Source organism: Centroberyx gerrardi, chromosome 15, assembly GCF_048128805.1.
Source record: "Centroberyx gerrardi isolate f3 chromosome 15, fCenGer3.hap1.cur.20231027, whole genome shotgun sequence".
Classification (NCBI taxonomy): Eukaryota; Metazoa; Chordata; class Actinopteri; order Beryciformes; family Berycidae; genus Centroberyx; species Centroberyx gerrardi.
Window position 1 is genome coordinate 18,362,456 of NC_136011.1, and position 144,179 is coordinate 18,506,634.

The 144,179-nt window shown below is 44.1% G+C and overlaps 5 protein-coding genes across 10 annotated transcripts; 3 read left to right on the top strand and 2 right to left on the bottom strand.

Moving 5' to 3' along the window:
* Nucleotides 1-8,826: 8,826 nt before the first annotated feature.
* Nucleotides 8,827-49,867, top strand: ctbp2a (C-terminal binding protein 2a). 4 transcript variants are annotated; one of them, XM_078288814.1, is made up of 10 exons: nt 8,827-8,925; nt 37,724-37,878; nt 41,764-41,908; nt 42,881-43,087; nt 43,892-44,106; nt 44,785-44,915; nt 45,405-45,532; nt 45,673-45,796; nt 46,112-46,189; nt 48,034-48,168. In XM_078288814.1, the coding sequence occupies exons 1-9, from the start codon at nt 8,868-8,870 to the stop codon at nt 46,176-46,178; spliced, it is 1,230 nt and encodes a 409-aa protein (XP_078144940.1). In that variant the 5' UTR covers nt 8,827-8,867; the 3' UTR covers nt 46,179-46,189; nt 48,034-48,168. The 4 variants fall into 4 exon arrangements, with proteins under 4 accessions (XP_078144940.1, XP_078144941.1, XP_078144938.1 ...); XM_078288815.1 differs by lacking the exon at nt 46,112-46,189 and having other exon boundaries at nt 48,034-49,867; XM_078288812.1 differs by lacking the exons at nt 8,827-8,925; nt 46,112-46,189 and adding an exon at nt 17,280-19,512 and having other exon boundaries at nt 48,034-49,867.
* A 502-nt stretch (nt 49,868-50,369) lies between these two features.
* zranb1b (zinc finger, RAN-binding domain containing 1b) lies at nt 50,370-72,855 on the bottom strand. Its single transcript, XM_071911675.2, has 10 exons — nt 72,543-72,855; nt 69,892-70,959; nt 64,523-64,710; nt 62,031-62,184; nt 60,653-60,724; nt 59,635-59,833; nt 56,263-56,383; nt 55,619-55,748; nt 52,901-53,130; nt 50,370-52,366 (listed from the first exon to the last, which is right to left on the bottom strand). The coding sequence occupies exons 2-10, from the start codon at nt 70,862-70,864 to the stop codon at nt 52,148-52,150; spliced, it is 2,286 nt and encodes a 761-aa protein (XP_071767776.1). The 5' UTR covers nt 70,865-70,959; nt 72,543-72,855; the 3' UTR covers nt 50,370-52,147.
* A 904-nt stretch (nt 72,856-73,759) lies between these two features.
* abraxas2 (abraxas 2, BRISC complex subunit) lies at nt 73,760-83,334 on the bottom strand. Of its 2 annotated transcripts, XM_078288743.1 has the most exons (8): nt 83,246-83,313; nt 80,501-80,537; nt 80,058-80,124; nt 79,204-79,394; nt 78,548-78,670; nt 77,915-77,999; nt 77,652-77,769; nt 73,760-77,153 (listed from the first exon to the last, which is right to left on the bottom strand). In XM_078288743.1, exons 4-8 carry the CDS (start codon nt 79,347-79,349, stop codon nt 76,582-76,584), a joined length of 1,044 nt encoding a protein of 347 aa, XP_078144869.1. In that variant the 5' UTR covers nt 79,350-79,394; nt 80,058-80,124; nt 80,501-80,537; nt 83,246-83,313; the 3' UTR covers nt 73,760-76,581. The 2 variants fall into 2 exon arrangements, with proteins under 2 accessions (XP_078144869.1, XP_071767782.1); XM_071911681.2 differs by lacking the exon at nt 80,501-80,537 and having other exon boundaries at nt 83,246-83,334.
* Nucleotides 83,308-88,395, top strand: eef1akmt2 (EEF1A lysine methyltransferase 2). Of its 2 annotated transcripts, none has more exons than XM_071911682.2 (6): nt 83,308-83,530; nt 84,312-84,377; nt 84,558-84,672; nt 84,871-84,978; nt 86,500-86,716; nt 88,054-88,393. In XM_071911682.2, the coding sequence occupies exons 1-6, from the start codon at nt 83,316-83,318 to the stop codon at nt 88,149-88,151; spliced, it is 819 nt and encodes a 272-aa protein (XP_071767783.2). In that variant the 5' UTR covers nt 83,308-83,315; the 3' UTR covers nt 88,152-88,393. The 2 variants fall into 2 exon arrangements, with proteins under 2 accessions (XP_071767783.2, XP_071767784.2); XM_071911683.2 differs by having other exon boundaries at nt 83,367-83,530; nt 84,312-84,363; nt 88,054-88,395.
* A 3,674-nt stretch (nt 88,396-92,069) lies between these two features.
* LOC139921447 (protein FAM53B-like) lies at nt 92,070-115,705 on the top strand. Its single transcript, XM_071911677.2, has 5 exons — nt 92,070-92,193; nt 102,260-102,479; nt 104,439-104,493; nt 106,760-107,631; nt 114,485-115,705. The coding sequence occupies exons 2-5, from the start codon at nt 102,399-102,401 to the stop codon at nt 114,836-114,838; spliced, it is 1,362 nt and encodes a 453-aa protein (XP_071767778.2). The 5' UTR covers nt 92,070-92,193; nt 102,260-102,398; the 3' UTR covers nt 114,839-115,705.
* Nucleotides 115,706-144,179: the final 28,474 nt, after the last annotated feature.

Below are 144,179 nucleotides of genomic sequence, written 5' to 3' on the forward strand. Positions count from 1 at the left end.
CTTATCTTTTTATACTCCTCTATCTATCTATGCTACTTAAGTGATTACATATGAACAACAAGCCTACCTTCGCCCTACTTAGCAGTGAACACAGTGCAGAATGATCATCATGTGTGGACGTCCTTAATTTGCTCTCATTTTCTTGTCTGGCACTCATCCCAAATCAACATTTTGTCCAGTGTCAAATATGACAAAGTGGGCGAGGCTAGCGAACGATTCAGGGACTTCGTTCCAGACATTTCATATTAAACAAAGGCAGCGTACTGCAGCAGTGTTTCTTAAAATGTGAGTCGGGTCCCAAAAACTGGGCTGCCAGCTTGCTTCTGGTAGATTCCACCATGGCAAGAGGACTGGATTTTTAAAAATTTTAATCGGTTCCAGAGAGAAACAGAATTTGCGTCCCTGGCTGAAAAGGCTTTAGATCCCCTGAACTACAGCTGTGTGCTGTAATGCTGAGACAAGGGACAACTGAGTTTTTTGTCTCTCGGTCCCGGGGTGACCTTGAAGAGATTTTGGCCCAAATCTCACCAGTGCTCAGTTCACATGTGCAAGGTCAGCCTGTGTGTAGAGTTTACCCCTCAGCTGGTCTCTGTCCCTCAGAGGGAGAAAGGTCTGAGGTTACTCCCCACCCAGGGAAGATGTTGAACGTCAACAGGAAAGTGGAACAGACAGATTTATAACCGCAATAAAGACATCACTGCCTTTTACCTGTCAGTAAAAGGTTTTGGTGTGATTAATGTGTATGTGTGCGTGTGTGCTAGGGATGGGCATTTCAAGCAAAAATACTGTTCGATATTCACTGGGAACTCGACCATTCTTCGAAGATCACCCCCGCACGAACGGTTGGAACTAGGCTCAATCTTGTACTAGCCATATTGACGTTAGCTAGCCAGGCTAACTAGCAAGCTAGGCGGACATTAGCGTAGAGCTAGCTAGCTAAGCCAGCTACCTAGTCAGGCTAAATAGCTATGGCTTGATTAGCCCCGAACCGGTCCTTCGGTCCTTCTCTCGTTTTAACGTTAAAACGAGAGAAGGACCGGTTCGGGGCTAATCAAGCCATAGCTATTTACTACTAGCAATCTATGAAAATATACTTTTTAAGACAAGACGATAGTCGCATAAACTATTCGATTTTTTTATAATTTAATGACTATTCGAAAATTCCAAAATCATGAGCCATCCCTAGTGTGTGCATGTGTTCTTCATATACAGTATGTGTGCTATAGGGATGGGACGATATGCTAATCTCACGATACAATTCGATCCACGATATGAGGTTCACAATTCAATACAAACACGATACAATGTAGTAAATAAAAGTTCAATGATAACAAAGTCTGACTGTGCAGAATTATGTTTATTTCTGAGCCACAAATCTTTCTAGCAATGGCGTTGGCTTGCTATAATGTAAACAACAACTTAAAAATGTCATTACAAAGAGCAAATAATATACTTTGATGGAGAGCTTGTGAAATTGTCATGGGCAAGCTGTCTCATTTGGCATTACAGTAGAATAAAATGGAGCTAATATTGCGATTAATTTTTCATATTGTCACATTTTTTATTGCGATATATTGAATTTCAATATATATCGTCCCATCCCTTATGTGTGCTTTGTGAATTTAGGCGAGTTTTTTTGTTTGGGTTTCTAGTCTTCTTTAGTACTTTGATAGACTAGTGGTAATGAAAAAACCAGCCTCATTTGTAGAGATGCTATTTAATTCAAATATAGCCTCTCTATTGTTCCTCTCCTGCAGTAGTTTGTGTTGTGTAGGGGTTTTGTGAAGAATAAATTGCCCATTATCCCAGTGGAGATTTTATGCCAGACTTTGTTTTAGTTCATTAGATGTAAGGAGCTGGAGAGAAGGAATGCAGGCCATGTCCAAAGCCTCAATGGGTTAGGCTAACAGGCTGCCGCGCACAATAATGCCACCATTATGCATTTCCTGGGTGACTTAAACAAATAGGCATTATTACAAAATTGTGCATTAGCCCAAGTCAGCAGTTAGTACTGCTGCAGTCCCATTTCGTTTAGAGTTGAGAGAAGAGGAGAGAAAAATGGAGAGCAGAGGAGGGGTGGAGAGGGAAGAGGGGAGGAGGAGGAGGAGGAGGAGGAGGAGGAGGGAGGGATGCTTCACAAAACAGGCGATGTAGAGGAGAAAAGAGGAATCAAAAGGAAGCTCTCTGCCAGAGGCGGGCAGAACGAGGACGGAAGGGGATGGATGGAGAGACGCAGATGGACAGACGGAAAACCGGGGGATGATGAGGGGATGATGATGATGATGATGATGATGAAGAGAGGCAGTAAGAGGAGAGCTGTAATTGTCAGTAACCAGTGTACTTATGCAGTGGAGATATGGGCATGGGAGAAAGAGAGAGGCAGGCAGAGAAGAGGAAGGTGTAAATCAGCGGTCTGAGCGACAGCTTTACGTGGCCCTCAGAGCCCCAACTATCCGATTAATGAGAGAAGAGAAACCTTAACCGCCTTCCTCTCTCTCCCACTATTTTTTTCTGCTATCTTGCACTTTCAGGGACATAAATCAATGACTTTTAAGTAGTCACTCTGGGTAGTTGGTAGATTCCTGCTGTACAATCCCTCCTCGATTTTGAAACGTTCACTGTGTACTGTAAGGTATCCCTGCTCAGTGATTTGCAACATTAGAGGGTTTTTACTGCAGCTAACGAATACTGTCCATCAAAACTGCATCTTCCACAAATAAACCTAGCTTCTACAACTACAAACCACAGTTAATTTCTCTTACATAAGGTAGACACAAGGTAGGATTCAAAAAAGAATATTCAAACAGCAAGAGAGAAAGGAAAACAAACTGACACCGATCTCTAAATTCTAGCAGAAGGCAAGAAGTAGGATTTTTTTATAAACTGTACAAGTAAACAGGTTATTTCCATATTATCAAAAGGTCATCAGGTTTCCCTCCAAGTAGTTCCTACGTCTAGAAACCATATTTAGACAAGGCCACTTGTCCTTCAGCTGTGGGTTTGTTTGTTTGTGTGTGTGTGGTTCAGGTTCACAGAGTTGAGCCAGTTCACTGAGGTCAAGGACTGGAAGCTTGGTTGATGATCTAAAAAAAAAAGAGACTTTGTTCTCTTTCTGCAGGCCACATGAAAAGTCCTCCGTGTAGTAAATGCCTCCTCAGATATGTCAGGTATGTCTGAAATATGTTACAAGAAAGTCAGCGCTGTATAGCTTCACTTCATTCTGTGCGTTCTCACTTTTAGCCAAACCCACAGGTTTCTTACTCTGGAAACAGGCTCCCATGAGAGACGGCTTCAGTCAATAAAAGACATCTCTCTCTCTCTCTCTCTCTCTCTCTCTCCCTCCCCCTCTCTCTCTCTCCTCTCTCTCTCTCTCTCTCTCTTGTGCTATTACCAAACTAAACAAGATCTCCTGGGTTGCCCGGCTCTCACGTACTTTTCCTCACAAAAGGAGGAGAGAAGAATGAGCGAGAGAAAAGAGATGTAACATGAGAGCCCCGATAGAGAGAGATGCTGTCTAAAGTGAAGAACTTGCTCTCTGTGCTTGTTAAAAGTCTTGCTGTACAGTATCAGTATCAGAGTATCAGACTGAGAGCCATAACATAATCATATAATGACTTGGATGGATGAAACAGCTGCAACAATACGGCGTAATGCCCGCCACAGCAGTCAGACTTGTTTGTGGCATCTTAAAGCAAAGTGGACGGCCCTCTGTCTGTCTGCTGGACTGTCTGAATCTGAATGAATGCAAAGTGAGACACAGTGGAGCGCCGTGGGACGACTCATGGGCTCTGAACCACTGCTTTACATGGGTAGCCAACATCTGTGTCTCATTTCACAAGTGTTATGAAGCTCTTTACTTTGAGCACCTCTCAGCTCCACGCTGATAATCTATGAACAGCGCTCAGCCGTAGTAACACTCTTTTGTGCCGCTGTCACTTGCAGTGTTCAAACCATAATAGCGAATCCACTGTAAAAAAAGTATTTGAAGAGCTTTGTTCTTAAATGAAAGGTCCACCATTTGAAAAAAGTTGGCAACTACTGCTATGAAATCTGAATTCATTGTTCAGTGTTATTGAAATGTTTAACTGTTTTAAAGCTGTATGAGGCAACTTAACAGTTTGGCAGCCCCGAGACGCAGCGAGAGGAATCATGTAATGTGACGTCAGTAAACTGCACACTCCTCAGACCTACGTTTCTTCTTTTTAGCGGCTTCAGACATCGGTGTTGAGCCCATCTTTTGATGAAGCGCTCGCTCCTTGCTGCTTAGGAGACAGCTAGTTGTATTTTGCTCTTAAGTTTTGTTTTGTCACTTCTTGTGCGCCAAGAAGGTTTACTACCCAACACTGGAATTTCATTTGGGCAAACAGGGTGAATCTATGGGTCTCAACTGGGGGATGTGACGCTCTTCTCAGCTTTAAAGGAGGGGTATCTTTTGCTTTTTCGGCAATTTTATATAATTACCTGGTGTCTATAAAAGTTTTTTTCAGTAAAAATCGTTTGGTTATAGCTTTAGCTATTCACTTCCCAGTGTTTGTTTCCCACCTACAAGAAAATAGGTTGTTTTATATAAGCAGCTTCTTATGCTAATGAGCTACTGCTCTGATTGGCCGGCCATTCTGGAAGGCCCGCCCTCCTCTTAGCGCTGATTGGTCGATTTCAGACAGTCCAGTGTCTACATAGAAACTGGAGCACAATCTGACTGGCTTGTACAAAGGGGCGTGTTTTATAGTTGGTGACTGTGGGAAAATGGCATAGTAACATGATTCTGTTTTTTTACTGTGATTACTTCACACCTCCAAGAACCAAAATCACCAGAAATACTAGGAATTGCCACATCCTAGGATACCCCCCCTTAGAATCAGACTTTTTACCTAAATTTGTCTTGGTGTAGAGACACACACTGAGCACTTACTGGCACATGTGGCACAGGGACAACAGAACCTCATATTCAGTGCAAGATATAGTATAACAGACAGATGAATATATATATATATATATATATATATATATATATCACTAAACATTGAGAGTTGTATCACTTTGTGGATTCAGGCCTTGATGCATGCTGCAAGTTGCAGTCACAGGGGAGAGACCAGTAGTGCATGAAATACATGCATTTCAAAGGCAGGACGCAAATTCTGTTTCTCCCTGGAACCGATTAAAAACCATTTTTAAAAATCCAGTCCTCTTGCCACAGTGGAATCCACCAGAAGCAGGCTGGCAGCCCACTTTTTGGGCCCAGACTCAATAGTTTAAGAATAATAATAAACTTTATTTATATAGCACGTCTCTAAACCGAGTTACAAATGGCATGCAAGTTCCAGCGGCTGAAGTGAAGTGGTGTGGTGTGCGAAGACTGTATTTCAAAATGGCAACATTCGTGAGGATGGAATCGGCTGTATTGAAGAAATGAATATCAGGATTTCTTGTAGTTAGAATGAAATGGAATGAATGAAATCCTATGGACTCTGTTTCAGGTCATACATTTATATATTGTTATAATAAATATTTCTGTCAGTATGTATCGTCTGCACAGCCCACCAAGTCAAATTCCTGGTAGATGTGGATTTATTAGACAGAACAACTTCAGATTTTCCATCTGACTGTATTGTTACCTGCTGAAAAGAGCTTTGTGAGGTGGGCATCACTAATCAGAGAACAGTTAATGTAGTCACGATCTGACTGGGTAACATTCACAGACTCATGAGGGAGCCTGCCAATACAAACTGTCCAGCCATAAGGAAGACAGTGTGTATGTGTGTGTGTGTGTGTGTGTATGTGTGTGTGTGTGTGTGTGTGTGTGTGTGTGTGTGTGTGTGTGTGTGTGTTGAGGTGAGCACTTGCCTTCAGGTCATTGAGCTAGACAGTCCCTAAGGTTGTGTGTTTCTGGTGTGTGTGTGTGTCTTTTTCCTCTCTTTTTCTTTTTCCTCCGCTGCAGCTCTGAGCATGTATCTCTCAGGTCAATCCCCTTATTGTTTAGTTACATAACAGCACTTAGTAAAGCAGCAGTCCACCAGCGATGTGCTCAGGGCTGCAGGATAACTGTACTTCCTATCCAGCGCTCCTCTGGCTAAGAGCTCCGCTGAAAGTTGTTGTTGACTTTTCAACCTGCTTAGTGGAGTCGACTTTTTATCCTGCGAAATGGAGTGGATCTCCTTGTCATATGGGTCGTGTCAAGTCTCTGGAATTAATTTATGGAAATGAAGGCGCGCATACCGCAGCTCCGGCTCGCTGGTAGAATTCAGTTTGCGATCTGCTGAGCGAGCCGTTTTCAAGCCAGCAGGGGTTTTGCCGTCCCATCAGCCTTTTTGTTGAGACCAGTAGTGAGGTCAGAAATGATTGGCTGTAATGTTGTGAACTAGATGTAAGATGGAAGTATTGGAGATGAGCGTAGTTCTGATCAGTGTTGAGTGTGGGTGTGTGTGTGTGTGTGTGTGTGTGGGTGGGTGGGGTGTGTGTGTCCCCAATGACGTGTACCATCACTCCCACCCCTCTTTTCTCCAACATTCAAGCTAGGTTTCCACAGAAGTGATAACCCAAAATAGTACAAAGGACATCCTATGTATTAATAAATGTAGTGTATTTTCAGTTGAGCAATTTTCATTAATATGTTCAGTGTGTTCATCAGATTCAGTGAATCATAGATACTGTAATAAGATGTAATAATAATAATCACAATAATAATACATTTTATTTGTATAGCGCTTTTCAAGATACTCAAAGACACTTTACATCAAATAGTATGAGCATAAATAAAAACAGTGTACAAATCCATACCAAATAGACCTAAGTTATGTGATCTTATCTTATTATTCCCAGCCCTCATATAGTATAATCAATATTACTGTACATTATGATGTAGAAAAATTTGTATCCTTTTTGCAGCCACCTGTACAACAAATAGGCCTGTATTACCATGTATTACCATCGAGCCAGTGCTCAATGATTATGACAAGTGTATGTTAGGATGAAAAGAAGAGCCGTCGTTTTATTTTTAATATCAAAGTGGTCGGTTGCATTCCTAGTCATGACCTATCCTCTCTCTGCTCCACAGCACAGAGGCAGACATGTCCATGCATATCTCCTATAGTCTATTCATAGCCGAGGCGGCGTGACTCCCCCCGCCCTCGCTGTTGTTTCCTGCTTTCCTTCTTGCTCAATTACTTCTCCTCTGACTCCCACATGTGGGTCTTTGGCTGAAAGGTTTACCTTGTGGAGGAGTGGAAGGAAGCTGAAGCACAGCTGATGGTGTCATTCTTAAAGTCAGAGGAAAACATGAGTTCACAGCGGGGTGGGTGCAGTATAAATTTAGCTCCCGGCGTCTCCTTTAAATTCATCATTTGACCATATTGCTCAGCTTGCCTCCCACCCACAAGAAATGACAGTTATAATTGCAATTGCAGCACAAATGTCAATATATCATGATATAAATATCTGAATCCATTCTTCAAGTGCAACTCCTACTGGAACTGATTCTGGCTTGGGCCCACCCAGTGGTGAACCTGGAAAGAAACACTGGCACCCATCTATTCCTGTCTTATACTGTAGAATAAGCTGCTACTGATATTTTTTTTTTCTTTGTTGGCTGCCTAGTGCAGAACTGGTCTTGGTATTGGATGGAGAGATAATAGGAAGGTGAGATGGAAGTCATAAACAACAAGAAAGGTTGTGATGGGGTTATAAATGTTAGCCGAAGTGCTGGAAGAGAGAAAAAGGTAGGAGGAGGATGGCACCGAAGCACTGTACTCCATCCTGTTAGATGATGTTTTTCTAGTACTTTCCTCTCCCCCTTGTCCCCCCCTCCCTCCCTCCCCCTTGTGTCTTTATTTTGCTGATACAACCTCCTCCCATCTGCTGACTAACTGACCCACATTCCTCTGTGTGACTTGCTGCCCTTAGGGTGTGTGTGTGTGTGTGTGTGTGTGTGTGTGTGTGTGTGTGTGTGAGAGTGCGTGTGTCTTGGTGTGTGGCTACAGCATGTGTCTATGTATTTGTGTATGTCTGCTTGTCATCTGGTGTGTGTGTGTGTGTGTGTGTGCGCGCATGCTTCTGTCTGTCTCTGTCTATCTCCGTCCGCCTGCCTTTCCCCAAAAATCTGTGTCGTCTCCCTCCGGCTTCAGCAGGAACCAATTAGAAGATTGCTCTTTAGAAGAGCATCAGACACCGAGCAACACAAACCATTGGTGAAACGCCTCATTTACTCATTTACTCCGTGTTTGTCTGTTTTCGCTGGGTTCCATTCACTTTGGGGGCTTCCAGAAGTGACATTCCCCAGCAGAATTAAATGGCGCTCTGCTGCTCTGAGAGACGAGGCGCCCTCTAGTGGAGAGTCGTCTCCCTGCAAGCCAAATGACTCCCTTTTGGATCAGATTTTGTAAGGCAGGACTCATGTTTTTAGTGGTCAACTTTTCCGGAAGTCAGGGAAACATGATTCACCACCTGGTATTTCATGTATTTATTTATTTAAATCACAGAAGTTTTGAAGAGGTGTTGTGGGACCGAGGGTGATCAAACTTTCTCAGCCTATAAATGAGCATTGAATTGAATGAGCATTGAACTTCAAATTCTAAACAAAAAATGACTTAATTACTAAGGATTTCACAGAGCAAGAATAATGGATAGACCAATTAATATGATACATAGTGAGTATCCGTTACTGCCAACACCAGCTATGAAAATAACCTCTGTCCCTGTGTCTGCTTTTTTTTTTAATTGCTATTTCAGGTGTGAAACGTCAACGCGGGCCCTGTAGGGCATTCTGGGTCGGCCAGCTAACATCCTGTGGATTTTGAGAATTTGGGAGTGTGAGGAGGAGGAGAGGAGGACAGAACATCAGGAGAGAACAGCGCACCTGGAGCTGCAACAGGATGGCTCTGGCCGACAAACACAAAGTGAAGCGCCAGCGGCTGGACAGGATCTGCGAGGGTGAGACAGACTTTTCTCCTTTTCTCTTCTGTTTTCTCCTCCTTTTTTTGGTTTTTACTCCCAGTTTAGTTTTCCCCTATTTTTTAATGTACAGTACCACGTTTTCAGGTCACTGGACATTGTTTGTGGGAGTTAAGGGATGCGCGTGTCTCCCTCTCTCTCGCTCTATGTGTGTGTATGTGTGTGTGTGTGCATATAAGTCTCACAATTTCCCCTGACCAAACAAAAAAAGAGCCTGTGCAATGATGATTATGTGCTATGATGTTAGTATGACACGCTGCTGTTTGCTACAACAGCAGCACAACTCAGACATCACTGTTATGACAGGCAGACAGGGAGGGATAATTACTCATGACACACACATTCATCCAGTCTCTCTCTCTCTCTCTCCCTCCCTCACACACACACACAATGTGTGTTTATCTGATTAATCACATACTGTCCGGCACCTTTTATTTTTAAGGACTGACTCAGTCCACTGTTATGGAGCTGGCTACTAACACAATGCAGTTTCCAGCAGTACTTAAGCTTTGCACCCCACTGCTGCAACCTCAGTGAAAAGCCAGTGGGATTGTGTGTGTGTGTGTGTGTGTGTGTGTGTGTGTGTATGTCAAAGGGAGCCTTGGGACCAGCAAAGGCTCCAAACTGCTGCTTTGAAGGCTGTGTAGGAGAGAGAGAGAGAGCGAGCACAAAGCTTGCTATGGTGGGAGTGTGAGTGTGTGTGTGTGTGTGTGTGTGTGTGTGTGTGTGTTTGTGTGTGTATAGAGGGGTGAGAGAGGAGGTTGGGAGTGGGCTGATGGTTGTATGAGAGACTCGATCTTCGATGTTTCCAGATTGCTGGAGAGATGAAGTAGGGAGTTTGTAATAAAGTGAAGCACTCCTCAGAGCCCTGGGATTGATTATAGTGGGATTGATTTGTGTGTGTGTGAGAGAGAGAGAGAGAGAGAGAGAGAGAGAGAGAGAGAAAGACAAAGGAAGAGATTTCTTTTCCTTCTTTTCCTCACTCATTTTTTACTTTGACAGGACCCACTGAATCACTGAATGTTTGTGTGTGTGACAGTGTGTGTGTGTGTGTGTGTGTGTGTTCAAATGCACACTCGCCCCCTTGCTCATATTCCAATAGTGCCTGTACGTAGTGCAAGTGTCCTCTTTTGTATTCTGCTCTTGCGTAATGGAAACAAGAGGAACCACAGGATTTATTTTATAACCTGCAATTATTGTCATATTGCAATACATCATCGTTCTTCTCTGTCCTCTCAGGATAATCCCATTGAGATTACAGAATGCAGTATAGCTGATTCCTAAACGAAGCAGTGATGGCGCCTCGTTCTCCGCTCATATCTTCTATCCTGGGAATGAGAGCCACATGTGGCATCTCAAACCTCTCCAAACCGCCAACCCTTTTTGCTGGGGAACATCTATTCTTTTAACACAAGGGGAATGGCTATGCTAAGAGGCCAGTGTAATAAACATCATAAAACGGCATGTTCTGATCCGCCCCACTCATCCCACCGACGGCTTCGGCAGCGTCCGCGTCTCTTCTGCTTATAAACAATTAAGTCATTCCGCCAAAGATGATGGGGGATTTTTTTCTGGAGCAGTTAGTCACCACTGCTGCTCTTAAAAAATGTGAAGAAGTGGGTGATTCATATCGAGGAAGTTAAAAGATCAGAGGGTGGTGAATCACGCCGTTTTCACGGCAGCACTAAATCTGTTCAACCGTATAAAAAAAGGGTATTTTAAAACCAGAGGCATGGAGCGTTCTGCAACATAATGTTGAAGCCACCCACTATTGTCTATAAACGGAGTGGTGGGACCGAGGCGTGAAATAGAAATCAAAGTTCATATCATTTGTAATAACAAAAACAAGAATGTTACAGAATAATTGTGATTGCGATGTGGTCGCGTGTTGCACTTGACGAGAGAGGGAGAGGGGTTTTCCCCATCTCCATTTATCTTCGGAGGATAACTGTGTCAATCCAATACTTGCTTCACAGCGGAGTGCATTGATTACATCTTTACTCATCGTGATGAGGAGCTAACTGAGCCGTGCTCGTGGCCCCAATTGAATTCGAAATGGTTGTCATTTCGAGTGTGCCTGTTTACTCCCATCCGAAGCAGTCACGGCCCTGGAATGTGGATTTTACTGGAACGCTGACTGCGTTACCACCGGGGACATCTGATGCTCTGTGATTCACTGTCCTTGGCTTTCAAGTTGTATTTCTGTGGTTTTGAAATGAGACGTGTAAGGTCAAAGCCGCAAGGATGTGCTTATAGTCAAATAATCGTTGTTTGGATTGGTAAACTAGATGTAATTGCTCACCGGGTTGAATCGGTCCGCACAAATTACTACACGTATTCCTAGTTGAACAGCATTGTTTGGGTTAGACGTCGGCTTTCAAAGCGTATACGGTGCAATTGGCCCTTCTGTTGTGTGTTTGATAAAGGGCCAAAAAGTGTGTAACCGCAATAAGGGAACTGTGGCAAACATCTGTTGCGAGCATCAGTTCCCTTCTCTCTCTCTCTCTTTCTCTTTCTCTCTCTTTCTCTCTCTCTCTCCCACCCTCTCTCTCTCTCTCTCTCTCTCTCTCTCCTTCTGTCTGCTCCATCTGTGTACCCAGCACGCATTGGCTTGGGCAGCAGCAGAAGTCGTTGCCACCGTCGTTTAGCCAGAGCTAACTGACTGATCTGGGCAGGGACGGGATGTGAGCGGCGCTGCACCGTGAACTAGGTCGCGGTGACAGCCAGTTCCTGAATGTTGATTTACAAGCTGTAAATCTGTGCTTGGATGCAAACACCACAAGGTGGGGTAGTGGAATTTGTCATCGTGATTCACAAAGTGTTTCAGTCGCTAGTTCAATAAATATGTTCTTTTTTGTTAATTCGTCTGTTCGTCATGTGTGTTCCTGTGAAGAAGCGGAACAGGAGGAAAGTGGCAGCAGCACAGTAAATAATGTGCCCAGTCAAACTAAAATAGTGTTAACATTTAGACTGTAAATAATTCATATTGCCACATTTAACTGACCAGTGAGTGCACATTTCTGCAGCTACTCTAACAAAACGCTTCATATTAAACGGAGAGGGAGGCTGTGGAGGAAAGGGAGGGGTGTCCTGATGTCATCCTCCCCAGCAGGGGGGCGTCGTATCCTCGGTTTTTCAGCACACACCCAGGATCCTGATGCATCCACCTCTCCGCTTCTATCCCCCCCCCCCCCCCCCCACCCCCAGCCCTCCCCAGGCTCTGGCATCCAGCTCCGGTATGAAGTCATCGGCGCGGTCTCTGGGTCTGGCCCCCCCTGGGTGTGTTCCAGGCTCCTCGCCAAAACCCACGACCCCTTTATAGGCTTTGCGGAGAGGCAGGGAGGGGCATGAAGAAAAGGGGGGGAAAGGAAAAGAGCGGATAGAAAATGGGTATGAAGTGTTGTGTTTGGAGGGATGGACTGTTGTGGGGGCTGCGGGGTCGATAGGAGAATCAAATTCTCATCATCGTGCGTCGCGTGAAGCCGAAATGTGTGTTTGGATGTGTTATTGAGAGTGTGTGTCTGCCTCTTGTGCACACTTTGAAGCGTTATATCCTTTCTTTTTCTTTGACAATTTCTTAGCCGTTTGTGTTTAGCGTCTGCCCTGTTTGAGCTGGCGTGAGAGCGTGTAGCTAAAGCCATAGCGGTCGTCGAATCTTGGGAGTGAGTTTCTTGAAAAATCTAATTACAGACAATAAATATTAGAATGACCTGTGGCATGTCTGTATCGGGCCAGAGACTGGAGAAGCAGGGGTTTGAGTTGGGATGATGGGATGCACTCGAAGGAGATGCATTGTGGGTAGAGGGATCTCTCCGTAACACAGCTGACTTGGAGGAAATTCTGAGGTATTCTTAGTTACAGCTGTTGGGTTTTTCCAGCACAAGGCCCTTGCTGCTGGGTATACGGTATTGCGTTGTATACTAGGAACCTGGGTAAAACTTTGCGTGTTTATTCATAATATTACACTAGCTCAGTAATATGATTGTCATTTAGATAAGTACTCGCTTCATTGCCATCAACATCCATTTTACAACCCATTTAGTCCCCATGGAGATCCGCTCAGAGAAGAATAATCCTATTGGAGTCACATAACAGCCAGCGATGTACATTATATCTGTTTAGTGTGCATTATAATGCATCTGACAGCCATATTCTTTACAGTGTACAGGCATTGTAATTCCATTTCCAGTTAGTGCCTCCTGCCCCGAGCTCATGCATAAGTCAATGTGTGTTTAACATTCAAATCATGCCTTGAATACGTGACGTGTCCGACTACCGGAGGCAGTTGCTTTTATTTCTGTTGCAGTGCGGTATTCCTTTTGAGTTGGCGTGTCATTTATTGTCAGACCAAGGCTGTGGCTTTAGTGGCGGTTGGCGTGTCTGAATGAAAATGGACATTAACGAAGCGCCGGAGCCGCTGCTGCTGTCACCGTTGCATGTCAGAAGATGAACAGAACAGGGTCACGCAGGCTAAATGTGTGTGTGTGTGTGTGTGCGTGTGAGTGAGTGGGTGGATGGATGAGTGTGAGTGAGAACAAATTCCAAATGGGCTCATCGCATGTGAACTCTCCACCTCAAACACACAGCACCAGTAAATACAAGCACACTTACAAGCGTGCACACATGTTACACAGTTAAAACATGCACGCACACATGCATGCACACACACACACACGTACGTATATCCATAAAGTGACCCGCGCATCTCACCTCTGGTTCTGTCTCACTGGCTTAGCTGCATTATTAATGTGGAGGCAGAGACTGAGGGGCTGAGTGACGGGGAGATGTGGGGGGGTTCATTAAACTTCAGCGTCTATTCTGACAGATTAGCCACAGATCTGACTAATTGTGTCTTTTACTTGTGTCCATCATGTTGCCGCTAAACACAGACTGGTCACACCTCGATCTTCTCTCTGTACAGCTGAACACACGGAGAGATGTGTAATCCTATAAAAGAAAAAGCCATGTTACACCAGGCTGTGATAAACGGGTGGTGTTTTCTTTAGTAGAAATTACAATAAAAATGTGTGTTGCTGCAGAAGTCTATTAGCGGTTGAAAGAATATTGCGCTACGTTATTGCTGCTCTGCTGGGGTTTATCGCCTGTTTCTATATGTTGCAGTCCTTTCTGAATGTTTCACCAGTAAAATCTTGTTCAATGTAAGGTCTTTATAAGCTTCTGCTGGGGCGGTATTATATTTGTTCTAAAATCCCCAGCTTAATTCCTAAATCCCTCTGTTACAGTGAATCTGGCTTTGTGTGCATAGTCTGGCAAGTGTGGCAAATCGAGGAACATTAGAATTTGAAAGTCAAACAGTGTTTAGTTTCAGACAAACGGAACGGCGTGATTTACTTCCGTGTTAGGATTAGATCTGCAAACCCTGAGCACACACCTCTGCCCCTATCTCTCTGTTTGAGGTTGTCTTTATGGGAATGTGTGATCTGGTACACTGGGAGCCAATCTCTCTTGAGAGCCAGGCTACAAGTAACGAGAGGAGAGGATGAGGTTAGGGAAAAGAAGAGAGGAGATCACATATACAGGCTGTTGCCCTCCCTTGACATGGCTGTGTGTGTGCACTAATGTCTGTGTGTGGGTGTGTGTGTGTGTGTGCGTGTATATGGTGGCAGAAAGGTCAGAACAATTTCTCCTCAAAGTAACTAGGAAGCTACTTTCAAGTCTCACGAAGAGAGTCTATTAAACCGAGGACAGAGTTCATGCTAACCGCCACTGCCACACAGAGTAAGGAAGCCTTCACACCAAAGAATGATACAAGTCCATTTCATGTTAAGAAATGAGTGATGTTTTCAGTGGTTGGGTAAATTCAGAATTAATGACTGGAGAGATTGTACACTTACAGGTGATGTATTGCATAACATCCACACTAGAAATCACTATAAAATTGCACTGACCGTATAACAACAAAAACATTGTCTGTTTAATCAGTTTCAAAATGGACTTAAATGGGATTTTTCCCCCCCCAAGCTCTCAGCTTTTTATTTAATAGTTAATCTTTACTGGCTTTACATCTCCATGATGGCTTGCTCCCGCCTCCCTCCCTCTCTTCTTCCCATTTTCATTTCCTTATGTCAAGCCTGTTTCAGTTCCCCTGACCTTACCAAAAAAGTGCTCAGTCATCTGCACAATTGGTTTGGAGCCACTGTCAATCCCTCTTTTCCTGTCATCCCGTGCAAACAGCAGAGGTGGCGCTTCAATACTCCGCTCCCTCTCTGATCTCTTCCTACTCTAATTACGCAACTGTGATTAAGCAAGATATCAGTGCCAGCTGCTGACAGTCCTGCACAGTTTCCCAAAGGCCCACTATAAGCTATACAGTGACATTTCTACAATACAACTGAGAGGTTCATCGGAGCCTAAAACACGTATTTCTACCTCTTGCTATGGACTGTTCTAAGATTAGGGCTGGATGGAAGTGGACACTTCCTCACCGTACATCAGTATTCATGCATTAGTAAGCAGGGATCCTCTATGGCAGGGATAAGGTGTCAGACACAGTGACATGAAATGAGACAGGAAAATGGGTAGGTACATCTTCAGAGCCATGTATTGAACATAACTCCGAGTTCATGTATGGCTCTGGGCTTAGGAGTCTTTACAGAATTTACAAAATGTGTGGGCATTGTAGCAAAGAGCTTATTTCACTATGGCATTATGTTTGACTCAGGTGGAATGAGGTCCTGTTGTGGCTCCTGTTGTGGCTCAGCTCATTAAGCACAGAGTTTTTTGTAAGGCAAAGGTTGTAGGTTCTTAGGATTAACTGCTGTTACAAAAAGTGTTGTTTTTTTCCCCCCAGTGTCTTACTCTTCTCTCCAAAGGGGTAAATCCAGATTATGGAGCCTCTCTGAGTGAAGGGGATCAGAGGAGCTTTGGGGGGAAAGGGGGAAGGTATTTTGCTGACAGCAAGAAGCAAGCGGGAATACATATGGTTACACAAATGGCAAATAAAAGAATGTGGAAGCTCTAACTTTTTGTACAAATCATTGGTGCATTAAATCATAGATTCGTGTCCATGACCTAGTTCTTAATCACACAGTTTTATTCAGTGTTTTACATCCTCTCCTTAAAATATACATGCCAGACGGTGATCTAATACTTCTGCTGATGATGCAGCCAATTTATATTTTAAAATTTTCTGCTTGACATGGCAATACTTTTCTGTGTGTGGGGGGCAAAGAAATATTGCATGTTTCTTTTCTTATGCCTCCTACAATCTCCATGCGATCCGTGTCTCTTAATGTCCAATGTCTGACAGTTAACTTTTACAATTAGCAGGTTTAAGTGATTAGAGTAGAGGAGAGTGGGGCAGTGACAGTGACCGTTACAGAAGCATCAAGGACATTTTAGAGTAAGTTGGGCAGCAGTTGCGTGGCTCTGCCACTAGCATGGGGCCTGGAGGATTAGTGTCCAATCAGAGTGGATTTGATGTTTACTGACAGCACATGGGACTTAGCTGTGAGAACTGTATTCATTTGTATTCAATGGACCTGTCCGCCTTTGCCTTTGCCTCCCCTCCCTGTGGCCTTCCACTGCTGTGAATCTGGGAAATGAGACCGAGCGCTGAAACCACACTGACAACACCGTACTCAGCCTCAGGTAAGTGACTTCTCAGGATGGGATGGGTGGGGGCGGGGGGGGTGCTCTCTTAATCATTGGCATCATCATCATCATCATTGTGGACGATACGCTGTTATCTGGTTCACATGACGTCACAGTGGGCAGTGGAATTAAACAGGCTTTATTTAGACGTAATCCCTCATAGCAATCGGCAGAGCGAGTAAAATGTCCCAGAGAAGGGAGAGATAAACCCGACTGGATTAGTAAAAGCCCCTGCCCACCCCAACCTCTAACCCAACCTATCCCCTTCTTTTCCTTTTTTTTTTTATGAGTGAACGGTTGGTAGCCATCTCAATCAAGCACCGTGTTACTGTGTCTCCCATGGAGTAGTTGGGTTACCTTTGCTGTGGACGTGTGTGGTTTGGTGTGGTGTGTTTGTGTGTGGTGTCCTCTTTCCTTGCGCACAACGAGCCGGCGTGACCAGAGATTAATTATTCAAGGATCGCCAGCCGAGGGGGGAGTCACCTGATAGCACGGACCTCAGGAGAGCCCAGAAAATATTACAACCTGATATCAGGTGAAACGATATACCCTGCTTCATCCTTTTTCTTCTCCTCCTTCCTCCTTCCATTCCATTTTTTGATGTTACTGTATCTGAAGACTTGAAAGAGAACACCTGCCAACACTGCAACAAGCTCAGCTTTTCTTCCTGTTTTTTTTTTTGCGCTGTAAACGCTGCCTTCTTTTTTCTCTTTTCGCCAATGCTCGTCACCAGTAAGCAGTTGAGTCTCGGTCGCTCCCACAGTTGGGACACGTTGGGTGGGAATGAGGGTCAGTGGGACAGGGCTGAGAGTGTCTACGAGCAGCAAGCGAGAGTAGCGGGCCGGCGAAACTCTCTGTCATACGGAGAGGGAGGAGGGTGGTACGAGCCTCCACCAGGGGTGCGTCCCCCTGACCTGGATTTGAAACGCGACCCATATTCCTACCAAGACTCCCTGTACGGACAGGGTTACGCTGAGCGACACGACCCACGGGGGATGAGAAAGGGCTCTGTGCCGGAGCTCAACCACTACGAACGTGCGCCCATGGCTCACCGGGGATCCATCCCACATCAGGACTATTATTCCCACGACCCAGCCATGACTCCCCGTCCGCCAGAGGGCTTTTACCGAGCAGAGCACCAGCCCCCGCCGCCTCACCCCCACCCGCTCAGCAGGTCAGGCTCCCATTTTGGGATGAGCCCTGGGGCTCGTGCTGCATGGGATCAGGGTCAGGGAGGGAGAGTGGGACCTCAAGCCCCTTCATCCCCTCTCCCTCCCCCTCCCCCTCCTCCAACCGCTCACGAGATGAACCGGGCTTATAGAGAGCCTGGTGCCGTAGCTGCTGCCACTGCTGCCAAGATGATGCCAGATGGCCAACAACGCATACCCACCCGAGACCCGTCTCCTGCTCACTATGGCATGGAGCATGCGTCTCCTCGGTATGCCAGCGAGCCTCCACCTTTGACTGGTCAACCGGTCTACACCGATGTTAATGGCCGTCCATTGGATCCACAGCAGCAGGCTGCTACCTGTCTAGTGGTGGACCCTGCCAGTCAGGGCATTATTATGAGGCACGAGACAGGGACACCCTATACCATCCAACAACAGCAGCAATTACAACAGCAACAACAGATTCAGCAGCAACAATTACAACAGCAGCAACTTCAACAGCAGCAATTACAGCAACAGCAACTTCAGCAACAACAGTTGCAGCAGCAACAACAATTGCAACAGCAGCTGCAACAGCAACAGTCCCTGCCACCTCCACCCACCATGCCTGTCTATGACCCCAACCTTGGCATGGCGTCTCCACTTCCTCCTCCACCCGCTCCAGTTCAGACCCCAGCAGCTGTCCTAGGCCCCGCCCCTGCCCCTGTCCCTGTCCAGGCAGTTCCAACCCAGGCTCCCCCTCCCCCCATCTCTCCACTTCCCGCTCCTCCCCCCACTGCCCCTCAGACACCTGCGCCTGTGGACCCCAAAAGGACGGCTGACCCGGAGTTCCTGGCTCTGCTGCGAAACGAGGGTCTGTCAGAGAGCACCATCTCCTCACTTATCCAGCAGGGGTTTGACTCCACCAGCATGCTGGCCGTCATGGAGGAGAATGATGTTCGCACGGTAGCCCCCAACCTCGGCCAGGCTCGCGTGTTGTCCCGCTTGGCCCTCAGCTGCAAGCGGCCTATTGAAGCTCCGCCGCTCCCCTCCCAGCCACAGACACCCATGAGGGGCCGTTCCAATAGCTTTAGCCACCGCTCAGACATCTACCACCACCAGCCGCACCAACACCAACCACACCCTCCGCACGCTTTGGGCATGGACCCCCAGCTGATTCCTCCACCGACCCCCGGGGCCATGCAGACCATCTCCCCCAGGATGGGAGAGGTGATGGGTAGGAGGCCCAGCAGCGCCCCCTCGCAGCACCTCCTGGAAGCCTCTGTAGGATACCCTGGTCAACCACCTCGTACCCCGGGGCCCTATGGTGGAGCCATGATGCCTGTTCAGTCACGACCCATGTCTGCCTATTCCCAGCACCCCGGGGTGACCATGCCAGGGATGTCCATGCAGGGTATGCAGATAATGCCGCAGCAGATGACCGGGTCGATGCCCGGCATGCCAGGATCTATTCATTCTATGTCAGGTATGCCACAGCAGATGCCTGTGCCCATGCCAGCTTTACCGCAGCCGCCACAACAGGTACCGAAAGCATACTCCACCAATTACACAGTTCCCATGGAGCTGATGAAGAGGGACAGGAACTTGCCTCCACTGTCGCCCATGCACAGTCCTCACCCCAGTCCTCAGCTGATGCGTAAGGCTGGAGGACCTGCAGCAGACAGTTCCCTGGTCCCTGTAGGGGCCCCCATTCAAGGCCAGGGGGCCCTGGCCGCTAACCAGAAGCTCAGTCGACGCACTGGTCCACCCGTCATCGTGTCCAGTATGGCTTCTCCAGATACAAGTAAATCCTTCTTCTTTTCCCCTTCCTTCCTTATCCTCTGCTCTTTGTCTGGTTTGTCAATCTAGTTTGGTCTTGCTCTCTTTTGGCTGTTGGCTTTTGACAGATAAGAAAATAGCTTGGTGCTGCAGCTCATCTTTTTTATATGATTTGTGTTAGACACTATTTTCCATTGCTCTCACTACTTTCCATTGTTCCACAAAGCAATGTTGCTGCATAGGCAAGAGTAATAACATGGTATTTGAAATTTGGCCATCATATGAGCAGCTTGGGCATTTAGATGCATGAAAAAAAGATGTATTGTGAATCTATTTTTCATCCATCCTTGTGATGTGTGGTTGGTATATGAATACCATTTCTGTCAAATAAGTGGAGTGCCCTCTATTGTGTTTTGTGCAACCATTATTCAGTGAGGGGTTTTGTGTGTGAGATCTATGTAGCTGAGTGTGGTTACTGCTGTGTGTTGCACGGTGCTTAAACAAAGACCTGAAGAAGGGCCATACACATTCAGAATGTTGTTAATTGATCAAGATGTTTATTATTTTTTCTTTTTGGGCAGTACTATCCATTTGTTTGCTGTGCTATGTTTGTTTTCACTGCATCAACAGTAGATAAAAGATATCTCTTTTATTGTTATTATGTAGGTCAGTGGAGCGAAATCTAATGTTGTTGCCTATCTCTTTTCCAAAAAATGTTGTCATGGATTAGGATTTAATGCCCTAAAAGGATAACTTTTGCTATGACATTCTGGTAATCCATCCCCTGCCCTACTTTTTCTGTTTTGGCATTTGCCATGATCCTAAAATGATACTTATATTCCTGCTTTCTTGCTTGCTTATCTCTGACTTGTCAGAAATTCTCGTTCTTTATGTCAACTGTTTTTCATTTCAGTAGTCTCCTGCAGTCTTGTGTCAGAATGACGTAGCACACTATTAATTACAACACAGAATGGCATTGATGAGGCACAATATAGAGGATTTAGGTGGAACGGCTGTCAGTATCCATTCTGAAACCCCTTTAATTTTAACAACAGTGCACTGTCTTTGTGTTACAGGCACTCTGACAGTAGCTTTATTCATGCAACGCAACCGTGAACGGTTTGCATTAAATCTGCTTACTCTTGTCGGGAAAAGTCAGATCCTGGGTGCAGTAGTGTCTGCTGTCTAGAAACATCAAATTAGAATAAGGTGTGCAGGTGTGTGTATGTGTACGTTCGCTTTTGCATGGGTGTGCATGTGTGTACAGCATGTGTGTTTGTGTGTGCCTGTGTCTCTTTGGGTAGATGCGTGTTTGTATCCACATTTAGCTCTTTTCAACCGCGTGTGGTGCCCTTCACCCCTTGATAAGTAAATTGAAACAAGAGCAACAGCACAGGCTACTTGTTTAAATCACATTATTAGCCACAACCACAACATTCTGAGAGTTGCATAACGGTGATTGCAGCATTAGTCTTCTGTAGCTATAGCAATGGTATCATTTTATCTGCAGCTGTACGCCGCTGAGACCCTCTCTGCTCTGCTACGCACCATCTCACCACAGCCCCCGAGCCCCTGTTGTTGTAAACATGGATGTCTTATTGCATTATGGTAATAAGGGCGCATCAGAGTAGCCTGGAGAGGCTTTAGAGCGGATCGGGCTGCACAGCCTTCCTTCAGTCCTGCTGCTGTCAAGGTGCACCACTGACCTGTATAGAATAGCAATTAGCTGTTTCTAGTTCTACTTGCACAGATTTTCCCCACAGGCAGCAGACTTTAAATGTGAACTGAAAGAACAGTTAAATTCAGTGAAATTAAAAGAAAATGGAATTTGGAGTTTGAATGAAAGCCAGACATTTTCGTTGGGTTTATTTCTAGCTGAGTTTTCTGAAAATGTATTGAATTTCATTGAATCCATAAACACTGAATTGACCCCAACCCTTTGATACTTGGCATCCATTTTGTGTGATCCACTGAATCATTATTATTTTGAGACCCATATTAGATTGAAGCATTAATTCAGCATAAATGTCGCTAAATAAAAGGATTTTTTTTCACCCATGGCCTGATAGAAGTGTATCTCAGACAATCTCAGGCAATATGGGCTGATTTTTTCATCTGCACCAGCTCACCAGAGTCTGACTAGCAGCATCACTGGACAGATGAAATCGAATTACACTGCTGATGGCCGATGTGTGATTGTGTCATTTTCTCCGAGCCGGGTGTAATGAGAAGAGAGATGGGGTCTTTAATCCTTTAGATCCTCCTTTTCCGATGCTGCGCTAATCCATGGATTCTCTCATTCTCTACAGACCGGCCTCCTGGCTTGGTGTGAGCCTCTGAAGACTACATAGCCAGTAGGTTGGGCCGAGGCAGACTGGGAACAAATGACTTAACTGAGGCAGTTTTGTTGTGCGTCTCTCTGTGATATTTAGGCCCAAGAGAGCAGATATTAAAGGATCCCCACTGCTTGGCTGTCAAAACAGGCTGCTGCCATTAGCACAGATGGACACGTGCTTTGGAAGGGATTTCTTCGAGTCTGCCACATACACATACGTGTACATTTGCACTGTTAACTCACACACACGTAGACACACACGCTCACACAAATGTACACACACAGTCAGCAGAATAAGACCTCATTTGCATGTGGCTGACATTTGTTGCTTTGGTAATTTCATCTGTTAATGGACAGCACTGCAAAGCCGCTCTGAAAGCATATTCCTTAATTGTATGTTGCTAGGCAACCTGGGTTTCGGTGGTAATCACGGACAGATTTTCTACTGGTTAAAAGGTTGGTCCACTGGCAGACATCGCTGCAAATTTACATGTTACATTTTTTTTTCTTCCACGAAATGGTTGGCTGAGCTAATGCATCTAGAAGAAAGTATTAATTAATCGTATTTATTCACCTCCTTTCAAGTGGGATAAAGTAATAATTACGAGGTTTTAGTCACCGCTTTTCAAAGATATTTACATTTTAGACCCAACCAATTATAATTCAACCTTCCAGCAAAATTTTCATGTTGATATTTTGTCAGGTAGAGAAATTACATTGCAACGGCAGCAATAATACATAATGATTTCACATTCCTCAAAATCCAATTAGTTGGGAGCTTATGATACCTCCTGATATACTAACAACCTCAGACAATTCATTAGTTACACCCACAAGCAGACAGAATTTCCCTCTGCGTTAATAGCCGTGGTGTAAACGCAGTCGGCTTGTCCTTTCAATATATGATACTACGTGGAACACCCTCCGGCTAAACCCCGCCCATATATGGCCGGCTAGGATTCACTCCCCACCCCCCACACCCACATAATCACCATATATGGTAGTGTGGGACTCCCACTCCTTCAGTTCCACCCTGCGGAGTGCGTTGGCTCACATCCATGGACTCTGGCCAAGCGACCTGATGCCAGCCCAGGTCAGTATGCTCTGCGTGACACACTAGCCGCTATTTCCTCCTGCTCAGGCCTAGTGTGATGATGGGGGGCGAGGTTTTGACATATTAGTTCTGGAGATGGCAGATTATGTATTAAAGGGGTTCAGGTCAGTTGTTACAGGGAGTGAGGGATTAAAGGAGAGCGAGAGAGAGAGAGAGAGTCCTACTACCGCGGCTGTGGTCTTGTAGTTGATGCTGATTGCTGGTTGCAGGGTGGGGGAGGGGCAACGGGGCGTAGTCAGCTGTCAGTCAAGGGTGGACTCACCATGGAGATGAGGCTAGCTGTCAATATGGCATCCAGACTTTGTCAGGGTCAAAGTTTGGCCTTAATCTGGATTGACAGTCAAAGGCTCTTGTCTTTATTATGCTGCTGCGGTCAGTTTGTTTGTTGCCTGAGAGCTTGGATGCAGCGGTGTGTATTTTCTTTCTGATCTGAGAGAATGGCATGACCTTGAGCACTGTAGCCATTTGGATTAAATGGGGTGTGTTTTAGGTCAAAACAACAAGGGACAGACATTATCTTAATTGTGTCTTTGAGCCTGTAAAAAGCCCATGTTGTTTCAGTCTAGCTCTTTGTAAAATTCTGTCTGCATGGTCTACCTGCATTCTCAGATATGCTGGGTGTATGTATTCGCAGGTTGATGTGTGTGTGTGTGTGTGTGTGTGTGTGTGTGTATACAAGCATATGTGAACTGGTGTTGGCAGGTGGCAGTGGTGAAGCCTGTTACGGCACAGTGCAGAGTTCCTCTCCCCCACCAGATGTTCCTCTTAATATCAGGAAGTGATTTTCCTCCTCACTAATGGCTGCATAAAGTCAATCTCTTTCTCTCTCTGCCTGTCTCTTGCTCCCAGTCTCTCTCTTTCTTTCTCCCTCTCTCTGCCAGGATTAGATCTATACAAACCATCACCACTCATTTTCTCTTCATCTCTTTCTCTGTAGCTCGCTTGCTGTTTTTCTCTTCGTTTAAATTGATCCCAATTTCTCTTTTTTTTTTTCTCTCTCTCTCTCTCTGGTTCTTTCTTTTCTCTTGGTCTCTCCCTTTCCCTCTCTGGTAGAAAATGATTCTTTGTAGAAAATGATTCTACCCCGACTGTCCCGACACTCCTCCAATACAAGGGAGGGAGGGAAAGAAGTGAAAGAGGTAATGGGAGAAATATGTTTCTAAACAAACTCCATACCCAGCTCAGCACATTCATTCATGACTGTGGTTGTGGGTTAGAGCCCGTCTGCAGGAAAGGGAGGAGAGCGAGGGAAGGGAGGATGGGAGGTGATTGAACCCGACCAAAGACGGCAGAATGGAGGGGCGGCGAAGAGAAGATCGAGTGAGAAACACCGAGGAATGGAGAGAGAGACGCCGAGGGTCGGGTTGGACGAGAGAGAGAGAGAAAGAGAGACACATCGAGTGCTTTAGGGACAATGACAGAGGAGTGCCGGACGAGAAGCGTATGAGCAAACAGGAGATTAGAAAAATGGAAACTCTCTGATGCCATCTGTGAGCAAGTGAAGGAGGGGGAGGGGGGGGGGGGGGGGGGGAGGACACATACAATCCACGCAGCGCTGCGTAATCCCACAGAAATGAATGAATGAATGATTATCGTGCCACTTATCCAAATTATACACGCAGTAAAAATAGTGAATGGTGACACATAGTCACTTTTTCCCTTAGGTTTTTTTTTATTGGAAGAAAACATAATATACTGTTTTTTTTTGTTTGAACCATCACTGAACTGTTGTAATGTCATATGAAAAACATCTTTAATTTTTGTGTGTGGTTCAGTAAACACACACACACACACACACACACACACACACGATAAAAGATAAATGCACTCCCTATATTGTGAATGAGTCCAACTCACAACCTGCCTTACCCTTTCTCTCTCTCCTGTAATTTTGTGTGAGAAACACTCTCAAGCAATGCCGTGTTGAAATGCATCTCATTAAAAAAAAACCGATGTTAAACACTCACATTGCCTCTGAGAGTGAGCGAAGGTACAGTGCAGCGATACCTATCTGGCACGTCTCTGGGCAAAATTATTGGCAGATGTAGCGGCGCTCTGTGTGTGCGGCGTACAGACGATAGATAGCGATCAAAAGAAACTAGTTCTTGAAAGGCAAAAACTCGGACTGCAGAAATCTCCCTCCGACCGGCGCGCTGCATCCTTTCAGAGAGACTTGAAGTGATTAACTGCCGGTTCTGAGAGTGAAGGAGTGAAGGAAGGACAGACAGAAGGGTCACACGCCTAAACATTTGCTGCTCCGAAAAAAACCAAAAAAAATGAAAACAGAAAAGGAAAGCGAGGGAAATGAGAAGTTGAAAGCCCTAACTCCCCCCCTCCCCTTCCCAAACCTCCTCAACCATGCCACCCTCTTCTCTTCTCTTCTCCTCTCCTCTCTTCTCCCCTCTTCTCTTCTCGCAGGGAGCCACCCTGAATTATTCATTCTGAGAAAATGAAATCTTCATGGGCATTAAATTGCAGCAGGGAAGTGGCAGGGCTGACCGTGTTTTTCGGTACGCAGTGTGTGTGAGCCTCCGTGAGAAAGCAGGCGTTGCGGGACAGAACTTGGCACTCTGCTGGCTGTGTTTTATCGGAGGGAGGGGAGACATTTTTAGAGGTGCAGATGAATCTCATTTGCACCCAAGAAAGGTCTTATACATTTCTCAGCAGGCACGTCAGTGGTGTTCGAGATCACATGGGGCTCTCTTTGTGTTCCAGGATATTCCCACACAGAGAGGAGGATTTTTTTTTGTGTGTGTGTGTAGTCAATCACTGCATTTTTTTTTACTTGATACCAAGTTCATAGTGTGTTTTAGATGTTTTCCAACAGACGTGTTTCTGAACAAGCTGAAGTTAATGCGCTAATACAAAAGCTCTGCTGGTTGAGTGAATATCCAGCATATAACAGGCTTTGCATTTGACTTTTCTTCAGTGGGGATTAGTTAACTCAGGTATGCAAGAGTGTGTGTGTGTGTGTGTGTGTGTGTGTGTGTGTGTGTATGTGTGAGCCCATGGATAACAGAGTATGCGGTATTTATGTTTTGCTGTAGGTAAATCCATTTCTAGCGTTTTGTGCTGACATCTCTGTGGAGAAGCATCCTTCCTTCAACTAGGATAGAGCCTTGTGTGTGTGTGTGTGTGTGTGTGTATGTGTGTGTGAATTCATTTGTACACTGCGTTGGCATTTTTCATGCATGTCTGTCTGTTCACACCATATTTATCAAAGCCAGCAGCGCACATGAGGGGTGTAATAAGCAACACCTTCCCCCTCCCCCCCCCCCCCCTCTCTCTCTCGCTCTCTCTCACTCGCACACACACACACCCTTTTGCTCACTCACATTACTCTTAACATTTTGCTCTTTCTTTATAATCAGGCCAGTTGGCTCATGTCACACAGAGAAAGGTGGAGGAGAGAGTGATGGTGATGGAGAGGTGGAGGGATGGAGGGACGGACAGACCGGCTATGAATGGGAAAACGAGAATTTATGTGCTGAGATCCCCTCCCTAAGAAACTCAACATCTGTTGTCCACCTGCAGCTGTGCCATCTCTCTCTCTCTCTCTCTCTCTCTCTTTCTCTCCCTCCCTCCCTCTCATCTCACCCTTCTCCCCCAGAAGAACCTCGCTCGTGCTTCAATCAATTGGCAACAGCATGCCATGTAGATCACAGGAGGCAGATGGGATGGTGGATTTTAGAGGTCAAATTATACAGTAGGCCCTTCTCTCTGCTGCGCTCTCTTTCATGAATGAGGCTTTTTACTAGCAGCCTGGTTTGTGGCTCTGGTTACATGCTGTAACCAAACCTACTCAATGAAGCCATTTAAACGCTCTACGCTCCTATTGAGCTTCAAACACGTAAAAAAAAAAAAAAGAGAAACACTTCTGAAACAGAGGGCAATGATATGGCAAATATATACTTACAGCCTCAATAATTAAAAACTCTTAATTGCAGTTGGCTTACTATTGCAGCCCTTAGTATTTATAAACCTGGCCAAGTACATTGGCGCTCAATTTTATCAGCAGAGTTTGTCACGCTCATTTTTGGGCAGATCTGTGCCCAATTTATGCTTTTTAATATGAATAATTGTAAAGTGCATGGTAGATATACAGACTAGTTTCAAGGCTGCCTCCCCCTTCCTCATAGTGCTGTGTTGTGTTGTGGCTACAGGATGACCTGGAAGCCAAGACAGACTTCTTAACCTGCCTCGCTAAATCCTGTTAAAGCATCTGTCAGGGAAGCCCCCGGTGCTAAAGTGGCTGGGTGTTAGGCTGCTCTCTCAGACTTGTGTAGTAGTAAACACGCTAATCTGTTAGTCCTTTGTCGGGGTTCAGACCTCAGGCTCAATTAGACTCCTGGAAGGATTTTCCCGAGTGTCGCCGTAAGTTCACTTGCGGGGAATGTGCTGTGTTTGTTTCTGCAAGCGCACACAAACACACAAACACAAAAAGTGTGATGAGAGAGAAGCAGACTTGTCCCACAGAGCTCAGCGGCAGGTCTGTGTGTCTGCTCGTCTGTAGATTACGTTTGGGAATTGTTTTTGCGGCTGCAGGCTTTTCTATCCCCCCCCCCCCAAAAAAAAAGCTTTTCTAGCAAAGCTTTTTGCATGAAAATGGTGTCATGCCCAAAGATTTTGCCATTCATTGCATATTTTTGTTTCCACTGTGTATGTCTGCATGTTTGCCTGTTTGTCCTTGTCAGTCATTATCTGTGTCTTTGTGTTTGCATGGAAGTGTCGGTCCTTTGTGCAGCGTTGGCAGGTATTGATGTCAATATTGAGCCACATTCTTGCGTTGAACCCTAGAAATTAGGTACATAATGGCTCGTTGAATGGGAAAATCAATATATTTCTACTGGCGTTACAGGGAAAGGAGGCGACGGCGAGAGGGTGTTGTTAGCGCAGAGGGAGAGAGGGATGAAAACTGTAGAGGGAAATCACGAAGGAGAGTGAGTGAGAGAGTGAGAGGGGAAAAGGGGCTGGCGCTCTTAAAGGACCGTGAAGGCCAGATCACAAATAATAAAACAGAAAGCCAGGGTGGGAGGGAGAGAGAGAGAGAGAGAGAGAGAGAGAGAGAGAGAGGGGTGGGTGAAACGAAGGGAGGGAGGAGGAAAAAAAAAAAAAGAGCGAAGGAAAATATGTTGAGAGAGAGAGAGAGGACGGAGCGAATGGAAGAGGGAGTCGTACGTGTGCCAGGAGCGCTGCACCTCTCTTTTTGACTGGTGCTCGTCAAGGGATTTTTTTCTCTTCCCCCCCCCCCTCTCCTTTTTTTTTGCCTCTCTCTTTTCTGCTGCGTAGCTGTGGCTCCCGTTTTCTGTTTTCTCTGTCTATTCGTCTTTTCCATTTTTCTGCCCCCCTTCTCTCTCTCTCTCTCTCTCTCTCTGACTCGCAACAAAGGCTGACGGAGTGAGCCTGACGTCTGTATGAATAGCCCAAACCCGGCGTGAAGGGAGAGACGAGAGGCAGAGCGGGGAAGAGAAGAGCAGGCTGAGGAGAAGAGATATACAAGTGATCCGGCTGGAGAAGAGAAGAGGAGGAGAGAGAGAAGAGAGAGGAGAAGGGAGAGAGAGCGCAGAGAAGTGGCGAGCGGCGAGAAGCGATCGGCGGCTGAAGACAAAATCGGGAGGCAATTTTGATTTTTTTTTTTCCCTTCTGGAGATTAAAGGGAGTTGAAGGCGCCGCTTTCCCTTCAGGGTGACGATCAAAGCTCTCGCTTCCCCCCCCTCCCCTCCCCATCCCCCCATCCCCCCCCCCCCCACCCTCGTCCCTTACCCCCTTTGCCACCTTCCATTTTGCCTTCGCCGGTGCCAACGTCTTAGAAAAAAAAATGGAGCTTCTGGGGGTAAGGTGACGAAGGAGGACAGATTTGGAAACAAGCAGTGAGAGAAGAGAGAGAGAGAGAAGGAAGGAAGACAGGGAAGAGAGAGAGAGCGAGAGAGAGAGGGAGGCTGGAGGAGGAGGAGGAGGAAGAAGAGAGGATAACCCCAGGGCATACTGTGTGAGAATCCCCCCCCCCCCCTCTCCCCCCCAACGCCCACTTTTTTTTTTTTTTTTTTTGTCTCTCCAACCACTTTGCCTCTGCCATGTGCAGCTCCTAATCTGAAGAATGTGGAGACAGCATTTCCCAGGCAAGGAGCATGTTTCGTGTTGTCTCTTCTGTGTCTGTGTGTGTATGCGTGTGTGTGTGTGCGTGTGTGTCTGTCTGTGTGTATGTGCATGCACGTACTAAGCATGGGTAATAATAAAGGGTGTCACGTGCGTGTGTGTGGTGAAGAAGGGGGGGGTTTGGCTTTAAGGCTAATGAGCCTCTTATGTTTTTGCAATGAAGTGTGTCACGAAAACAGTGTGTGTGTGCACCCTTGTGTGTGTATGTGTGTGTGTGCATGAGGGCAAGCACCCCTGTGAGTGTGTGTTGCGCCTCAGTGTGTCAGTGTTTCCTCTGCAAGTCAACATGGGGGTAAGATTAGGCTTGTTGTTGTATGGAGGGCCGGAGGTCACTGAAGAATGGGCATACACACAAAGTTCATGTTTGCTATTGGGAAACGGCCCAAGTTCGGGAAGCTGGTGTGTGTGTATGTGAATGATATCAGTGTCAAGGTGTGTATCTGTGTATTTAAATATGGATCACATGGCTATTAGTTGATTTGGTTTGAGTCTACAGTCTCTCTCTCTCTCTCTCTGTTGCCTGTGTGTAGATAACAGTGCTTACATTCTTCCTTTCCTTCTGCTTCCAGTCATGTGTGTGCGTGTGTGTGTGTGTGTGTGTGTGTGAGCTTGTGTGCTAGTGTGAATTAAAGCTGAAGTGACTGTCCACTGTTCATCTCCGGTGACAGCTGCTTTTGTCTCCGGCCCACCGATTGTTTCGAGCAGTGCGAGCCTCGCTGGTGAAGCACAAAGGACAACGTTTAGAGAAGAACCTCTTGTCTTTCTCTCTCTCTTTCCCTCCCTCTCTCTCTCTCTCTCTCTCTCTCTCTCTCTCTCTCTCTGCCTCTTGTGTGTTTTCCACTGACAGCACCTCTATGATATCACTGTCTTCCTCTTCTCTCACTGTCCCATTCTTGCCGAGCTACTCTTCCTTTCTCTTTTTACCATCGCATCATGATCTTTCTCCTCTTTTGTCGCAGCATGTTTTCCTCTGCTTTCTCTCTCTCTCTCTCTCTCTTTCACTTTAACTTGTTTTTTTCTCTCTCTCCTCTTCTCTATCTCAGTCCGCCACCCCCCCCCCCCCCCCGCCCCCTCCTCGCCCCTCTTGGCTGGACGTTGGGGTGGTGATAAGTTTGGAGGAGGGAGGCAGAGTGAGGACAAGCAGGGTCTTTGTGTGTCCGCAGAGTGGAACAAGAGAGAGGCTGGGGTGGTGGTGGTGGTTTGGGGTGTGGGGGGGGGGGTGGGGGGGGGGTGGGGGGTGGGGGGGGGGGGGGGGTAGCTGGGCGCTGATAGGGTCCAGTGGGGGCCTGGAAAAGGCAAGTCTGCCAACAAAAGGAGATTACACCTCCCCTCTCTCTCTCTCTCTCTACACACACACACATGCAAGAGGACATGAACACGCTCAAGAACACACACACACACACACAAACAGACACTGGACTCTTGTTCACATGTACACAGACAGACACACAGAAGATGGGGAATGTAGCTCATGTTCTCGGAGTCCTTGCTGTTTTGTGTTGTACACAATAGTGTGCCGGTGGACATGCTGTCAAAGAGTGATCCTTCACAATAGAGCTGTACAGTAGAAGGACAGTAGAAGAGAGCGCTGGCATTGAGAGGCGTGGGTTTGCTGGAACGGGTTTTTTTTCAGCAATATGTGTGACATCCATTGTGATCATTAATGTTTAACGTCTATGGGTGTGTGTGTGTGTGTGTACTGTGTGTTGGCCTGCAGTAAGCCAGTTTGTGCTCCAGTGCCTTGGCCTCTCCCTGGAGCCCTCCAGAGAGAAAACCCCCTCGCCGACTGACTGACCACGCTCGTTAGAGTTGGACGTCGTTCTGCAGACATCTCACTCCTGCCTGGGTTGCCAGGTTGGGTGGGCTGTTGCGAGTTGTCATTTCACGGCAGGATTTGATATCACGAACTGTATGATGGTGATGTGTGTGTGTGTGCAAATCCAGCTTTTCCTTTCTCACTCCCGCACTTGCCAGAAAGAAAGCCCCCGCAGGGTTGTCGGCTCGGCCAATGAGAGGAGTTTGCCCCTCGCTCTCGGCCTATCCCGTCGCCGTGGCCCCCAGCTTGGGAGTTGCTAGGTAACCAGAACCAGCTGTTGGTCCTAAGCCCGTTGAGCCCGTTTTGGCTCGGTGTCAGCTGCAGGGAAGCGGGAGTAGTTTCTCTGAAAGCTCGCTGTGAACCCAGCGACCGCGGCGGTGGCCCTGACATCACCGTGCCATGGAAAATCCTCCTCACTTCCTTTTGTTTTCCCACTTTTATTGTTCCACTGACGGAGGGACTTGTGTGGGAGCGACCGTGGCATGTATCACACCAGCTTGAGTAATTCGGGGCTGTAGCTGGCCTGCGTTTCATCACCTCTCACACTCAAGTAAAGGGGAAGGAGGAGATGGGAAACGGAGAGAGAGAGAGAGAGAGAGGACAAGGGGAGAGTGAAAAGAAGGGGGGGCGGCGGGCGGTGAGGGTTCGCCAGAAGAAGTCGGCTAATAACGTATAGTGAGTCGAAAATTAGATCAGGAGATAAAGGAGAGTCTCCAAAGTGTCTCTCTCCTCTGTTAGCGAGGATACTAAACTGTTTCAGAACGCTATTAATGGAGATTCGAGACGGCAGAGTACACAGTGTAATTATTCAGGAAATAACAATAGTGTAGGTAAGTTAATACAACTCTGGAGTCCCAAAGCGGGCCATTTCCCTTTCAAAGCCCAGGCTTCTGTCTGTTTCTGCCTCACAAACAACCCACAGCTAAAGTCTGAGGGGAGTACATTAACTTCCAAATGAAATCGTCTTCGTAGTCCAAATGAGGCATGTTGGAAAACCATGAAACCGCAAAAACATAGCACACACGATCCATTAGAAGACATCGCAGGGAAACAGAGCCTGGGTTCACGGAGAAATAAAGATAACCGATGTACTGTGACATTATTAAAGACAAATTTAAAGATCGCTTTCCAAACCCGAGGGGAGAAACCCGGGTTTGAGCGGGGTTTTTTTTATTTTGTTTCGTTGATTGTTTGCGCTCTATTTAGGAAACGATCCCTCTCCCCTCTGAAAACTCTGACTCACACGGTCTGGCAGCCGAGCTTTTTCAGATCAGCCCGTCCAAACGAGAGAATTAGACACCACATCGTATTCGCTGAGGAGAGACACTTTTCTAGGAGTGCTGTTTTTTTTTTTTGTTTTTTTTTTTACATTTAAAAAGATCACTTCCATTTATTTTGTCAGAATCCAAAAAAGCTTTTTAGTTGTGGAACATCTGTAATCCATTTGTGGTTGAGAACGCTCTTGCCAGCCCTGCCAAAAGTTTTCATACTCGGCGGAGAATCGTCCAGATTGTGATTAGCGTTGGCTAAAGCTCGGCGTATCGGCCTCAGTCCCTTCAGCTCGTCTCGAGGGACGACACCGCACATGACCTCTGCGGACCTGCGCCGCACAAGACCTGTCCGCTGCTCCGGAGCCATCGCGCTCAGCGGGGTTCGCATGTACCGGTTTGCCAAGCTGCTGGCTTTGTTTCTTTATTACTTACTGGCATGCGGACAATGCTGGCTGTTGTGCTATGATAAATACTTTGGGTACAATAACAGGAAATTGGCACGAGCCATTTGCGTTTCCATCGGAGAGACTATCAGCCAAAATATCCTACTGCCTAATGTAAACCATCTTTAGCGCTGTTGTTTCTGCTGCTCACAGAAGTGTATGTAGCAGCAAAAACAGCTATGTGGTACATTTGTCCGTTTTCGTCAACCCCCCCCCCCCCCCACCCCCCGCCCCTCCTAAGAGTGAATGCAGTGTTTTTGTCTGGTGTGGAGAGGGAGTCTTGTGTTTGGAGAGGGCGAGTTCTGCCTCTGCTTTCATTTCCTATGGCCCAGGTTCTGGGTCTGGCTGGGTGGGGCTGTGGACTGGCTGCCAAACTAGCCGTAGTGGTGCCGACCCAGCCTGGGAGAGAGGGAGGGAGGGAAGAGGAGAGAGAGAGAGAGAGAGAGAGAGAGAGAGACCGACATAGACAGAGCGAGATCGACGAGACACAAATTAAGTGGAGAAATCGAAGCGGATGGGCAGGAAGAAATAGAGAGACAAAGAGGTAAAGGGACGGAGAGACACAGGCGGACAGAGTGGCAGATCCAGAGTGTGAGGCGGTCCTGGGACCAGCTGTGACACGGATCCTCCAGGAGGCGAAATCAGTTTTCTCATGCCCTAGTAGCTGCTGGACAGGAAGCCTAGAAGCGCGGCCATGAGACCAGCTGTGGTGTAATGGGTGGCAGTGGGGGGGGGGGGGGGGGGCGGCGAGGGAGAGCGGCGAGGGAGAGCCACCCAAAAACCTCATCAGCTCCGCCGTGATGGAGGATCCCCTCGAGGGGTGGGGAGGGTGGGTGGGTGGGTGGAGGGGGGTTAGGGGCATAACCGAGTCAACAGTCAACAAGAACAGCTGGCCAACTGGGCTGGGTCTGCTCCAACACAACATGTTTCTGTGTGTATGTGTGTGTGTGTGTGTGTGTGAGAGATATATTAAAAAAGAGAGCAAGAGCGAGAGCATCACAGCTGTTTGGTTGCTTTGTGAATATATGGTCCGCCCAGCATTAGTGTTTTTCTGGACCTTTCACGAGATTGTGTATACATACAGCGCATCACATTGGGGCTACATAAATACATTAGCTCATGTAGGTAAACATACTGTCATTTTGTGTTTGCAGATGGCTTATTTTGCTTGGCCGAGCGACTTAGGGAAGATGCGGCGCTTGATGTCGAAAACCAATGAGCTCCTCAAATTCAGTGGCCAGGTACCGGAGTCATTAAGACCCTCATTAAGGGCCTCGTTAGGAGTTAATTAGCCGCTGATTCATCATGTATTTAGCGCAGTGCCACGTTCTGCCTTATTAGGCTGGAGAAAGGCTATTAGCCACCAGGAAATAATTAATCAACAGTATTTTGACCTAGTTCCTACAAGTGACGCCGCTTTTTTCCGCCAACTGCGCCTTGTTTGTCTGTGTATGTGCTTCTGTGTGTGTGTGTCTCTCTGTGTCGTTCTCTCATTTTCTCTCTCTGTGAGTGCCTGCGTGTGTTTGAGTGACAGTATGTTCCCGTGTGTGTGACTGATAGACTTGAAAGTATATTCTTTCTCGGCCAGTCTGTGCTGTGATAATGAACTCGGCAGGAGTGTGAGGAGGAGAGGGCGGGAGGGAGCGCTGTGGAGCCACAGGTGTGTTTGGCGTACGGCCCCCTGCTCCCCAGAACACACACACACACACACACACACACAGTAGTCCCTCCAATGTGAAGAATGCATGCTTTCATCTTCTCCGTCTCTTCTCCTCCACCTATCTCCTCTACTCATCATTCTTCTCTTTCAGTGTGGCATTTATACTTTTATTAAATATCTAAAAGAGTGACAGGATCGATGGGAAGGAGAGAATGAGGGAAGTACTACTAATACTTAATACTAATACCACTACTACTAATTATAATAATCTTTACTTCTACAGCACTTCACAAAACACAGCTACAACGCGCTTCACAGAGTTGTAATAAAACCCCCCAAAAGATAAAATCAGCACTAAAAAGTAAAGAGCAATGTAAGCAAAACAAGAAACATAAAAGCAGAGCAAGAACGTAAAATCAACACATAAAAAAGGGAGGTCAGGAACAACTAATGGAACACCATTACATAAAAGCAAGTCTGTAAAAGTGAGTTTTAAGAGGTGATTTAAAAGATGATACTGATTCTGCCAGTTTAATCTCCTCAATGTTCCAAAAATCTAGGAGCCTTGATCACCTCTCGTTTTCACGCTTTGGTTCAGCCAATAGGAATCTGAGGCTGTTTGTAGGATTAAAGGTCTGTGATATAGTTCAGCGCCAGACCCATCCGTGCTTTCAAAAGTGAAAACCTTACAATCAATTCAACACCTACTAGGCATCCGACTTGAGACGTTAAAACCGGGGTGAAAATGATGATACAAATGCGTTTCAGCTCGCTGAGCCGCGGAACACCTCCGCTTTCTTCTGTCTCACTTTTTCCTCGTCTTTCTCTTGTTTTTCCCAGCCATCATCCTCCTCCTCCTCCTCCTCCTCCTCCTCCTCCTCACCCTCTCCTCCCTTCCCCTTTCTTCATCCTGTTTCGCACCGCTCCCCTCCTCTGAGTTTCACATTTCTTCATCTGTAATTCCCTGACTGGTTAACCCGACACCGATATGTCACCTCTGCTTGTCGAGACTTTTGTACGACACACTTTTCCACCTCAATTCCTGTTTGTTTCCACTGAGATATCAGGCTGTGGTTTGTCTCCCTGCATGGTTTGACAGACAGAGTGAGAAAGAGACCCCCACCCCCCCCCCCCCACCCCCCCACCCCCACACACACACACACACACACACACACACCCCCACCATGTTATCAGATGACAGGAGGAATGGATTAAGGCTGAAAAAATACAGTGTGCCTGTCAGTTTGTCATAGTGATGGTATTGTAGACACACTAGTTGTGCTTGATATTATAATACTCTTTTCTAATCATCCCCTAGTTCCGTTTTTTTTTTCCAGTTTTTTTCGGATGGCGTTAGGGCCGGCATGGGTGGTCTGTAGTTCCCTCTCTGTGTGTGTGTGTGTGTGTGTGTGTGTGTGTGTGTGTGTGTGTGTGTGTGTATGTTACTTCTAAAAGGTACAGATGTGGTTTGTGTCATCCATAGTCTCAACTAAAATGTGTTTTTAGGAGGAAAAAGAACAAATAGAAAATTGTGATAATGGTACACTGTAGGTACTAATAGTGCCATATAATGTCATTTTATTTTGAGTATATGCAAAGACTGGTGTCATTTCCATATAGACCTACATGATATTGACCAAAAACACATCTTGCGGCTGTTATGCTAAATACTGCAATTGCGGACATGGTTCTTTATACATAATTTTGTTTTTCTGCACTTCTTCTTTTCTGCAAAAATGAGATGCTAATGTCATGCTAAGATTTACTTGGTTTTGCATATAATGAAAGATTTATCAAACATGGAATTTAAATTGTAGGTCAGCACCAGAAAATATCATTATAGGGGGGCCATCTAAAATACATTTCCCTCTTGCAATTTGGATGTTGCAGTAATCAGTATTGCTTTTTTCGATTAATTGTGCAGCACAGAAAAATGAACCTGCTGTTGTGGAATTTGCATTTGATAGTCCTTTGAATGTTGAATTGGGGAAGACATTTAACGTGCACGTCTTATTTTTCTTATCATATAGATCCTACAGTGCCATTTGAAGTTCTATAAGTGTGTTGTGGACGTATAGTTTACAACGTTGTCTTTACTCCCTGAAATTGGAGGAGGGACGAGAGATGGAGAGAGAGATGGAAAGAGAGATGGAGAGAGAGAGAGAGAGAGAGAGAGAGATGGAAAGAGAGATGAAGAGAGAGAGAAAGATGGAGAGAGAGAGAGATGGAGAGAGAGGGCTTGGATGTCCTCTCCAGCAGCACAGATGCCACTAAATAAAATATTTCATAATCCTGCCCAAATCCTCTAATCACCATGACAACAGGCAGCAGGGAGCCAGGGAGTGGTGGTGTGTAGAACCCCCCCCCCCCCCCCCTCCTCCTTTTTTCTTTTCCTTTCCCTCTTTTTTTCTCTTTTTTTAGTGGAATTTGGGTCCACACTGACTAGTTTTTCTCAACATTATAGTAGTCTTTTCTAATCATTTCTCTTTTGTCTCTTACCTGATGAGCACATCACGCCGATGTTGGGGAATGAGTCCGTTGATCAACTGAACTGATGGAATCAATCAGTCAGCCAATCAGTCGTTCTGTCGGTCGAAGAAGATGCTCCAATTGAATCAGTACACACACGTTTCTAGTTTCCACTAGTCATTGTTACTGTTGTACCTTGAGATTTCGCTGTATTTTAAAGTGTGCTATATAAATAAAATGGATTATTATTATTAGTAGTAGTAGTAGTAGTAGTAATAGTAGTAGTAGTAGTAGTGTTGCTAAAGGGAAACCATACTGTAACCCAGTCTGAGGCAGATAAGACAGCAGCAAAGACAAAGACAGAAAGCTGTGAGAAGAGACCTGGAGAACTTTCAGCTTCATTTAATTATTAAAGAGCTGCTGCTGATTTTCTTTGGTGTCGGAACTAGGTGGGTTTTGCTAAGGAACTGCAGTGTGTAAAGGCTGTAAAACATACCGAAGGTGCACGAACACACATGCAGACACACACACACACACACACACACACACACATTGTAGGCCTGCCGGCTCCTGTATGGTGATAGGATAATGGAGGCAATGACCTCATGGGGTGAAAGGACCTGTTGCCTGGTAACAGTGTGGATAACAGCAAGAGAGAGGCCTAGTCATATCACCAACGGTGTGTGTGTGTGTGTGTGATGTCGACCAGTGTTGCCAGGTGAGGGAGATGATGATAGTGGTTGAAAAGTAGAAAGCAGGTCAATCCATTTCAGAGTATTGATTCTATTGAGATGTATATGTGTATGTGTGTGTGTGTGTGTGTGTGTGTGTGCACGGCAAAACACACAATCCCGTAAAACACTGCCCGCTGTGTCCTGCATTTCCTACCTCCATATTACTGCTACTTCTGCTGCTCACTTGACTGTGTGTGCCACACATAAATAATTAACTCCCTCTCATCTCTCTCTGCAGGTATCCGGCCCCAGATTATGAATGGGCCCATGCACCCGCGCCCCCTGGTGGCGCTGCTGGACGGGCGCGACTGCACCGTGGAGATGCCCATCCTCAAAGACCTGGCCACCGTGGCTTTCTGCGATGCCCAGTCCACACAGGAGATCCACGAGAAGGTACGGACAGCGCTGGGCTTTTCAAAGCTCCCTCTGTCCTCTGCAGCTCGAATCAAACGCAGCACCTACAGGATTCTTACTGGAGGAGAAAGGCGAAATCTCCTCACCTCCGTTTTAGTGTCTTTACAGTGGTTTACCTGTTCGTTTCAGAATTGGCGCCAAGCTATTTAACCCCGTATGAGCTGGGTTGCGGCCTGAGGTACGAGGGCTGCAGTCCAGTAAAATAAGAAGTGATGGGTCTTTACCATTAAGGCTCCTAGACTTTAAACTGTGTTTGCGTTTATGTACTAGGCTTTTATTTACTGCTTTTGACTTCCCTTTTTTCAGTTTCGATTTTTGTTTCTTGTCTTGCTTTGATATCTCTTTTATATTTCTTACTTGGCTTTCATTTCTTTGCTGTCAGTTTTATGTTTTGTAGCTTAAAACAATCTGGAGCTCAGAGACTGTCAGTCCAAGAGACACTGAATTTGGTGGATAGGTTTCAGATCTCCCCCACACTACTGTGTAAATAAATACACAAAATAACATTTAAAAAAATCGATTGGCCAAATGGTGGCACAATAACAAACAACTTTACATATTGGACAGAACCATATGGCATAGAATCATTTTTTTCCCTCAGATTCCTTCACTCATGAATTCACTGCACATACTGATTCATTTCTGCCTTGATAGTTTACCGCCATTTTGAATGCAAAGCCTATTTTTCCCACAAAGTGCACCCAATCTCCTTGAAATGTTGCACACAGCATATATGGACTACCCAGATTACAGCTATTACACACTTTTGCAATTCCAAAGTGTTTGACTGTGACACACAAACCAAGTTGACGGCAAATATGTGCAAACAGGAAGTGAAGCATCATTTTTATACGCTTAAAGCAACCAAACTTCACATAAATGTTTGGGATGGGCTCCAAAGTATGTCAGACCACATATGGTTCTGCTTGTGCTCCATAACGCCACCATCAGGCCGTCCTTACAACAACATTTTTTTTTTTTACTCCTGCAAATTTTACATGCAGCATATTTCCACTGCCTACATTATGGCTGTTCCATTTGGCAAATGGAACAACAAAAATGGACAAAGCTAAACATTTAAGATATGCAAGAGCAATCAAACTTCACAAACACATCTGTGAAGAGGTTCCAAAGTGTGTCGGATCACATTTGGTCGTGCTCTATAATGTTGCTGTGAGGACAAATTGGCAATTTTGAAAACTGTGATATCTCACACATCATCATGCACACAGTTTGAGGTAGCAGGACTTTGACAGAGAGGATTCTTGATAGTCTGTCTTCAGCTCAGAGAAAGAGAAACATCATCTCTCTCCCCTCCTCCTCCTCCTCCTCCTCCTCTCCCTCCTCCTGCGTCTCCTCTGTTAGGTGTTAATAATATTGCAGCCCATTGGCTTGTCCCGCTCTCCCAGTTCATGTATGGTTTCATCACTGGCTCTAATTCCGCTGGGTGCTGAAGTGCTGCTTTGTTAAATAAAGAGGAGGGGGCCGGTAATGGAAATGCAGTGTAATTGTACTGAGCCAGAGTGCCGTGAAACATCCTTTTTAGTTTACTGCCTATACACTGACGCTAGTCCGTAGCAATTTTACAATACAAGATCATGCACAAGCTGGAGGGTTTGGATTTGTGTCTTTACAGCCGAAGAGAGAATAGGAAGCGTTTGATTCCAAAACGCTTCAGGCTATATCCATTTTGAGAAAGATGTTAGCTTGTGTTCTTTGCTCAATATTTTGAAAATACAGACACTAATATCCCCTAAAATGTCACTATTTTTTGCAGGATTCTGCCAAAATAACAATTGTATCAAAATATAATAAATATAACAAATGTTACAAAGTGATTCACACAAACAAATCAAAACAAAAGGTGATAAAAGCAAAGCGAAGATAAAACATAAAACCATAGTCACACCAAGTGCATCAGATAAAATGTCAGATAATAGAAGTTTACATTAGGCTATATTGTTAATGTAATAATAAACAGTATAGTGAGTTTTACTTTTTTTCACATGGCGGTTGCGTCATTCTGGAATAAACCTCATCAATTAAAGAGGGAACAGTCAGGTTAAAAGGAGGTTGACTGAAGCTAGAGGGCAAATGAGAAAAAATGCAAAAGAAATATTTTATTTCTATATATCGCTCCAGTCTTGCTTGAAACATGACTTTGCCCCCCTGCTCCCCGCCTCACACACACACACACACCAAGCCGTCTCTGTCCAATAAGATGTTCTCCTACTGAATACATTACACACACAGGAGCCATCTGGGAGTATGGATGTTGGCAGCGTTCCCACAACTATAACTGCACAGCAGAGGGTACAGAGGGGGCACTGCACAGTGCACACACACACACACACACACACACACACATACACATACAACCGCATTGGAAGTTTCAGTTAAGTACTGTACACACACACACATGTGCATATACAAACTCACACAGAGCAAGTAAACAAAAGGACATTCTGCTGTCTTTTTGCATGCATTATCTGGAAGTGAGCATACACAGAAGTCAGGAGGGTCAGTATCTGTGTATATATATCCAGTATATCCATATAGATCCAGTATCAGTATAGAACATCCCATTCCAGTTTTCTGATCCTGTAATGAGAGGCCGGGAAATGCAAAGAGAAGCTGAACAAAGCTCTAACACACTTAAATCACGACGGCAGTGTGAAAAACCTTGTTGTGTTTTAATGAAACTGATGAGAAAATTTAGTTTGTTAGTCTTTGTTTCACCATTTGAGCATCATTTTAAAGCTTATCTGACCCCCCCCAGCGCCACTGCAGTAGTGCAGAATTTGTGAGCGGCCTTTGTTAACGCCTTTGTGTGCTTTGGATATTTATGATTCCCCGCTGCTGGTAATATCCTTGTACAAAACAAATGAGAAGACAAAGAAAGTGTCAGGGTTTTGCATCACGGCACACAAGCTCATTTTTTATTAGCGCGACAGAAACAAAGCACTCGCTCACTTTTTCCGCTTGATGTAAACCGACATATTGGTCAGCAAATATCCCCGTTTCTGAACAATCCCCTACGTTGCCATGTCATTTTCCGTGGGCAGCACTGTGTCCAGCCAAGCCTGCTATTGGCTAGGTTAGCGCTCAGCCCAAGTAATGAGACGAATGCATGAGGAGAGCTTTAACCTTGAATTTAGCACCCAGCGCCGACTCCAGCCCGCTCCAATAAAAATGTTATATGGAAATTCACGGCTATGCTAATCCGGCTTGGTTAGGTTAATGCAGTTAGCGGGATGTGAATTTAAACCTGTTATTTACCCACAGCGGCTTCCAGGGGCTACTTGCTATGCTTTCTGGGTATCTGAGCAGCTGTCACTCTACTTTATGGTCCTGCCTGAATCCTCTCTAACCTTGTTTGCATATAGTCAGAATGAATGGATTGTGACAAAAACCAGCTTTGGCGAGCATTCATTATAAACACACACACACAACCACTCATATTTTAGGGCACATAAACAATCCATTTGCATTTAGATGAAGAATAGCACACATAACCTTAGGTCGGGCAACATGGGGAAAAGAGAAGATGCATATTATACAGTCTCATCCATATTGACCACAACAGGTGCATTAAAAGTTGCCCGTACATAACGTTATGGAAGATTCATCTAAATATGATGATGTGTAATCATAATATGAATCCTAATTATAGTCATAAACAATACGAGGGACTGCGCAATAAGGCCAGATGATGAAAATTTATTCCATTTACATTTTTCTAGACGTGGGCAATTTTCCAGCATCCACTGCTAAATGAATGTGGAGGAAATACTGACATCATGTGACGGTGATGATGATGCTGAAGGTGTCCGCCCCCCTCCTCCCCCCCCCCCCCCCCCCCAGGTGCTGAATGAGGCAGTCGGGGCCATGATGTACCACACCATCACCCTGACCAGAGAGGACCTGGAGAAGTTCAAAGCCCTCCGCATCATCATCCGCATCGGCAGCGGCTACGACAACATCGACATCAAGGCCGCCGGAGAACTGGGTGAGACGGAGAGACGGGAGACGGGCGCAGAAAAAAAGAGAGGAAGACAGACGTGTAGAAAGCGAGGTCGTCCAGAAAGAGATAGAAATGCTGAGGATGATGGGCAGGGAAGAGGTCGCATTTGCCCTTATGTCTTTCATTCTTTGAGTGAAGTCTAGATGTTATAGCAGTCCCGTTTCACCTGAGTCTTTGCCTACTGTCTCTCAGCCAAAGAAGCACTTCTCTATCACATGAGAAAAGAAAACAACAAAAAAACACTAACAAAAAACAGAAATCATGCATTACAGATAAAGATAGTCGCAGTGGACAGAGTAGAGCTTTGGAGGGAGGCCAGACCAAACTCTGCTTGCTATATTGACTGTACATAAATAACACATGTAACGGGAATTATTACATAAACAACATATGTATTGCGAGCGATTACATATGCAGAGCAGATGCTGGAACTGATATGAAAGTCTCCCTCTCAGAGTCCCATTTGGCCCCTTCGGCATATGTTTGCTATGAGTGCAGAATTGAGTGTGATATCCTCATTATTGTCGTTTGCGTTAATAAATTTCAGTGCGCTGACATGGATTTTTATAGAAATGTACTTTTCATGGGCATAATTAGCAGTTATTATCCTCTTATCCTTCACAGTACTATTCTTCACACAATGCATACATCTTTACTAGAGTCATCTGAAATAGTTACAGTATTTGGATTCAAAATATAGCATTATTTTTTTAAAGAAACAACATTTCCCAACAATTATTACGTGATATTAACAAAAATACAGATGAATCCATCTTGCAAAAAGCTACACTAATTATAACAAATAGTTATACCCAATAACTAAATCAATATCCCATCAAGTAGTCATTTCATAAGAGTAGCTTCCTTGGAGAATGGAGAATATAATCATTGTGGAATAAAACTCTTCATCTGACCTTCACTGTTTCTCCATCTCTCCTCCCTCCCTCTCTGTCCCAGGCATCGCCGTGTGTAATATCCCCTCAGCGGCTGTAGAAGAAACAGCGGACTCGACGCTTTGTCACATCCTCAACCTGTACCGGCGGAACACCTGGCTGTACCAGGCTCTCCGGGAGGGCACGCGGGTCCAGAGCGTGGAGCAGATCCGCGAGGTGGCGTCGGGCGCCGCCAGGATCCGGGGGGAGACGCTCGGCCTCATCGGCTTCGGTGAGCTCCGGCTTTTTCCCCGGGGGTTTTTTTTTTACTGCGGGGAACGCTGCCACATTCAGAGATTTGAGACTTCAACGAGGCAGTTAAGTGGTGTTCGGAAGAGCTCAGGCGGCTCCTGGGAGCAAGTGTCAGCATATGTGGGAGTGTTTGTGCTGGAGGCAGAACTTCAAAATTGATGACCGAAGTTGACCCAGTTATTGTTTTTTTCTTTTTTCTTTTTTTTTTTACTCCAAGGAGAGTGGGCAGACATCTTTCAGCAGTAGATTAGTTTTTGTGACAGTGAAGTTTGTATGTGATACATGTGCAGGGCAACTTGAGCCACCAGGGTCTGTTTCAGCCACCATTTGAGTTTCTGATCTCATCTTGTCTTAAGCTGACCTTATGGATTTGTGACATTTATTCATCTCATCTGTCTAGTGGTTTGTAGCAAAAGTATTGTCACAAGATGGTCTGAATTAAAGGGACACCTTGATTTAGGGATTTCAAATTTCCGTTTTTCCTCACCTGGCCCTTTTCACAATGTGGGGTGAAAGATTATTCAGCGGAGCTTCATGTTTGCAAGGCGTCTCTGTGGTTTGGAGCTAGCAGCACCCATTGATTCCGCTTAGGAATGCTAACAATGCTTTAATGTAAGCTGCGTTTCAGATCATCAGAGTTTACTACACACTTCAGTCGATCAAGGACACCTCAACAGGGATGGATGCATCAGCTGAGGATTGAATAGTACAAAGGTTTGGTGAAGGAAAACTACTCAAAACGTCTCCTGATCCCTGCTGTTGTTCCTCCCTGTGTCTCCCCCAGGTCGCTCGGGCCAGGCGGTGGCGGTGCGGGCCAAGGTGTTTGGCTTCAACGTGATCTTCTACGACCCCTACCTGCAGGACGGCCTGGAGCGCTCGCTGGGCGTCCAGCGCGTCTACACCCTGCAGGACCTGCTGTACCAGAGCGACTGCGTTTCCCTGCACTGCAACCTGAACGAACACAACCACCACCTCATCAACGACTTCACCATCAAACAGGTAGGGGACCCGGGCATTCATGTAAACATATGCACACTCACGCACACACACACACACATGCACACACACACTTTCACACTCAGGCACAAGTGAGTGAGTTTTGCAAATTTGTGTGCACAGCCTCCTAGTCTTCTGTTGATCGCTACTGCCACCTACAGTGCACTTAATGAACTGCAGGCTCTGTTGCACTCCGACATCGATGTTTCAAGTCTTTGAATCATGAGCAGCTGTCGAAACGTGCTCAGGGCCTGTCTAGTTCAAAAAGAATTGTGCTATCTGCTTTTGAAAGAAAATCAAGTAGAGCGCATGTGTCTGCATCTGCTTTGTCAATTTTTTACTAGTTTCTTCTATGCCCTGAATAATAACAGCTTCTGTGAAGATGAATGGATTACTGTCATCTAAATCCCCCACTTCTTTGAAAAGTATTTTGTTCTCTTCTCTTTCTTTATTTCTTTCGTTGAAAATAATTTGTTCTCCCTTCGCTGCGTCTTTTGAAAAGCAGTTTTGCTCCATGTCTCCATTTCTTTGTGTGGAACATGCAGCTGACGACGGCACTTCAGGGTGGAATATCTCAAAGACACACTTATGTTGGATGATATGTCGCAAATGAAGCCTCTTACTGCCAAAAACTTATATTAAGTGTTCTGTGTCTGTGTGTGTGTGTGTGTGTGTGTGTAGATGCGTCAAGGTGCTTTCCTGGTCAACTCGGCGCGGGGGGGCCTGGTGGATGAGAAAGCCTTGGCCCAGGCCCTGAAAGAGGGCAGGATACGGGGGGCCGCCTTGGACGTCCACGAGTCCGAGCCTTTCAGGTGGATATGATCATAGTTGATTCAGTGGTTTAATTCAATGATTTAATACAGTTTAACTTTGGCATACACGAGAAGAATCACAACTTGAACAAAGACAGTGTTAATCCGTGTAAATAATTTAAGAAGATAGATGGCTAAATCCCACTTTGATCTAAAGGCTTATGCTTAAATGCTTGAAATTTGTTTCTTAGACAAATATAAACAGTGAAGTTGATGCCTGTGTATGAATTTCTTTCCAAAGCCTTTGCCTTTCCATCAAGGCAAAGGGCGGCTTCTTTAAAGAATCTAAAATATAAGAACATTTTGATTTGTTTAACACTTTTTTGGTCACTGCATAATTCCATTAGTGTTATTTCATAGTTTTTATGTCTTGACTATTATTCTAAAATGTGGAAAATAGTAAAATCAATTGTCTATTCATTCTCTCTCTCTCTCTCTCTCTCTCTCTCTGTCTCTCTCCCTCTCTCTCTCTCGTTCTCTGGTGAACAGTTTTACCCAGGGTCCTCTGAAAGACGCCCCCAACCTGATCTGTACGCCCCACACCGCCTGGTACAGCGAACAGGCCTCGCTGGAGATGAGAGAGGCAGCTGCCACCGAAATACGCCGAGCCATCACTGGTACGCAGACATGTTTCAACACACACACGCACGCACACACACACACACACACACACAATACTGATTCATATTCACACATGAATCCACGCGGACATATGCGGACGATTACTCACCTCGCTGCTTCCTCTCGCCCGACGCAGGCCGTATCCCCGACAGTCTACGAAACTGCGTCAACAAAGAGTTCTTCGTCACCACGGCACCCTGGGGCATGATGGAGCAGCAGCAGCCGCAAGTGCACCCCGAGCTCAACGGCGCCGCCTACAGGTAGGAGGTGGATTTACGAGAACCCGGCAGGCTACTGGCATAGCGCAGGGTTCGCCTGTATCTCTCCCTGCTGTTCACTGTCTACAATAGATGAGGTTTAACATGTGGGGAGGAGGTAGTCTACATGCTCATGTGAATGTTTGTCACAATTCTGTCTTTTTCCTAAATATTCGGGTGGGTTCTAGTGTCTTTATGGCATATTACAAAGCCTTCATAGAACATGGCCCGAATGAATTTTATCCCCTGTTAGTTTCAGCTATTCATTTCTCAGTCTCTATATTGTCTCAACCAGACTGAACTGCTTCTCTCACACAGCCGAGTGAACCAAACTATGGTACAGGCCATAGCAACGGGGGGAATGCAAGACAAATTATATACCTAATTCTCAACCAGGTAAATAAATGCTACTACCGCTGGCCCACAGGCCAAGGCAAATATGTAATTGTCAAACTACATTGTTAATAAAAACCACTGAAAACTATAGTCTGTTTCTGCTTCACATCCTAACTCACCTATACTGTACCTACCCAGCCTCCCATTGGATCCCAAACCCCCAACCTGAGACACAAAGACCGGGATAAAACACAAAACATCACTCTGATGTAGTGCGTTGTTTCAAGACAGAACTTTTTGAAATTCATGTTTTGATGAATGCATTTACACATTTTCAGTTAAATATTAGGCATTTAGCTGACACATTTATCCAGAATGCAATACTAGAATAAGCTTGCAGTTCTTAGTTCACCAACACTGCAAGCAACAAACAGTAAGGAGTGCAAGGATCAAAGCCACTGAGTGCACTGACTATATTTATAACAAATATCTCTGCATCCATACAATGATTATATATAGAGAGAGAAGTAATAGGTAAAGACATTAAAGGACAATAGCAGCGTGATTTGAGGTTTTGCTCATTTTTTACATTTTCCATCCCGTTAATGTTAAGTGTGACTGTACATGCATGTGCCATGATTAAAGTCTGTAAGATTAAACAGAAATTAAAGCTTGATTTTACACAATTACTGCTTAAAATTGCCCCCCTCTTCTTTACTGAGAGTAGTATTTAGACGCCGTTTCAAAATTTTTACTTTGAAAAACAGCTAAGATGAGGGAAAAATAGCAAATATCTCATAATGTGATAAAAGTACTGGAAAACTGTCTATATTGGTGTAAAACAGTAAAAGTGAATGCAGGAAATGACCAAAAAAAACTTCTGTAACACTGGAATTGTCCTTTTAAAAGCCAGGGCGGTTTTATTTATTTTAAATGAATAAGACCAGAGCATTTTCAGTGAAAGTAGAGGAGGAGGACATGGGGTGAACCTGCATACTGACAAGGTCCTTCCGTTATTGGGGAGTGGGGAAGGAACAGAGTGGTGGCCAGGTGGAGAAATGGCCAGCTTTGGGCTTGAATTTCATATGAGATGCACGTACACATAAGCAGATACGCAGGCAGCCAGTGGGGGGATTTGGGGAGGAGTGGACCTCCAGGATCGGGTTGTGGCTGCGATGTGGACCTCACACCATAGCTGTTTGTCAAAGAACATATCTAATGCAGCTTGGATGTAAAACCCATAGTAACTGACTGTGTTTTGTCTGTAATATCGGTTTGATTCCACCCTCTTCACCTCCCTGTCTTGAAGTCCTCTCCCACTCCAGATTAAGACCCCTGACATTCTCCTTTATTGCCTCCATGCTGTAATTGCTCTTTGCCATTTTCAACCCTGCACCATTTGTAAACACTTCATTACACCGTGGTGATGACGCTTGGTGACCACACCAGACCAAGATCTTTTATTGCTCCCATGTGTTTATGAGTTTCCCAAGGGCAACATGCCATTTTCTGTGGTCATTTTGAATTCTCATTTGCCTTTTTGGAGTTACACTACTTTTCAGAATCGTGATGTCACATTATTCCCTTGACTTGTCTCTAGATAATTCATTTAAAATCCCAGTTTAGACTGTAATGATCAGGAGCATTTTTGGGTGTTATGGTGAAAAAACATTGTTAGTGTAATATTTTTAATATTCTGGCAAATGACCATCTCACAGAGTGGCAGTGACCACCATGTCAGTTTCTGCCACGACTGTGATTATCCACAACTATGATATTTTCCAATAATTTTATTTGTCAGTGTGCAAAATCTCAAAACGTCCTGCGTGACCGAACCTCTCAGGTGAACTGGTTGCTGTGCTGTTCCTGCCATGCCTGTTGATGTGCCTGTGTGCGTGTTGCAGGTTCCCTCCTGGTGTGGTGGGCGTAGCTCCCGGTGGGATTCCCGGGCCGATGGAGGGGATGGTGCCCGGGGGAGTGCCCATCGCCCACGCTCTGCCCTCCGGCACCCATCCCTCACAGGCCCCCTCCCCCAACCAACCCTCCAAACACGGAGACCCCATGAGAGAGCACATGACCGAGCCGTAGGACTGCTGAAGCCGAGCAGGGGGCTAATACCCATGTATACTATACCCAGCAACCTACCAACACAACCATCCAACTATACGCTTGACCTAGCCATCTGAAACTACCAGCAGACTGCCTGCCGGCCAACGTTTCACACTTTTTTTTTTGTATGAAACAACCAAACCCAAGTGAGGACAAGTGGGTATCACACACATGCGCTGCCACTCTCAAGGTGGGGACTGACCGTCGAACTCATGCGCAGAAGATCTGACATTTTTTCCCCCTATCTGTTATCTTTTTTTGTTTTTCTTTGGTTTAAGTGATACTCTTGTTTTGATCTCTTTAGTTTTTTCGGAACATTTTACCAGGAGGTTCCTCCTGAGTTGTGGGACACGTTGACGATACCGCGTGCAGGACGGACATCCCGCCCCGCCCATCCTGCCTGGCTTACCTACCAAAGGGAGCGCTTGGAAGGACAATGACTTCATATATTACAGGACAAGCCTCCTTTCCCCCTCCTTCCCCATCCATTTCACCCATTTCAGCGCAAATGTGTCTGTGTTATCGTTTGTTGTTTTTTTTGTTTTTTTTTACTTCTGTTTATCTTATATTCTGTGTCCCTGTTGCAAGTGAATGATATCTGTCTTTCTGTTCCTCGGTGTGAGAAAATGAATGGATTTAAAGTTACACATATATTTAGCAGACAGTTAGGAAAAGTCAGCTGATGTCACCAGTGGCGTCAGCAGTCTCCATAGAAATCTGGACCCCATCTTTGCTCGTTTCTCACTGTCTTAGCTGGTGGCCCCTGAATGTAAAGAAAAGATGTGGGGCGATAGATGTGGTTTCCAGATCCAGGGAGAATATTTTGGCCTATGAAATAAATTGCCCTTTTAAACCAAAAAGAGAAAAAAAAACAGTAAGTGAAACAAGGACTGCCATTCGTAGTTAGATTTATATTGTATGTTGAGTGATAGTCACCTCAAGTAAATATTGCTGTTGTGATTTATCAGACTCTATTGAATTGAACTGAAGTACTTATAGCATTTGGTTGTTATTAGGAGAACGCCACCTAAAATATTATCTGTCCACATCCAAAGGACCTACATTGCAGCACCAGCTAGCCAGCCAGTCAGGTAGGAAAGGGTTTGGAAAAAACAAAAGAGTAAAATCTCTTACTGACTCAGGAAAAAAAAACAACTAACTTTTGTCAGATGTATCTTTTCTCCCCCAAATCTGTCCGAATCAGAACAGAAACACACACAAAAAAAAAGTCTGGATTATTGCTTTTCATGTCTCCACCTATTTCTCCATTGTGGTATTTTTTATATATCAAACGTATGTTTTTTGATGTTCAAGGTTTTGCAGTCCTGTTAGATTTGTATTGCCTTGTTAAATGTTCTTATAATCATAGTCTTATGTGAACCGCCCTCTCCTCCTTATAGTTTCTTCTTTGTTTTCTGCTCTAATGAAAGCCAGCTGCAGCTCTCGGAGGCATCGCGCCCTCAGTGAGCAGCGGCAACATCCATCCCTCTAGACCCGTGACGTTAGCAAGAGAAGGCTGCTAGCAGATTGTTTGGTTTTTAGTGTGAGTATTTGTATTTGTTTCTTGTACAAGGTGAACATATAGCATACAGTGCAGCTGAAAACAATAAATAAAACATACTGTTCTAATGACAGGCTCTGTGGAAAGTTTGTGGGGATAAAGGAATACTCCGCTTCCGTTGTAATTCATAGGCAAAGCTTTGACTGCAGTTTCACCGCAGTGTAACAGATGTTGTTGGTCTATTGGAAAACATCAAAAACACATTTAACAGGCGATGTGAGGTTTTTGCAGGACAGAATTCTCTAAACTATCCTCATTTATATTAATTACATGCTCTGTGTGTACAATATTTATGGAGATTTCTGTCCACAACTCTATAACTCCATAACCTTCAATTGACCCTTTTTTATTGAGAAAATGTATTGTCCACTAGAGGCTGCTACAAACCCAGATGAAGGTTGTCAGTTTAGAAACTTGTAGCTCATTGTAGTCTGATATTTGATCTTGTAAAGATAAAAGATATAGCTTATTATATAAATGATTCATTTATTGTGAATCTAATGGCCACACCAAAGACAGAAAACTATTAAAATGGCATAGTTAGCCAGCTTTTACTGCTGACTTCCTTTGAAAACGGGTGTATTTTACTGAATTACCATTGAAACATACAGCACATCATTGGTATCCAAGGAAAATCAGAGAGGAAACATTTTAGTTGGACATTCAAAAAGGTTTTCCTTTATTTTTTCCTTATTTCGCCTGTCCTTTGTGATACACTCTGTATAGTGAGGTCAGGCCTAAATCCACAAACCATCATAGTCACAGCTGCAACTATTGCATAAATACAAAGCAACATACAGGTGATGCTCAAAACATGTGTATGACTAGAATGAAACACACAAAAAAGAGGTTACAGTACGCAATGGCAAGAAAAACCAATGAAAACATCATTCACGGCAAAAAAGTATTGACAACTCGTGGGTATTTTTTTTCAACTTTGGTTTTATATGTTGCAGTCTCTCACAAAGACCTTAATCAAAACTTAAAGATGGTTTCACATAGGCTAAGGACAAGAAACAGGCATTACAGAGGAGAACTGACATGTACCATGAGGGTGAACTTGACAACATATACTATAGGAATAAAGGGACAAAGAGGAAGCAGGAGATAACGACGAGACAAGTGTGACTCTGGGTTTATGCCGACAATGAATGCGTCTCACTCTCACACGCACCTGCAAAGAAAGCACCAGATTTTAAACATCCAAATGAGGTACTAAAATCACACGCAACAACAGAAGTAAACTTTTCACTGATGGTCGTGGTTGTTTCTTTCCTCACAGCAAGAATGTTTCTGTGCAACATAAAATGTCTTCATCAAGATTGAAAGAATAAATGACAAAACCACAAAAAGGAAAAAAAAAAAACAATATACAGAGAATCAAAGCTCTTATTAACTCAAATAAGTTCCCAAACAATAAATATGTAGAATAGGTTTGGAGAAGAAAAAACACACACCCACACACACAACTTTTCATTCCAACCAGTCTGGAAAAAGGTAAACTAAAGATCCAACATGAATGATCTGTGTGCTAAACCTTAGTGACTGTAGCTTTGACTTGAAGAAGGAAAACCTCCCTTTCAAGAGCTTCATATATGACCTTTATTCAAGCAATTATATTTATATAGAAATTTGTTTTTTAATAAATGTGCAGTGCTTAGTAATAAGGATTAAAGTCATATTTATTATTACACAATCTCTGGTTTTCCAAAGGGCCTCCTGACCCAAAGATATGATATTGGCTTTATCCCTGCCCATCCAAAAACAAAAAGCTAAACAAGCCAACTCTTTTACAACTGGAAAAAACATCAAAAAAGAACAGTAATTTGGAAGTGTGCTTTTGTCAGTGCCCATAATAAACTGATATAAAGTGTTGATTTGAATCGATGCTGGTATATTTCCTTATACTTCTTTTTTTTTTTTAAACAACCACATGCATTTACATCTATGGATAAAGACTCCTTTTTTTTACATTTGAAAACCAAAACAAATCAAAAGGTCATTAGCATTCGTAAACTATGATCCTTTATTTCTCCGTCATCCCCAGATCCGTGTTTGCAGCAGTGGAGTTTCTTTGTCAGTCTCGGGTTTGTCCGGGTGATGTGTTGAATGCGTTTTACGTGTATGTAAGAGTGCCGGTGTGTGTGTGTGCTAGAACGGTAGCAAATGTCTTCTGCCAGAAGTGGGAGGTGGGTGGGGGCTTGTGGTTCCCTGTCCTCTCCTGAAGGCTTTCACAGTTTGTCCGTGTCAGGAAAGGAAAAAACAAAAAACAAAAAAACAAAGAAAAACTGCGTGGGAGAGGGGGAAGAGTCCTGCCCCCGCGGACCGCCTCCCCCGCTCCAGTTTTGTCACTCGTCCTCGTCGTCCTCCTCCTCCTCGCCGTCGGAGAGAGAGGCACAGGGGCGGATCTGCCGGTAGCCGTCCAGCCACTTCTCCACCATCTGGGTAACCAGGGGGTGGTTGCGGCGGCGCGAGCTCTTCTGGAGCGCCACCAGAACGCCGCCCTCTGTCACGCAGCAGTCCAGCCACTCCCGCAGCAGCTTCTCCTGTTGCTCCTCATTACCCATCTGATGGGGGGGGGGAGAAGGAGGGGGGAGGAGGGAGAGAGAAAGCAAAGGGAGGGAGGGCGCTGTTACATCTCATTACATATGACCATCAGAGGGAGACATATCACTAGTCCGGACATATGGTGTCAAAAACAAATCAAAAACATTGTATTTATCATCATTAGCTATAGACAGGCTTATACTGCTGAATCCTAACTTTATACCAACATAATTGTATAGGAGCTTCTCATTGACAGGTCTAGATTTAAGACTGAGCATACTCATCTTGAACCACCAATCTATTATGTTTGCAACCTATAAAGTAGTCTTGTCACAGATGGTGTTTCTGAAAAAATCACTTGCACATCAAAATAAGTTTATGCTCATATGAATCACCATCGATCATTCTCTCCTCTCTTCCTTCAGTAAACACACTGATCTATCAAATCATGAGCAAAAATAATACAAAATTTGCTCTGACCAAACCATCAGCAGAGAATTTTCACAACGAACAAATAAAGACTGGCGATGCCCAGACACCGCGGGGGCCCTTACCTCCTGTGCTGAGAGGAAGTGAATGTGAAGCAGCTTCCTCTCGCTGTCGACCAGCGGCAGGAATGTGACGGTGACGTCGTCGTCCGTGTTGAGGTTGGCGCCCGCGCCGCGATTGTCGAAGCCGTCGTTCTCCATGGCCACCAGTGCTGAGAAGTGTCCCCGCGTGTAGCCCAGAGCGATGGGGCTCTTCCAGCAGAAACTCTGCTCCCACAGCAGGGGCAAGTACACACCTGGAGGGAGAGGGGGAGGGGAGAAAGACAAATCAAGGGTTTAGAGCAAAAGAGACATTTTCCAGGAGAGCAAAAACAAAAGTGTAAATGATTTTTTTTAATCAAAACGTAAGTACCATTCATGCTTTTACAGAGATTAAGATTCAGAAAACTGATATTCCATATAAACCTATTTGTTAAATGGAGGGGTTTGAGCAAAAGAAACGTATGTGACATTTTCCTAATTTTCCAGGAGAGCAAAAACAAAAGATGATTTCATCATTTTTAATCAAAGCGTAAGAACCATTCAGGCTTTTACAGAGATCAAGATTCAGAAAACTGATATTCCATATAAACCTATTTGTTATTTAAAAAGTCAACATTAAAAGTTAGTAGGGACCTAAAAACTTTTTCACACCAACATATCTCTTTTTGCATTGCAAGTGACACAACAGAGATTTGTAGAATTTGATTGTGATCAGTCAGTCATGTTCATTATATTAACAAAATTTTGCTGTAATAAATCCTCAAGGTGGATCAAACGTAAATAAAAGAATAACTAAGACTATATAACTTGACTGTATACGTTATAAGTTGTTCATGGTATGCTAAAATGATCTATGCAGCATCACAAGTTATCACTGTATGTGTTGAATAAAGTGAAATGTCTAGTAATCAATAAAAATGAACAATACAGACAAGGTATCATATTACACTATAATCCTTGTCATGCAATGTGATTCAAAACGAGTCAAGAACATAAGACACGAGTGCTTAAAATTCATTTGAAGTTACATAATCAATGTTAATGTAATGACATGGTAATATTAGCATTGTTGTGTAATTTACATTGGTTAGGCCTATGTGTCCAGATTCCCCCATCCAAGTTCTTAAATAAGCAGATTGATGACATATTGATTACAGTTAGAAATAGTGGATGGGTTCATTTATACCATGAATGAATTCAAAATAATTATAATTAATTCACCTTTGGCCTGCTCAAGTTAGCATGATTGTTATGAGCTAGTGCCAGTTGTGCTGGAAAAGAATAACTGGAAAATCTGCTTCTCAGTGCAAATATGCAAATCTCAAAAATCTGCTCTGCATCTTCTTTTGTGTGACATTTTAGCAGCTTTAGCATTGCTGTGTAGCCATACTCGTCACTCAGTGCAAAGAGGGCGTAAGTACAGATCATTATAAAGTTTTCTTCAGAATGGAAGGGGCGTAGCTAAGTGTTATTATGCCCTTGTTGCACCAAACATTGTAGGGTTTTCACTTGAGTCTTTTTGTTTTTCCCCTTTATTTAAGCTTTCCAATTATATATAAATAATTTCCGGCCAAAATGTCACATACGCCCCTTTTGCACCAAACCATCAAAATGGTAGCAAGGAGAACGGAGCAGATCTTGGGTTAGAGTGGAGGCAAAATCAATAGTATGAGGAAAGAGGAAAACTAAATTGTCAGAGAAAAGGGACTATTAAAGGGGACTGATGGATAAGGAGGAGAAAAGAGAAGTGAGAAGTGTCATAACACACTGACGTCCAAGTCTACGGAACGAGACGAACGCTGGTTATGCTACAAGCAATTTGCCAAACACAACACAGACTGTATTGGCGTTTCCCATTTCTTCAGTTCCATAATACACAAAGCAGTACACACCTCATGACTACCACTGTAACTGAAACCACAGTTGGGCGGTCTCTACAACAGCTACTCTCTCCTCCAGTCTCTCTCATAACAGTCTACCATTGTGTTTTTACTGGGTTCACCTAGCTTTCTGCCCCTCCCCTCTCCATAGGCGCCCATATGCAAGTCTTCCCCTCTGTCTTTTACTCCGGCCCCTGGCAACAGTAAATCATTCTTCCATCAGGCAGGCATTACCACAAGCGGCCGGCCCTTACAGAGCACTTTCATCATCCCCTACACAGGCTCACTCAGCAGGCAAATTAAAGCCAGACTGTTTTTACTGGGAGACTTAAAGGTGGACCCCGCTCTCTGCACTTATTGGATTGGATGACTCGGGTTGTGATGGTTTGCATGTGTTCAAATTCATGTGGATGTGCACATGGAACATGGTCCTGCATTGCAATGCACTCCTGGAAGGGGAGTGTTTTTTAGCAGTATTCTTTGACTGGTGTGTGCTGAAGTAGCTTTAGCAGAAACATGTAATATTGAGTCATGCGATACTAAAACGCCCCTTAAATGAAAGTCACTGCACTGATATATGTTGTACTTACTGCCAGATGAGTTCTACTAGGAAAGAGAGACAGAATGCCAGCTATGTCAGTTATGCAGACACATGCAAGCTTGAACTACTTCACAATGGGAGTCAAGTATTTCTAGGCCCAGTGGAGAGGAGCTGCAGAACACAACTACTGCACTCATCCCTGATGTAAACACCTCTCTCCCATGTACAGACACCACAGTGAACAATATCTGATCAGAACCATATTAGGCCAAACAGTCCCACTGCAGCTATCCCCGTGTAAAGCAAACACAAGATGCTCACCTTGAAAACGGGTGTACCCGAGTGTTTCGCCACGGAAACTTTTGTAATACTTCACTCCGTAGACGATGATTGGCCTACGAAGTATGTGTGCAAGAACGAAAATGTGGGTCTGCTCCAAGCTGGCCCCTGGCTGCAAGAGAAAATACAACACAGATGAAAAAAGGCACAGAATGAAAACCCGGGGGCGGTGAAACTACAAAGGGAGGAATTAGGCAAGATTCTTGAATTCCATCCATTCCCTCTGCAAAGTTCCCCCAGCGTACTCACAGCCAAATTCTTAAAAAATAAAAAAACAACACAATTACTGTACTTTCACACACCCCATGGGATATAATGACAGCCCGCCCACAGCCTTTGTTGTTACAAGCCGCACAAGGCTTGAAATTAGTGCCCTCTGTTACCAGTTACTGTGGTGAGTGAGAATAATGGTTGAACAGCAGTGAAGTGCTGATGATATGCAGGATGCACTTTCAAAGGGCTTTACAGGTTTTCCTATACTATGCCAAGAGCAGTATAGCTTCTTGCATAATTCATACATCATTAGCGTGTCACATTTTAGCACATTACATTGTTGACATAAAGCTCCTGTCCTCCCTATTTAAGAGTGTGTGTTTGCATGCGTGCTTACGTTCATGTGCACGTACCTGACTAGCCAGTGAGAGGATGAAAGCCCAGTCTTCCTGCCACTGTTCCTCTCGGAGTGAAAAGTGCAGGCCGAAACTCTGGGAATACCACGACTCCCACTCCTTCCAGCGTGTGTAAAACCTGCAGACCAGACAATAACCACACACACACACTTTTGTCAGTGACACTGTTTGACCTCCCTGTGCAGACAGGCAAGTGACTTGTATTCGCCACATTCCTCCATCTCTGTTGTGGTTTTAGGGTGGATGGCAATTACTCAACATATCTAAACAGTAATTTTCTCACTGAAAAACCCCAATCTCTTAGGGCAAGACATGAGTCAGACAAGGCTATTACTTACACATACAATCAGTCTCGGGGCTTATGTTTTGTCTGTGCTTCCAACTTGAAACTAGAGCAGGAGTTTGTATAAATCCCCTCAGAATTCTGTCTTCTCAAACCAGACTAATGCTCTAGTCTAAGTCTCTCAGTCCCAGACGATAGTCTCAGTCCTCAGTATAAACCTGCAATCCCAACCTTGGACTCCGGCACTATATCCCAACCTCTAAACTACATGTCCTTTCCCTGCCCAATGATGGGCAGGGAAAGGAAAAAGCAAAGTGTGAATATGGCAGACTGTGGTGAATTTGTTAATGACCTAAACATCTACTATGGAAGGTATGATGTGAGAGACCCAAGAACAGGCTGCAGTACTATCTGCAATCAGATAGGTAGCTATGAACCTATTCAGCTATCTGAGAGAGAAATAGCCACGTGTCTCTCCAAAATCAGACCCAACAAAGCCCCTGGGCCTGATGGTCTAAGAGGAAGGGTGCTTAAAGTATGTTCTCACCAGCTTAAAGGGGTTGTCACTCAGTTGTTTCAGACTCTGCTTAACGGTTGTATTTTCCCAAACTCATGGAAAAAATCCACAATAAGACCTGTGCCTAAAGTCTCTGGAGCAACATCTTTTAAAGATTTTAGACCAGTCGCACTCACCCCACTTTTAGCTAAGTGTATGGAGAGAGTAGTCAGCACCCATCTTATGTCCTGTCGGGAATCAAATCGCACAGGGGGACAGAGGACGCGACTCTCACTATAGTGAACCAAATAGCTAGACACCTACAACAATCAAAATCATTTGCTCATGTTCTTTTCATTGATTTTAGCTCTGCTTTTAACACTTTGCAAATTGACACTCTTTTAGAAAGACTTTTTAAGATGAACGTGAATGGTGGTCTCATTCATTGGATTAGAAGCTTTCTAACTGACCGCCCGCAGAGAGTTTTGATGAACGGGGTCTACTCAGACAAGCTTGTTTTAAACACTGGGGCACCACAAGGCTGTGTGCTGTCACCACTGCTGTTTTCCATTTACACAAATGAAATGACTGTTCACAGCAGTAATGTCAAGCTGTTCAAATATGCTGATGATATGGCCCTTGTTGGCCTTTTCCTGAAAGACAATGCCATACATGAGGAGGCTTACTTTAGCCAGGTCACTGTACTGCAGGACTGGTGTCGGGCAAGTAAACTGGAAATGAATGTGGCCAAAACAAAAGAACTTATAATACAAACAAAACCAAGGGGAACCAGTAACATCCTCCCTGTCATACTCAATAACCAGCCTGTAGAAGAAGTAAAACATTTTAAGTACTTGGGCACAATCATTGATCAGACCCTAACTTTTAATGAGAACTCAGAGAGCATTTTTAAGAGAGCCAACCAGCGATTGTTTTTAATCAGGAAGCTGAGGAGCTTTGGCGTTAGCCAACACATACTTGAAATAGCATACAGGAGCCTGGTTGAAAGCATCTTATCATAACAGCTTGGTACGGCAACTTGAGTGTATAGAGCAAAAACAAGCTCTCCAAAATTGTTAACATTGCAGGGAAGGTGATTGGCAAGTCACAAAAACAACTTTGCAATATATTTGACAGTGCTGTACACAGGAAGGCTAAACATATAACTGCAGATACCTCACACCCACTACACTCAGAGTTTGAGCTGCTCCCGTCTGGCCGTCAATTCAGGGTCAAGTCTTTTATTCCCTATGCCATACAGGCATTGAACACAGAATGATTGTATCAGGGAACACTTGTATTTTATAAGATTTGCTCTCTGGTATTATTTATATAACCTATTTGCTGCTACCTGCCCATTTGCACTATTGTATGTTGTATATTTGTATGTTTTAATGGTGTGTTGTGCTATGCGTAATGTATGTACTCTTGTTGTACTTTGGGAGAAGCCAAAGACAAATTTCCACTGAGGTGGACAATAAAGTCAATCAATCAATCAATCAATGTCCAAATCCCCAATATAGTCATGCAATGCTAAACAAAAGCAACATGCAACTTCAGACTCTCGAAAATTAAGTTTCTGACCTCCGAGACAGAAGGGGAGTTAGGATAGTCTACTGGTCAAAGAGAGCATCCCAATACCGAAATGTCACATTCCCTGAAACATGTGTACTGTCAAAGTGTCCTTGAGCAAGACACTGAACCCCTGCCTGCTCACTTATTGCAAGTTGCTCTGGGTAACAGTGTCAGCTGAATGCCTAAAGTATGAGGATAAAAAGGGACATGGAAGTTTTGTCACGGTAGCCTAAAGCTGCACAAGGCAAAAAATACACCTGTCTCATCGCTCTAAATCACATATTTGGGCTCTGACAGAGAAGAGCATGCCCCAAATCTTCTCTGCACACAGGAAGAGACAAAACAAAATTAACAGCGAAATACAAAACTTTCTCCTAAACAACAGCGAATGAGCACTCCACACAGAGAGAAAGCTGGAATCACCAACAACAGCTGAACCTGCTGCCATGTCCACCCATTACTAGCCACTATAAGAAGAAATTTAGGTCAGAGGAGGGTGCAGTTTTCTGGTGTCACATTACATGATTTCTGGGTAATGAGGTTTCGAACTCAAAAAAAAAAAAAAAAAAATCTCCTGCTGCCATTTGGGACTGCTAAAGTGCAAAGTTGTCTAGCACAACTTTAAACTGGGACGTTAAAAATTTGTACTGTGCATTTGTTGCAGCTACCCTGAAGTCTCTGGTGACAAAACTGTCCTCCTGTCAGGTCAGAAACTTCCCAGTTCCAAGTTGTCTCTGGTACACCACCAGTCGAATATCCCTTTCATACTGGACTAGTGACCCCAGTGTGAAAGAGTCAACACAAGTAAGTTGACCCTGTAAAACAACCCCTGGTTTGAGCATTGAGACCTGGGTGTGAAAGTTCAGTGTCTGGAGCATCATGTCATCAGCCACGTTGAACACAATGTAAACATGCCTGCTGCTGGACCCACATAGGCCATAATATCCCTGCGTTGTGTGTGAAAAAGGTATAAAACACCTGTCCCTAACCCTAGTCCCCGGTCCCCAGGCCTCACCAGTGAGAACAGTCGTGCAGGCTGTCATGGAGGGTCTTGCGGAGCACTGAGTCCTTGTCATAGATGCCCCAGGTGGCTTGCAGCACGGAGTCCAGCAGACAGTCGCCGGCCGTGCGGTTCCACAGGGCGTACAGTCGGCTATCTAACCTCGTCCCCAGCTCCAGAGACCAGTTGATGATGGGAGACTCCTCTTCGAGTTCTGAACGAGAGGGAAAACAAGTTGAGTGGTGTTACTCGCTGCTTCAGTTGGAACTAAGTGCTTGACCTCAAGAGAACAGACTGTACCGAGAGAAACACGCGGTGGCGGTGTGGGGGGCAGATGATGAGGCCACTGTTTTTTTTACAAGTTACAAGACAGGTGGTGGCATTTGAAAGGACTGTGTGGTCCAGTGCAATAACTACTATATCCACACCTGTCAAACTAGCTTTGTCCTAGCAGTGAGACAAAACTATGAAGGTGATCTCAGGTTGTCTGTCTTGCCTAATATTGGACTGCTGTACACCTTGGCCTGGCTAAACAGCTTAGACAACTAAACAGGACAGCTAAGAAAGGGAAAGTTAGAGCAATGTGGGAAAAAATTGGCTTTTATGTGTTTTTTGTGTCTGTCTATGTGTGTGGGCTGGGAGGAAATACAATCATTCAGCGGGGGGATCAGAGAAATCCCTAAAACTCAATTAGCCTGATTGACGCAGGCGCAAGTGGCACACACGATAAAGACAGACTGACTGGCAAAGTGACAAGCAGGCAAGCAGAACACCCTGTTGGCAGTGGGGAAAAGACCTGTAACATAACACTGTTAGTATCTGGGAGCGTTTCCATTATAGTATATGAGAGGGGGCTCCACCCGCTTGCCAAGCCACCAGACCACCGTTGTCATCTTGGATCTGGTTTCTTTCTCTCAGAGCAATTGGCATTTATATTCAAGCACACCCTAGTAGTAGTGCCTGAAATAGCATTTGAATGCAAGAAGGGGTATTACAACACTAAATCATGAAGTTGATGTAGTAAATATTCCACCTTTCTGTACATCTCGGTCCAGCACCTCATCAAACAGTTTTTCCTGAACTGTTGGGGGCAAGTCCTCGATGTCTGCAAACAAAAAAACAAAAAGAGCAGAAAAGAGTGAGAGCTACTCAATTGATCGGAGAGGCTCACAAGAAGAGATACAGATGCAGAAAGGGTCAAATCTTTATTTTATTAACATTTTATTTAATGAAATAAAAGCAAGGCATAAAAGCAATGCTTCAAATAGGAAAGTGAGTCCATCTCAACCACTTGATCTGCACACGCCACCTTCAGGTTGAGGTGATTAGGTTTTGTGGTTGCAGTACTCTCTACTTAGGCCTGCATTGGAACTGAAATGACTGAAAAGGCCAACTAGAAAATGTTTCTGCCGTGGTCCATTTCAACTCAAGCCATGTTTTATTTTGTTCTTTCTACAATAGCTACTGCCTTTCTCTGTGTGCTCGGGGCCCTTGACAACAGTAGCGTATTCTTTAGCTAAAATAAATGAATGCATTGACTTTGTGGAACTGAACAGAATGGCTTTCTATAGTGGCCAGAAGCCAAGGTCCGCATTGTGCTGAATACTCTGCATAACAAAAATCCTTAGCTTAGCTACCAGCAATAGACTAGACCACAATAGCTATTCCGAACAGTGAAATTCAACAGAAATAGCATTGTGTGCATGCAATCTCTCATATTTTGCACAGAGACATTGGAAAAATGCTAAATATAATTTTGTTATGAGCAAGAGACATGCATTGTTGGCGGGCTAGTATACTCAGTATGCACGAACAATATCTAAACAGGGAGCCAGAGTTGGCCTCCAACTCCAGGCAGTTGGAAACAGACAACCGTAGCATTATGTCTCTTCAACATCCCAACAACAAGCAATTTCATATGCCAGAAGTAAACAAAACAAGCATTCTACCACACACTTGGCAAGCCAATGGGGACGGGTAGTCTGGATTCTTGAGCTACAGAGCTGAAAAACAGGCTCCGTTGATACAAAATAAAGAAACTACACAATGACAGCTTTGGAAATTCATGATATGCTGATTACCCCGAGTGCTATCTTGACACCTCCGTGTCACAGACTTGGCTTGGTCAACCTGCCTGGAGATCATAGCCTTTTGCTTTCAACTGATAAGATTTATGTTAAGAGGCCCGTTATCTGACCATCTGATGCATCGTATGATTAGGAATGTCTTTCAATCACATGGTCTAAAAAAACTGTCAGCTATCTTAGGAGTGTTTGCCTTTAGAGGATTAAGAAAATATTTAGGGGTGACCACTGATATAATAGGCCTAAAACCCAGATGTAACATCTTCAACGTGCTCCAATAGGCTGGGGAGCATCCTCAGTTGAAGAGGAAGCCGAGGAGAGGCTGACCTGCGGGCAGGGTGAAGGTGACCAGGTCCGTGAGGAAGTAGCAGGTGAAGTCTCCCTTGCGCTGGTGCAGAGAGGCTGCCACCTCACGGCGGATCTGCTCCGTTAGCTCAGGACACACCATGGCCGGGATACACTTGGCTGCCTGTTGGGACACCTGCAGAGAAAGAAGAAAGAAGGGAGAGGGAAAGCAAAGGACACGTGAGGCTTGTGTTTTTCCACCCTTATTTATATGTAGACCAATGCTGAGCAGGCTAGAGGATATTTAATAATAAACTTTATATAGCCTATATAGCACTTTTCAAAACAAAGTTACAAAGTGTTTTACAGAGTCAATAAGCTAGTGATAGCTGCTGAATTTCAATTTGAGTACTGCACATACGTAAACAAAGTGGCTGGAAGTGAATTTATTGCACTTTTGGACCCTGAATATTTACAAAAGCCATGCAGGTAGCTGAGTCAGTGATCTGCCACGACAGTCAGGTCACAGCTAACTTTACTCACTAATCCAATCTAGGCTATCTCTAAGACAACAGAAAGGGTTCGAACGTTTCAGAAGTCTTCCAGCAGTTCTCAGCTATGTGCCGTTTTCGGGGCATGTTTCGATTGAGTGGATGACACTCAATGGCCCCTCGGATAACAGTGGGACAGTGATGGAGCGTGAGAGCGAGGGAAGGTTTGAATACAGATAATCTGGGATCATAGAGCTGGGATCACAGTGCTGACGGCAAAGCTGCAAGAGATCTCAAACGTGCACATTGCAGACGCACACACACAATCTCAGTGAGCCGTGTTGCTAGACAGTGTGATTGACACACCAGTGAAATTTAACATTTCAAGATAACAGTTGTTTACCAAAATCAATAGACAGAACATAATCAGTGTGTATATAGGGGAGGCTATCACATTGGAGACCAGGATGTGAAAGTATTATATAATCCATAACTCCTTAAATCTGGCCTCCTGTAAGCAAGACAAAGAAGGAAGCACAGGCCGATGAGTGTGTGGCAAAATTCCAGTCCCATTCCCCTCTGCTATCCCTTTTCCCTTGTGACTCCTCCCTTTCGACCTCATAGGATTTTGTCAGTAAATGAGTTAACAAAACAAAGCTGCATCATCTCTGACGCAAAGCAAATACTACTGTAATCATACCTTAATCTAACCTTTCAAGGACAGTAATAGAGGGTTAGTTAAGGGCAAAGGATGGGTTTGTGGTTTACACAGTAAGCTGTGACATTTGGGCCTAGTCAAACCTACACACTCGTCTTGGGTACAATGAACAGGAAAAGGAGGCATTCTGTAAAGCTGCCACACCCTTGTGAATGGTCCTGGCCAGTTTTTGCCAAGGTTGGGATTCATGCTTATGGTGTGGGGTTTTGAGGTCAAACTGAGGCTACACCGAAAAGAACAGAACTAAAGCCACAATCACACTGTGTGCTTTTTGCCATCTTTACGCTGTCCCAGACAATTTTTTTTTACATCGCTGACAAAATCTTTCATCATGAACGATGATCAGCAGTCTTGGGTTGTTCAGTGAGGCAGGGTCACAAACGGCTGATGAAGTGCCTCTGTCCTGTCCTCAGTCCTGTCCTCTGACAAAGGTCTGGTAGTGTCAGAAATTTTGAGGCATACTCCTGCAGTATGCCTAACGGGTGCTCCGGGGTGCTATGAAACTCTAAATTAGAGTGCCATGCTAATAACAAGTGCTTGTTTTTGCTTCCACAACACATTTTGAAACCACAGGTTGGCGTGTCGTTGGCTGACAGAACCCAGCCTCATCTTTTAACCAATCGCACAGTGACGGCAGAACAGCTTTCAACTCACACAAGATTCTATCTCGATCACATTGCAAAATCTGACATACAGCTTAGACAGTCTGTGCATGGCTTAAGCTGAACACTGGGCAAAGTGCTGGGGCTATGTGGGAGCGGGCCTCATATGGCCCCATTTAAACCTACCAACCAAACCCCAATGCAGCTTAAAGATCCATCTGGATTATTCCTACATAGGGCACCAGGTCACATTTCAACACACCTCAGTGGGACTGGAAATGGTTTAAATAAAATACCAATGGGTGCATCTTGGGAAAACAGGGAGACAAACACATACTCACATACTCACACAGACAGCTACACCAATAAATAAATCAAGAACTCCTCCCAAGTCTTTGGCAATATATATAACCCACTGTTTTTTCTCTCCCTCTACAACTATGTGAAATATTCTCGTTATGTCTGCTGACTGTGGAAATGATTTTGCTCCTTGAGGACAAATAAAGCTCTCATGTAATCTACAATCTACATGGTAGTGTTTATTAAAAGTGGCTGGGTAGAGTCTTGTAAATGCATCAGGATTTTAAATGGAATCATAGCGTAAATGGGATCAGAGTTTGAAAGGACCCATTTCTGTCAGCCCATAACGGGGAGAGGTAATGTCAGACACTACTTGATGGGAGAAAGAGTAGGCTTATCCATCCATTGGTTGCCCCCACTGACCTCAGTGAGCAGCACAGCCAGCATGTCCTGCCTCTGGAAGCGGATGGCTAGGTGCACCAACGTGAAGCCGTCGTCAAACGCCGAGGGCCGATTCAGTAGGCGCACCTCGTCTGATGTTAGCTGCCGTGCGATGTCGCCTCCCGACGACTTGTAGGCCTCCACAGCCGCCAGGTCACCCTCCACCACACCTATAGATAGAGAGGGGGGGAGGGGTCATATTAATAAATACCTGTGTAGAAAAAGAGGACATTCTGTGCCCAACCAAAAATTGTGTAAAATAAAAAGATTGGAAAGTGCTTAATCTCTGTGGGAGTTCGAACAGCTCCAAGACTTCACTGACTTTGAAGTCAAGGGGAAAAGGCAATTAGTGAGACACTTAGTAATCAGTTTTTTATCTTTGGGCTGAGATAGACGTTAGCATTTGGGTTGATGGATGTGTCAGCCTAGACAGATGGAGCTGGTGGCAGTTTTGTTTTTTACTTTTTTGGTGGAGAGAGCAAATACTAATTAACTGACCAAAGCAATTTAGGTCAACCACCAGCATACCAGCAAAACAACTGACCTATCGACCAAGGGAGTTCAACCCTAGGAGAAGTGTGTTTGTATACACTAGAAAACAGATCACAGCCTCTTTTGCATTCAAGTCTATAAGTTTTACAAGCAAGGCATCACTGGCAGAAAAACCGACCCATCACTAAACCCTTCCCATTGAACACAGACTGACTGACTTTAGAAACCATGGCCTTGAACATTTTTCATCCATGGACTCACACACATTTGATATTCAGACATTAACTGTTTTGTGTTTTTTTATGTAAGGAGTGAAAAAGGGTGAAGTGATGAGTTCATGCAATAGTGATGAGCTATCCTGAGAGGCTAGAAGATGTGGATATTTAGACCAATTCCTAAACCAAAGCAATACACTGATGAATATCTCCTGAGAATGAAGTTGTGTAGACGGTTACATAATCAGCTCAACACAAAGAAAACTATGTTTTCTAAGGTTTCAGACCAATTATTGCCTCTACCAAAGGGAAATATATTATATGCACTTTGAGTAGGCTATAAAATGAACCTCAGATGAAATACTGATCAAATCAGTAAACAGTGAGATAAATCCAAAACTATTAACTACTGGAGGAGAATAAACCTCCAAGTGGAGAATAACTTTCAGTGCTACTACAAGCTTCTCAAAATTTCTCTTTCCATTTCTAGCATATACATGCACATGTAGTAGTCTCTCGTACATTAGACAGCATTATACACTGTTAGTCTTTTGTTCTCACGTCAAAAGACCACACACAATGCTTAGCTGCATAATCTGTGTGTGAGTGAGAGAGAGAGAGAGAGAGAGAGAGAGAGAGACATGGAGTGGGTGGGAGGACTTGCTGTGCCATGTGGAGCTGGCTAGCACAGTGAGGGATGAAGAGAGAAACTACAAGATAGCAGCGCAGTGTGACGGAGAGGGCTCACAACCACTTTCCACAAAACACTCCATTAGTGTGGGTGTGCCTATAGCCCTGCAGTCAGTACTGTACTCACAGATCCTTTGGAGAATACAAAAGGCAAATACGCATACAGGCAAACACTTCAAGACAGACAGATGAGAGGGAATAGATTGGGCTAAAGTGACGTTGGTCTTTTTCCTCCACAGTAAATATTCTATTCTTTCAATTGCTCGGGAACACCAGAGGGTAATCTGTATCAAAGCGGGATATTAACACCAGACACCAGACAAATGCAGGTAAATTTTGGCTGTGGCTGATGTACCAGCCACTGTGACAGGTGGACAAAAGAAGCTTCCTACCCTGCCCTGTGTGCTTACTCTGGTAGTAGCCTAAAATTGTTTGGCTAACTCAAAGGACCACCCCGGTTATGAATTAGCCTAGACTTGGCTTACAAAAACAAGCTAACAAACACTGCCAACAGTCTCTGCTCCCAACAAAAACTCCTTCCTCGCCCCTCTTAATCTTCCCCATCCAGTCCAAATCTCTATTTGATAGACAGCTTGTAGAAGCTTTTATGGGGGAAACAATTTTGAGTGAACTTCTCTTTTACAGGAACACAAATCAATGAAATAAGAGGAGTACAGAAGGCTGGATATGTGCTGGCCTGTCTGCTGGTATTTATATAGGAGCTCTTGACTCTGATTGATCACTGAGCGAAGGGCAGGCTAGCAAGAAAGCCCCTTCAACAGGGCTGTCAGCGGCAGTATAGGGAGGGAACGGCAGCAAGTCTCTGACCAGACCAACAGTCAGCAATACTGCCTTCCTGACAAGGCGATATATGCATTAGTACTGGAGCTCCCAATTGTTTTGACAGATTTCCAACCTGTGAGGCTTGGCACCATCTGACAGATTTTCTCCACAACAGAACTAACGTGTGACAAGTGAGACGTGAGAGAAACTCTTCAGAGAAGAGTAAGAGGTTGAATGCCAGCTACACACAGAAATGCATAGAATTTATTGCCTGGTTCCCGACTTCTGAATCGCGACCTGCCCACTCTTCAGATTTGTCGAGTGATTCAGAGAGTCTGGTGTTGCTCTATTCAACGGCGATTTCTCGATCAGAAAAACGATCGGACCAATCAGCACCTTTGTGGGCGGGACTAAAGTTTCGTGCAACGTGTTTTTCATTGGCGTTTCGGCAGAATAATATTTGTTGAAATCATTCCTTAACCAACATATTGTCTTTACAAAGACGATATTTTTGTCAAAAACGACCAACATTCTTGGTAAAGTTAGTAAATACGCCCAGCATCAACTGAAAATAACATCAGAGCGGCCGGATACGTCAGTCACTAGTGATTGGTTCGGGGAAAATCAAACTCCCCACACAGAAAACGGCTAACAAGGAGGAAATGTCAGACTGAATAATGAAGTGGTAACGAAATAGCCATTCAGTCTGAATATCAGGCTATAGAATTTAGTTAGTCTTAGTTCCTCTCACGGTCTCTCTCCCAAGTAGACTAAATTTGAATGGAGAAATTTAGGTGGGGGGTGGCACGGCGGCTCAGTGGTTAGCACTTTCACCTCAGAGAAAGGACTCAGGTTTGCTTGCTGGCCCTTTCTGTGTGGAGTTTGCATGTTCTTCCTATGCTGTGTGGGTTTTCTCTGACCATGCTCCGGTTTCCTCCCACATTCTACGGACATACAAGTCAGGAGGAAACTGCCCGCAGGTATGAATGTGAGTGTGAGTGATTGTCTAGCTGTATTAGCCCTGTGATGGACTGGCAACCTGTCTCGGGTGTTTCCCTGCCTTCCGCTCATGTATGCTGGAACATGCTCCAGACCCCTGTGACACTGAACAGGAATAAGCAGGTAAAGAAAATGAATCAATTAAACTATCAATCAATTAAATCTAGGTAGGAAACACAACCCAGACCAGGTCACTGCTCTTGTTCTAAATTGACTATTATTTTTGATGTGCTGACTGGGCAGAACCTTGATAATCCAAAGACGTTCTTCCAGAGAAACTAAATATAGCTTAATAATTTCTTCATTATATGATCATTTAATGTTTTTTTGGTGAGGCTAGTATAGGGCCAGGAAACTGGGTCACATTAATTCTTCTTGCTGACACTTAGCCAATATCATTATTTGCTTATTTCATTCATTCAGCAGTACCACATAGATCTAATGTAAACACTCTCTCTGTCCCTCTAGAGGGGCAATTTGCAGCACACCTCATCCTGTCAATGAAAAGTCTCTTCAACTAGTAAAAGATGAGCCAATAAACCTGCAGTGACACAAACGGGTGGGTTGTTAAAGAGAGTGAGAGTCCTCTCAGTGAACCAAACAGCCTGTCAAAGGGGAAACTTGTGGTTCATCAAACTTACAACTCCAGAGCCTCAGGTTTCAGGAACGATCAGGCCGATGAGGCCCATAACATAAAATCGTTCCCACATAATGCAATTCAATGTTTATAAAAGACAATTTTACAGTGTGGGGGTAATTATTAACCTATGCCTATGCTATGTTAAGGCTTGCCTTTAAAAGCAACCTACTGAAAGCCCCTCCTTTGAAAAGAGCACAAATCTGCATATAGCTTAATAACGAAGTGTAGGAAAGTGATGCATTGGGTCATTGGGTTGAAAATAGATTATTGTTTCAACAAGTAAATGCCCACACAAACAGCCATGTAACATGTAAGCAACACCAGTTGAGTGTATGTAATAGGGCTATGGTCATCCACACTGCAGGGGCGAAGGTCAGTGCTGATGTGCAGACTTGTTTATTTTTGACTTCTGCTGCACCAGTCAAGCTATTTTTAGTGCAGCAGGTCCCTTCGGCAACTAGGCCAGCCACCAGAACGCTGGGGCCACTGTTTACAAGCCTGTATGTGTGTGTGTGTATGTTTGTATGTCAATGACAGGGAAACCTCCCTGGCAACAGAGGACAGGCTCAGCCGCCTCTCCTCAACATAACCAAGCTACGTACCCCCTCTCAGACTGTATCCTCTCTGACTGGGTCTCCTCTGCTTCGAGGGACATGGGGGAAATAGAGGGGTGAATCTAATCAGATAAACCAAGCTACGGCTTGAATATGCTAAAAGGGATCACACTCACCCACATCACTGACATTCTGACCAGACTAGCCTTGGCCCCAAGAGAACAAGCCACACAGACAGAGGATTCCACCGGGTCACACGCAATAACAGACTCAGTATAGGACTAGCAGCTAACTAACTACAGGGAGCATTCTCCGACCTTCTGACCGGATGATTACTCTGCTTTGAGGGATGTAGCAGCAGGGAAAAATACCATCCAACTCTTAGTCACCACAATGGCTACACTGGGCTGTCAAATATGTGCTGGGCAGTCAAATATGTGCTGGGCAGTCTAACATAGGAGAATATCTGTCAAAGCGATAGAAGTTGAGTGGGTGTGTTGAACAAACTCTATGTACAGCCCCGGTGAAGGTAGGAGAAAGAGCTGTGCGTGATGGTAGTGAGAAAAAAGCAATTGCCAGCTGTTCCCAGAATGCTCATGCTCCCTCCCACTCCTAGCTCACCAGTCTACAGTGTGGGTGGCCGGACGCTTGCTGCTTGTGCAGGGAAGGTTTTCACTAGCTGGCTGCAGAAGATTTCTAGGCATATATCAGCATCAGTAGGAGGCAAACCAGAATCATCTGGACTCTGCTATATAATAGGATTGCAACTAATAACCTTGCAGATGCTAAAGCCATAATATTCATTCACACATGATTTGAGAAATCCCATTTCACAGTCACACTGTGTTGCTCTGTTTCTAGTCCATTGTGTCATATGGGTCATATGGGTGACTCAATACCCACCTTCACAACAAACAAATTGCAAAGAGGACAGGTTGAATATTTTTTTAGTTAACATCATCCCTTCTTGCAACTCACCAGCACAGGCATTGAGGAACAACCAATCAGTCCTTCTCATCCTGTTCTTAATCTGCTTCAACTTTTTGAAGTCCACCTCCAGCTCCTCTTTGCTCCCGATCCCAGCCCCTGATGCCAGTTCGATCCTCTGAAAGTCCATGTTTACCTCCGACTCCCGTTTGGAGGTCGGAGGAGACCTCCTTTGGCTACTGCTGCAACCCCCTAACCCACCTACCACACCGACCACTCCTACCCCGCCCACAAGCCCAACAACACCCCTCCTATTGTCCCTGTCCTGCTCATTGAGTATGGAGGGAGGTTGCTGGCTCTCAGGCTCAGACGCAAGTTCGATAGGTTCAGCCAGCAGGCTGTTCGGCCTGGGATGGTCGCACACCACGCACTTGAGTGCCTTGGGCCAGTTCTCGTAAGTGCAGGCAGTGCAGGTCCAGTGCTGAGCACGGGTGTTGAGCCTGTTACGGTCATTATATTCCTCACAGGGGTCCGTAGGGGTGGTCGGGGGAGCGGAGCGGTATCCAGAGCCTGAGGTCTGGGGTGACTCTGTGGGGCTGCGTGGCTGCTGGGTATGATGTCCTTGATGGTGTTGCCCATGCTGCTGCTGCTGAGCCTGTTGCCTCTGGCATAGGCACTGGGTGCAACGGATGGCACGAGGCCAGTTCAGGTAGGTGCACATGTGGCAGGACCACTTGCTACTTGTCTCGGGTACGTCAGCAATGCGGACGCGGGGTCGGGCACTGGAGTCAGGACAAATGAGTAGGCTGGAACCCCCCTGGGGTGGGCTGTTGCTGTGGCTGAGGCTGGCAGGGTCCCACTGGTGCCGACTGGCGTCCAGACCAGGGCTGCTCTTGAAGGGCTCCTCAGTGATGATGGCACCCCCGCTGGGCCTCTGAGCACGACACATGGTGCACTTGATGGCTGAGGGCCAGTTCTCGTATGTGCAGTATTCACAGGCCCACTTGGCACCCAGCTCGGTCATCGTCGCGCCGCCGCTGTGGGAGGCTTCCTGCCGTTCAGAGGGGCTCTCAGCTCGGCAGTTCCACTCTTAAGGAGATCACACAGGCAAGCAGGACACTAGGGTGGGGAGAGAAAAGAGGACATTTTACACAACACTTCTGCAAAAGACCAAGTACTCTCATAATAAATAACGGTTAACAATACAAACAAAAAAACTTCAAAGAGATGCTTCTGTATTCAGACAAAAAAGAAGGGGTGCTTAATTTTCCAGGTTTTCAGTGGTAAACCTCTCCAACAAAGTACAAAAACCAAAACAAAGCGTGCTTCACTACCGCCACCTGTGCAGCTCAACCTCTGGGTCATTCATTGTCAAACACTGTCTGGCAAGCCCAGTAAGGGAAATACAGCAAGACTAATGTAGCACCCGCGTTCATGTCAACCCTGCTCAGAAAGCTACAGTGCTGTGTACTCTTGACCCGGTACTAATGTGTGGCAAAGTAAATCAAAGCCAGCGAGAGGGAGTCTTTTGTGTGCAGCTGAGCCTCACAAAGCAAGGTGCCAGGACAAAGATGCCTAGCCTGCAACGCAATACTGAGCTTCTATGCCCTGTAAAAACTGACACTGCCTTTAAACACACAAGTTACAGATACCAAGGAAATGTGCCATACAACCGAGCTGGGTAACAGGAGACAAGGGCAGATGAAACCAGACACCTAACAGTGAGGCGCGTGACCGGTAAAGACCCTTACCGATGCATTGAGATTGAATTCGCCCCAGAGCCTCTTACATACATATGAAATTTAATTATTCAAACCAAGAGTGCCTGTGCGCTCTACTGTCTACAGACAAGGTCTTACAAAACCATTTGATGGAAGACTTTCTGACAGAGCAAAATTAATCACATATCTGTAGCGAATATTATTTGCTAACAAGAGTGCTAACTTAGCAAACTATACTGTGTGTGCTGTTTATAAAGGCCACCTGGTGTGAATAAGAGGCTGGTAATCCTAACTGTGGAAACGTATGGACGCAAAGTGACATGTTTAAACTTACTTGGGTTAGCGAACTAGCTAACCGTTGACGTTAGCTTGCTACCACAGCTCAGCCTAGATGAGTTATTGATAGTGCAACTGTGTTTACACCACGCCTCTAAGTTTACCAACATAACGTCAACACAGTCGTGAGACACGACCCCCAGAGTTGCTCTTTTTGCTGGCAAGATTAACTTCGACCAAAAAATACTGACCACACAGAGACCTTGCCATGTTTACACACAAATCGCGTCCTACTGGTTAACGTTAGCTGAGCATTGTTCTGATAATGTAGCAAGCTGTTGCGTTAATTCATAACATTCGTGACACTGTCTAAAATAAACTACAATATGCGCAAATTTTAACGTTAATTCACATAGATGGTCGTCGACTTTCTTGTGTTGGTTTTCAGCTAACGTTAACGTTACTTACCTAACTAGCGATAGCGTGTTAACGTAATAGCTCCATGGAGCGAGCTAGCTGACATGACAACTAACGTTAGCTACTTTCGTTCGGTTGCCAGACAGGAATTACAGCCAGCTAGCTAGCGGGTTGCTCGCTAATGTTACAAGATTATGTTTTGCTTTTCTCCGTTGGTAATCGGTTGAGAGGCCCTTGTCAAATCTACGAAACACAAGATGGTCAGTTAAATCCAATCCGTGGCCTTACCTTTGCCTTCCTGTGTTTACACTCCTCAGTTCCCAGCGCAACCACAACAAACAGAGCTTCCCCGACCTCCCCCCAAAGAAACCCAATCCAATCCTCCTCCGTGAGTCCCGAAGTCAGGCTTCTCTCACTTGGTCGATAGCCGCATATTTACGTTTGTGGGGCTCCGTTTAGCTGGGAGTTAGAGTCCACACAACGGAGCGACAACCCCCCCTAGTCCCTCAGCAGTCTACTTTGAAGCTTTAAATCATTTTTTATCCCGATTCCCAAACACCGAGCTGACGGTCTTTAATGGCGGCACAAGGGAAACAAGCGAGGTAGGCTAGGCAGGGCTAAAAAACACACTACGGAGCAGATAGCCCTCGGTCCTGTGTTAGTCAGAGGCAGGATTTACCACCTGAATCTGCCGGCCAAGCCGATTGGTTCGTTTTTCTGTATCCCTTCACACTGACCTATCAGATTCTACGTCTCTCATTCCCAACTGTTAAAAGGTTTCATCAAAACTGTCTCGGATGTTACAATAATAACTGCAATTCAGTTTCAGGAATCTTTTCTCCTATTCAAGGAACCCGGACAGCTGCAGTACAAACGTGTTTTTGTTCTCGAGCATCGTGATTTGTTGCATCTTTGGCAAGCAACCTCGTGGTATCTCCTCAAAGGGGATAAGGGGTGATGTCATCGTAAAAATACTGCAGCAAGCAGTCTGCAGTAATACATGACAGCTTGAGCAGCAGTTCCCAACGCTGAATTAATAACTCAACTGACGTGCATCATAACACACCGAGAGCCGTTGCTAGATTTTACTACATAGTTAAACGAATAAATTACCCGAGGCATTTGTTAAAGTGGACATGTAATAACAGTATATTTCTGTATGGATGCAACTCTTTATTTGTTTACAGGAAAGCCCGTCCCACTTCGATGTGACGTCATTACACGACCACTCACTGCACACTTCTTTGCACTGCCAGTCCCTACCAATGCCTGCAAGTAGAGATGGCAGAAGCAATACTACCGTCATTTTACAGGGTTTATGGTGTTGTTATTAATTTATGCTCGGTTATTAATACACAAAACACTTAAGTTCTCCTCCACTTTTGGTTTCAAAAACAAGGGCATGAAAGCAAACCTATACATTCTAATTTTTAGTGTGCACAAACCACTTCCACACTTACTAGAATACTCAATTGACCTGAATAAAACAACAAAGACACGGCATATCACATAAGCATGTCTCATTTATTATCCCCCAGTTTTAGGACCATATTCTCTGTGTGTGACCAAGCAAAACCCTTGGTCTACTCTTGTCCAGTACAGTACATTTCCAGATAACAGCCCAAAAGATAAAGGCTGCTCGATGGGACTTTGTGCTTCAGGGAGAAGGTGATGTCGCAACGACCTCTTTGGGAAAGGGAAGGGTCACCCCGGCCTCCAGTGAGAATAGGCTACATGAGTGTATATTTATGTTGGATCCTAAAATGCTCACCCTCTCATGCTCTCTACACCACCCCAACCCTCAACTGAGACAGGCTTATAAGTGCTGTTTAAATGCTAACCCCCCCTCCCTTATCTACTATACATTCATTATTTGTTTCCTCATTATTTATATATATTCCAGTGCTCAAAAGGGAACCATACTCGTGTAACTCGTTGATTTTTTGTCATTTATAAACATTTTGTGATTGTGTTACTATGGGTGATTATTAAGTCAAGTAACATTTTGAGTGCCAGTTCCCGATCAACGATGCATTGGCTTTACACATCAGAGCAAATAAAATGACCCTAAGGCAAAAACATGACATACAACCGGACCGTGAAAAATAAAGCAGTACTAGTTCACAAGGCAAAGCCCCCCCCCCCCCCCCCCCCCCATTTCATCTCCACAAAATATTGTCTTGATCTCCAAATTGAGTGCAACCTGCCTATCACCGTGTTCAACGCCCTCCAGCTGCAGTGCAAGTGTCTGTCCATGTGGAATACAACAGTAGTGTCTAGGCTTGACCTGTTCATGCAAGGAAGGTGTCCTACATTCAGCACCCGATCTCTCCACATCTCTTGTTACCGAGCTCTCTTTAAAGTTGCTGGCCCAGATGTAAAAAAAAAAAAAAAAAAAAAAAGAAGTAATTTGCTGGTCTTTCTCTCTCTAAACAAACGGTCACACGCATCATACTACGTTTGCCTTGCAAGGTCTATCGGTCACTGAGCAGATTCCCTCTGACTGTACAGTTTATCAACATGTAATTCCAGTTTCAAATAGAGCAAAGCAAGCAAGAAATTTGAAAAGCTACAGTAGCAACTATGGAATATAGGTCCACTTAGAAGCAGTCAGTGAAAGGGTTTAAAGTAAAAAAGAAGTCAAATCAAGAAGGAAACTAGATACTATTAGGAAGCAGCGAAGAGGGTTTCAGGCAGGCAAAACACCACATTATATATGGGGAGACATAACTGTAGGACTAAGAGAGTTGGATGTCAATTATTGCAAACACAGCAGTTTTGGATAATCTTACCCTCAAGAGAGATCTTTGAATGTGTTCGGTGTGCAGAAAGGAGCCTGCAGTACTGTCCTGAGTGGAAGGCACTGTATACTGAATCGAGGTCAAGCCGTTTTCATCACATTATCAAGGTCCATACACATAACGTTGGCCCAACCAAGTCTGAATGCACGGGGTCTACTGTCAGCTATGCCAAGACAGGAAGGTGATGTCTCTCTCTCTCTCTCGGTTCCCAAGGTTACAATTCACACACTACAGGGGGTATAGGCCTTACATCATGACTTTAATATAGACCAAGTCAGTGAGAAGTGAACGGAGAAGTGGTTATATGGTTACTGTCAGTAGTATTGGAGACAACAAGCAGTGTGAAGTGGAAGTAGCAGCCGGGTTTTTAAATGAAGAACAGACAGATGCACAGTTTCTTGTTTTAGTGGTAGCTCTCTGTTGCAGCAGCGGAAGGGAACTTTAAGCATATGGTTAGTAAAGCTACAGTACATTGTGTTTGCCCTGTGAACCCCATACAATGCACAAAAGCTGAGCCGAGTTCTGCTCAGGGTGGTCAAAGAGGACTACTCAAGTGGCACAACATGACAGCATTGGTATAGCACAATAATAAAGAAATCTTAAATTTTGTTAAGTGCAGCAAAGCGCATACAATTTCAGTGTTATCCAAGAAGAATGAGACATTGACATCCTTGTCAATCAAATGAGATTATTACCTGTTATTCTGACAAAAAATATATAAAGCACCCATTATAGTAGTGGCAGAGTAAATTTTGTTTGAAATCTATTCTTCATCATCTAAACAGGCAACTGTATGATTCATTAAAGACATTTTGTGGATTGTTTACATGGAAATGAAAATGTAATAATGGATAGTCCAAAAATCAAATGTCAGAACTGTGCAGTTTAAAGAAATTATAGTTACATATATATCTCTTTCTTCAAATTAAAATTAAAGTTAACAACCACTTGCCTACTTTGTTTAAAAAAAAAAAAAAAAAAAAGTTTGAAGGCCGCAGAATATTTTCCCTTTGCTTTTCTTAAATAAATTGTTTAAAAGAAGGCAAAAATAGTGCAAGAGGTAATGGTACAAGTGGGTGCTCAGAGTTGGTGATGCACATGTGACACAGAATGATCCAGAGAGAGTGGAGGAGGGTCTGTCTTGTACGGAGCGGGCTGGCCAACCAGTTGGCATGAATTGCGTTGTAACATCCACCTCCGACACTGAAACCAGACACATCCACAATCAAGTGACCAGATCGCCCTAAAAAAAAAAAAAAAACCCCACAAAAGAACAAAACACAGACAACTTCTTCCCCCAGTTAGACACTCCTGTTAAGCCTGCAAAGCCTAGCGAGTTTTCCCCTTAAAATGGAGACCAAACTAAGACAAACAGAAATACACACAGCGGAACACCACCTGCGCATGCCTTTCACTTTCAGCACTTCCTTTGTCATATAAGAGATGTCTATCTTTGATTGCTTGAGATGCCCACCTCTCCAGGTGCGTCACGTATTTGTGTCCCTTACACACCTTGTGGCATGCATCTATGAGGTCTGTGAGCCACGAGCGTCCCCATCAGGACTGAGGGCAGCTGGTCGGCCTTGAGCTAAAACGCTGGCAGAGACCACCGGCAAATGAGCCGCTTCGCTCACTAAGTTCTCGTACTCGCTACTATCCTCATCTTCGTCATCGTCGTCATCGTCATCATCGTCCTCCTGCCCTGCAGCTTGTCTGTCTAGGGAGTCAGAGCTTGATCCGTCCCCGTTGCCAAGGTATGGGGTGCTGGGAGCGGGGACGGGATTAGAACTGGCACCGAGCCCCAGCCCGAGGCCCAGGCTCAGGCCCATGCCCAGTGGGCCAGGGGTGGGGTGACCTGGAGAGCCCACAGCCTGGGGCCGCGGCAGCAGAGCAGCACTGGTAGGGGAGGAGGAGGAGGAGAGCAGAGAGTCATCCTGGGACAAAAGGTCAGCATAAGATGGGGGGTTAGGTGAGGTGCCGGGCCGCTCTGGGGCAGAGGGGGTGTGGAAGGCGACCCTGGACAGGAGGGAAGTCTCAGAAGGTTCTGTGTTCTCCTCTGAGGTGGGATGAGACTCTGCATTCTGGGCCTCCCGCAGCCCTGAGGGACAGAGGAAGATATATAAGAAGACTGGTAAAAAGGTGACTGGCGCAGAGTAAAAGTGAATGAATTACTGCACAAAATGTAAGCATATATGGTCAGAGCATATGAAGTTTGACAGGTTGACCGTCTGATGAATTATAAAAAGCTCTTCAGGGGTGGGGCCTCACCAAAACTGTATTATTACTGCACAGTATGCATTATATTTTAATAGGTGATTCCACTTTTACCATGCGATGTGATTGTGTGTTGAATGCTGAAAAAAGTGCTGTCTGCTGTAACTGTTTTTAAGATGCAAAACAAATCTAATCTAATCTAATCTAATCTAATCAGGATCCCTGAAATACTCGCTGTTCTACTTATGGCAAAAAGGCATGCTAAGATTAATAAGATTGCAAAAAAAAAAAAATCTTTGCTGAAATTGATCATAGGCCAGGATGCATTTGGAATTTAAGTGTGAAATGACACCGCTTTATGAGATCCCAAACAGTTGCATACTTCTCTCCTCGTCTGCTGTCTTCCGTTTCCTGAGAGCAATTTGTTGTTTGAGTTTGTTCACATCCTCCTGAATTTTCTCCTTCACACGTTCACTTTGTTCCACCTCGCCACACACAGCCTAAAAACAAGAAAAGGGAAAAAGATGAAATTCAAGGATCTTTCCGTGAGCAATAATCCAAATAGTTATCCAGAAAAGCAAACTGTTTCGTTTATGGTGTAATATCCCTCATGCGAGTCCATTACACATCCATTATAGGACTCACCTGCACTTTATCTTGTAGTGCACTGTAGACTTGGAATATCGTTCGGATATCCTTCATCACACCGTCTTTGTCAAAGAATTCAGCCCTGGAGAGATTCCATATTTCCATTACAACATTCAAGACATACAATAAAACCAACACAATGCAAACACACATATGTGTGACCCAGTTTGCTGCAAAGACCATACATCAAGACACAAGAGGCACTAAAGCAGTACAGGTGCATGTTGGTTAAATGATGGATGCTCGCTATATCAAAGCTTGCAAACAAATGCCACCGACTGTCAAAGATATCAGTTGCATTAGCTGGAGTGAAAATAGAGCGCTCTTATCAGGACCTGGATAGACCGGCCTGGCTAAATCCCTTTAAGTCTAAGATGACATTGACATCATAGCATTCAGCCCAGCTGAGACAGAAACAGTGGGGCTAAGTTTAGCCACAAAGACACAGAAAAACAAACATGGGAATATGCAGGCTGTCAGGCACCCTCCTTCCCGCTGCCCACATGCATCAGCATTCACCCACAAATCCATGCAAACATTACTCACACAGTGTCAAGTGTAAACTAGGACTCTTGCGCACGTACATGAAAACACCCACACACACACACACAGTTGGAGTCCCAACCTTACCCGTGCTCTTTGATGACCTTGGCGTAGTTGAGTGAGGTGTTGGGCACTGAGGACACTTTGTATTCCTGCTGGCTTGTGTTGCCTAGGTTGGGGATAGTGAGGGTGATCCTCTGGTTGTACCTGCTGAGTGGAGAAACAAATTTACTGACCAGACATAATTTGACAGGATACGTACGAGTGCAGCTGCTGAAAGTACTGAAAAGCAAAAAAAATGTCAGAGGCTGAGCATGTAAAAATCACGTCAGATCAAATATCTCCTTTGAGAAGAAGTTGATTGGTGCATTAACGTAGTTGATAATGCCTTTTATATATTGAAACGGTCCACTTTCTCAGTAGTGGATGGATTGCTGCTACAAGCACACAAAGCCTAGAGGGTCAAACAGTAAACCGGTGTGACCCTTACACAGAGTGACAAGGCTGCACATATTGAGCAATAGTGCAGGAATGAGCCAAGAGGTCAGAGGCTCAACAACAACAGGCCACATTTATTACATTGTCATATGTTTGGCATGGTGAAAGATGATGAAACACTGAGCTGAAGTATTTGAAAATACTTTTTGTACAATTTCTTGTTTGATAAATGAGCCGTGTGTATGCGTGTTCTCATTTTGCTCAAAGTGCGTGTGTGTGTGTGAAAATGTGCATGCAGTCATTACCTGCGGTTAGGTCTGAAGAGCACATACTCCAGAGCGTGAGTGGAGCTGTTGGCCGTGGAGATGAAGCTGAACAGGAGGAAGACGAGGTCGGGTACGCCAAGCAGCTGAGTCAGCTGTTTGTGGATGATCTGTTCCCTGAACGACATCTGCTGCTGCGTGTTCCTCCGGAACCGGTACCAGCCAATGACGTTCTACATGGACCAAGGACACAAAGGTGGTCATTTATAATCTGTCTAATTAAGAAGAACCTCACTAACCCAAACCCCTTTAGGGAGAGAAGTTATTTGAATTAGTGAAATACACAGATGACCAAAATACAATATATTGAGAAAAACCTATTCAGATTAATATGAATCATGCATAGTCCGGCACCTCATCTAACCCCCCTTCTTATGCTGAGCTCTTGTCCCATACATGTTCTTAAACACAATGCTAATTACATTTAAAATGCTTTTAATTAAACAAGGAAATGTCATAAACTGAACACAATTCATAGAATATTATTTTTGACTCTACAAATTTTGTTGTCTGATTTTGTCTGGTTAGGCAAAAGGTTGAGATCAGGATTTTGAGGCACAGTTAACTAAGGTTCAATGCTACTTATTATTTCCTGATACAACAATCAACATCACACATTTATTTTGAAGTCACTAATTAGATTAAAATAATAGTTGAGAAGAAAAATTAAGGTCTGATATCTTAGACTCAGTTTTAGTCTAGCAATGGCCTCAAGGTAACAAGAGGACATCACTGAAGTTCATTAGATATTGACCTCAGTCAATATAATGGACTGGTTAAAAAGACAAACAAATTATTTTGAGTGTTCACAGGCCAACAACAAAATTCATACTCACTTTCCGCCTATCTTTAAGAATTCTGTAAAGATTTTCTTCGTTGACTTTGCCGGCGTAGTCGTAAAAGCTGGAGAGAGAAACCAAAAAAAAAACAAGTGAGCTTAGACTCCTTCACCTCTGCTCCTATTCCTCCTCCGTCTTAGCTTACTCATGTCATATAATGTTGTTGGATGGGGCCATCTACTGTCCAATGACAATTAATTCAGGCGACAATACCTCTTGAAAAGTAGCACCCAGGACACCAAGTAAAATATTACATCAATCTACTTTACCTTTCTGTACGTGTGTTACAGGAAGCTTTTTCTACCAGGTTTTCCAAAACGAAAGAGTCATAACAACGACATTTCCCCAGAGTGGCCCTTCATGTCCTCCTACAGAGGTAGCCTATGTGTGCACTACAATCAAAAATATTACTTGTTTAAGAGTAAAGGCTCATATCTTACCTAAACAACTGTGCACAAGGTTCATGGTTATGGATTTCTGTTGGAAACAAATGGTGACAAATGTTTGAATTATATAGCACAATGTCAGAAAATGTATTAACACCATATAAACACTAAACCTGAACCTGCAATGCAGAACTGCTTCAGTTACCCATGACATTACACTGGTTTATAGTGTACTATTGCAATGTTGCTTACAAACCAGACTCTTATCCTAAACACATTACAAAAGAGGTCATTACCATACATCTGCACATTTCTGTGAAGGACTTTGAAGCAGAAGGACGAGTGCTCAACAAAAAGCTGCTTATCGACAGCACAGCTAATGCCCATTTTCCTTCCCACAGTTGGATTTCATACACAAAATCAATCAAAACAAGCTTCTTGTGATTGCACTGTTAGGGCAGAGGAGAAATTCAAGAAGTCGGATCACTGAGCTATCCAGATAACTGAAAAAATCATTATAAGCCATTGTAAATGTTTTTAATATTTTGTCCAATTTTTGTCCTTGAGGACGTCCTGTAGCCATACTAACTGATGATTACTCATTTTGACTTGCAAGTCATTTCAAGATTAGTTATCTGGCTAGCTGAGTAATTCTGATTTTTTTTCTTCTTTAATTATCTCCTGTAGACATCAGTCTGATCCTCGGAGTGGGTTATGTTGACTACTTGGCTGTACAGGATAAGCACAAATATGTAACAAATGTATCTAGTATGTGATTATGGCATGCAATTTGGTAAAGCACCTACATCATTAAATGTTTATCTGTTCAACACTAATAATTAGTTTACAGTCTATAAAATACATGTGTAGGCCTACTTCTAGTCTGTGCTGCACTACATGCCAGCATTATGACTTTATGAGTGATGCCCCTTTTAAATAGGCGTGAAAGGATCTGCCTTGGGCCAAAGGGCAATGATGATTCCACGTTGGAATCAAGATTACACCGTGATCCTGTGAACTCCTTTTTTCTGTAACTCTTTACAGGGTCAGACTCCACATATATACAGTAAGACCCACTGAGGCAAATCTCAGGAAGCAACATCTTATTGCTTGAGGATATCCAACATCAGCTTATCTAACGAAACACAACAATACACGCACTCTGGTATGTTTGTAAACTAACAAGTGAATGTCATCATGAATCTTTGGGCATTTTAAAAAATTATAAGTGTTTAATAATAAATAAAAAGAGGTAAATGTTGACCCCGCCAAAGCCCATGAGTGGAGAATATTAAGCCATAGGTGAAGTTACATCCTGACATTTATGTCTTCAGCGCTGAATAAGAGGCCAATTTGGTCTTAAACTTGCTAGTCGAGTTTAACAAAATTCCTCAGAAACTTATGTTAAGTAGTCACAGACTAGCATTATTCAGTAGCCACTTATTGCTTAACAGGTTGGCACAAATTCTTTGCATTGTGTGTAAGTCAGGCCTTACCTACTACCTGGAGCAATTCTGCACTGCTGATCTGTGTGTCACTGATGCTGACAGTCTCTTCTTGCCTCACTTCTCCTAACAGGAAGCCCTCCTGTACAAACACATTTTGACAAAATTGTAGTTAAGCAGTAACTTATCTGGGATGAGATACAGAATCAAGACCTGCCAGATGGAGAATCCTTTCATGCAACTGCTTTGAATATGATTCAGTGCAACTATAAGAAAAGTATGGGTATCACAACTATATCATAATCAGACAGATTCTGTCAAGCAATGTGAAGTAACGAAATTAACATTTTATTCTGAGTAAATAAGCACGCTTGTTTGGTAGAAAGCCGCTTACTTCTAGCTAGTACTTAGAAGTGACACCAGCTGGCCTAATGGTAAATCGCCTAGTAAACAACTGCGGGTGTCTTGTTCTGTCTTTGTATGTAAGGAATGCAGACAAGCTTATACAACTATCCACCTGCCTGGCCTGACTTGTAATACTCTCAGTGACAAGAGGAAAAGGCATTCTGAAAGAGTTAACTTGGCTTAACGACGCAAGTTAACTCTAAACAATTATGAAAGTTTCCTCTCCCATATGCAGGCCACAAGGCCCTTCTCTTCGATCGTGTGTCCCGCAACCTCTGCAACAAGCTAACTTAAAGCTACAAAATACAAATATGTTAAAAAGCGTCCCAGTCACTTAATTTGACAGGGCTAACTTATGTAGCAACTAACGTTAGCTGGCTAACTGGCTAACCTAGCTATGCGGAAACGATAGAAACACAAGAGACAACGTTACATCGTTAGTTAGCTATCTGGGTTAGCTTCTAATGTTTTATGACACACTCGACAGACTATCAGATAGCTGGTCGAGATGATTGCAAATGTTATCGACACCGACACACGGAAGTCACTTGACTTGGCAGCTTTGCTAGCCTGCTAAGTAGATAGCCACTGACTATTTCCTGGGACCCAAAGTTCCATATAACGTTCCCCATTTGGCGTAGCTGATATGACAAGTATCGCTGTTTGTAGCTTGAGTGTTATAACTCACTACCTTAATCGAAAACAAACGAAACCCATGAGATTAACTAAAGATCACAAGTTGTGCCTACATGTTGTTGTACACTGTCTGACTAAACTATCACATGCCGGTATATAGACGTGACCAATACCAGCTAGCCAGCAACAGGATGATGACACTGGAAAACAACACAAACTAACGGCGTAGAGGAACGATCAAACACACCGCTGAGCCGCGCACACAAAAGCAACCACTACACCTTAGTCTGCCAACAATATTTTCCACACTTACATGATCGGCGTTGCTGTTTGCGCTGTGATAACACACAGAACTAAAAGTATAACCCGAAATGGATGCCGCCATGATGGAAACATCCCCATCTATCCCACTGCCCCCTGCGGTTGCACGCTCCTCAAGCGCAACTTGTTGTGGGAACTGTAGGCAGCGACCTGCCAGTCTCGCCAGCATGGAGGCTGCCACAGAAAGCACACATGGTTGTGGAAACACCTCGGAACCAGAGGAGGACAGAGGCTCGGAAGATGATTTCAGGCCTTCAGAGCTCGGAACGAAAGAATAGTAAGTGCTGTGAATGGTGACGCGTAACGTTAGCTCAAATGTAGATGGTTTCTGGGCCAAAACATAACAGCAAGTAGCTTTCAATGTAGCCACGATACGTAACGCGCCGTGCAGTTTTCTCATGTACAGAGACAAGGTCAAGACACACTATTAAACGATCTGTCAATTTATTGTGATTTTGTTTATCGGCAAAGGTACATATCCCTTAAAATATATCTCAAGACCTTTTCTGTATCCTTAGGAGCCACTCTTTAGTTCGGCATTAAGTTCACACTGCTCGCTACCGCCCACCATGGTGTATTTTGGTAGAAGAAACAAAAAGATTGTTGAAATTGTATTGAAATAAGTGCTGCTGTATGGATGGTATACATGCCGAATCAAAGAGTGCCTTCTTTAGTAAAAGGATTATAGATTTAGCCTATTTTTATTATCTATGTAGTATGTACCTTTGCTTATAAGCAAGGTCACATTAAATTGCCACATTTTTGAATGGAGGTTGGCGTGACGTTCTCTGTATACAAGAGGGAGCAACACTTAACCTGTCAACGTTGATGCACAGGTTTTACTTGACAGACAGCGAAACTTAACAACCCTAACTGTGTGTAAGGGTTGTTGAATACGCTGGGGTATTTACCAAAACAGCGCCTCTTGTGTCTTTTGCAGTTGACAACGTATTCTCATTTATTGCAATTTGTCTGGTTTCTCTCACTTGTATTGAATGTCATCTTCTGTGCTTATTTTCTTTACTGGACCAATTGTTGCTGACCGCCCTCTTCTGCAGCTGGGATGATGCATATCAAAGAGAACTGGAGACATTCAAAGATATTGGAGATGTGGGTGAGATATGGTAACCATGATGCGCCTGCTCTCTGACACATTCTCTCTTTACAAAATGCATGCTCTTTGTCATAGCCTAATAAGAAAAGCATAATGATTCCTAGCAAGATACTTGATTGTGCCTGTATTACTGGTGTCTGGCAATAGAATATTCATCACTAAAGTCTGTATTTTTCCATCTTCTTGCAAGGTTTGGTGAGGAAAGCATGGACCGTGTACTTCGATGGATGGACAAAGCTAAGATCCCAGAAAATGCTGCGATTCTTGACATTGGCACCGGAAATGGAGTCTTGTTAGTTGAACTGGTGTGGAGTAAAAATAGATCTGGGGACTATCATGATTTTATTTAATGTGCATTTAACTGAATGTTTATAATGGGTAATTTGTAAATATAATCTGGGATCATGGTGATGGCCCTGTTCACAAATTTAAAAACTTCCTATTTCTGTGACAGTTGATAACCCCTGTTCTTTATCTCCTTTGTTTTTGTTTTGTGTGTCAAGACTAAACATGGATACACAAATCTTACGGGTATAGATTATTCTGCAGCCTCGGTAGAATTGGCCAGAGGAGTTCTGCAGGCCGAGGACTTGACTGATGTGACTGTGAAGGTGGGTTCATTATATCTACTGGATATCTTTTCCAATTGTGATTTGAAAGCTTTGTGCATTGTGTGGATAATGAGACTTGGAATCATGGAAACAGGCAGGCCAGTTGACAGGTGGTGGTATTACAGGGGCATTTGCATTATGGCAGATTATGAAGTATAAATGATTGGCGCTGGTATTTATGTAAACAGGTGAAAAAGTGCCTGACAGTACATTACTGGTGACACTGATACTCTTATTTGATCAAGAAATATGTCTTGAATTCCTCATTAACTGTAGAGCTATGTGCACAAGATGAATCAACATTTCCCACAGCAGTTATATTCACTCCACTTCAACGCTGTGATATTATGTTTTAGTGCTTTGGGTCTGGTGGATCCCTGGCCATGGACAAATCAGCCATTGATAGTTAGCCTTACATTAATTCCCTTCATCCCTAAATGCCAGTGATACAATATAGCTTTCAGCATACAGAGGGCCTACACCCTGGCTTGGGGCTGAAGCAGCTAGAGGAAACTCTGCAGTGTTTACCCTGTGGGATAGCAGGAAGGCCCTGAAAGTGATGGAAGTCTGCCCGGCATTTAGATTTAACCAACTCAAGCCCCAAATGAACTGGCAGGATTTAACACATCTGCTAACGTATACGTGCAAGAAAAACAGGTTTTAAATGCTGGTCAGGCTATAAGGAATGTGCCGATGAGTGAGTTTTCCTCCCCTGTGTGCATATACAGTTGCATATATGTTATACGCAACACACACCTATGAAGGTGTGTGCTTTGCCTGGGCAGAGAGCCGGCTGTTGAAGTCAATATTGACCTTAGTCTGCCAGTGGCTGGACTGGGGTAGCAGTGGTGTGTGTGTGTGTGTGTGTGTGTCAGATGGTATGTTGGCATCTTGTCCATATCTCCAGTGCAGCAGAATTCTAAAATACTTTGTGTGGATGTGTGTGTTGTTGTGTGCATATGTGGCCTTGAATGGAACCTGGGGGAGTGTGAGGAGTTTCAACCACATGATAAGAAAACTTCCCCGTCAGGTCTTCCCCCAAAGGTCATTCCAAGTGTCACATCTCTGTCCAGCTCTGGCTCCATTTCCTCTAGTTATTTTCTTCCACTGTTGTGACACTTGACCTTCCCACATCCCGCCCTCAACGTCTTCCCAGTCTTTCATTTTACAGGCCCACACACGAGTCCAAATCGAACTCAGGCAGTCACACCAACTTATAGACTAGATTTCCGTCTACAGTGAATCACTGTTGACCCTCCTCGTAAATCTCAAATCATGTGACCCCAGGGTGGTGATTATGTGGCTCTTTGGCTCACCCCAGAGATCTAGTGTTCTGCTCTCTGTCTGGATAAAGGGGTCCTTTCACTGCTGGAAGGTCCACAACCTTCACAGTGGTGACATTAACCCCTGTCATGTGGGCAGCTGGAGTTTAGTTGTAAAGCAAACCAGTGAGGTATAAGACATTCCAGCTTGGCTGATGCCGAAAGATTATGTTAACATGTTACTCTTTCTTCATTTCAGGAGGTGGACTTTCTGAGCTGTTCTGGGGAGCTGAAGGGTTTTGATGTCTGCATCGACAAAGGAACGTTTGATGCCATAAGCCTAAACCCAGACAACACAAATGAGGTCAAAGCACGCTATGTCCAAGCACTAAAAGATGCACTTAAGGAGGAGGGATTCTTTGCCATTACTTCCTGTAACTGGACAAAAGAACAGCTGCTACATAGGTTCAGTGAAGGTGAGAGGAAACTCGGGAGGGGATCATTGATCTAATAAGCTTTTTAAATTGCAACTTTGAGACATCCTGTAGTGCAGTAAATGTGTGTTGGTAGCTTAAAGCCTGTGTTTTTGGCAAGACTTGGCCTATATGATTAGTGATGCCAAGTGAGCAACCATGACTGCTTCTGACACTGTTGATGTTTATGATAGTGTGCAGGCACTGTGATGTTTATAGGCTTTATGACTGAAGCGATTCTGACCAAAATCTCATCAATTGCTTCAGTATAGAGCTACTTAAGTTTTGCTTGCCAGGGTGTGTGGCTGTCAAATACAGTCCTACAGGACCAATGGACACTCCAGGAATCAACCCCAAAAATACCCAAAGCATGTCTTTTTCAACATATTGACAATATGATTGATTAATGAGACATTTATGTATTTAACTTTCAGTTTAGCCATGACTAGACAACTTTAACAATTTTGCACTACTTTACACAGTGGCGCATGTAGCTGGCTGGCAAAGAGTAAACAAGGAAATGCTAAAGCAATGGCCAAATTGGAATGAAAACTGTACAAGAAAGTCATGACTATACATACTTTTCAGTTGCATCTTTTTACCAACGTGTTAATACAGAGCAAGAAATCATTGTGTTGAAAAAGACATGCTTTGGGGTTTATTTCTGGAGTGTCCATTGGCTCTGCAGGACTGTATTGGAGAGCCGTGCACCTGGCAAGCAAGACATAGGTAGCTCTATTGTGAAGCAATTAACAAGATTTCCGTCAAAATCGATTGTTATGATGGAAACAGATATGGCAGGAAAGTGGCAGGAGTTATGCTTTTAATGCCCATCAGCAAGGATTACAGTTGCGTCTCTTTGTTATGTTACATATTAATATTTGGTGTTTTACATTGGTGTCTGTCCTGTAATCAAAACACACGCTGTGACACAAGCGAGACAGTTACCTGGCGGGTTTTCAAGCTGCAGGCAACAACAAAAGCAGCCTTGTAAAGCCAGTATTTAGGCAAGCTTCCACTGGCTGTCACTCGTCTCGGTGCAAGTCAGAACTGTGGAGAGCCTGCAGGGGGCCGAGGGGCCGCGAGAGCTCATCTGTCACACTGACAGCCTGTCTTCTCTCGGCCCGGGGATACGCCACAGATGGTGGATGGATGGGTCTTGCCTCACAAACCTTTCCAAACCACTTTATAGCCGGGGTCAGCATGATAAGACTCTAGGCATCTATGTTTAAGGCGACATGTTGCCGCACTACAAACTTGGATGTATAACAGTGAAATCTTGCATAGTCTGCATCATGCTCGTTTCTTAACCTCCACATATTTTCTGTGTTGCCTCATAGGATTTGAGTTTGTACAGGAGTTACCCACACCTCGTTTCCAGTTTGGTGGCAAGACAGGCAACTCTGTGACAGCACTCATCTTCAAGCGACTACATTGATTCACACGATACCAGAGGATGTCATTTTTTTATTTGTTTCCCCTCAACCCCCTTTTTTTGTTTTATCACAGGAAATCATACGATCTGTTCACATAAAAGACAGTCTTTTGTAACAAGTGGCCTGCTCGTCTTCTTGATTGAAATTTGTTCTCTACATTCATTACATCCTTTGCTTTCTTGGTGTCATATTAACTTTATACTGATCTATTGTAAATGCAATTGGCACCTGTTTGAACAGACTTCTATTGAGTTATAATGTATTTTTTGCTATGCATTCATCAAGCAGAAAATGAAGAAATTGGAATGGAGACTGCAACCAGTAAGATTACATCTGCAAATTTTATTCAGTTTCAGGACAAAGTACTAAAGTATTTGAAGAGATGCACAAAACTGCAGATGAAAATTAGCTCTAAGCTAAATCTGGTACAATACAGCAAATGGTAACAGTTATGTTTAACATTGTACATGGTCTGTTACAAATTAATGAATACAAATCTGAAGATATGCACAATATGAAAAGGGATATATGATTAACAACATTGACATGAAAGTAAATTCAATATAGAATAGTATTTAAGTTATTTGCTATCCTGTAACCTTTGCTTCTAAAAGTTTCAGCACAAACTTCTCTAATTGCTGTTGGATCAGAACACAAAGCTACAATCCATCCTGTTCACTGAAGAAAATTAATTTCACGCTGGATATATTTTAAAATATCCTTCCGGGGGAAAATCTGCAAATCAATCGAATAAGCTTTGAACAACACAAACAGCTGATACAGAAATAACTTGAAATTTAACTTTGGATAACATCAGATATTTTCACATGAAACCTTTCATCTCTGATTAACATCAATTTCTTCTGGGCCTTGAAATAATGCTGCCTTGACGTAGGCTCCTGTGTCCTGTGGCATCAGGAGACTTTCATATTTGAACTCTTCACCCTCGTGCACCCACTTCCACCCACTTGACTGTAATCTTATTTACCCAAGACTATTTTGCTGTTTCTGCTGTCTATTTTTGCACAAATTTAGCATTTATTTAACCAGGTTTGTCCCATTGAGATCAAGGATCTCTTTTACAAGGGAGACCTGGCCAAGAATAGCAGCAACACAGTTTCTACAAAAAATTAACATAGAAAACACATAGATTTGAGTAACATTAAAATGATCAGATAGAACATTTGCACACAGACAACCTGGTTTTAATAGATTTCACCATAACTTTAAAGTCATTCAGGGTTACTAAGTTTTGAAGTTTAAGATCAGACTGTAGATTGTTCCATGCAGTAGGTGCAGAAAACCTAAAAGCTTTCTTTCCCAGTTCAGTTCGGACTTTGGGAACAGCAAATCGCAGAATGTCCTGAGAGTGGAGATTGTAATTTCCACATTTCAAGTTTAAAAGAGACGATAAGTAAGAAGGAATTTTGCCAAGAATGGCTTTGTAAATCAAAACATACCAGTGGTACAAATGGTAATGATATAGATGTATCTGTCTGTCTATCCATCTATCTATCTGTCTACACATGCCTGTGTGTCTAGTAAGATTTATCACCCTCCGTCCATACGTCAGTAAGATCACTTCTGTCCCACTTCCATTTCCCATCCCAGTTTTCCTCTTCAGTTTAACAGTGTGAGTGGTTCCCAAAACTGCCATTTTTCTATCCTACCAGGTAAATAAGTAAGTAAAACTTTATTGATATAGCGCTTCACAACAAGAAGATAAAATAAAGAATAAGAGAAGACAAACCCTTAAAAGCTATCTTGAATAATCGCATTCACCTCTCATCCCATGCGTAAAATAGTCCCTGATGAGATGGCTAGAATGAAACCCAGCAGGCCTCTGGGACTGAGAACCACTGGAATACACACAGGGTGTGGATTCTGTGGAAGAGAAGATTGTCTGCCATTTCCTGTCTCAACACCCTGTCATTAATAACTGCCAACCTCTGGGTCCCTAATTGGAATCTGGGCCAGTGGCCCAATGGGAGCAGTCGATGCTGAGGCACGCTGTTGAGTAAACACATGCAAGCTTTACAAGAATTACTGCCTGGAAATTTACAAGGCTCTGGATATCCTGCCTGGATGTGCATATTATGCCCACGTTTACAACTCTAACACAGACTTTCCCATGAAATGAGATATTGCTCCAGCTCAATGAAATATCCTCTCCCTCACTGCAATCAGGATTGTTCCCATTCACTCCTTCTCTCTCTGTTTGAGACTAGACATCTTGTTAGGCTTCTTCAAACAGCTCTTTTGTGTCTTTCGCACAGGAACAATGTCATTGTTCTGCATGGTTTAGATTGCATTATGGACTGAAGTTCCCTTCTTGCATACAGCCCACTCATTTCCCCTGCGCAGGTGCTGTTGCTAAGAAACAGAGACACCACAATCCTGTTTGCCTAAGTCAGGTCATGAGTTGTTCTGTCAATTTTTCCATGCAACATCATGGATCCTGCAATGCTACAGAACTGAAAGTATCCATTCAAAAAAAAAAAAATCACTATTTTGCTTCTAGTGAAGTCGCCTACAGTTCCTTGTTAATGGATAGATGTGATTGATTAATGATGGTGTCATGCAAAATCTGCTCTCATAATGAACCTGACACCATGAGCTGACAGTTTCACACATGTTCATTTGTTACTTTATGAGGCTGCAGACATATGTGATGTGTGTGTGCGTGTGTGTGTGTGTGAAGTATGTCTCAGAGTACAAACTGATTGAAGAAGTCATTAAACTAGGCCCAGGGATTTGAGGCCTTGTTGAAACGTACATGTTATTCAACAGGGAAGATGAATCCATTTCTTTCTGTCATCTTAAAAAAGTTTTCTATTACCATCTACCTGTCTAAAATAAAACATAAGATTGTGAACTTTATCCCTGTGCTGAACTGAACTTTACAGTAGACGCGCCATCGTCAGCACATTCACCGCCTTTGGGTTGGCGCTTGTGTGAAGCTGCACTTTTATTCCACTCATAATGTTCGCCCAATCAAAGGTTTCAGACTCGATGCCGTAGCCTCCTTGCCACCCTGCCACCATGAATACCATGCTTTCATTTTAGCCTCTCATGTGTGATACAGCAAATATTTATGTTTTTCACTCCATCTCCTTGGAAACACATTTGAAGGTCTCTTAATAGGATTTTCGGGGACTGATTGAATTACTGCACCATGTAGCAGTGCAGTTTTCCATGGCAGGAGAGCCAATGTGGAAGTGGGAAAGATTCCTCCTTCGCAGCATTTCAGGCCTTTTCCAAAGTCCAAAGATTTTCACACACTGCCTTTTCAGTATTTAATAATTACCATGGCTGGCTATCTTACAGCAAAATGCATAACTATAAAGTCCAATAAGTGATTTATTTTTTTGTCAACTTTCTGTTTCAATTTGAGGGACAATGTTTTAATTACAACTAGATCTGAGGTGTTTTACATCATGGGCCCTTTGATCTACCAAGAGAGACTGTGGCAACTTTTTTTTTAAGACAATAGGTAAAAATTCAAATAAGTATTAATTCTGCTAGCCCTTAATGTTGATGCTGATTTGCCTCATTGACAATGAAATGCATGGTATTACAAAGTAGTAAATGATGATTATGATAAATGCTTCAGGGAGGACAGCAGTGGACCATACCAAGTCACAAGGGGTGGAAATAAAGACTTGGGCTATGTGTAATGGTGAGTTTTGGACATATTTGTGTTTTAAGTTATAATAACACCAGAAAGAAAGTGTGAATTGCATTTGAGATCGCTCTGACACTCCTGGTCGTCTTGTTGGGGGGGGGAAAGTGTGCCACTCGCTCGCGCCTCTCTCCAGTCCCCCCCTCCAAATGGTTTGGCTGCACGCGGATATTGTTACAATCAATGTTGGAGCTAAAGCAGCAGCCTCCGCTCAGCTGCATGCAGTCCTGCTCAGTCCTGCGCTCACAACGCTGAACTGGCGGCTGCAACTGTGAGAAAACTTTGTATGTTGTTTTTTTTTCTGGTCCTTTTGTTGCAGAAGTCGAAGATGACTTAACTTCGAAAGCTTCTCTGCTGGCCAGGTAGTAGGGCGTTTGTTCAGATACTTTATAATGCTACTTATGTCCAGGCATTCATCTTTATTATCCTCGTTTGTGTCTGTGCAAAGTTGATTACATTGTGGAGGAGGGTACTTTGTCTACGGTTGGGTTTCTTCTGCATGTAACTTAAGAATTTTGCTAGATGACAACATTGTGCCTCGGTTTGGGGGCGTAAAGGAGACAAATGTGTTTGTGTATTTTTTGTTGAATACACGCTAAAAGGCAGTTTAGCGTTGCCCCCATTGACTTTTATTCGTAATTGCATCGACTCACTCATTCATGCTCTGCTGTAACCCATAAACCCGAGTTGGCACAAGAAAAGTTGTGGTGTGTGGTGTAGTAGTGCTTGTGGATGTCATGTCGACTACAGCGTTATTACAGCGTTATTGGGCTGAACCGAGGAACTGCTGTGGAGCTTCCAAGTGAGTCCTATAGTGGTCTCTAAAGAGAGACAAGCTGAGTGAGAGATAGTTTTCTGTGTCTATGTGCTGTGCTCGGCCACCAAGACCAACCTGTTGCTGTATGAAAAGCTTCTGCTTGATATCCTGCATATTAACCCCCCCCCCCCCCCCCCCCCCTTGAGCCACTGTACTCCCCTCCATCTCTCACCCGAGATAATAAACCTAAAGTCTGTTGTCAGGAACCTGTAGGTGGAGATACAGTGCGGTTGCCTTGCAACTCATATTGACACACTGCTCACCACAACCTGTGCGAAGAGATTGAGAGAAGCTTGAGCGCCTTGAGTCACAAGGCCTGGTTGCATATATCACTCACTAATCTCCACAACATATTTCTGTTTTTTTGTATCCCGATGGGCTGGTATCTGTAATTAAAATCATGCCTCTTATTTGTGGTTTGGCAGAGCTGGGTTTTTTTTTTTTTTTTATCCTTATGAGGTCTAACCATGAGTCACTTTTTTCCTAATTTTTGTTTCTGTATTCAGATTAAAGATATAGATAAGCCTGAGAGAGTAACTGCATCCTGGAACAGAAGTTGGTATTGAAAGAGTTAAATATAAATATAGCCTACAGTGTTATAGTCTATTACAACACTTTGACAGGGATGCAGTGAAGGGTAAACTCAGTTTACTCATGATTACACATTTATGAATCAGAGCTTACCCACCTTTCCTAAACTGATATGAGCTTTTCCTAAAATAATTTCATAGTATGTGCAGTAAGTAGAATCAACCTACTTTAAATGAAAACATGTTTTTTTCCCAAGTGAATACAATTAATACTATTCACTCTGGTTTGTGTGTGGATGAATGTATTGGCAGTTTTGTGTCTTATCTTGAACACTGGCCAGGGTTCATATCCTTTTTTATAACTGCATTATTGCCTTGTCAGTAGTGCAAAATAGAAACCAAATACACTCTGAATATGGAGCGTTGTGAGAGTGATGCACTCGACTACTGGTTTGTCAGGGGTGTTTCTTTTCCTTTGGGGGTCAGGAAGTTACTGTCGGTGCTTGTGTTTTGCCCTTTCTAATAATGCATGAGCGTTGGTTGATCTTTGTGGACACCATAAACGAAATACCAGGAGGAACTGGTTTGGTACCAGGATGGCCAAACTGAGAATACCTGGAAATGTTTCTTACAGCCACCATAACACATGTTGTCCTTGACTCTGGGATGGCTGGGTAGTGTGGTTAATAGGAAATGCAGTAGTTGTTTCAAGAATCCCATACAACAAAGGTCTCACAAATGCAAGGTGTAGCTGAAGTTCGGGTTGCAAGTGAAGCAGAAAGTCAGGCAAAGATTTAATCAGATGCCAGCTCTAGTATCTAATTACAAAGGGGATGTTGATAAGGCTGCCTCACACTATGGGTTGTTCAGGTTTCAGAGAAACCTGGTCTGAGTGTTTTGATTCTGCTTTAGATGATGGTGGTGTTTCTAATTTCTAAATTTAAACCACTGTTTGAATGTTGCAGCTTGGTGTCAGAAAGTGGTTTGAAATTTTGCCAAATTTTATTACTTTAACCTGCTAACATGCTTCTTACTGTACTTGTTGATTGGCTAAAAAGAGTTTTCTCAAATCTACTGTGAAAGGGCCAATCTCACCCTGTCTGCCTCAGTTCCTGATAATTACTTTGTGCTTTTAATCTTTTTATTAAAGTAGAACTTGCACTGCAATTGTTCCATTTGAGGACTAGTCTAGTAAGATGGGGTTGTTACAGATAGATGGGCTAGTCTGTAGACAGACAAGAGAGACTTGTTTTGGACATAGGATAGCCATAATTTATGGAAGCAATTAAGGCCAGTTGGTTTTTAAGGGGGATCACTCTGTGCTCCAGTGTGTGCTTAAGACGCACACATTTGCAAGGCCTTTGTGTTGTAGGCAAAAGGCCCTATTAGAGCTCCATTCTGCCAGTGGGCAGCTGTGTGCCTGTGTGCTGTGCAAGGCACTGGACCATTCTCTCTCTGTCTGTGTAACTCTCACTCATTCCACACACTGACGCACACGCTGCCACCTTCTCTCTCCGTCACTTTCTCTCTTTTTGTCTTTCTCTATATTTCACTCTTTGCCCAGTTCTCTCTATTTATATGTATGTTATCTCTTTCTTTCTCCAATACGATGCCTTTCTTTCTTTCTTTCTCTTTCTTTCTCTCTCTCACCCGTTCTCTGGCCCAAGGCATTATGCAAAGCTACCAGAAAAGGGATTGTTAGCCATGCCTGTCTGTGCCTCTATGCTGCTCACTATTCATTTTAACAGCTTCCCTTTCTTCTCTGTGACCTGCAGTCATAACTACTGCTTCAGACAAACTGAAACTCTCACCACTTGGCCACAGGGAATCTAAAACAAATAACCTACTGATTTCACTTTGTCAATATATTCGTGTGATGCTGTTTTTTCTCGTTGTGTATATTCCTTCCTCATTAACATGATAGATTTGTATGTCTGGCGTCTCGACGCCCACAGAGCCAAAGACCTGCAGCTGAAAAGAAAAGAAAAGAGGCATTCTCACATACACCAGAGAAACACTCCCCAACCCCCCAAGACAGGCACCAGACTCTACTTAGAGATGAAAAGCATTCTGGGATGCAATGGGAGTCCTTCCATCGGCACGTCCCACTGGTTATTAAGTGGTCTTCTTCCTTTGCCTCCTGTCCGTAGACAACTCTGATAGGCTAGTTAGATGACAGGAGGGGATATTCTGACAGCCTGTTTCTCAGACATGGATTAATCTCAGACTATAAATAGTGATATTTATTGAAAAATTGTGCAGGTCTTTATCATAAATCCTTTATCTGTTATTATAAAGATGTGACTGATAGCTACTCTTGCCACAGAGTTGTTTTTTTTTTGCTGTGTTAGGGATTTAGGAAGAGAAGTTTCTGTGTGGTGATGATGAGGAATCATCTCAACTAAAAAAAGAAGAAACAAAAATAAATTTGTCTCTAGTGTTTTTTTTTTTTTTTACAGTCACACATGAAGGGAGTGACTATACCCTCAGGGTCCTAGTTTTATCTCGACCTGAAAAAGAGAAAGCACTTCACTTGCATAGATTTGTTAGTCATAGTTAATTTGCATATCCAGTGTCTGACTGGTGGTATTGAAGTGTTGCATGCAAAGGTTGTGTGTGTGTGTTTGTGTCTGTGTGTGTGTGCCTGTGTACACTTCTGTCTGCATGAAACTTCTTTTTCTCCCAGTGCTGGAAGTTCCCCATAGTCCAGAGTGACCTCGTGTTTTGTCCTCTGTTGTCTTGTGTCATCATAAAACTGCTGTTATGAACGACAATGGTTGGCATTCTTCCGTTTATTTTCCTCAGCTGCCTTGGATTGGCTTCTCCTCAAAATGTCCTGTTCATAACGCCATCACATAGCTCCTGTGTGAATCATGCAGGGTTCGGATAGCTTCTCTGTAGATCCAGTGTAGTGGCTAATCCCTCAATTGCAACCCCAGAAAAAAGAGAAACGAAAGTTTCTGTTGCTGTTTGGCACAGACAGCCTAATTTGACGTATTTGCAGAACCTGTTTTCCACATCTGTGACAAAGCTTAAGCAGTTAGACCAATTCCACAGTAAAGCATGATGGCGTTGCCTCACACAAACCTGCCGTTTAATGTGTTAAATCCTCCAGAACTGGCTCTTGTGCAAGCCTAGGCTTGAGAACAGGGCCAGTGTGTCTTGTCAATCCTGCTTGCATCAAGTAGGCTTATTATCATGGCGACAGTGTCATAACTCCTGGCTCTAGGCCTCTATATTTTAATTGTTGCTCAGTAGTTGGGCTTTAGTCGATCAACATGCTTTACACACACCTGCAGGTCATTGCAAACAACAGCGCAAGATTGAAAACCAGCCGGGAGGGAGATTTGCAACCAATTACATTGTTGGCAGCAGATCACCTGATTCTCTGCAGTAGGTCAGACAATGTATTTAGGATGATATGGGTGGAGATATAATGAAAGTACTGCAGTGAACAAGTTGAAGCCATTCTTAAGTTCACCTCAAAATCTACATCAGGGCAGATAATATACAAGTCAGACTGACTGCCGGGTAAAGTGAAGGATGGATGTACGTATAAAAAGGCTCTTGCTAAAGCTCTTGTTCTCGCAGCCCAGCATATGGACCTTATCATTACACACTATACTGAGCAGTCAAAGGGTCCATATGGTGGGTTTAGCCTCTCATGAATGAATGAATGGACCTATGGAATGCCGCTCATAGTTTTCTTTCTGACATTCTCCCACCCGTTCGGCCTCTCACCTCTCTCTCAACCCGATGCGCATCCACAATATGAAAAGTATGGCGTTATGTAACCGCTTCAGAGGGCAGTGTCACTTTATACATTGGCTGTTGATTAGTAGTGACAATCTATATAACGTCACCTATTTACACAGTATAGGAGTGGTCCCCCTGACAGAGCCGTGCGATGGGGATTGCTGGCTCGGTCTGGAGGCTCCCATGTAATGTATCCCTGATGGATTAGGGCTCTGGTTAGTGTGCACAGAACAGAACAGGCACTCATGGGTAATGGAAGAAACCACAGGCGGAAAGGCATGGATTGATGGGGTGGGGGGTAGTGTAATTAGTGGGGTACCTGATGTATGGAGAGTCCTGGCATGCGAGGGTCACTCCAGGGGGCAAGAGGCCCCATACCTTCCTTTGCTCAAAGTGAAACACCTGATCCTGCTGCAGTCAATTGTGTTAAGACTGGAATTAACTAAGGTTCGGTCTGACACAGAGAGCGCTGACCCTAAATAAGTTTCAGAGTGTGTAGAGGAACTGTATTGGTTTTGCTGCTTGCATGTCACTGTATAACAGCTTGGCAAACAGTTTGGCCTTGTTCAAGTGTCCAGTGTCTTAACACTAACTCTAACACTAACACACTCCACTGATAAGGAAATGATGAGCTGTGCACACATTATTCTTTATCGGCTAGGTGATATGTCTCTGCCTTTTTCACATCACCAGTTGTCAGCGTTATCCTCTGTTATGTATTTGGTTGCTATGGCTACCTATTGAATTCATAGAAACTCTGGACAGCTTAACAACTGTTTTTATGAAGTAATTCAGGGAGAAAATGGCCCTGAGGAATAGCTGGGAAACCTCATTACTTTTTACTTGCAAAAATCTCTTCATACTAGCTTTCACACTACATGGTGTGAATATCTGATTTTACACTTGTGCATTACTTTTCTAATCTGGTCTGTGACAGCTAATTTTACCATATCAAATATGTTGGGTTAGCCATATCTTAAACCAATCACATATAACGAAACATGCTGTAGGCTAGCTGAAGCATTCCTCATAGAGCATTACGCACACTTGACATATTGCAGCATACTTAAAATGTGGATGTGAAATCATGATGGGATGAGATGTTTGTTGCACTAGTTGTTCCTCCTTTTTGTGAAAGAGGGAGTGGTCAGTGTGGCATTATATCTGAAGCAAAATAGTTTTCACAAGGCTTTGTGGATTTCCTTTGGGGTTTTCTCTCATCACATATTTGCTAATGAAGTCAATGCTTCTAATCCACACCCAAATAGAGCAGCAACATGTGACCACAGGGGAAGCAGCACCCTGCTGATACACACTGTAAGGGGAAGTGTGTAAGCATATGTAATACAAATGTTTCTGCATGCTAATAAGATCGAGAATGCTATAATCAGGTTGAAATACTTAACCGGACTATCAGGTTTATTCTACAGTTTTATTTCCTCCTCTTTTCATCGTGCCGCTGTTGTTATGGGTGACGGCTCGCCTTTCAAAGTTAAAATGAAGTGAATGATCTTTTTAAACTGCTCATCAAGTTGGGAGTTAAATTGCTGGCAGTGTTTGTGCAGAGGTTCATGGTCACTGTCGTTAGAGAAACGTCCAGGGGAATCTGCTGAAGGAGGCCAGAGCCTGACCACTGACAGAGCATAAAGTTTGACTGAAAGAGCCCTTCATTGTTTACGCACTTCTGAAGATCTAGTTGCATGATGGTGTGTTGTTTTTGGACAGAGTGCCCCCGGCAGCGGGTGCTAGGGTGATGGCCAGAGGATTCAATGGTATGCTTTGACCTCCCTAGGACCATTTTTACGACCTCGGCCTCAATATATGAGAGAGGGGCGGCTGGGTGTTCACCATGAATCAACCATCAACACCGCAGACGTTCACAAGAGAAAGCCTCTCACTTTCTCTCCCACCCAGGCTACAAAACAACATGATGAGTGTGCAAAAGAAAAGTAAAAACATTTTTTTTTGCCTGTTTTAATCTCCCATGACCGTATCCCGCAGGTAAAACAGATGTTAACATCCATTTTTTTTGCCTCCGTGTGAAACGTTCTGTAGCACATTGCCTATCTGGTTACAAAGTGTCTTTGAAGGGCAGAAAACTTTAACCCATATAGTTTTACTTACGCTTTTGAAAATTAGTATCTGGTATGCATGTCATTTTTCCCATGTGTCAGCCGTATTTGTTTGTTTGGTCCTGATTATTTCATTAGTATGAAATGAGGGGACTCCATTCAGTTGCAGCCACCGATCAAAGGCTTGACACCAGACGCGCTCCGCACAAGTATGCAGTAAGCAGAGCCAATTGGTGATGGACACCAAACACCCCGTCACAGGACTTCAGGGGGCCCCAAATAGGCTTCTATTCATCTGCCTGTACAAATCTCAGCCTGGGCATGGAGCCATATTATCTTAGCTGCCCTTTCTAGTGCCCTCCTGAGTCATTGGCTATTGTGAGCCAAGGGCTGCTGTCTGCACCCCAGTTTACACAAATGAAGAAAATCTGGTTAGGATTACCATGAGGTTTAAGTCCACTTAAAGTCCAACTCACATTTAGTTGCTTTCCCCTACAGGCATTTTATAGGCCCAAATGCTATTATTATTATTATTTCAATTTAGTGTGAAAATTTCCTTCAGTGTACAAGAAAGCTGGCAAGTCTTTAGTTAGTTTAGTTAGTTTGCTCTAATCAAATGTGATATGACAACTACAGAAGTACAGGGACCAGATTTAACACACTACATGAATAAATGACCATAAATGAACCATAGTTGGAACCTGTTGAACAACTTGGTTTTAGTATCTCCGGTGTCTTTCTGGAATTTCTTTAGCATGACAGGAAGTCAAACAATAAAAGTCTGCAAACAGTGCAATGTTGCCAACAAGGAGACTGTGAGCAGTGAACATTTGATCAGTACTCTGGCCTGCAAACGTGCTCCTCAGCACTCTCTCCATTAAGCTCCGGTTTCTCCATCATAAGGAGTTGGTTCATTAAGTAAGCATGGCTCCAGGGTTGAATTCACACTCGGTTTGCCCTCTCCCATGACCCCACTTGCCAGTCACTACACACACACACACACACACACACAAATGCAGGTCGGCATACACATGTGTACACACACACATTCGAGAGGTGCTGTTCTGGCCCTGATGGAGCATGTCACACTTCCTAACTCCATCAGTCAAAGAATACACTGCATCAACCTTTACACATGACCTTCACGCTCCTTCATTCCTGCTCTCCTAACACACGCACACACACACACACACACACACACACACACACACACACACAACCTTGTTGCTGCATTGCCGCACCCATAACTCAGTGTCACTCCTAATCAGTAAAGTAATCTGCAAAACTGATCAAGAAGAACATTCCCTTCTCGTCTGACTCCCACCACCAGTACCAGCCCCTCTTGCCTGCGGAGGCCCAGTTGTGCTCCACTGACTCTCCGGGATAAATGGAGATAATGGAAGTCATATGCTAGCAGTTGGTTTGGGGCTGGCCTACATGAAACATTTGGAGGCTCCATGTAGTCATGGGGCTGGAGAAGAGAGGAAAGGAGAGGAGGGAAGGGATAGGGATGACACGGACACGCCCCAACTGACTGAAAATTGTCTTATCCAAACCCTGTGTGGACTCCATCTTTGTTTTGGGATGTCTCTCTGGCGTCCATTTCTCTCTTGACACATGCACGAGTTACCACATTGTCCCACAAAACTAATACCCAGTGCACACTTGCTCTGCAGCCTTCACCCTTCGCCTTATATAAGCCCAACAACCATTGCTTAACTTAAAACCACACATTACAGGGGCAGGATAACCTAGCAGGTCTGGAAGTCCCATTAGCCTCATGTGTTGCCCCGCAGTAGAAAGCTGTCATTAGCAAACAGTTGATTGGAGGATCTGAACCATGCGGCTGGTACTCTCTAATTGGTTGCTGTGCAATGTGTTTGGTGGTCGGCTAATGAAGGGGATGAACCCCAAGTCCAAGGTCACCGCTGCTATTCCTGCTCCGCTCTGCCTGGATTAAGGATCAAGTGCAATGTGCTTGATCGTGCCCGTCATTTACACAGTTCTTCTTAAAATACTTTGAGTTCTTCTTAGTATGAACTTCAAGTATCTTAAGAGTTTGTGTTTACTGCAGCTACTGCCTGTGTTCTACTTATACCATCTGTGGGTGAGGATAGTCAATGATGCAACCTCAGCTCCCTATATGTTTTTTTTGTTCTATTTGTGTTTCTTTGCCACATCTGTAGTCATATGATGTGAGTGATGTCTTTTCCAGGATTAGCTAAACATTGCTTTCTGCTCCACCATGTTTAGATTCCCTGCTGTTCTGTGGAGTCTGCCTGATGTGTTAAATGTTCCATCCTTTACAGGGTTAAAGAAGTCGTTTTAGCATATGGCGTCCTGTTTAGTTTGCAAAGACTGTACATATACGCTTGTAACTATATGAGTTGAACATAAGTCAGCACCCTTTTTCTCAGTATAATATTGTCCAACTAGTGTATCAGCAGTGAAATTAAATGTATGTTCTTTGCTGGGAAACGTGACCCCTGGGGTTGCTGGTAGGGCTGCAACTAACGATTATTTTCATTGTCGATTAATCTGTTGATTATTTTCTCGATTAATCGATTAGTTGTTTGGTCTATAAAATGTCAGAAAATGGTGAAAAATGTCGATCAGTGTTTCCCAAAGCCCAAGATGACGTCCTCAAATGTCTTGTTTTGTCCACAACCCAAAGATGTTCAGTTTACTGTCATAGAGGAGTAAAGAAACCAGAAAATATTCACATTTAAGAAGCTGGAATCAGAGAATTTTGACTTATTACTTATTATTTTTCTTAAAAAATTACTCAAACCGATTAATCGATTATCAAAATAGTTGGCGATTAATTTAATAGTTGACAACTAATCGATTAATCGTTGCAGCTCTAGTTGCTGGACCTCACTTTGACAACCACTGCTGAAGGCTGTGTAGTCAAACCTGAGTGTGTGCTGGGTTGTGTTTAGGCCCGTCTCCTCGCCCTGCTTACCTGCCAGCCTGACACACCCAGAAGCTGGAATCCTTTGTCCTCCACTCTTTGTACCTGTACACAGCGTGGCATGGTGGAAAAGGTCTTGTTCTATAACGATATGGTAACACAATGTCCTACATGTGAAGTGGCATTCATTCACATACTAACTCCATCAGTGTCGCCCTCACTCTCAGCTTTATATCTCCGTTCTGATGTACTTTAGAATAATATGTTGTGTTATGTAAATACGTATTTATCTTTTTCTGTTCCTCTGTCTCTCTTTGTTCCCCCCCTCTACCATTGAAGGGCTGCTCTGCAGATGGGAGGTCGTCCACCGGTCGTCTGTTTCGCCCAAATGCACTACCTGTCCCGTTCCCACATCTAAGATGGCTGCCCATGGCCTTCTCCTGCACTGGAACAGACTGGAGCAGAGCTGTGTGTTACCATGGTGATCATTTTCTCGAAAACACTGGAAAAGAAGAAGGGTGTCAATGATGTAAGGTCCAGGAACAACGAGAGACTGCTGGTGAGAGAAACTCTTTACCTTGCGACTTTGACTCAAAGTAAACTGTTGTTGCCGTCAAGGATGCACACGGTGTTTCAGATGTGAAGTCTGCAAAATGAATAGGTCAGCGATTACAGTACATGAGTGCATAACCACATGCCACAGAAACCAGCTGTAATCACGGACACTCACTTGCACAATGTGAGAAAGCACGTCAGACCATGATCTAGCAGCCAGAAGTCACCTACTCATAATGTTAGTGAGCCATAAATAAGGCTGGCTGTGGTTTCCCAGCTGTCTTTAAAGTCGCAGTGAAATGAAAAATGAGTTCTTCACCTCATTAGCTAATTCTTTTGTATCATAAAATACACCTATTTAACAATAAATGACAAAAAAAATACATGATTATTTTCTCCTATTTTTTTATTAAACTTCCATTACTTTTACTTCCTAGGAAACGTCATATTTCATTCCAACCAATAACACCATCACAGATTTTTTACCAACCCCTCCCCTCCTTCACCACTCCCATCATATATAACCTGCAACTTTACAACTTTCAAAATGACACGAGTAGCAACACGATATGGGTGGTGCATTTTGGGTGTTCACCTCTGAGAATCCCGTTTCCTTTTCCTATGATACCGTGTTTGTGGTCGCGGTGGCTAGAATTGATTCATTTTGAAAAATCTGAAATTTGTCAGCTCAAGATTGAAGCATGAAGCATTTTGATCTTTTGAACAGTTTTCAAACAGTCCCTCCCCACATGATATCCTGCCCCGACATCCTGTTTCAACTGGAAATACATCAAATTAACAGCAAGACACCATTGAAATGCTCTTTAAGAGGGCATCAGTTCCATTATTACTTTAACCAGGAGTTAGAATATAGAATATAATTCTTAGTAAGAATGACTAATCTGATCAAAGCTTTCTCCCCTCACTGTTATCTCCCCACCTACTGTACAAATTCTATGTGAAATCCAATCTTAACAACAAAAACCTCCTAGATGGGATAAAATCTTAAACACATGTTCGTTGGTTAGCACATATTTAGGGGTCCCTGGTGTGGAAAAGTATAGGAACCCCTGGTCTAGACCACTTTAGGCTCCAGCAGACAGGCTAAACCAACCTTGCAGGTGCTTCAGTCTTACTCACTCTCTCTCTCTCTCTCTCTCTAACACTCTTTCTCACTCTGTGTTAACCTTGAGAGCTTAATTAAGTCAGAGTTTGTGTCTTGGCTTCTCTACAATACAGACTATTGTAGCTTTTGGCTGGGAACTCCAAGCAATCAATGCCTGAACCTTTTTTGTATGTTAGTTCACCTTAATAGAATAATATTTCCTCTTCACTCAACAGCCCATGACATTAAAGAGCTGAGGTTTGAGTGATTGGGTGAAATATCCTCAGATGAAATTGGTTTAATGTAATCAGTCTTACGGAGTGATAGCCTTCATTTTGGACTCGATGGTGTCTAGTATCTCGGGAAACATTGTTTTGTTGTGGTGATAAACTGTAGGTGACTCACAGCAGTGTATCATGGCATTTTCCTTTTGTCCTTTGCGCAGTCAGCCACCACCCTGCTGTAAGAACTGCGAGTTCTTGCATCGAGAGGGTTAGGTGTGACAAAACTGTTCTATACTCCTAAAGAACAAAGGTTCTTGAGGGGTTACAAGTTAGCTAATATGGTTCTCAGCAGTTGCCTCTGAAAAACCTTTTTTTTTTAAGGTAAAAGGGTTGTTTTCCTCTTAAGTATTTCAGTTACGGATGGATTCTTAAAGGTACGAGCTGCTATTTGAAAATAAGCATTTTGGGTCCTTAAAGGTAACAAGTAGCTCTTTTTAATCTGGAGTGTGTACTGCCTAATCAGTCAGTATGTCTATGACTGGGGTGAACAACTGAAGGCTTAAGGTTTTGTTCCTCATTTGTTATTTTATTTTCATCTCCCTGACTGTCTGACCCTCCATTTGCCCATCCACAGCGTGAGCTCCACACCATGAGCAGAGGGACCACCCTCTTCTCCTGTGGAACTGTGGGTGAGTGGATCCCTCGCTCCTCTTGTCTGTTCTGTCGGTGTCTTTCCCTCTTTCCTTCCTCTCTCATGCACTAAAGATTCCCGTCATTCTCTCCTGCCTATTTACTCAAGATCTGAACGGTGAGCCGGTTGAGCTGGGAACTCCCGTCTTTTGTGTATCTGTCACTATTTTAATTAATTAATCTAATTTCACAAACGTAATAATAACATAATGCATTGCCCCTCTAATTTCTTGATAAGTAGAAGTAGTAAGGCTGAATGACCCCATCTATAACCGTCTTTTTGTTTATCCTTTTGTCACGCTCCCCCTCTCACTTCTCCCTTTCTCCATCTGTCACTCATCCCTCTCTCATGAGCAGGGTGCACCTGCCTCCACACAACGTTGCACACTACTCTCATGGGAATTAACTGTAATTGAATGTGCTGTTGCCTATGTCAACAATTTCCCTTTGGCTCAGTCAGTGTTACAGTCATTTCTCCCTGTGTTAAAAGACATGCTACTGTAAATACAAGCCCCTGCTATCGCACACTATCATCTTTTACTTTGGGGGGAGAGGTGGCAACATCGCAGGGAGGAGCATGGCCGTACTATTTCTACTGTTACTGTTGACATTAACACTGTGTAACATGTCTTGTTAGTTCAACCAGCAGTTTGTCTTTGATTTCAAAGGATGACCTTTTGAAGTTCATCCCTTTATCCCTTTGTCAAGTTGTTTTCCTAACATTCCTGTCAGGTCGTCACTGTAGCCCCCGTACATTGTTTGTCAGCCCGAAACAATGATTTCCGTCCACCAGTCTGTGAGAGCGCAGGCCAAAATTGGAGACAAACATCCCAAAGGATGGGATTTGGATCAGCAAAGCGGCCTTTTTGCCAACTGCTTCAATAGATCCCCGTGTTAACCTCTTGGCTTGATTAGCTAGAGCCACTATGGCACTTTACTGTAGGTGTATTATTGCCCACGGCCGTGTGATACATTCCTTTGTTCGTATTGTGAGACAGCTGGCATACTCATTTCTGTCATCTTCAAACCCAAGGCGAGTCAAGTCATATACTGGTAGGCCTATCCTGCTAACCAGTTGAGTAATGGGAGTGACTTGCTGTCACACCAAGAGAAATGTGCTTCTACGTTTCACTGGCTGATGCTTATCTTAGTGTACTGATAACTCATGTTTTTGGAAACAGGGTTCATGCAGGTCTGGAAAAAATATGAAAATTGAATTTGATACATTCCACGTTTTAAAAAGTTTAGGAATGTGCACAAAAAAGGTATGGACAAATATTGTTGTTCAGTCCCAGTTCAAATATTACTTTGTAAGCCCACAGTCTTTCACACAGTCTCAACATTTTGTGATATTTAGATTTAGATTTAGAGTTTTCACCCCTATTAGCTTGTTTGTCTGTGTCTGATGGCAGGATATCAAGAAATTATGAAAGGATTTCCATGAAATTTGGTGGACAGATAGGCCACTGAATTGTGAAATGGACATTGTGTAATGGGATGCTTTGGATTTGTGAAATGCCATGACAAGTGAATGGCAGTTTTTAAATGCCAGGCCCACTATGCTTGTCGAAAGTGACTTTGTCCGACTTTGACACGCACTTTCTTTTTATCTTGATGTCAGTTTTCAATTCATCATCAAAGTTAATCCACCATTTGAATCGGGGATTGACTGCAGTGTTATTTACCTTCACCCTGAGGCTTAATCATGCCATCTTTAGCCAAATGTTCTATGACAAATGATTTCATAAAAATGCAATGAAGCTGATGACTTGCTGATGAAGCTGATTTTTCATTGCCTTTTTTGCTTAGTTCATCATGTGAGGTTGTGTTGTTTGTCTTAACTCCAGCTTTGCCACAAGGCTAACTGCCCCAAATGACATGAAGTGTATGCTCACTTTCTTCTTAGCTAAATAGCTCCCTTCTGTAGCTGGTAGATTATGTCTCTATGTTCTCCCTTTTTCTCCCTAACTAGTCCTCACATGAACCTGACTGCACTCATTCCCTCTTGCCTTCGGCTCCTTTGTCTGTTTGTGTGTGTGTTTTCACACATTGAACTTAGCTTATTCCAGCTTCCTTCTATTCCTATTATTGTTTTTCTTAAAGCTAGAATTCATCATGACATGACTAAGATGATGTAGCTATTGCCTCACTGTTGTACAGATAGCTAGGTTCCAGAGAGTCAGAGTAATTTATGATTAATATGTTAGTGTCAGCAATAGCATCCACTGAGTGGCTATTTGTGTGTGTGTGTTATGAATATTGCAGAGACAGATAGGTGGCTGGACCTGGGGCGAGGCTGTGCCGTGCAGCGGGGAGCTCCCTGCCAGTCCGCTGCCAGTCTGGAGAGTCTGTGGGACGTGATGCCTGAACAGTGCCAGCCGAGGAGCCGGCACTGGAGCCAGGAGGCGGGCAACGCCACTGCCATCACCAGCCTGATTCGAGACCTCAGCCTGGGGGACGGCAAAGTGGGCAGCCCCCGCTCCCGCACCGCGTCCATCGCTGCAACCACCAACCACGCTCCCACAGCGCCCCCTAGCAAGCGTCAGTGTCGGTCCCTGTCGTTCTCTGACGAGTTCGGCGGGTGCCGCTCGCCGTGGAGGCCCCAGGGGTCCCGGGTGTGGACGACGGTGGAGAAACGGAGGTGCCACAGCGGGGGGAGCGTCCGAGGAGGGGGTGCAGGGTTTTCAGGTGGCCATTTCCCCGCCATGCAGCGCAGCTCCAGCTTCAGCTTGCCCTCGCGCTCCAGCATCCCTACAGACGGAGCCCTGGAGCTGCCGTGCTTCACCCAGCGACTGCCCCTCCACCCTCTGTTCACCGCCTCGCCCGTCTCCCCTACCTCTCCTTCCTCGCACCATCACCACTCCCGCCATCACCACTTCCTCAGGCCCCTGTCCCTCTCCCACGAGCAGATCAGCCTGCCCGAGCTCCAGAGGGAGGAGGCGTCGGAGGCCAGCTCTCCAGACTCCACCCCAGAACTGGGGAGGCGAGCTGGGCAGAGAGCCGGGGGTACGGGGGGTCTGTCCCGGAGCAGGTCCCAGCCCTGCGTGTTAAATGATAAAAAGATTGGTATGAAGCGCAGGAGGCCAGAGGACACCCAGGAGCAACGGCCCTCCCTGGACCTGGCCAAGATGACTCAGGTCAGTGTGGAAATGTTGAACATGTGTTGAACTTATTAGAAATGAGGGATGATTAGACTTGATTTTGATGTGTGCTAGTATGACTGCACCCATCTCACCGAGTTTGGTATCATTTTCTTGTGTTGATTGAACGTAAATCAGCCATCGGCTTAGTCCTAATGCTCCTTTAATGCCTTGGAGTGTCCTCTAATGCATTAGGTTGAAGCCGGGGCCAAGCACAATTACAGAGACAAATACCTCTCTGTTCTTAGACATGGGAGTAGTTCAAGAGCCCTTCAAACATAACTTGGCCTCACTCACTCTGAGTCTGATCAGGGACAGGATTAAATCAAGCTGAATTAAGTTTTCTGGGTCGTCGGTCCGAGGCTTCAGAGCTAAGTGATCTCAGGCTTCCCTCCCTCCAGCTTGGGAAGTGGCTCTTACTAAAGAAGCATTCCTTGTGTTCGGTCACGCTGCCTAGCTCCGCGCTCTAGCAAGCCCGGCTCCGGTTATCATTTCATTTACTCTGTTGGGTAAACAGCCCATCCAAAGGTTGAACCCCTCGCTGTTCATTTGCTTCCTCTATGCCCCTCCTCCCTGTATTCCTCCTGGATCCCCTCTCCATCCATAATTCCCTCCATTGGTCCATCCCATCCTCCCTCCCTCTTGCTAATATCAGGCAGTTAGGGCAACCAGAGGTAATTAATAGTGGGGATATTTGGGCGCGCAGACCTATAATTTTTTCCGCCGGATTGCCTTCCCCCACGACAAGAGCTTGTTTATTCTTGTGTAAGGTCAGAGGAAGCAGCGGAACAGCCATGAGATTATAAATGACCCCCGGAGAAACCAAAAATAGAACGGTAGAAGTATTTTAATGATGTATTTAATGTACTGTTTTGATGTTTGGCAGCGCTCTGATGTTTTTACTCAGCGCAGAGAGATGTTGATTTGATTCTTGTGTCAAGTACCACTCTGTTAATACATTTGTACGCTCCTGTAGTCCTGCAGAGAAGCTATACCGCCAGCTATACCACCAAAACTAACGACTCAGACCCAGAGACAACGTAGTGCTTTAAATGCTTTACTCATCTTTCCTTGTCACGGAAAAGCTCTTAGAGGGAGAATTCCCCTCCCTCTCTCCCCTATTAGAAAGTACCATCAATTTCTCCCTCTCCCCTCCCTTCCTTTTCCCAAAGAATTGTGTTCCCAGTCAGTCACCCTCAGGATCTAGCCAGGGTTGGATCAACAAGGCTTTGGTAATGGAGCCTAGCGAGCATGTTTCCTCTATCCATGCCAGCCACTAAGAGGGGAAAATCAAGCACGTTGATCACACAAACATACACACGGATACACACACACACATACACAAACACACACGCAGTTTTACCTTACCTCCGGTCTCAGGAATGCAAGAGCACACCTTTCCAGTAGCTATTCTTTCGGCTCCGAGAGGTATCTGCTCTCAATGGTTAACAGGCAGAGCTATTGTTTTGTACTTTTTTATTTTTTTTTTAGCCTCCTTTTTTGTTTTTGGCCTGAGTTGCTCAATTGTGCCTGGTGTTGTTAGAAGGAGTCAGGTGGCACAGGTTAGATGGGTCATTTCAGATCTAACTTATGTTTGCTTTCTCACTCTCCTGCATGCCTGGAGTCACGAACATTAGCACAGTGACACAGTATACATACTTTCACACATGTACTCTCTCTTTCTCCCTCTCTCTTTCGCTTTCATTCACACACACTGTTAGTTACATATTCCAGTGTACTCAGCATTTACTTAATATCTTATTGATCATCGGCAAGATCAGAGGCCGACAAGAGGAAATTCACCACCACCACAACCCCCATCTTAGTGTGTCTAAGTCCCTAAACAAGCAGTTTGTTCTGCATCACCCTGAATAAAACAAGCTGAAATAGCCTGAACACAATAGAAGCACCTAGTGAAGATTTGAATAGATCTTAGGTCTTATAGGCTGATGAAGATAGAGGTGGTTTGTCTCAGGCAGAGACGAGGGAAAGCTACTAGCTGGCATACTGTCTGGAAAAGGAAGTGATAATGTGGAAGCGTGGGGCCGGTTACAACCTGTGCCTGCTCTAGTGCAGACAGAACACAAGAATTACAGTCAAGGTTGGGAACAGATGAGATTTTACTGCGTCTTGTGGGAATTCTTTACTTTCCACGATTCTTGGGAGGATTTTTTTTTCACCCTCCACTTAAAAATGTCAGCCTCGCATCACCTTTTGTGGTATTTAACAGGGTTTGACTTTGGCTGTCCTGTGCAGATGAGTTCAGGGATTGATTTTAATAAGCTTATTTTCCTGAGAAAGTGATTTCCCAATTGTAATTGCCAGAAAAATGAAGCCATCCTGTGATGGCCAAACAGTTTTATAAACTGATGCTGACAGTCTATTTTTTAACTGGCCCTCTCTCTCCTTTTCTTTGTCTGTCAGACTGCCAGTGGTGTATACACACACACACACACACACACACACCCTCCCCTTCCTGAGCAGTGGGCTGGTCGGCAGCATGACACTCCCGGGCTGAAAATCACACTCCGGCCCTGCCTTAAGGTGTAAATTAAGAGTTATTGCTTTTTCAAGTATGTGAATTGATAAAATAGGCCTCATCTGAACACAATGACATTTAGGTCACACACATCCCTTCTCGCACCTACACACATTTGTCAACACACACCTCTAATTGATAGGTGTGTAGATGATGAGTCAGAACAAATAAGGTGCAAGTGAGTACACTAATTGCTCAATGACATGCCAGCTGCACCTGAAGGAGCGCCAGTCTGCTACAGAGATGTTTATTATAGAGAGTTTTTTATCTGGTGGACTGTCCACGTGTCGCAGGTTGTAGTACAGTCCATTGGTGGTTTGGGGTTAAGGATTGGGTGGGTCAACCATGTAACAGGTCCCCAGGGCCTGTTGTCAGTGGAACATGGTGTAATTTGGCCTCTAGATCCCTCAGCCGCGCCAATGAAGCCGGGTGTGAATTCTGGGGATGCATGTCATGCTAATGGGCTATAGCTTGGCTACCGTTGGGATTTGTGTGTGACCACCCCCAGAATTCCTCCGGTATCCTCCCTGTCAGCCACGTACTGTATGTCTGTCCACTCCTCCGTCCATCGCCTCGTTTTAGCTGTCGTCCGTGGCTGCCCGTCTGCCCCTTCGTTGTTTTTCTCGGAGTAGTTCGCTGAGCAGAGAGCTGTCAGTCGGGAAATGTTATCTTTTACAGTCTGATACTAGGTCACTTACTAAATGACTGTTGATGCAGCTCACATGTTGCTTTTGAGGAAATGGCCTGTATGTGGCTTCCGTGGCAGTTTCCCTCTGATTGTTTGCTGTCTGTGTTGTCTTTCCAGCCCCAATTATCAACTTCAGTTGGGTTGTTATAAGTGTTAAAGAAAAAATAAACAAATGAATACAAGCTATGTTTGGCTTTGCCGTGTCAGCAGCAGCAGCAGCAGCAGCGGCGGTGGTAACAGCGGTGTGTGTTCGGCGCGAGCCCGAATGCATGTGTGTGTGTGGGTGTCTGTGCATTCAGGAGAGAAATAGCAGGGTGAAGAAGGGGGTATTATTTCTGCAGGGAGGCTGGCGGACAAACTCCTCACTGCTCTCTATTAATATCTACTCGCTGGCCCAAGTTCAAGCTCCTCTCCTCTTCCCCTCCTCTCTCTCTCCTCTGCATCTCGCTCCATTCCTGGGATGGCAGACATGGTGATCATTGCTGAGTGGCAAGCCCCACGGGCTTGTGGGAACAGCTAGGTGGGTGTCTGGAGGTGCAGTGCGCGCCGTGCGTTACGACATGCTGCGACTTGTCCCATACATGCCCCATGTTACAGCCCTACCATGTAGCCTATATGACTGCATATCCTTTGCCCCAACTTAACATGCCGGTCTTTTTTGATCTTACTTGAATGCATTTGCTCATACCCGCCATACATCACTCTCACTGCAGTACAATGAATATCACAGGCATATACACAGGCCAGTAAAAGCACAGGCATTCATGCACAGGCAGACACACAGATAATTGATGGGGAGGTGTGCAAGTATGCAGTCTGGCTGTCAGGAATGAGTTAACTTCTACTTTCCTCGCTTGCTCCCTCTCCCCTCTTCTGTTTTAGCACTGTTTGCTGTAGGAGGTCTCTCTGTCTTCCTCATAGCAAAGTGTCTCTGGATGTTGTTTATATGACCGCACTTCAGCATGGAGCTAGTGAAAAGAAAAACACTCTGATCAAATACAATCTGACAATTTTCAATATGAGGCTGCTGTATTTGGCTGACTGTGTACATAGAGAGTAGCGTAGTGTGTGCCTATGCATGTACCTATGTGTTTGTTTGTGTGCCTGTGTGTGTGTGTGTGTGTGTGTGTGTGTGTGTGTGTGTGTGTGTGTGTCTCGTCAATGATTCAGAAGCGCACAGCAGGTCCTTTGCCAGAGTACTAGCAGGGTGTTGTTTGCAGTGTTTGTTGTCAGCCCTAATTAACAGGGGGATATTTCCCTAACCTCTTAATGCCCTTCTACATTGTGTTTGTCTGTCCCACAGCTGCTGCCCCTCTATCCTATATCACACATAATGCTTTTGTAGTGGCAGTGTAGGTTGTGGTGACCGTGGCTGGGCAGCAGTGGATCATATCACAGGATAACAGTAATCTGATTCTATACAAAGGTTAGTTTATTAAATGTTATGGCTTTTCGATGCGAAATAATTCCAAAGTAAAGGCACCTGTTACAGAGGAATCCAGTGGATTAAGCTATTGATGAAAGTGACAAATTTGAAAACTGGATTACATTTAGAAAGTATCTTGATTATGGTGGGAGAAGGTAGTGGGTTGTGTGAGACATGAGAGCATGTTGGTTGGTGTGCCTGCCTGTGTGTGTGTGGCCCTTGTGTATGTTGTTAATGTGTGTGTGTGTGTGTGTGTGTGTGTGTGTAGGGTCTGGGGTGGGGGTGTACTCAAGTAAAAACAAACACAAGCAAAGCGGGGTACATTGCAGAACCCTCTCCCACCCCCCCAACCCCCAACCTACCACCACACCCCACCCAAATCCCAGCCTTAGCCTCAGCAGATTTAATAGGAAGCATATTGTGGAGAAGCTGCCTCTCCCCTTCTCTCTCTCCCTCCTTTCTCTCTTCCTCTCGTCTCCTCCTCTGCTGTGATAATTAGTAGCGGGGTAATACAGGGGGTTGAACAGAGAGAGCGAGGGGCTCAGAAATCCCCTTTTCCACTCCAGTGGGGTAACTACAGCAAAGCCCTCGGCCCCCGGCACTCACATGATCACCTCAAGTAGTTGCACCCGAGCAAGGCTCAAGATGAAGCCTTTCCCCGGTCTCCTGTGTTGAGCAGCTTACACGTAAAGTTAATCCAGCCAAAGTGAAAAAACCTTTAGCTCAGGCAGCGAAAACCCTGAATTGTCTTTTTCTTTTGGACCGCGCTAAATCTGGGCGGAAAAAAAGAGAGAGAGAGAGCCTAATAAACGGAGACTTTGGGAAGGGAGACTCCCAGCGCATTGTAACAGGAAAGGCGATGTGCTAACGCACGCTAGGGAACATTAGAGGTGTCCGTCATGTAAGCCGAGGTTCAATAGAGAGGACCTCATCTCTATTCACCTCCATGCCTCCAACATCTGCTGCTGGGGCACCCGAGGATCATTAACCCCTTCACTGCGCCGCACGGGAGGAATTCAGAGAGGAAAGAGAGTATGAAGGCAAATGGGAGAGTTAAATCAGTTTGAGGTAGTTGAGGTAAAGAGAAAATAAAAAATGCAAGAAATAGCGGGTAGTGAAGTTCTTAAATTTTCGCAGTACGTTTGAAAAATAGCTGTGTGTTTGTGTGTGAGTGTGGAGAGGGTGTTAATAGAGGTGAAGGTCAAGTGTTAACAACCGAAAACCAAGCACATGGAGCTGTAGTTACACACACACACACACACACACACACACAGACACAGAGACTGGCCATCTCAGTCTAAATGACATGCAGACACATATTACAACTACACACACACACAAGCAATATCAGTGAATACTTTCACCCTTTCAAATTTACCCCAAGTCGCATTTTAATCAGGTTATTAGAATGACACCTTTCTTTAGCCTAACACACACACACATACACACACACATACTGGCACACACAGATACACTGAGATCACACACTGCGTAAACCTAGATCCACTCCAGAGTCATCTTTCCACTCCCGAGGGCTTGTGACGCTTGTGCTTCTTTGCTTGTACGGACACAAGCGCACACATACACACACACACACACACACACACACAGATTTTCCCCCGACTCTCCCCAGAGAGTCGAACTACAAAAACATCATAACAACTGTGAATAACAATGGTTTGAACAAGAGATACTCCACTTCTATACAAGGCTGGGTTCCCTGTCACGGCCTGTGTGCTACACCGTGACTCCCCCTCCGGTGCAGCAGGACAGAGACAGATAGATAAATAGGCCGTGGGGAGGAACAGAATACCTCTGTGGTTTGCAACTCATCTCAGTATTTTGTGTCTCCACCGGCCTTTCTTCGCGCGCGGCCCACAAGATTTAGAGTGTGTGTGCATGTGCTTCTGTGCGCTTGTGTGTGTGGGTAATTGTGCGCATGTGTGTGTTTACATGCTTACATGCGGCCGATGAGTGCGAGGCAGAGTTTGGCTCCCCGAAGTGAAACACAATCTCAGACCGACATGCTGGAAAACGCTGAGCGCAAATTCCTCCCAGCAAACCCTCCTGCTTTTACAGCTTTATTAGCTCGAGATAGATATAAACCTGGGATGCGAACGTGGGATACGGTGTACAAACCAACATTGCTTTTGCGCTAACTCTTTTTTCTCTCTCTCTCTTTCTCTCTTCTCAACAGAAACTTCAGACTTTTCAGAGCTTGAGCTGCCCTGGATTCTCCGCCGCTGACAGCTGCCAATCAAGCCTGCCCCCTCCCTCCTCCAGGACTAGCAGCCAACCGGATTCAGACTTCGCCCCCGTGTCTGAGCTGGGATTGGAGTCTCGGCAAGCGGTGACCGGGGACGACGAGGAAGAGGACTCCTCCTACGAGGAACTGGATAGCGACTCGGCGTGTAGCGTGGACTCCCGGCCCGGGTCTCCTGCAGGCGTGGTGGGTGGCAAACACACCCTCTGGAAGGGTGACTGTGGGACGCAGAGGGACATTTTCCAGCTGGGGGGGGAGCTGGACCTTGACCAGATCGAGAGAAACTGAACATTTTGTAGGAGAGTTAAGAGCCTATGTCTGGACTGCTCTAGAGTGTTACAGGATATTGAGAAACGTCGTTTGATGATGTCCCAAAAGCTGGCTATTAAGAGGGGCTGTGAGCAGAAGGAAAGGAACGGAAGAAAGGAAGAAAGGAGAAGTATTTTTGGAATCGTTTAAAGGGAAAGACGTTGGAAAGACGTGAGGAAAGTGATATAGATGATAAAGGACTAAGTATGTTGGACACAGGATTGGGATGTGTGACTGTAACGGCTGGCTTCCTTGGCTAACTTCTTAATGACACACGTTTGCCTTGAACATTCTCAAAGTCTGAATCAAAAAGCAGTGGCCTTAGTTGTCTTTCATTTGGTATGTGGCTTAACTCAGGAGCGGGAAAGCGAGGGATAGTCTTAAGAAAACCTCCCAACCCCCTCTGTCTTTTCAACCTGACGACCTTTCCAAAGTCAACTAACCTTAGGTTTGTAGTACTGTAGCAGTAGCAGTAGCTGGGCTCCCCCTGTATTTAGCTCGAGTTTGTTTTTACGAGAAAGAGGGGGCATGAAGGACGGGGTGAAACAGGGAGGGGTAAACAACGGGAAAGAGTAGCTTCTCACAGACTTACCCTTGACCTTTCTCTTCATCTTGTACGCACACAAGAAGATCAGAATTTGCTGAATGTAAATAAGCTTTAAGAGGAGTTTGGAAAATGACAGACAGTGCCTTCTGTTGGACGCTTGCTCTCCCATTTCACCTCAGAAAATCTAGCCTCAGCCGAAGCCACCTTTTCTGACCTTTTTTTTGTAGTTTCTTAATATGCAAAATGTATATTTGAATAAAAACACTGAATCTCAAGTTTTCAGTTCTAATATCAATGTATATTTTTCTAAGTGTTTGTTTTTTTATGACCTGTTTGTGAAGGAGCAAAAATACAAGGCCTTTCTTTTAACAGAATGGACATGAAATAAATTTACAAACTGCAGTCTCTTGTCTTGTTTCCCTTCCACAAAGCTAATTATCTTGCACGTAAGGTTACTTTAGGCTAGATAACTATGATGACAGAGACACTTTTACAGATCGAAACTCTAACACTAAGCAGCAAGTTCCCAGGCACGCCTGAGCTGTTTTGCAGCCGCTCTCCCACAGTCGCTTCCAGCGTCACATTTCCGAACCGTTTTGTAGAAGCTTACTCATCCAAACTTCATTGTGTTGAATATCCATAGATGTGTTTTTGATGTCCCTTGATTGTTTATGGAGCAAATGGAATTGGCATTTAACTTTCAGAGTTGCTACGTAAGCTATTTATGCCTCTCGATGGATACGGCCAGTTAGGTAAACATCCGAGCACTGTGTAATGCCTTTATGTTGCCCACCAGCACCAAACAAAAAGGCAGGAAGTCTAGACGTGGAATATCCCTGGCCAGTAACCTTGCAGTGACCAACAGGAGGTGATGTCAGAGGAGCTTGTCCCGGGACCTGGAAGGCAGACAGACACGTCAGCCGGCTCGTCTGCTCCTCCCTGGGATTTCCTGTCATGTGTCTCTCTTATGTCTGTCCAAAATGCTGAAACAAACTGAAAGCACCTGCCGCCTTGATAGCACTTCTATAGGAGTCTCTCTTTAAACTGCGTTATAGCCTCATGATCACTGGCCGCCGGGGAGGCTGATTGTCAAATTTCAAGTGACAGGACAGATTGTTTTTCCAACATGGGGAGGAAAGCGCTGGCTGCCAAACTGTGTTTACCTCCAAAACAGGATGTTCCAACCAGTTGCGGCCTTTCCCTCGATCGCAGCCTTGAAGGAAGGTGAACTCCGACATCTCAACCCTGAGGTGTTGGCTTACACACACACACACACACACAAACACACACAAACACACACGCATGCACACAGCCAAACATGCACACACATTCACTCTCATTCAAAGGCCCTGAAATAGATACTGACTCTGCTATGTCGGTACACACAGAAAACCTGTCACCTGGCCTGGAAAAACTGTATTTTTAGCTGCCTCTCTCCCTTCTTCTCCCTTTGGATGGATGGGAGTTTGTCTCTTTCTGGGTGTCAGAATAAGAGGGCTGGGTTGATTAAAAGTAGGACAGAGGGCTCATTTTTAGGGGATGAAAAAGAAAGAAGTTTGCCAATCACATTGCCACAAACAGCAGTCTGGTCACTGCTCACTGTGCCCAAAGGTCAAACCAGACACACACACACACACACACACACACACACACACACACACACACACATACACACATTTCCTTTCTGGCAGGAAGTGGCAGGCTAAGCGGGAGAGAGTTAATATCTGAGGTAAAAGTGCTATAAATAGGGAGTATTGTAGTCGCTGCTGGCAAATGTAGACATGGAGAGAGGGAGAGGGGAAGGGCCACTACACAAATTTGCAGCCTCCTGGGCTGCATGGCCTCGATTACATGTGAGAAAACACAGGCTCCGTTTTCAAAGAAAGGTGTTTTCACACAGTCAGCAAAAACGCTTCAACTCCTCTTTGAAAACTTTGTTTGAAAAAAGAGGAGCTGGAGCTGTAATGACGTCATTCATATTTATATCAGCCTTTTAATGAGTCATTTATTTCTAGGTGAGTGGGGCTTTTTGTGCTCAAAGGGATTCAGTGCTGAAGCTCATGCATCATCAACATGTCTTCTAGTTCACTGAATGTACGTTTTGTACTTTTCCCATTTCCCTGGTTGGACAAATTAATCTTTGTGTCCAGGACAGCTGGGTTTGTATGGGTCTGTATGTGTGCATGTGTGTGTAAGTGTGTGTGTGTGTGTGTTAGCAGACACCTATCGTAGTTAGACAGGTGGCCGGCAGTGTCACATGTCACTGATTGACTAGCTCTCCACTCAAAGGTCAATGGGATCCACCGGTGCAGCCCAGCACTCTGTCACCATAGTTTCTACGAACCCTACGCCTTTTCCCACCACCTCCGCATCTCAGGGTGATTTACATCTTTGTAACAGTCTGAAATGAATGGGCTTGTCTGGTTTTATACCACCCACCCAAGTGTCCCTTGAGCTCCCCGTAATATATAGTCTTGGCTTTAGGTTTTCTTTAGGTAATGCTGAGATCGTATAAGCAAGTCACATATTCCAAAACCGTTATGCTCCTTGCGTATGCATAGCACAGCTAATGGTGGAAAAGATTGAAACTCCAAATGTCATTCTTGCAGGAATTAAAAGCGCTCTTTTTTTTTTTTGATTGATGACAATGTATTTTTGAAATCACACAGTGGATTGAAATATCACAGTGGGCTTTAAGTTGGATTCATGGGCTCTAAAATAATCAAAAAATCACAATCAAAAAAACAGTCACAAATTGGAGTTTACAGGTTCTTATCTGACAGTAGCAAATTAAGCTACGCATTAGTCAGCCATTTTGTCATCCTCTATCAACCAATCACCTGGCCTACATACATTCAGGTTCTTATTGCTCAAATACAAGTCAGCTCATTACCCTGCATGAACACTTTCAAACATTTGCTTGAGGGGGATGTCGCTCAGATGACAGTGTCCGTCAACACTGTTAATTAGTGTAGCTACTTATGATGTGGGATGTCCATTTAAGAGTTAGTCGTCTCACGTTTGTAGCTGTCACCCAGGATGAGAGAGGGAGAGATAGAGAGAGACAGAGAGAAGGGAGAGTGAGATAGTGATGGTGGGTGATAAGCAGCAGCTGAACGGTACAGTTTGTTGACTCAACCGAGATAAACCCCTGAAAAACCCAGACTTCATGTTCCACCATTGCTCATAAATCATGCTCGGTTTATGAGGAGCAGATGGCGACATTGTTTGGCATTGATGAGCTTCGCAGTATTCACAGCAACTCATTCAAATCAAGTGTTTCTCAAAGCACTGATGCTGCCAGCTCCACTAAGTGTTCTCTTATTACAAGAAAGAGGAGTGCCATACGACCTCTGACTATATGACAACAGATATGCTGCCAGGCATTTATTCCATTCTGGAATTGTGTTGTCATGCCACCCAAACATTCCCCATTCAGGGTGTGTGTGTGTGTGTGTGTGTGTGTGTGTGCACGTATACATCTGCCAACTTGTGTGCATGTGTGTTGCGACTGAGTGAGAGTGTGTGTGTGTAAGAGGAAAGAGGGAGTAGGGCAGTCTTACTCAGTGGAAGGACACGTGCTGAGAGAGAGAGGAAACACATGCCCTGTGTTTTTCCCATGAATCCTCTTTCTTTTGTGAGCAAAAAGGGGAGTACACACAGGAGACTGGCTGTTGACTTGCTACATACACAGTGATGACTGAATGCCAAACAATGGAGGACTGAAATAGACATGTGCATGCAGTGGCTGGGTCCACATCCATCCATCACACTCGTCACATCTGGGTCGGCTAGTGCTGCCTGGAACCCTTCCTCCTGGTCCCAGTCCAGGTCCAGAGTGGCTGCTTTCTCATGAATCACAACAAGACATGGGTCACGCACTGGAAATTCAAGTCTTAGTGAATAGCTACAGAACATAAGCAGCAGTTTACGTACATGAATCTACTGTGTGACAATTTGCATCAACTGTCCAGTTGGGAAGCGAGCATTTGTCCGATCATAACAAACTAATTGACTATAGAATAGATGTGCTTGTCTGGTTCTAAATAATACACTGGGTGTGACCCACATCAAGTTTGACTGCAAAGCGCTTAGTAATCTGTGAAACACTAATAGAATGAACAGAGCTGCTCTGTGACAAGAGCTGTGTCATTGGCCCGTCCAAAAATACCAAAAGACCAAAAATAAATACCTGATTGCACTTACACAACAGCTTTGTGTATGTAATGAATACACTGCATGTTCATTGTATATGCCAGCCTAAGTGAACCCTATCCATAAGACTGTACTACACAAAAGGCCCAGAGCTAAATCCCTGGATCATGCAAAAGCGAGTTAAGAGATCCATATCACTGCATCACAAGGGCTGAGCAGAGCCACAAGACACGTTACATGTATAAAAGCCCAGCTGTATAATCCTGCAAGTCTTCAGAGGCCCCAGGCCACTCTGTCAGTTTAGGTCACTAATATTTGCTTTACAATTGCAGCATGTGATCTGAGTGACCAAAGCGGGGAGGGCTGAATAGGAATGTCTGTACTGTAATCAAACTGAAGTCAGTGATTCGACAGAGGCTGCTATCAGGGACAACTTCAGAAGTGAGAAAACACACTCAGCCAATACAGCTGCTGCCTGCCTGCTTACCTTTGACCTTGGGGGAATGGGGATGGAGGTGGGGGTGGGTGGTGGGTGGTGGTGGGGAAGGGGGGGGGGTCATGTGTCAGGAGTTTTCCCTGGTCATGGCTAATGGAGGTTGAGTTGGTGTGACTACCACCTGGGGTGATAATGAATGTGGTGCAGTCACAGAAATGACCCCTGGTTTGACAAAATAATTCATTTTTTAAATGCAACATGAATCGCTAACATGCATTTATAAGGCAGTGGTTGATTATAAAAAATAGAACCTGATTAGGCCTACTGCAGTAGTGGCCTTGTGACATGTAACTACACACACCAGATTGTATTGATAGTGGTGTTGTCTGTTGTTGTTGGTTGAACAAATGTTTACAGAGGAAAATATTCAGAACTTTTCCTATTCTATTTTTGTCACTAAAGGACGCCAAACAATTTGAAACATTCTGCACCAAGTTTTCAATTCCACTGTAACTCATTCCACCTTAAGCAAAAGTTTACAGGCCAGGAGGGCAGACACCTGTCCATTATCACATTTTAAAATCTGACTCCTAGACAATAAGACACAGTAAACACAACGTTTCACCTTTGACCCTGATCACCTGCAGCTGCTCCTGGAGGAACTATGCACTACGAACTCAACTGAATGACAACAACAAACAGACAATAATCACAAATGGTTGCACAGGGCGTGTTGTGAATGGAGTCAAAGAAGCAATGTCTGAGGTCGTGGTAGATGTTGGTGTTGTTGTTCTAATGGTTCAGAGTATAATTGTATATGGTCACACACCTGTACATGTACAGACAGCGTTCTCGGGTGTTTTCTGTGTATACATGGGGATGCCAGATGCTTTACTCTTCTAGTCTGTGCTGCCACGTGTCTCTGAAACCCAGTATGAACTTCTATGGAGACTACGTTCTAATTCTCAGATAACATTTCACAATCCATCTTCTTCAGAGAGACTTCAAAGGGAGCAGATGACCTCCACTGCAGCCATTTTTCACTGAGAATCTACAGTGTAACACATGACAGAGCACAGGCATGCGGAGATAACATTAATAAGACTATCTTTATGACCAACATGGGAACCAGGAAATCGGGCGGGAGGATTCAGTTCAGGTTTTCAGTGATCATCACAGTCGTCTCGGATCCCTGTGGCCCCTCACCAAATCCCCTTGTGGGGAGAGTGCTGCAACTCCAAGCCCAAATGCATTTCCCAGCTCATCAGTATTACAGTGCACTCTCTCAGCTTTCACATACACCCTTTGTGTCGGACTCTGACCTAGTCCATGATCCTGTAATACAGTTCCTGCTTTTACACTATTCATGAAGACCATCCATTAAACATTGAGAACAACTGAGCTGACATGCGTGTACAGTACCTGCATTACTCAACAGGCCTGTTTTCTTAACTTTGAAGTTTTTTTTATGTGGCTCTACCACTGTTTGCTGGCTTGCCTTGTCATCCATCTATCCATTATTCTATCTATCCATCCATCTGTTACAGACTTTTGAAAATCATCTATTACCCAACCTATGTACAACAGATCTATACAGGTATACTACGTACACAATCAGAATGAGAATGAATACAATACAATCACACAAAATAATAAACTAGTATGTAGAGGATGAAGAGGGTTTCCATCGATATGCCCAATATTATTATGAGTCCCACACATCCATCCTTCCACTCTGCCAGCCTCCAGTTGGGTCCTTTGGGTGCGGGAACAGGAAAGCTGCCCGCCTGCCACACACTCACACGTCTGTAAACATGGGCAGACAAGGAGGCTGCGGCCGCCGATGTTATCACCACAAACATTAGCCACTGGGCAGATAACAAATGAAAAGGAAAACGCTAATTACATTCACATTGAGTCCCTGGATAAGTTGGTTGGTAAGCGGCCAGCTGACCAACAAACACAGCTACAACACAATGTCAAAGAGGTATACATCCACTTTGCACTTTTGCTTTATAGTGCAGTAAATAAAATCATAACAGCTTAACAATTCCATCATATTACATATTGAGAGGAGGAGGATGTATTATTTATTGAGACAGAAAATGTTCTCCTGGACAGATAAGAGCTGAACCAGTCTAGTGCTGAAATGCCAACCCAGTGTTTAAGATGATCGAGTAGAATTGTTTGATCAACTGTATCAAATGCGATACTGACATCTAAAAGAACTAAATTTGCATGGCAATTATCTCAATGAAAACAGTAGAAACAATTGCAAAAAGTGTGCTTGAAGAAGTGATTTAAAAGACGTTACTGTAAGCCTGATCTCCTCAGGTAAGTAATTTCAAAGTCTATGGGCTCTAGTAGCAAAAGCACAACTGACCTTTGATTTTAGCCTTAACTTTGGAATGGCTAAGAGCGATTTGCCCTGGGATCACAGGCTACGGTCTCTCTCAAATGGGGTTAAAACATCAGCAATATGGTCAGGTGCTGGAACCAGCTGTACCTTAGAAGTAATTGTAAAACCTTATTAAAAGTGTAAAATCTTAAATCAGAAAATGGATCAGAAAATGGACTGGCAACCAGAGTAATAGAGACTAAACTGGTATGATTGACTGATCTGTTATAAGAATCTAAATGATAAACGCTTTCTCTAGCTCAGGCACAGAGACAACTTTGGTGAAATTGATTTTCCAAGAACGATTTGCACTACAGTCATCAGTTCATTAGATATTTGGGTGGTTTAATTTTAATTCATTAAAACCTTTTTCCTGTAAGACGTATATAACAACTTCTGAATTTGAAAACTCTATTTTCCTGTTGTTGTATGGATCTCTTTTTATTCCAATTTTTTTGTCATTTCTGTGAACACTAGCCAACAACAAATTCAAACTCACTGAATTTCAATAATTATCAAAACAAAATGAAATTGTGCAAGACTTTTGAAGTAAATGTGAGAATACGTGCATAATAGATAAGCTTATTCGGTGAAGCTACTGTGGTTGGACTCGACTTGATAAATGTTTTCATTTTCTCCCCAAAGTCCGAAGGGAGGAGGAACAAACAGGATCTTGGAATGCTGACAGATCCTCTGGGAGAAGATATTCTGGATGGTGGCTGGTTTCAGTGTTCCAGGTTCCCACCAATACTCATAGATTACTAATCTATCTGAGCCGCTGTTGTTGCTTTGGCGTGGGTCTCTGTCAAGGATAGGCACAGATAGGCTTGTTTGATCTAGCTGAGAGGAAAGAAAATGAAAGCGCTCAGAAAATCCTTGGTAAAGTTCCACCAGCATGCATCTCTGATGAAGTAACACATTGTGTGTCGCACTGGGAATTAAGATTCAGTTTTTGCTTTATGTGAACGCTTTCCCAGCAGTGTGACATACCTGGAGCCGGGCCATCAAGGTTAAATTGAATAAGGCTTTAATTTTATTCATTTTAACTCTCCTGCAGACCAGGAACTTGACTGACAGAGAGTGGAGAGGGTTAGCTTAAGTAAAGATGACATAGAGACAGAGAAGAGAGAGGGGGAGAGAGGTGAGAGAGAGAGAGAGAGAGAGAGAGAGAGAGAGAGAGAGAGAGAGAGAGAGAGAGAGAGAGAGAGAGAGAGGCGTATGTTTATATTTGTCTGTCCGCAGCTTTTTTTTATGGAAGGGTTCGACTCTCTTTGTAAAGCCTCCACTGTTGTGTCTGTCTTCTCATGTTTTCACATCCTCTTACATTCTCAGGCTCAATCACACACACACACACACACACACACACACACACACACACACACACGCACGCACGCACACTGAGGGACACACTGAGCTAAATCAGCCATTATGTACAAATTCTATAGGGTGTTAGACCATCAATGTTAGATGTCTTTATGATAGATAGATGGACATCTATGGGCTGGTGCCTGCTGTCTGTGTGTCCCTGTGGGTTTGCATGTGTGTGAGAAAATGCACAAAAGACAAAGGCGTCTTCCCATGTTTGCACTGTATGTATTTCAAGTGTGTACCTTACTTCTGTACTGTTTGTGTACGGTCTGTGTATGACTTGGCGATTCAACGATCAAACAGTGCGGTCGCCGTATGAGAGCCAATGTTTGTGTACCGCACCAAATGAGTCAGTGGATGCACTTCACGCCTCTCTGAGATTTGGACGTTCCCTCCTTTTCGCTCTCTTTATCGCTCCTCCCTTCCTTTGACATACGCTCGTAATCAGCGCTGGTGAGATGAAGGGATGGGAGGAGGGCCAGAGGGGGGAGCAGAGATGGGGGGTCTCCTCTCGCTCTCTGCTCTCCATCACCCAGATGTCCGATCCCTCCCTCCTGGAGCACGTGGCAGTTCTTTCCCAAGGTTAGGGAGCAAAGACCATTCTGTGGGGAGGAAGTCGAACTGTCACCGGCGCTCCAATTTATCAGCTTCCCTTTGAGATTTACAGCCGTATCGGAGCCTACTCCTCTGCACAGGAATCCACAGGGTGCTACGGAGAGTGAGTCACAGACACACACACACACACACACACACACACATATATAGACGCACATACCACACCAGTCCATCATGTGAGTCTATATGCATGCACACTCAAGCACACTTCTCTCTTAGGAAAGAGGAAGGGAAGAGGAGTTGTGAAATATAGGGGAAGGTTGAATAAAATCAAAGCCGAGGAACTCAACCAAGAATGCAGCCATGTAAACAGACTCAAACAGCTCCTATTCTACAAATGTACAGTCCTGGGAGCCAGTATTTTCACCAAACGTCAGTGTGAGAAAGCCACTCAGTCCACCGAGACATATTTAAACTTTTGTCCTTCGTCACATGTTGGAGACTGGATGGTTTTTCGGCAGGGGCAAATATGGGTAATTTCAGCACAATGAAGTGCACAAAGGCCTTGTAAGGAGTTAGGGTTTGGAAAGCCCCATAGCATGCTATTCATTTTCCCTTCTCCGTGCTCTCCAGCCCACTCCACCCGGCTATTATGGCGGGGTTGCTCTCCAGGGACCCCCAACACAGACGCGAGTTTGGAAACCCCAAGCCTGCCCGACTGCCTGCATTTCAGCACAGAAAAAGGGGGGAGGAAAGGACGAAGAAAACACTGTTCCTGGCTGCATCTCCCCGAGTCTGTGTTTTCCACCCACTGTGGAACGTAAACAAACAAAGACTTGAAAGGGGGAAACATGGGTAGGATGGAGAGAGAAAAAAAATATGAAGAAGAGAAGAAAAGAAACAGGCAGCAGGCAAAACATATCTTGGCATGGGGCGTGAGACACAAGTCACCGGCTCAGCTATTGGTACTACTGCCAGACACTGAGACAAAAAACACATGCAGGCAACAAAAGCTGACTTCTAGACACACTGGCACAAATAGAAGACTTTCTACGAAGCCTATGACAAGGTCTTAACATTCTTCACATGCATCACGTTTAAGTTCGGTTCAGTACAACCAGTTGCAGGACGGAAAGATTTCTGAATTGAAGCTTTGACAGGTTACAAACATTACAGCTATAGCTTGCAGGCCCATTCATCTGAATGGATATATATAGATGTGGCCATTGTACAGGTTCCACTTTTTACATGATTGATGCAATATGTTTCACTTCAACAAGGACTTGTTTGGAAAATCCTGCAGCTCTAATGAAGAGGAACTTGTACATACTGCATATACATGTATATACTGCATATACATGTATATACAGTAGCCTATATGAATCATAAGGTTAAATAAATCTCTAGGCTGACAGTTAAACTTGAACACTGCAGCTATACATTGCAGGATGACTAATTGATGGATGAATTATTGATGGATACGTCTATACCAGTGAATCATAAACTTAAGTAAATGTGCGCAATGTTAATAATGACCAAGCACTTGTCAACTCATGACAGTTTTTGACATCCAGTCTTGTGGTGTTATAACGACCTGTTACATAACCGGTGCAGAACAAAACGGTACCATGTGAAAAGGTCTGTTCGTGGGCGGACCTCTGCACAGAATGGGAGTTGTGGGACAGATTGATTGGGTGTCAGGAGAGCAGGGGGAAAGAGCTCTTTGAGTTAAAACTGCGGTTTCTGTTTTAGACATTATTCACTCATGCATGCTCTCTCTCTCTCTCTCTCTCTCTCTCTCTTTCCGTTTCCCTCCACCTTCTCTCTTCTCTCTCATCGTGGGTCTATTAATAAAAACAGGGAAGTTCTCAGGGTTTAGAGGTAATTTGAGTAAAACCTAAAAGTGTTTGTGCAGCAGTGATAACTAGACAAACACTGTCTCTTTCACCATCAAAGGGGGCCTCTGTTTATTTCCAAAATAGGTTCACTTTTCACGTAAAAAGGGGCCATAAGTGAGTTTTCCGTTGTTTCTCCGCCAGCCCAGACGTCCCATTTGACCTCTGTAGATTGAGATTATCAGATTTTCCTTTCCTGTTCTATAATATCCTGCACTGGGGAAGTATGGCAAACATATAGCTGTCAATCTAAGCCGAGGGTTAAAGCACTGCATAGACACAGAGGCTCTCTAGGAGAAAAGGGAGGTTTCACTCAAAGCAAATTTCCTTCTTCTCTTTCATTTTCTTTGCTCCATTTTATCTTCCCCTGGTGCATACCATGGGAGCTATAGTGGTGTTTCCAGCTGCCAAAACCAGCCACAAAATGCTTTCAAATCTATGTCATATGGCCTCTCTACACTGCACGCTCCCCTTGGCCTTGCCACTTTAAAAAAAAAAACTGTGGCCTCACTGACATAAAGGCAGAACGTACTGGATGTTCAACAACAGTACATGTTTTGTTTAGATAGATTGGACATAAACATGGTAGATCTGCTTTGTGATCTTTACATATCTGTAATTTAGGCGTATCTAAATATTTACCACCGGCTTCCTTCTATTCAGATGACACAGGATTTCATGTTCACAGGACATGAGGCAAAAATCCCTCCCATGTATCACATTTTGGAAGATGGCCAATCATTGAAACGGTTGTTGTGGCAGGTGATCCTGTAAGGCGGTGAGCTGTCAGCCATAAGTTGACATACAGATACAAGCAGCAAAAATTCCCAGAATGCCGGGCGGTGTTGTGGTAATCTCTCGGTCGTTTTCTCGGTGTGTCTTTTCAGTCTTTCGGTGTATTCATTTTGATTAATAATTGCAAAGAACTTAAAGGATACCAAAGCAAACAGTGTAGCTTTAGTCAATATTACCAATGCAAACAAGAAATGATTGAAGCAAATACTTGAGGACAATAATCACTATGACAACAGATGAACCCTCGAAACAAAATATGGTGACAGAATACTTAATCGGAACATAAAAATGCCTTTGGCTCTGGTTTTATTTCTGTTTCTGTGTTTGTTTCCTTTGTCTGTCAGTCTCTGTCTTTCTCCTTGATTGGACGCTCTCCAGGCTTGCGACACGGCTTATTTTTGACCTGCCTGTGGAAGGCTGTTATTTTCCTTGCAGGGCTGCCGTGAACGCTGTGTGTTTTCTTTGGAATTACCTGAACGCCATCTAGTCAGGCCCTGGATTACTGAGCATGTTTGCCCGACAGAAAGTGTCAGAGAGGGAAAAGCATTCAGTGCTGACATGGAAATTGTGGGTTTACGAGAGAGGGGGTGATCTGAGGTGCAAAACAAACATCACTCTTCCTTCTTTTGTGAGATCGTGAAGGGAAGTTTCCCCACCTCGTGCTCACTGTTGAACTGTCATTAGTAATTCAAAGATCATATCAAGGCGATCCTACCTTTTTGTAGTCGACGGATACAGCATTTGGACTAAAAGGGGTTGAAAATGAACAGGTTGGAGTGCTATCGATCAGACCGGCTTTAAGCATTACAGGCAGTCCTGTTTCTGCTTGCCATCTGTCAAGCTGCATGCCGCACCACTGTCCTTTTTCCCACTAGTGGCAGTGTTCAGTAAAGAATTTGAATGCGCAGAGAATTTTGTTTTTAACCTGGTTACTCAAGTAACCTGGTTTTGGGTCAATGTATTTAACATCATAACTGAGCATACCCCAGATGAGCTCATACTCCAATTGCAAGAAACCTGATTAAGATACCTGTCTTGCTCTGATATTAAACAGGTTTCTGTGGCAACAACAAAACATGGTGGTGAGGACATCTTACTATTATTATTATTTTGATAGTATCATTTCTTACCCCTGTATTCGAAGTAAACTGCTGCTCGGTCAAAGAGGGTAGGGTTTTGCTGACACACTGTTGTATTCATGTGCGGGACACTACAGATGGATGGGAATATTCTGTTAACTGGTTTATTCATGGTAACAGGGTGAGTCAGTTGCAGGGTAACAAAGGTTCATGTAAACAGCTTAACCTGATAAAAACCTTAAAGCTGAAATCCAGGATTTCCCCAAGTTCCCTGCTTTGTCTCCCCCTCTGATGTCAAAAAGTACAACCAAACTACAACCAAACAACCATGGAAGTATTATATTGCCAGTGTCGCTTGTGTGCTGTCAGCTCACCAGTAAACAGTTCCCACCCTAGTAAAAATTGAATCCCCGGACTAGGTAATCTGACTTTTATTGTAACTTTTGTAATGTAAGTAGGCTAATATGCTAACTAGCTCGCGATACTCAGCTACCCGGTGCAGGTAACCTGTGTTGGCTAATGTTAGCTGGATAGTTGGTAGACTTTCGTCCTACCCAGTCAAAAATGTCAATAGTGGCCTATGGGGAGTGTCTGGTAATACTGCCAATTGGTATTGTGTAACCTCACTCCAGTCCAGATGGATAAAACAACTATTTATTACTGGAAAAAAGTCCCAGATTCCAGCTTTGGCTGGAGTTTGGCCAATAGGCGGGTAACTCTGTTCATGTGACTAAGTGAGACTAAGTGAGACTAAGTGAGACTCCTCTTTTGAGGCCTTCTGACACTGTAACATTTTTGGACTCGCTCTCTGGGTCCCTACAACACGTTAGGATGATGATGATGAGGAGCATCCAGTATCTACTGCAGTGGTTCTCAACGTGGGGTCCGGTGACCACCAGGGGTCCTTGAGGGGGTTCCAGGGGGTCCCCAGCAAATTGATGAATTGTTAAACTTCACCATTATTTCATTTACAAGAAGTTGACACAGTTAGAGAATGTAGAAGAATGACTATTGTCACTGTTATCTCTCTACTTACAACACAGATAGTCATGGAATTCTGAACAAAATCATATCTAACAATAAAAGTATACTCAAGGTTTGAATCCAAGAGACATCAAATGGGGGTCCGTGGCTCTAATGGGTACTAAATTAGGGGTCCTTGATATGAAAAAGGTTGAGAATCACTGATCTACTGCAGTGCTTTTACAATTAGGGAAGTGTACCTTTCCTGTTGCACACATAATGTATGGGCACATCCTTGCACATGCACATGCACATATACAAATACAAACACACAATACAAAAATAGGGTGGTGTTTACCGCAATTCCAAGCGGTTATCTGTCATGCAGGAAGTGTTCGCGTAATGAAGGAAGCCTAACCAAAAGATAAACACACCACACCTCACACTGTCTTGTCCTGTCAGGTCCTGTCTCACTCTGCCTGGCTGCTGCCTCTGGGTCAACGGGATTGGCAGCTGCATATCGCAGAGTTCATACCTTGCTACACAAAGGCTCAGCTTTTATTCTCAAATCTGTTCAAATCTTACACAGTCCTTTGTGCTATATTATTATTATATATATATATTATATATTATTATTATTATATATTATATAAATTATTATTATATATAATATAGCATTATTATACGCTATATTCTTGGGCAAATTGCTAGAAAAATGATGGCTATAAAATTAAAACTAGGTGTGTTCAATGTGCACAATTATCTCAACATAAAGGGAACTACTTGTACTCACAGGAGGAAGATGCCCTACTTGACACTCCTTAACCATACTCATAACCACGAACATGTTATGTCATCATTTCTTAAAGGGCTCCTCCTTGGTGAAACTCCACATTAGATCAGTTTCACCTGTCACACACACACACACACACACACACGCACAGAGAAAAAGAGACACTAACACAAACAGAGACCGACAGACAGATGCAGTTGGAGACAGAGACAGAGAGGCACAGATAGAGAGTGACAGAGACGGAGCGTGGTGTGTTTACTTTATCGGCACGTCGTAGCATGGCCCGAACAAAAGGCCCGTTTTTCGCCACACACAATACTCCTCGCAGGTTATTTCTGGTGCCCCGGCACTGGAGAAGGATGAAAGCCCGGCCACAAAGGAAAGAATGTGGTTCCTGTTGTGGTCTTGGGGGGGTCACGGGGCTGCGGGACGTGGGTGTGGGGTGTCTGCCTTTTCACATTGGGTGGCCCCTGGGGTGCATGAGTCAAGGTCTGCAGTGGGGAGGAGGGGTGAGGGGGGCAAGGAATGGGGGTTTATAGGGTCAGAGGGATGAGTTATAACATGAGAACGGGACGATACAAAGGACGTCACCTCAGTACGACCGGGACAAAGCTCAGAGACCGCTGTAGGAATGAAGAAAGTCATGCGTGCCACTGACATCGTGTTCAAAGTGGCAGAAGAAACAGTGTAATCTATCGTCAATGTCTCTTTTTTTTCATGCTTTGGCTCAGACAATAATGGGTGAGAGAGCATAGCACAGTCTTCCTAAAGTGGACTGACACTGTACTCAAGTCCTGACAGATTCCCTAGAGGGACATCCTTGTCTCCAGCAATACACACGAAATGTAAATCCCTGCGGTAACATGATGTTCACTGAATGTATGTGTGTGTCTGTGTGTGTGTGTGAGAGAGAGAGAGAGAGAGAGAGAGAGAGAGAGAGAGAGAGAGAGAGAGAGAGAGAGAAAGAGAGAGAGAAAGCGTGTGTTTGTCTGAGTGTGTCTATGCATACATGAATGTCATGTCAGGTATAAGCAGTACTTCTACACGCCATAACACACACACACCTGACATCCTGTTGCCATACAGCGTGTGCATGTGTGCACAACACCGTGAGCGTCTCCAGCAGCCTGTGTGTATATGCTCTATACTCCTGGCAGCCTCCCATAACAGACTCCCAGAAACGCTGCCTGCCACAGAATCTTGTTCTGCCACTGTCTGTCTGGCTGCCTGTGTGTTCACTACAGCCACAGGACTTTTGTTACCACCCAGACAAAAACCCTGTCATAATACGCAGCTGATGACAGTACATTACGCCCGCCGGGCAAGCAGGCAACTTTTTTTCTTATTGACATAGAGATTCTGCTCTGATTACTGTGTGTCGACGAGGGCCGAGGCAGTTGAAAACACACAATTCGGGCAGAATGTAGATTATAGAAAGGCACAGATAGCAAGCTTCTCAATAGGGACTGAATGAGCTGTTTACCCAGGGAAGTGAGACCAGGCCTACCTTTTGAGTCTCTTTTGTGCTCCCACTTTGACTTTTTATTCGTATTGCTGAGCGATTAGATGTATTGAACTGCGGCATGGGAATGCAAATGAGGGATTGTGACGATGGAGGAGGACACTGAGAATGAGGAGGAGAAAGGAAGAAGAGGAGGGTGGTGGCGGAAAACAAAAACAAACATCCATATTTTCAGTTTATGTCTCTTTTTAACATCCCTCGCTCCCTCCCTCTCCATGCGGTTGCGTGTGTGCAGTCTAATTGGCAGAGTGGTCTGGGACCCGGTGGCTGCCTGCCTGGAAGACTGGCACAACAGCACAGGAAGCCAGCACTTATCTAGAGGCATGAGGAGGAGGACTCAGCCTACGAGACCAGAGGCACAGAGAACTGCGCTGGCTTTCCCATAAATGTATTAAAACTAAGTCATCTTTGTTCAATTAGAAGTCAGTGGAATGGAGACAATCTCCGTGCAAGACAGCGTGTGGGAAACCCAGTCCCGGGCAGCAGGCGAGGGTTGTAGCGGGCTGGAGGATGTTTAGAGTTTACGCTGACCGTTGGTTTACTGATTGTGCTGTCTCTCATTACCGAGTGTGTGTTGTGGCTTGGCGTGGCGATAACAAGCAGGGGCTTTGCTGATGTATATCGCCCAGAGTACTGTTGAAGTGAATGGGACGAGGTGGCCACTGAAGGATGAAGACAAAATAAGAGGCAGCCGCTGGCATTGTTGTACAAGTTGATATTTAGTCGAATCTTTTGTGGACTGAAAAGTAAGAGAAAACTTGAAGAGCACAGGAAAAATCAGCTCTCTACTCTCTCTTTCTATTAAAGTATGCATTCGAACCCAAATGTACACACACACACACACACCTCATGCCTGTCTGCAGACTGTATTCTGACAGGGCTTGTAGTACAAACAGGGGTCAAAGGTCAGCGGGTCGCACCATCGATTCTGAGTTTGCAGAGGCCTTCTCAGACTCTGTCAGCCTCGCTCTGTGTAGGAGAATGAATTTGTTCCCCCTTGTTTTGTCCTCCATGTTCCTTCCTCCTTTGTGCATCTCTCTCTCTCTCTCTCTCTCTCTCTCACAAAGGTTAAAAGTACTACAATTCATCACTATATATTATATAACACAGAGCTCTTACTTGATCTCTTCCCTTGCACCACTCATTCTATTTAGAGATTACTATAATTAAATTGGAATGTTTACCACAAATGCAAGTTATCCATATTCCCATTAGCAGTTCTATGCTGCAAACTCCCAGGGGATTTCTTCTTTTTGACACGACTGCTGAAACTAAAAACAGACAAACATTATGTACATGTGTTCCTCAGGATCAGCTCCAGGTGATGTTGAAAGATAAGGGTTCATGGTGATTACTGAAAATGATTTATTAGACCATAAATCACACAGTTATAATGATATAATTTTAGCAATCATTCCTCATGCGTCCCTCTAAGGCAGCACATAATTCTGCTTCAGATGTTACAGGCTAGGTTTTTTAAGGTTGTACATTGATTAAGGCCAAGTTAGACTAAACCAGACCTGCAAAGTGTCTCAGAGGAATGCTCATCTACAGTTTTACCTTGAACATTGAAATGAACGACACTGTCGAGCTGACCATCTTGTTCAACACTCCTCACTCTGAGACACTGAAAAGCTGGATGAGTCTGGGCTCCAGGAGCAGGAAAGCTCCTCTGAGATAAGAAAACCTGTGGAATTGCTTTGCTTGTGCAATTTCCTTGTAGACGAGTGTGCGTCTCCAGACAGATGGATTCTTTTAATGTCCTTCGAAACAATGGAACATGGATCAAACAGACTAATGTTAATGGAAAAAACAGTACACATTGTGAGTGTTACATGTGGAATACACTCTGTCTTCAATTTGCAGCTCTGTGTATAGATCAGTAAGCACTAAACCTTCCATCCATCCGTTAAATCCGTCCATCCAGTCCTAATAACAACTTAGTCAGCAGGACCCACGTATTCCTTCAGAGCTTCACTGCCTGTTCACATAATATACACAATACTGGAGTCATTAGACCCATCCCCAGCCAGGCCATTTCCCCCCCAAATTCACCATAGCAGGATGGCTTTATCTGTGAATGACAAAGAGACTAGGTACAGCTCTTCCCAAACCCCCATCAGGCCTCAGGTTATCTAAAAAAGAGAATAACAGATTTCTCCCCCTCAGAAACCCCCTAATAGCCCCTCAGAATTTACTCTCACTAAACAAAGTGGTTGCACCATTTACTTGAAAGTCTGTATAATGGGCACCAATAGCACCTAATAGTTTCTAAATGTAGGGGAAACAAGACAAGATAAGCTTTTGAATTCCTGATTTGGTGAAAGGGGTCTGTGTACAAGAACAGAAAATAATCTCAGCTAATCAGCCTGTCTTTCCCCTCAGGGTTAGCATACACACTGAAGGTGATCAAGGAAGCAGACCAAATACAGCAAGGTCTAAACAGTGTGGGGCAAGGCAGCACATAACTATTTATGCAATGAACCATTGCGTTTGCATCTGGCCTTGAACAAATAAACAGCACATTACAAATTGCATTCAAGCGCGATGTTAATGTACACGGAAACACAATATATTTACAACTAATGTAATCTCCCTTCCAAACATTCTGTCCTGTTACATGGAGCGTCGGCAAAACCCCACTACATGCCTATCCTGGACAACGATAGGAAATTTGAGAAGCCATAACCAAACCAATAAACCCAGCGATGAGTATTCAACACCCCAGCCGAGAGGCAGCTGTCTGGGATACGCAGTCAAACATTCCCCATGTCTTTGAACCTGAGCACAGCCCTTAGTGGGAGTAGATTAGAGCTGGGTGGAGAGCTAGGCCGATGTGACCTCAGCACGGCAGCTGTGTGTATGTGTGTGTGTGTGTGTGTGCGTCCCGTGTGCGCACTCTTGCCAATGTTTGTCTCTTAGACAGTGATACAGCAGTTAACCTTCCTTCAACTGCCACCTGAAATGACCCAGTACAACACTGCTAATGTTTAACAAACACAGGTGAGAGGAGAACTCTGTGTGTGTGCGTATGCGAGTGTGTGTGTGTGTTTGTGCGTGTGCGTGGGACTGTGTGTGTTTATATCATTTGATAACCCCATCCTGACCTTTCTGTCACAGGCTCGTCTTCTAATAGTCCTTGTCAGGGCCAGTAATTATTTCACAGTGTTGCACAACACCTTTCACTGGCTCCAAGGAACAAGCTGTGCTGCCAGTAACGCTCATATACTTAATAGAGGCATCCAGCAGCCTCCCAGTGTACACACACACACACACACACACACACACACACACACACACACACCTACACATACACACACACACACACACTTGCTCATGCATACAGGCCACCACATGTTTTTGTAATTCTTGGATAGGCTTTGAGAATTGTGTGCTAGTGAGTAATACTGAACATGCAAAGGCTAAATCAAGTGACCAAAGTAACCTAAAGCTCATCATGGATTTCATGTAATTTGTGGTGCTCACATTATCTGGGAAAACACTTGGGGAGCACAGGGCCTCATGACAGGGTTTAAACACCAGATGGCGCTATTTCACTTCTGAATTTGCAAAAAGAGATGAGTCCAGCTGGGGAAATACTTAGTTTACAGCAGAAAATGCACAGCTTGCTTTTAGTTGTTACATGGTGACTATGACCTTACATAATGACTTTCTGACTTTCATTCAGTTTAATGATTTTGAGTCACTGAAAGTTTTTATCAGCCTGAAAGTCAGATTTACAAATGGTCATTATGCATGAATTAGTCGTTTACTGATTTATGTTACAGATGCCAATATATTATTTATTTAACCTGATAATATTTCTCAATATTAATCACAAAAACACTTTTTGATTAATGTCAGAGTTCTCAGAGAAACTCCTTTGAGGAAAACATTCAGGTTGAGATCTCTGAGGTGACAGCACCCTCTTCTGACACAAAAAACTTCACATAGCTCGTTCCACTGGCTGAGTCAAATATGCAGTGTTGTAGATGTTAAGTACATGTCAATAAACTATTAAAACAATGGGAAATGCTCAGAAATTAGAATCAAAACAGAGATAGAGGGAAATAGAGAAGTGAGGTGTTGGATTGTTTGGTCTATGAAGAACATCAAAATATAGTGAATGCATTGGAAAACAAAGGCATTCTTTAGGGGTGCTTGGGAAAACTTTGAAAACAGAAATTTACAATGACATAATTCAAATTTTTAAAAATTCTGTTTGTTTTCTTAATTGTGTAACTGTATTTTCCAAAGTCAAATCCAATAATGTAATAATAATTCTCTAATAATTGTATCATTTTCAGGTCCATCACCAAGTATAGGAATACCGAGTTGACACAATCATCAGATTTCGTATTGAATAGTAGCCTACATTTAAATGACAAATCTACGGCACCAGCCTTAAACAGTAGCAACTATTTTTAATCTCAAGTACAGTACTGATTCATTGCCGTTGATGGCCATGAGTAGCAGCAATAACGAGTTAAAGCCTGAAAAAGATTAGTTAAAATTCGACTGTTGATCCCTTCATTAGTATCCTATTGATCAGTAGAGTTTCTTGAAGGAACGCTCAGGGTTCCTGCACACTTAAAGCATCCCTCAGAAATGTTTTACTTTCTACACAGTACAAGGTTCAAAGGTACAAGAGGCTCCAAAGTGGAAAGAGGAAAATGGAGTTGGGCCCAGGGTCCCTTCCTGTGCAGAGGGCCCATAATTCCTAGCGACACCCCTGAGTATACTACCCGTGTCTCAGCATCTCCTTGCGGCTTCTGTGGTCCCAGAGGTCTTGTCACTTGCCCTCCTTGTCCCTTATACTGCCCTATTTGCTGTTGACTGCCACCCGCCCAGATAGATAGAGGTGTAATAGAGAGGCCCGCTCTGTTAAGTGATTGAACTGTAAATACAGATTGACCTGATCTAAGACTCTCATCATCTATAAACTCATTCAACACTCCGCGTCCTCTCCCTTGACATCTGGGAGCAGAGCAAGAAGCACTTCTATCACTCAGCAGGGGGCATCTCTGATCATGAGATAGAGAGGGAGAGCCAGAGCTCATAGTATGTGTGTGTGTGAGTGTGTGGGTGTGTGTGTGTAAATGTGTATGCAGGGTGAGTGCTGGAGCGTCAAACGACAGCCCCGAGATGATCTCTCCATCGGCTCACAGAGAGAGCGGCCATTGTCCCAGACAGTATTTATGGACATGGTCATAAAACGTGAAGACTTCAGTAATGGGATATGTCGATAAAACCCGCGGCGGCACAATCTATGGCAGTTTACTGAGGAGATGAGTGGCCCGGCTGTTAGACAACTCAAATCTAATTTTCTCGATAAAGGCCTCTAAGTCAACAGCCCTAAAGGTTCCATAAATCATAATATATAATACAAAGACCCCCAATGGGAGGGACAGATTCATCAAGAGGGTATTTATTGTTATGGCACTGTGCCACTGCAGCATTAATAATAGTGATCCTATTACTGTGTGTGCCGTAATGGCTAAATTAGCTCTATTCCTTCCTTGAAAAACAAAGCTAACTTGTAATGTGTATCAACTTGCACACATACCAAAAACTGTAACCTTAACCTTCACCATAGGACACTAAAACCTTAATTATAACTCAGTGAAATGATGATGATAAAAAAACATTGTAGGCCCAAGTCTCATTTAGGTAATTTGTTGTTTCACATCTAAAGAGAATATGACTTTCCTTTTAGAAATCCAAATCAAAACATACTATTACAACTACACATCTGATGAGCAAATGACTGTAATGATAATGTCTCTGAAGGAAGTAATTTAACATGCGAAGTAGTGACAAAATAGAGTTTAGTTGTATTGTGGCTGACGCATCCCTTTAATTGAGATACTGTAATTAAGTGACGGATCTTAAAGTGGATCATTTCTCAGAAAAGGAAGAATCTGTTCACACACATAATGATGACCTTCCTCCCTCGGTGTTTGCTGGCTTTTGTGTGTTTAGTATGTGGGAAAAACATGGGGCTGTTAACGCTGTGAAAGTGAGCGAATAAATCAGTCAAACCATATAGATTGCCGAGAGAGTCACACACATGCAATAAACACAGAAAGGCATATACAGTGAACTCAAAAAGTATTTGAGCAGCAACACATTTTTTTTGGTGCTTTACTTCCTATTCTGTACTGCAGATGTGAAATCGATAAGGTTAAGCGATTGTGGTCAGCTTTAATTTGAGGGTATGTCCAGTCATATCTGATTAAAGAACAGTTAAAGAACTACAGCGCCTCTGGCAGATGATCCCCATTTCAGGATGCCAAATTTATCGGTGATTCAAGAGAAGTCATTTTGAGTATTTAGTCAAGAATTCTTAATGTCTATTGACTTCTGCAAGTCTGTAATCTCAAAACATCGCCACTCTTGACCTCTTGATACCCTCTATTCTTCCAGTTTTCATGGATTTTGTTGTATTTTCATGAGAACTATATGAACTGCACTATGCTCTAGGTAACTCATTCAGTCTTTATACGTGTTTGGAGATGGATTGCAGTTATATAACAAAAATGTGTTATTTGATGGTTGTGGCTGAATCCAGTCATTGATACACATTCACCTGAGTGGTGCATCACTGCCATTTTGACCCCAAATTGTCCCCCCATGTTTTCTTCTGCCTCAGAGCCAAACCTCTGGCTGCTGGTGGTGGGTGCTCCACATGTGCAGTGATGCCTGCAGAGCCAGCCATCCATCCAGAGCCAGGGGAGGCATATGAAAGCAAGCGACCCCTCCCCCCGGGGAGAGGAGAGGACCCACACCGTTTTACTAGCACTGAAGGGCAATAATTGCTAAAGAAGAACAATTATGCCTGAATCATTTCCGATTCTTTCACAGTCATGGGTCAAAAGAGTCTGAAGATGGTTACAGGGGAGTAGAGGACAACTGTGACCATGGACCAAAATATCCAATAGGCTTTATTAGTTTCAAAACTAGCAGAAATATCTAGCATTGATGAAGAAAGTGATGTTTACAATATTACATTTCAGTGTTTTTCAATCAGCTGATATCTCAATCATGAACTTCAAATCCCTTTGCTCCCCTCTTCTGTTGGAATCAATATCAAAGTAGCGTCATTGTGGTGCAATAGGGGAAGTGCAGGGTGGGTCAAAGTGCAAAGGTGCATAACACAAGTTGATTATTTAATGACTCCACAGCATTTCTGATGTCTGGTTGATTTGATTTTGCTTTGGGTGCTTTGAGAAATTAGTGTGCATACATTGGTGTCTCTCACCCGACACCCTCTCACTCTTCACTACTTACTAGAAGCACAGGTAAGACATATTGGGAGGTAATTAGAAATCAGGTGCTAATTGTCATCTCATGAGGCTGCCTCTCACCAGTGCTTGACCTCACCTCCACTTGTCCCACTGTATATATATAAAAAAAAAAAAAATAAAAAAAAAAATAGATATATATATATATATATACATGTATTGTTACAGGTAATTAACTGCAATGTTTAAGCTCATAAGAGGTATAGTGGACCTGGACAATTCCTCTGTCCATGGCTCAAACCATACTCCAGTTTCCTCCACAGGGCTAAATTACAACTCATGGTGGTGTTTTGGGCTTTATTCTGTTCTTTAGTCTGTGGCCGTGCACAGAGTCAGAGGTGAAGCTGCTGTGGGGCAGCTAGAGCCTGGATCAACAGTAATCCTCCTCCCATGGAGGTCACAGTGTAGTTAGGAGGCAAAAGGTTCCTTCAGCTGTTTTCAGCCCGACTTCCATTAGCAATCTGTTACCCGCAGTCCATTGAGAGGGAGGACTGGAACACAGGCTCCTGGGAACACACAAACATACAAAGACACACACACACACACACACACACATGCTCACGGCACAGACCTTGTTTGATGAAAAAGAACAATTAGGGGAGAAATGAGGGAGAATCATCAGGGGAAATGGCTGATGAAGACTTTATTGATTAGAGCAGCTCCACTGATCCAGCTCTCACTGTAGCAATTACCACTGGCTGCCTGCCGTCGATGGGGGCCTCACGGTGCAGGGCCCCACTCCTGAAGACAGGGACTGAAGAGGTATTTTTGGATTATATTTGACTGAACTACCAAGCGCATTAGTCTGTGCCAAATTTTATATTAAATTGAAACAAAAGCATATGGCTGTGTTTTGCAAACTATAATAAGTCAAATCGATTTTTCATTGCAGTAAATTATAATTACACAATTGTTAGATTGAATATTCTAGTATAAAATACAATTTGCTTATACTTCCAATCAACAATGGTATACCAATTAGAAGCAAAGAGAAGAGCGGAGAGTAATAATAGGGAGAAAGCAATGAGAATGGTAATGAATGAATGTAAGAGTTGCTGGGAAAGGAGAGTTTGGTTGGAGGGCTTTGGGCTGATCTGGTCTGGTGGGTGGGTGGTGCTGGCTGACATGGAGGTGGAGGATGGGGTGTGTTTGCTGTGTAGGATCTGCCCTTCATTCTCATGGATAGTTCCCCTTTCCCTGTCACTTTGTTTTAGCACAGTCACCCACCTCTGGCCTTGTGTATGTTAAACACACATACATAGGAGAGTGGGCTGAGCTCTAAGTATGACAGGGGGAATAAAGCAGTCTCTTTCTCTCTCTTACACACACGCACACACACACACACACACACACGCACACCAATGATTAATTCAAATCCCCCCTGAATAAAGCAATAAAGCCTAATGGTGGTGCATCTGAGTCAACATGCCTACATACCTACCGGAGAGCCAAGTCTGATCATTTCAATTAGTTTGTTTGCTCAGCTAAGATGGCATGGTATTTGTATTTAAATTAGACTGCTGTCTTTTCTCAGAACAAAGGCACCGTGAGGCAATTGATGTGTACATTGACTTACCAATGCAGTTGTGTACTTAGCAGACACTTACATGCGTGGCTTGTTTGGAGTGGCATCTTCTATTAGCATGGTGATAAGTTGTATGCAGGTGCATCCTAACCCTTGCATACCAACAAGACAAGATATAGGCTGAATCTCTTGATGAGAGGGGATAGGTTACATCTCATTGTGTCACCTGATATTGCCATCATGCACTGAAATGCTAGTCTATGTGCTGAATTAGAAGGAGTTTCCTAGTCCCCCATGGCCAAGATACCAAGTTCAAAGGTCAGATGAGGTGACATTGGGAGAACCTAGATCTAATTAGAGGTAAAGGGCCCAGATTTAATTAGAAATTTGACCTGGCTCCACATGACAGATGATGGTGTTAACAGAGCGCATCTTTACTCTGTTGGCTGTTAAACTGACTGGATCTTACAGACTGACCCAAGGTTGTTATAATAAACTAAAACTAAAACCAGAACCAATAAACTGATAAAAAAAAACATTGTCATAAACTGAAATAAAAATAAAACTAGACATTGTGAAAAAGACTAAAACTGAACTAAAACTAATGTGCTTACTCCTAAAACGAAATAAAATAAAGTGTTTTAAATAAATAAATGCTTTTAGTTTTTGTCTTTTTGTTTATGTGCAGGGTAAAAAAAAGAATGAATATTTTTACTAAGTAAACTAAACTAAACTAAACTAAACTAAACTAAAACTACCAAACTTACACTGACTAAACGCTAACTAAAACTAAACTGAAATTGAAATAAAAAATAAACTACACTAAAACCCCCAGCCCAGAAGTCAAACAAGCACTTCTGCTGGGCTTTGATGGCATCATTTTCAGTCTGGGGATGGATGAAAAGCCCCAGTGGTCATGAGTTATCAGTATGAATATGAGAAAGCAAAAAGTGATAAGACTGAGTGAAGTGATGAGATGCAAACTCTTGTTACATTATAGTGTTGAATATTTGGCACCGCATCTTGGCGCTCCAGCTACATGTAATACTATACAGCCATCATGCTCTCTTACTGCAGCTCACTAACTCCAGCCCTAAAGTCTCACAACCTGGTGGCCTATTTGGCAAGGGCACAGAAACAAAAAAGAGATAACGGTCAATGGAGAAATATAAAGGGACAAACACAATCTGTTTCTGCACTAGATGGAGATAAATGGTGCATAATCCACTGCCTTCCATCACGCCTACCCAGCCTGCACCACGGCTGCTCCCCGCTCAACCGCAATGATGATTAATCCTAGACCCACTATTTATATTTCCTAATTGTAATTAGCACGAATTATCAATTACGGTTAGTGCCTAATTGCCCTTCATAAAGACAGCTCCCCAGGTTTAAACGGGTCCATTTAAATAATGTAACTAATAGCTCTTGCCTTTACGTCGCGGATACATCTTCATTGTTCCACGCGCGAAGCGTGATGGTTGCTCGTAATTTAACAGGGCAATTGAGTGAAGGAGTGCAGGTGGCACCGCGGGACTAATTATTGTTAATGAATTATGATGTGACCTTCTCAGAACAATGGCTAATCAATGCTCACGTTGAGTGACAGTGCGCCCTGCGCAGATGCCAGAAAACACATAGCTATTACTAGCAGGCCTCAGCCCTATGGAAAATGATCAGCTGCAGCTCTCTCTCTCTGTCTGTCTCTCTCTCTGTCTGTCTCTATCAGTGTACACTCACTTCACCACAGCACTCACCTCACTGTGGCTGCAATTGCAATTTGTGCGTGGACAGGCATGCCAAAATACCTGTGTAACCTCATTTGCAGACTGAACAGGCTGAAGTTCTAGCCAGGGCATTAGGCCAAGGTACCTTAGTTCTGTACACACATCTTTGGCTCACACAGAAAGCACAGAATCTCCTTGGAAGCCAAAATGGTGCAGTGTCACTCAACTGTATGATAGTCGATTATAAAAACAAATCCTTACTTTTAGTATTTCCTAATATTTAGCACAGCACCATTATTTCTTGTTGATTATGCAACTAACAGTGTACCTGAGCCTAAGAAATGACCACCACAAAGACATCAAATGCTCTGGTCCATCACCAATAGCTATCACATTTCTTACAATTGCAACTGCCATTGATTTCTGATTCCATGTTGCGTACCTGCAGTGCCTGAGGAAACCCATGCATATTGTGTGTGTCTTTAATGAGACAGAACTCAATACAAATCAGTTTTCCTTTTGCACTGACTCTGCTCAACATGGGCAAATGTGGCAAGGAGACAGAAAATGACAGAAGCTTTGACCTCCAGCTCTCGTCCCTTAACTTTGGGTGCACTGGTTTGACACCAGACCTGTGGAAATACACTAAACCTTGAATTGAACTACCTCCTGTAAAAGAGTTAAAATGATGTGGTAGAAAGTTTGCACACTTTGCCCACATGACCACACTGTGTAAGGATGTTAGTTGACAACATAAGCGTTTGAACTGACCTTTACCTTGTTGTGACAGGGGCGCACTATGACTGACAGTGTCCCTCAGTATAATTTACCCCCACCCCGCACTGCCTCCATCTCCTCTGTGATGCAGTTGACCCCTTTACAAATCACCCCCAACTTTACACATCTGCTGCCTGTCAGCATCTGCCAGACGCACTCACCCGTCCCGCCCGTAATGAAAAACTCTCATTACTCGCCTCCACCCAACAGGTATACAGGCCGTTAGGACAATTACTGGGCAATGCCACTGACCTTGTTGTCAGAGAGAGTCAAACAAACACAGAGGTCTCACTGAAAGGAGGACTGGCAGCAATACCCGCAGGCATGCAGTGGAGACAGGAGACTTGGCAAAACGAGTGGAGCTTTTTGCCCGTTGAGGAAGATTGTACTGTATTGATCTGTACTGTACACATCGATGCCAACTGAATCAGAGCCTCTAAGTGCAGGTACTATGGCAATGTACCAGCTAATTGCATAACATAACACTCTTGGATAACTGAGCAAGAGACACTGAATGGTACAATTACGAAACAAATATACAAGTTATGCTACATCTTAGTATGGAATACTGTTAGACACAAACTGCTGTCATTCACAGAAATGCACTTAAACCCTCCGCAGTAATGCCAGCTTATGAAAGTTTAGCTAAAAACCATAACTACAAGGTTTAGGAATGTGGCACAGAAGATCTAACAGCTTCCCTTAATGGTTCACCAGACACTTGCTGATCCTTTGTTTGAGTCCCACTTTACAGGAGAGTTGGGGAGACAGTGAGGGCAATAGAAACACAATAGACACGACAGTCTGTGAGGAGAGCCCCAGCTCATAATGCCACTCCTGCCATTAGACAAATTATCTGACGTTTAGCAGACTGGGGGCAGCCTCCCCGGTGATGTGATGACTTTATTGACCCCGGAGGGGGGTCTTGGATGGAAGTGTGTCTCTCTGGCTCCCTGCGGTGTCCGACAGGGAGCGCTCCTCTCTGAAGTCTTGCTCTGGCCGCTACAGACCCAGAGCCGGGCCACCTGCCGTCCCCGTACTCTGAAGTCTACCTGAGGGCCTCTTTGTCCCCGGGGCTCGTCCCATTGTCCCCCGGACCCACACAAACAGATGTCCGGCCACTGGGCTCTCTCGTAGGAAGTTGTAAACCTCCAGTGTGCAGTGGGCTCCATTCATATGGAGGGCATACAGTAATGGCCGTGCAAGTGCCATACACATGCTAATGCCGACACACAGACACCCTGTAGGGGCGGCTTTAACAAATGTTTGACTATGTAACTACAACAGACCATGCCAGTCCACCAGACTACGGCTGGGTAGCAATGAAACCGCCATGTAGCGGAGCAATCAGCCCTCAGCCATATAAGTAACACAGGAAACTGTGTATGGAAAGGAATTTGAGAGACCTTAAACAGTGTGTAAACTTGTTCGGATCACCCTTGTCACTAACATGGACAGGAACTAGCAGCTACAGGAATATA

Coding starts and splice junctions, on each gene's coding strand:
- ctbp2a (XM_078288812.1), top strand. CDS start 17,280: ATGCTCGTCACCAGTAAGCAGTTGAGTCTCGGTCGCTCCCACAGTTGG. Junction 44,916..45,404: donor CACGAGTCCGAGCCTTTCAG/GTGGATATGATC, acceptor TCTGGTGAACAG/TTTTACCCAGGGTCCTCTGA. Junction 45,797..48,033: donor CTCAACGGCGCCGCCTACAG/GTAGGAGGTGGA, acceptor TGCGTGTTGCAG/GTTCCCTCCTGGTGTGGTGG.
- abraxas2 (XM_071911681.2), bottom strand. CDS start 83,334: ATGGGGATGTTTCCATCATGGCGGCATCCATTTCGGGTTATACTTTTA. Junction 79,395..80,057: donor TTCTTAAAGATAGGCGGAAA/GTGAGTATGAAT, acceptor TGGTCCATGTAG/AACGTCATTGGCTGGTACCG. Junction 78,671..79,203: donor CTCTTCAGACCTAACCGCAG/GTAATGACTGCA, acceptor TTCTCCACTCAG/CAGGTACAACCAGAGGATCA.
- eef1akmt2 (XM_071911682.2), top strand. CDS start 83,316: ATGATGGAAACATCCCCATCTATCCCACTGCCCCCTGCGGTTGCACGC. Junction 84,378..84,557: donor GGAGATGTGGGTGAGATATG/GTAACCATGATG, acceptor TCTTCTTGCAAG/GTTTGGTGAGGAAAGCATGG. Junction 84,979..86,499: donor TGACTGATGTGACTGTGAAG/GTGGGTTCATTA, acceptor TCTTCATTTCAG/GAGGTGGACTTTCTGAGCTG.
- zranb1b (XM_071911675.2), bottom strand. CDS start 70,864: ATGACCGAGCTGGGTGCCAAGTGGGCCTGTGAATACTGCACATACGAG. Junction 55,749..56,262: donor TCCTCTCACTGGCTAGTCAG/GTACGTGCACAT, acceptor TTTCTCTTGCAG/CCAGGGGCCAGCTTGGAGCA. Junction 52,367..52,900: donor ACTTCCTCTCAGCACAGGAG/GTAAGGGCCCCC, acceptor CCCCCCCATCAG/ATGGGTAATGAGGAGCAACA.
- LOC139921447 (XM_071911677.2), top strand. CDS start 102,399: ATGGTGATCATTTTCTCGAAAACACTGGAAAAGAAGAAGGGTGTCAAT. Junction 102,480..104,438: donor GGAACAACGAGAGACTGCTG/GTGAGAGAAACT, acceptor GCCCATCCACAG/CGTGAGCTCCACACCATGAG. Junction 107,632..114,484: donor ACCTGGCCAAGATGACTCAG/GTCAGTGTGGAA, acceptor TCTTCTCAACAG/AAACTTCAGACTTTTCAGAG.